This window comes from Podarcis muralis, chromosome 9 (assembly GCF_964188315.1).
Source record: "Podarcis muralis chromosome 9, rPodMur119.hap1.1, whole genome shotgun sequence".
Taxonomy (NCBI): Eukaryota; Metazoa; Chordata; class Lepidosauria; order Squamata; family Lacertidae; genus Podarcis; species Podarcis muralis.
Genome location: NC_135663.1, coordinates 35,233,500 through 35,355,395, shown reverse-complemented (window position 1 = coordinate 35,355,395; position 121,896 = coordinate 35,233,500). Strand labels below are relative to the sequence as shown.

General features: G+C 43.2%; 2 protein-coding genes across 7 annotated transcripts; one reads left to right on the top strand and one right to left on the bottom strand.

Moving 5' to 3' along the window:
• The first annotated feature begins 3,719 nt into the window (after window positions 1-3,719).
• ELF2 (E74 like ETS transcription factor 2) lies at window positions 3,720-45,704 on the top strand. Of its 4 annotated transcripts, none has more exons than XM_028743150.2 (9): window positions 3,720-3,917; window positions 18,059-18,290; window positions 19,082-19,247; window positions 37,792-37,905; window positions 39,021-39,194; window positions 39,582-39,671; window positions 42,440-42,632; window positions 43,100-43,438; window positions 43,992-45,704. In XM_028743150.2, exons 2-9 carry the CDS (start codon window positions 18,216-18,218, stop codon window positions 44,617-44,619), a joined length of 1,779 nt encoding a protein of 592 aa, XP_028598983.1. In that variant the 5' UTR covers window positions 3,720-3,917; window positions 18,059-18,215; the 3' UTR covers window positions 44,620-45,704. The 4 variants fall into 4 exon arrangements, with proteins under 4 accessions (XP_028598983.1, XP_028598984.1, XP_077790173.1 ...); XM_028743151.2 differs by having other exon boundaries at window positions 18,059-18,303; XM_077934047.1 differs by lacking the exons at window positions 3,720-3,917; window positions 18,059-18,290; window positions 19,082-19,247 and adding an exon at window positions 23,883-24,064.
• Window positions 45,705-49,257: 3,553 nt separating this feature from the next.
• NOCT (nocturnin) lies at window positions 49,258-64,106 on the bottom strand. Of its 3 annotated transcripts, none has more exons than XM_028743967.2 (3): window positions 63,461-64,106; window positions 51,533-51,802; window positions 49,258-50,629 (listed from the first exon to the last, which is right to left on the bottom strand). In XM_028743967.2, the coding sequence occupies exons 1-3, from the start codon at window positions 63,678-63,680 to the stop codon at window positions 49,794-49,796; spliced, it is 1,326 nt and encodes a 441-aa protein (XP_028599800.2). In that variant the 5' UTR covers window positions 63,681-64,106; the 3' UTR covers window positions 49,258-49,793. The 3 variants fall into 3 exon arrangements, with proteins under 3 accessions (XP_028599800.2, XP_077790172.1, XP_028599801.2); XM_077934046.1 differs by having other exon boundaries at window positions 63,821-64,096; XM_028743968.2 differs by lacking the exon at window positions 63,461-64,106 and adding an exon at window positions 54,902-55,409.
• Window positions 64,107-121,896: the final 57,790 nt, after the last annotated feature.

The window sequence follows — 121,896 nt, the reverse complement described above, 5'->3', positions numbered from 1 at the left end:
AAAGGGTTCCTGTCTCTTTTAACAGCTGTACAGACAAGGGACTGCAGCTAGTGTAGCTTTTCGACCTTGCAAGACAAGTTGCCTTTGCCAAAATTTTCTATGAACTCTGCACAACCATTAAAGGCACAAGAGCCTTCTTTTGGAAGTGATCACCCTGGCAATAATTCCCACCAGGTTAGTAACTGATACACAGAAAATCTCTAACCCTCAGCTTGTCATCTGGACTCTGGCAAGCAAAGAGGTGTGTTGATGACATGACAGAGAAAGTCAGGTGCGGAAAATGTAACAAAGGGCCTTTGATTTCACGCCTGAGGCTGGGATCTAGGAAGTCTTGCATAATCAGAGTCAACCAGACTGAGAGAAGTCTACTAGATAACTATGTGATGATCAGGATGTTGTCTGTCTAAAATCAACTATATCTCCAGTTCCAGCAAATAATGCTTTTCCTGCTATAAAGATAAGTACTATTGTCTGCAAATCAATCTGCTGTAAGAAGAGGTAGGGGGGGGGGAATGACCGTCTTGAGTTTAGGTACTATTTCAGGGGGGGGGGAACAGTAATCCCAACTGCAATGGGAACTTAATTATTTACTAAATATATATCCCATCTTTCCTCCAAGGAGTTTAAAGCAGTGTGTTATAATCATCATTATTATTTCTAGTATTTATGAACTGCTCCCCATAAAACACCTCAAAGCAATTTAACAATGAAAACATCAATAATGAAAGCGTATTAAAAACAAGTCCAACACAGATACAGACTGGGAAAGAAATCTCTACTTAAAGGTCTCACTAGAAGAGAAAGGCCTTCAACAGGGTAACAGATATTATCAAACAGATAACAGAGATGGCAGCTGTTTGATATGTAGCAGGAATGGCATGGTTTGACCCATTTGTTTTATCCTCACAACAATTTTGTGAGGTGCTGTAGGCTGAGAGATATTTTTTACATAAAGTGAGGTCTCCCTGGTTCAACACACTATACAGCCTTTCTCATCTTTGGGTGCCCAGATGTTGTTGGACTACAACTTCCATCATGCCTGACTATCAGGACCAGGTAAGGGATGATGGGTCTTGTAGTCCAACAACATCTGGGGACACAAGGTTCAGAAAGGCTGCGTCTAACAACTACATCAAACTTCCTAAGAGACTATTTAAAAAGGATTTTGCACACAGAGATGACACTCAAATCTCTGAAAGGTTCCACTTCTCTGCAGATTTCCTGGTTTAAGGTCAATGTCCTTGACACCTTATCAGTTGGCCTAATCCTTAAACAAAGAGACTGATGAAATATTGTTCTGTAGATAGGATGTAGGTAGATCAGAAAGCAGATGGCAAGGCCACAGTAAGAAACTGAACTCGTAGTCAGAGCTGCAAGGTCATCGCCCTGGAACAGTACTTGAACATATAAACGCCTTTCAAGGTGCCTAGGCACTAAGCAAGGCTGCAACTTGCAGTGCGGCATCTGGGATCTGAATCTTGTAATGCGATACACTCTGGAGAGAGGGCTCCTGCCCCTTTAAGAGCTTTAAAGACAGGGCTCCTGCCCCTTTAACAGCTGTGCAGAAGAAGGGATTTCAGCAGATTTAGCTTGAGTAACAAACTTCATCAATTGAAGCTTCCTCTTCTGTATAACTATTGAAAGTGCAAGAGTCCCATCCTCTTTCACTTGGCCACCCAATCTCTCAGTCATAATGGGCCACTCATTTTTCAAACAAGCTTCATTTTATAGATGAAGAAAAATACTTTTACTGATGTGTGATCTTCTTATGTGCCACTGAGTTTAACAAGACTTACTTTCCGATACACCCCCTTACTAAGGAGTATGCCTCTTTTTTAATTCCTGAAGAGGCAGGTGTAGAATTGTGTGAGACAGTCCTCAGTAAACAATGGAAATGGTTACCGCATAGGGCTGACTGCAATTCAAACCCCAATTGGGGAATTGCGGGACTTTAAGTGTGTCAGGACTGTTGCCACATCTGCAATATACAGCTCATGCCAGCTGGGACAGGCAAATCACCAGGCTTGATGCCATCAGGAGATGATAGTGGGGCTAGTTTGGGATCCAAGGCTGTCTCAGCCCTTCCCTGCCCACCCCTCCCATTTGGGGGCTTTCTGTAGGCTGATGCCAGCGAGGATTTGACATCATTCCACAGGTGGATGGCCAACACAGTTGGGAGTAGGTCCTCTGCTTAATGGATGTCTAGCATATTGACCTCAAACAGATGAAGCACTTAGGATCAAAACAAAGAGAAAGTAGCAACTGTTAAATGGCTCTAGTACCTTTTGTTATTTTCCCTCTTCACAACTGTCCAAAGTCAAAATTCTCTACACAGCTGTGCAGCCAAAGCCTATTAATGCTTACAGTGGTACCTTGGGTTAAGAACTTAATTCGTTCTGGAGGTCCGTTTTTAACCTGAAACTGTTCTTAACCTGAGATACCACTTTAGCTAATGGGGCCTCCCGCTGCCACCGCTGCACGATTTCTGTTCTCATCCTGAAGCAAAGTTCTTAACCCAAGCTACTATTTCTGGGTTAGCGGAGTCTGTAACCTGAAGCGTCTGTAACCCGAGGTACCACTATATACAGAAATGCATTCTGCTGGGACCAATGGTGCTACTTCCAAGTAACAGCATATAACCAGGGCCTTTTTTTTTAACCTGAGGGACACATGGTCTTGTGGGTAACTTTCTGGGGATCAGATGCCTACTATGGGTAGGGCCAGAGACAAGAGATGGTGGAGCCAACAGATGTGACTCTTACATTTGAACAGTAGGTCACACAGCCCAGCCATGTAAAAGGCAGATGTTTCTATACTGTACACGCATTGCTCTACCCAAGAGGCATTATCACATCTCAAGGACACATTCCCGCCAAGCAAAAGCACTAAGGAGGGCATGGATCAAGCTCTGAGGGCGGGGTGCTTCCTGCAGAAAGTCTCCAGAACTAGACAGATATAAAGTCCTGGAGGACTGCATCCAGACCCTAGGCCTGAGGTTCCCCATGGATTTCAGCTATGCAGTAGGATCCTAAACCTGCCCACTCAGACCTAAGTCCCATACAAGTTTAATGAGACGTATTGGATATTGTTATTGTGATGGGCATTTTGTGTTCTCATTGCTGTAAACCGCCCCGGCATCTTTGGATAAAAGGCAGTATATAAAGTCAATAAATAATAATCCCAAGCATGCGTGCGCTAAATCCCACCCCCTGCAAACAAACGGGTTCCTCAGAGCTATTTTCTCCCTTAAGGCTGCCTTGTGGGTGGGGGGCAGTTGGGCAATTTTAGACGGGGCACACAGGGGGCCACCCTAGATGGAACCTGCATTTCCTCAGGATGCAGCAAGCTAGTCAGTCAGTCAGTCAGTCAGTCAGTCAGTGTGTGCGAGACAGAGAGAAGAAGGATCATAAAAGCCTACCAAGCCGGGCCAGTTTGCTGCTGCTGCTGCTGCTGGGCGCAAAGAACAACAGTGCATACAGGAGCGGCGGTCGCCGCCAGCCAGGCCACGGGGCGGGCGCGAGCTCCCCTCGCGCCCACGCCCCTTCGACGGAGGCGCCTCAGGTGCGCGAGCATGTGCAGAAGGGGAGGCCGAGGGCCGCCCTCGCGCGCTGCGCCGGGGAGGAGGAGGGCGGGCAGCCGAGGCTGTATCGCTCGGGCGCAGATCCCTCCCTCTGTCCCTCCTCCCGCTGCTCGTGTCTCCTCCCCCGGCGTTGGGCGGCTGCTGCTGCTGCTGCTTCGAGCGAGCTGCCCTCCCTCTCCGTCTCTCCCTCTCTCCCTCCGCCTCCTCGCGAGCTGGTTTTCTCCTGGCTGTTGCTGCCGCCGCTGCTGCTGCCGGCTGTTTTCCTCCCGCCGCTGTTTCGGCCTGAGAGAGGGGAGAGCGGCGACGACGTGACGTTTCCCTTTGACACATAAACAAGGTAAGGCGGGAGGGAAGCACTGGCGGGGGGTGGGTGGGGAGGCGGCGGTAGGAAAGCGAAGGGCTGAGTCCCGGGGGTCACTCGGCTCTTCCTCGGCCCCCGACGCGCTCCTGTCCGTCGGAGGCGACGTTGCGGAGCTCTTTCGGCCCGCGGAGAAATGGCAGCGGGAGCTCCGGGGCTGAAACCCGGCCTCGGCGGAGGCTGAGGGGCACAGACCCCTCGCTTCGCCCGCCCCGCTTGAGGAGCGGATGGGCCCGTAGATGGGAAGTCGAGGGACGGAGGTCTCTCTCGCCTCCCCCCCCCCGCCCCATCATTAGGGTCGACCTCATCGCGAAGACCGGAGTTTTTAAGGGGGGGGGAGGGGAGATAATTGGTCTCTTGTCCTCGCACCCGTGTCTTTTCCCCTCTTCACGTTTGTGACCTGGAAGCACGAACAGGGCAAGGCGGGCAAAGGGACGCCGGGCGCAGGCTGGAAAATCCCCGAAGGGACCCCCTTCAGTTGCGGGGGGCGGGGGGAGGGGGAGACCCTGCTCTTGTCAGTGCCATCCCTCCATCGGCTTATATAAGTGTGTGTGTGTGTGTGTGTAAATGGAAGTCTTCACGGGTCAGGGGAGGGAGGCTGGGCATAGACTGGCCCTGGAAAGTCCCCTCGGAGTCCTCGCGGGACCCCTCCCTTTCCTCGCCGAGCGATTGTGCAATTGTGTATGCTGCGTGCAAGTGGAGGGGAATGGCAACGGGGAAAGGAAATCCTCTGAGGGATGTGCGATTAAACCAAGGGAAAGCTGGTCTGTCAGGTTTTTGTTTTTTTGGGTCTGTCTGGGGCTGGAGTGCAGAAACAGTGTCATCTTCTCTCCCCTCACCCCCCCCCCAACAAAATAATCTATTTGAATATTTGCGGGATACACGAGTCGTGGTGGTGCTGGGGGGAGACATCGGAAGGAATTGCCTACAAAGCGCAAAAGGGTATCTGAAAAACACTGTACAGGACTCGAAAGTCGTCCCCTCCCCACCTCCCCCCACCCCCCGCCATCCGTGCTGGCTCGGCTTTGTTGATGGTTCTGGGAAGGGAGGGGATGTGTGGGGTAAGCGAGGCCATCGCCGCCGCCGCCGCCTGGAAGGGAGGCAGCTCCATCCGCGCGTCCCCTGTCAGTTGGGATGGCTCTGCTGGCCTCTCCGCCCTCCCCCGCAAGCCTTTACTTTCAGTTTCTGGTGTCGAGGTTGCCTCCCTTTCCCGGATAAGACTTGCATATGCACATCCTTGGTGGAGCGTCGGTTAAGGCTGCTTCTGTTATCAGAGCGCTTTCCTTCGTGGCTGTGAAAGATAGATCCCCCCCCCCTTAAACAAAACAAAAACAACCTTGTACCCGCGTGGCTTACAAATATTTTCCACGTCTACGAAGAGCGGATGTGGAGCACTGGCCTCTTGCACGTGACGGTATTTTAAGGGAGGAGCTGTTGTAAATATGTCCTGACATGTTCTCTTAGCTGTTTGATAGAGGTTCTTTATTAGTCGAGTAGTTCGATGAAGCGATGGCTTGCCTTTGTTGTTGGTGGTGGTGGTCATGGGACCTAGAGGGAAATCTCACTTCTTCTAAATGACCTAGCACTACTGATAACTAAAAGGAACCGGTAGTCCTTCGTTTCTGGAAGGAGGTGGGAGATTCGCACCTCATACCGTTGTAACTCTTTTCAGCTGTCATTATTTTGTGGGACTTGTTTCCTGGAATTACTTACTCTTATCCACATGTTGCTGAAGTAAATTGTAAAGGATTGAGACGAAGAAATCATAATGAAAGTGGACCTCCTTATTGTACGTTTAAATTATATTTTAAAGAGGATGGAAAGAAATTTTTTGAAATAGATGTAAGATGACAAGAGACTTGAATTTCAAAGTAATTATTAGTAGTTTAGCATGCAGGCTGTGCAAGAGATGTACAGTATCAGCTATAGCATATAGACATACAAATACTTAGTGTTAAATTTCATGACAGTTGTAATTGTGGTGTTTACAATAGAGATCAATGACATTGATCTCTATTATTTTAATTTTTCAAGTGCTACTGGAATATTTGGATGGAAGAAAATGCATCTGTCACTTAAGGATATTCTGCAAAATCATGTGTCAGCATGTGTATAAAATTGTATTGCTGAGGCTGATTTATCAAGCAATTAGAGCAATTTTTAAAGAAACTTTAAGACCAATTTTCTTGTCCTTGTTCATGTGATTCACTTGTTTGCATCTTTTTCTGTTGCTCTTGTGTTTTTATCAGTATATGCTGTTTTTTTTAAAAAAATTATTATTATTAGTTAAAACAAACCATAATGCACATTATCTGTATACCTTGAGCAGAAATGAACCATAAATTGAGTGTTGGATCCAGACTTACACTTGGGTCCCAACGAAAGCATTTAGTCACGGTATAATTCTTATTGAAATCAATGGAACTTGAATACAGCCCAGCTTTGGTACAGGAGTGGGACCCTTCTGTCTGGGGGAGCCATCTCTCTCCAGTCCTTGGGACTCTCCCTAGGTCATGCCTCTGACTGGCCCTGCTATTCAACCTCCCCAATTGCTTTACTTGATTGGAATGTGTCCTTGAACTGTGAGGAAGCTTCTTGCTTGTTTAGACGGGGTTGGAGAGAAAATTTCATAGAAACCACTGACTTTTGTGCAGCTTGAATGCAGCTTAGTGTAAGGGTCGCATCTGTTATGCTATTCCCCACCCTCACCCATGCAAGTTTGCCCACAGGGAAAAGAGCCCCACTCTTGCTTCCGTAGATAGAAGCTAAAATGATTACTTTTTCATCCCAACCGCAACTGGTAGTAGGTGTGTGCATGTACATATGATGACCTTTAACAGAGAGCAGGACAAGAGTTCTATCTTTCTCCTGCTTCCTGATCTCTGTGGCTTTTGATACCATAGGCCATTGGCAGCGACACTGTATTACAGTGATTCTGGTCCAACTTCCGGGACGTACTGGGAGAGTGCTTTTCAGCCACTTGAAAGTTACACTATGAGGTGCCACAGGACACTATTCTGTCTCCAGCACTGCTTAATCTCTGCATGAACCTGCTGCAAGTGGTCATTGGAGTTTTTGGCCAAGGTACCATCAGTATGTTGATAATACTAATCTCTGTTTCTCTATAACACCTGAATCAAGAAAGGCTGTGTGGGCCCTGGACTGGTGCCTGGATGCAGTGGTGGAAAGTATGAGGGAAAATAAATAGAGCTTGAATCCGAGCAAGGCAGAGGTATTGGTTGAGTGGCTCCTGTGTCTGAGAAATCTGCCCCCTGAGGGGGCATTCCCCCTGAGGGAGCAGATACAGTTTGGGGGTATTTCTGGATCCAGTTTTGTCACTGGAGGCATAGGTAGCCTCCATGGTTAGAAACACCCTTTACCAGTTGCAGCTGGTGCAACTGGACTGGGAGAGCTTGACCACAGTAGTTCAGGCATTGGTGACTTCAAGATTGGATTACTGCAATGAAGGCTATTTGGAGCTTCCCTTGTGCTTGATCTGCAGTTAGTGGGAAGTGCTACAGCATTGTTGTGGACAGGAGTGAGACCCTGACAGCATATAACACCTCTGCTTATAAATCTGCGCTGGTTACCTGTTGCTAAGTTCAAGGTGTTACTGTTTTGATTGCCTTACTCTATATATATGCTCACTGAACCACTATGATACGCAGAACTGGCAATGTTAAAGGTGCCATGCAATACCTGTTCCACACTTGGATATTTTAGTGTGGCCACACCTACATTTCGAACTCTTTGCTTATGGACATCAGGTGCCTTTTCTATACTCTTTTTGGCACCTGCTTAAAACATATTTGTTTAGGGAAGCCTAATCAGACATGTGGAAATTATACACATTTTATCTATTTAGCCATTGTTGATTTTAATTCATCTTTTGAATGTTTTATATACTTGTTTGTAACTTTTTTTGCAAACAAATTTAATGTTCTTTTGTGAACCTCTTGGAGGGTTTTTTTAAATAAAAAAATCAAGCAGTGTGTCTATAGATACTGTACAATTTTCTGAATATTAAAGTAGTCACCAGACAGTGTCTGACACTGAAATGCAATTCTCCTTGTGTTATATCCGTACAGTTTTGCAATTATCTCGAAATACATCTTTATTACATTGGTATATCATTGTGGCAGTATTCTTCAGTCTTAGCATACCCAAGACCGACCTTTAATCCCAACCTGTAATATGAGACCCAGTTTACATTATTTATTGCATATGTCTTTCTTTTTCTCTAGGATGATCAGGTGCAAATGAGAATAGCAGGGCTCCTGCAACTTTAACAGCTGTGTAGAAGGGGGAGATTTCAGCAGATGTAACTTGCAGGGATGAGAGATGCTGCACTGCTGAAATTATCTCTGCTCTGCAGCTGTTGGAGGTACAGGAGCCTGATAACTCTTATTTTGTTAAAAATTAAACAACAACAAAAAGGCAGCAGTACAGGTGCCGCTGGTACAAGCCACCTTTGATTCCCGAACCACCAGTCTATCTGTAGGAATAAAAACAATAGTTATTAATTTGAATACCCTGCATTTAGAAATGAAAAACAGAAGACTGCAATGGGCCTTAACTTTATATATAAAACCAGAACCAAATATCTATAGTCAACAGGCAGTACACACACACTCTCTCTTTCTCTGTGTGTGTCTTTAAAGTTTCTGTGTGGTTAAGTTTGACCTTGTATGTGCAGGGTACATACTGCTTTCAAGTTTTTAACAAAAGATAAGGTATATAGCTAATAAAAATGATTTGACTTAACAAAAGAGCTAAAGTCCCACTGTCTTCAAAAAACAAGCTACTGTACTTAACTGTCTTTTGGGGAAAATGAATCTAAAGCAAGGGGAGGCAATGTTATTTCTATCGGTTTTATATAAACCTCAATGTCATTTTCTTTGCTTTTTTGCATGATAATTGTAGCCAGTTTGTCAGCTGGTCATTCTTGGGGAGAAGTCATAATGATGTGTATATGGACTATGGACTTAATTTTAATTTACTCTTTGTTATTTCATTTACATTGTCTTTGTCAGAGATGTGAAATTTCTGGAGATTTTGTGAATGAGTGAACAAACTTGTTATTTTTTTGTAGAAAAAACTTTCTATGTGGTAGTATCAAACCCTCTGTTTCTTATCTCAAGGATATGAAATTCATTGTTCATATTTTATATAGTAGTTGCCATGTAAAATACTACCTTGAAATATCTGGTTTGTTGTATTTATGGAATAAAGTATACTTTTTTGGTGGTACAGTGCAATCCAGTTTAGCTCCTTTAAATCCCAGTGGTTTCAAAGGGATATAAAATCCTTTAAATACTGCATGTATAAAACGTTTGTTTTACTGTATTTGAACACTTAGTTACAAATATACTCAGTGTTTGAAATAGACCTGCACAAGGATGCCTCCTAACAGCCCCAAGCCTATGTATATTTATTCAGCATCAAGCCCAGCTTGGCCTGTAATCTCTGCACATTTACATGAGAGTAAGTCCTGTTGAGCATAGCGGTAGTTACTTCGGAGCAAAAATGCATGTCTTTTGCCAGCTGACAAATAGGAAAAAATAAAATGTGCAAATAGACACACTCATTACTGTGGTAAACAAAAAGGAAGGTCACATTCTTTTTGGCTCAGGACTGTTGAGCAGAAATGGAAAAAAAAAACTCTTTTTTCAAAGAGTTAAACCTAAAATATTATGCATATATTGATAGCAACACATTGTCATGATTGGTTCTGGTGATTACTGTCTTCCTGTGTAAAACAGTCTTCCACATCTTCAGATTGATGGGGAACTTATGGAGATGGTCCACCACTGGAGACTGATCCACTTGGGTCAACTTGGCCATTTGGTTTAGTGAGGAGTAGTGTAAAATTAAACTTCCTGAGCAGTGCTGTTGAAAGACTGGCTGAATCTGATGGAGCATGCAGTGGAGTCTGTTTGCAGGCCCATGAGTTGAGTGATGTCAGCAATGAAACCTTCCTTTTTGGCCACAATTATATCACCTGACGGACGTGGGTGGCGCTGTGGGTAAAAGCCTCAGCGCCTTGGGCTTGCCGATCGAAAGGTCGGCAGTTCGAATCCCCGCGGCGGGGTGCGCTCCCGCTGCTCGGTCCCAGCGCCTGCCAACCTAGCAGTTCAAAAGCACCCCCGGGTGCAAGTAGATAAATAGGGACCGCTTTCTAGCGGGAAGGTAAACGGCGTTTCCATGTGCGGCTCTGGCTCGCCAGAGCAGCGATGTCACGCTGGCCACGTGACCCGGAAGTGTCTTCGGACAGCGCTGGCCCCTGGCCTCTAGAGTGAGATGGGCGCACAACCCCAGAGTCTGGCAAGACTGGCCCGTACGGGCAGGGGTACCTTTACCTTTACCTTTATATCACCTGAATCACATCCAATGGGTTTCTTCTGGTTAGTGAAGGGTCTTCTGTGCCAATAATGTTCTCTACCGAAAGGTGAGCCAGTGATGATCTCTGTCCTTTCTTAGTTCTATGCTGTGACTTGAACGCAACAATTCTGTTACGGGTACTGGTTGCCTGATACTGTGAAGGCCACCCCACATACCTTGACTCTCATGGATATTAAAGTCAGTTAGGAACAACCAATAGATTGTGTAATGTCTCCCTAGAAAGCAGGATAGTGATCTATTAGTCCTTAAGAAGGTAGTGGTTTGTCACTTTCTCAAGAAGTCATTATTATTTGTATTTGGTTTTTATGCAGGTTTGTGTCTCAGGCAGTACAGTTTAACTGTTTATGTTTATTATGAATAATGTCTAGATCAGTGGTTCCCAAATAGCTAAGTACTGTGGATGCCCTGTTTTTAAAAAGCGAAGCCATGGACCCCATATTTTTGAAAATTTTGAAATTTCTATGGTAGTTTTTGTTATATAAATGGTGCCACAGATCCCCTAGGTGGGTTACATGGACCACCAATTTGGAACCACTGGCCTACATAATTTAATTTACAAGGCATCTCATAAACACAGGAAGTAAAATAATAAATATATAAGTATGCAGTGATGATTTAACTACCTTTAGACTTGTCTGCATCTAGCTTCCCTTTTCCTGGAGAAGCACTGGGAGTATGTGATTGCAGTAGGAGAGTATCTTCATCTTGAGGCAGTGCAGTAGTGTTGATAGTAGTCAAATGCTCAGCAGCTTTTGGTGTTGCAGATGCTGCTAATTATGCTGTTTTGCCATGGCTTCAGTTCTTAAATGGGGTAATGAGTGTTTTTCTCCAGTGGTTCAAATCTTTTGTGTCTGTTAAATGCAGAATGTGGTTACTAGGGATGCTACCTTAGCCCTCTAGACATTTTGTTGCTTAGTCCCAAGTGGATTGGTGTTGGTTCTGATTTTGTTTGACATCCATATGAAACTATTGGGTGAGATAATTTGCAGTGTTGGAATGATGCACCATCAACAGGCTGACATCTAACACTATATTTTAGTCACTGAACACCTAGGTGTTTCTATGTCTGTTCAGAATCAATGTCTGGAAGCAGTGCATAGTGGGTCAGGTGGAGGAGGGTACATAGTATGAAATTTAAACCAGATAACTCAGAGGTAGCGATAGTGATAGTATGTCTTTGGAGGGAGTAGCTTTTCCTGTGATGACTTCCGGGTTGTAATTTTTCTATGGGAACAGCCTTGGAGTCTGGCAGGAGTTTTTGATCTGTGCCTAGTTTTTATATACAGGCAATTCCTTATTTGTGCGCATTCAGTATTTTTGTGACTGCTGACATGTGTGCCATTTTCTGCACAACAAGGGCGCTTATGTGCATCCCGCTGATGTGTATGGTGCCTCTAAATGCAACCCATGCATAAACAGAAAGTTGCCTGTATTTCCAAGCAAACGTTAATGTTACTTTTACTCTATTTCCCCTATAGAGTGTGTGATTTCTTAGTGGAATTTAATGGGTTATTCAAACTGAAGCCTATGCGAGTTCAAAAAGGGATTTAGTCTTCAAAAACTAGTCATGAATAATTTGATGTTGTTCCCACAAATGCTAATTACACTTACTGAGAGAACAGTTGTGTCTGACCTTGAGGGACTCACCTTGGGCTTTGCATCACTTGGGGCAACCTGAAGCCATAAAAGGCATCTGATTTGTATCTCTTCTGCTTCAACAGATCTTGTGTAGTGTAAACAGTATGGAGCTTGATAACTTCAGTTCTTTTCCCTTTGAGGGTATTGGTCAGGAAAGGGGGAGAGGGAAACATCTTGTCTTGTATGATATATTGACAAAATTTGATCGCTCAGTCACACTTCAGAAGAATCCAGGATATGGGTTAATAACCAATCTGAGTCCCAGCTGCAGGGATCATTCCTTGCTAAGACTCAGACTAACTGTAGAGGAAGAAAAAGGAACACCGCATGCTTTTCCAGCAATATGTGAAGTTGTCCCTCAGGCTAAGGAGTCCAATAGGCTCTTGTATTCAAATCTTTACCTGCCTACTGATAGTCTGATCGTATTCAAGTATACTAAAAAAAAAAGTCAGTCTGAGTTCAATGGGGCTTACTCTGTGCATATCACATGCTAAGATTCCAGCATAGAAGCCACCTTCTCCAAGTTTCTTTCTGAGTAGCGTTTGGAAGCACATGTTTTTAAAATTGCTATTTCCTCTTTGGGAGCAGATTTTGCACAAATAAAGTGTAGCCATAACTATCTCCTCAGCTAATTATCCATGCAAGCAGTCCATTAAAAATTAAGCATGCCTTCAAAGAATCATCCTTTGTTGCTTCAGTCTTCCTGGCCTTACAACTCCAGTCAGGCTAGAGCTTCATTAACATGTGACCCCCAAATTTTGGGCCCCCTCTAAACAGATGCCAAAGTTTTGTGGTAGTTTTGTGCCACCGGTTCTACTTTTTGTGCTGCCCCCAAACTGAGTAATTGACACTCAAACTGGGGCCAAAAGTATACCTCAAAATACATTACTGTATGTTCACATTAGCAGCTTAGAACACAGTGAGGTAATTTCCTCCACACTACATTTCAGGCCACATTTGCGTGGTGGTGGTGGTCACATCAGAGATGGGGCAGATATGTTTTCACCCAACATGGATGATGTTTTGGGTTCCCTAGCTGTTGCAACTCCCTCAGAACTCACATTAAGCTGTCACCTGTACATGTGTGACAGCTGCTAGCATAGCTGTCGACTTTTCCCTTTTCTTGCGAGGAATCCTATTCGGAATAAGGGCATTTCTCTTTAAAAAAGGGAAATGTTGATAGCTATGGCTGCTAGAGTATTTCACATTACTGCTTGCTTCTCATTCAGTTTTCTAGCTGGATTAAAGCTGGTTTGAGATAAAACATATCAAACAACATTATTCGTTAATAAACTACAGGATTGATATAAATTGTGGTGAATGTGTGAATGCAGCTTCAAAAACTAGCAGTTCGAATGCACTGTTATTATAATATTATAACATATACTATCAGATATCTGAAGAAGTGTGCATGCACACGAAAGCTCATACCAAGAACTAACTTAGTTGGTCTTTAAGGTGCTACTGGAAGGAATTTTTTTTGTTTTATCAGATTTATGTTATTTTAGTTGTTTCTCTTTCAAAGTAACGGAAAGTGACTTACATTAAAAGATGCATGTGGAAAAAATAGTAATGTGAACATGTGCTAGCTGTAAGCATCTCTCTCTTGACTTCAAACATACTTCCCAGAGAATAGGTCATCTTTAGGCACCTGATTAAGAAGATATGTACCCAAATGGCAAAACTGTTGAGAACAAATTCTCTGCTGGTTTTTGTGTGTGTGGCATTTTGTCAACTTCTGTTGCTGAGATGGCAAGTAATCTGGGTTTTTAATGTATCCACTGTGCTTGTTGCTGGTTTGGAAATTTGATCTATTTTAAAGTAGTATGTATTTTTTAAGAGTGAGAAAGCTATTGGAATATCAGGAAATGTGTGAATGTTATCTCTCTTTTTCCCCCTCCATCTTACTATGTTTTTAGTAGAGGGAATAATTGTGTTATTATTTATTTATAAAAATATTTATATACTGGAGTATTGTAAAAATATATCACAGCAGTTTACAACAATATAAAAACATAAAATTGAACATCAACATAATAAAAAGTTAAAAGCAAATTAAAAGCAAAAATAAATTAACAACAAGCATCAGTAGACCATTTTTGGGGGTGTACCCTCAATTGCTTGCCTAGGCTATTCCTGGCAAAATAGAAAAGTTTTCAGCAGGTGTTTAAAAGTTGGCATAGAAGGTACCTGCTGATGTGAACAAAGCTACTTAAGTTGTACTCCCCCTACCTTCCAGCGTGTGCCAGAGGAAGAGATCAAAACTATCAGCTTCCATAAACTAATCACCACTTGCTACATAGACCTGCAATTAGTTTAAATTGTGGTTTCTTCAAGCAAGACAAGACAACAAAGCCTTGTAGAAACTTAAAGACTTTTGTGGGCTTTTGTGGACTTCAGATGGACTTTATGCAGTGCTTTTTTCGGGGGGGGGGGGGGACGACGACGCAGGGGTACGCATAGCTCTAAACATTTTGTAAATCTTTGAGCTTTTGTCCATTTACTGTATTTATTTTTCCCAATTTGAACTATAAAATGGTGATTTTCTTGAGTCAAAATGAGAGTACCCCTAAACATTTTTTAAAGAACAAAAGTACTGACTTTATGAAGTTTTATCCTGAGTTACAGGTAGGGTGTGTGTGTGTGTGTGTGTGTGTGTGTGTGTGCGCGCACACACACACACACACACACACACACACACATCTCTGTGAGATTTTCTGGATGGAGATTGTAAACAGTGACGTCAGAGGAAAACAGAAATCATTCCCCACACCTTTTTGAAAACAGTGACTCAGAGGCTGTCACAAAATGCAAGATTCATTCAATCCCACTCTTGTTTAATTCTGGGCAGTTTTCTTTTCACATACACATTTTTTACATACACAATTCTGCACTGTACTTAGGATTCAAACTTATGCAGGAAATTGCCATTGAAATTTGATGCTAAATGTTTGGTCATTAGAGTTCTTTATCAGTAACCCCTTCATTGCTTCCAGAAGTACCCAATTGTCGTGAGTTTGTCGTGAGTTTGTGGAGGTATGATGGAGAGTGTGGTCTGACCCTGAAGAGTGGGAGGAGCTTGAGGAGTGAAAGCTAGAGGACGCTGGAGAGGGTCCAAGTAGGGTGGTGGTCATAGATTCTGAATCCCAAGACACATCTGATCCAGCAGAGGATCGCAATTGGTTAGGGGGTTGAGGGCTGCCCTTTGAGAGTTGCTCATGGAAACTCTCAGAAGTCCCTCCTGTTACCAATGGGACATGCACCTCCTTAGCTTTTGCTGCTGAGGAGCGCCTTCCAGTGCCTCCCCCTTCAGGGAAGGGAGCTAGGAGTAAATATGGTGCCAAGCTGGCACCTTTCTCATCTCTGTCACATAGAACACAGGGACATCAGTGTGCACAAACCTCAGCTAGCCAGCCCATGAGGAGGAATGCCCATTTGCTTGCCACGATAAATGATGTGCAGTGGGCATTCCTTTATTTAAAAGGAAGGTTGTAGGGAGCTTGTTGCTTCAATGTCTTATCTCTTGCCTAGCAATGCCTTTGACTTCTCATGTAACTTCTGATCCTTGCAACTTGTCACTTTCCTTGTGTACCATTCTAATCTCAAAGTAAAAGCAGGACAACAACCTTGCAAGGGGTTATGCTTTTTTGTTTCTGGTCTGGTGAGGGACGATACACACCAAATTCACCCTTTACAGCTCTTAGCAGGCTCTTTTTAGTTGCTCTCTCTTTAAAAATATTGAAGTTAAGATCTCAACATTCTGATGTGTAGTGAGCCCAAGGTGCTTTTTCAAAAAAGTTTTGTAGCCAAAGAATTGTGCAAGATTACTTGTGCAAGGCAATAGGCTATGTCATTGCTACTCAAAGTGGTGGTCCATGGACCAGTGATGGTTCAGGAGGCATTGGTTGCCGGTACACAACTCCATTGCCGCCCTGGCTGGATGGGACACTTCAGGGACCAAATATGATACTAGTCCCTGGCATATTGGGGTTGGGGGAAATGCCAGTCAACCACATCAGATAGTCCAGTGCTTCTCAAACCATGTGTCTTCTCATAGATACCCTCTAAAATGTATCACAGAGGAGCTACTTTATTCCACAAGATTGCTTGTGTTTGTAACTAGAAAACATTTTGGGATGTGTAAACAAACTGGTCATTATATAGCAATGTTGAGGAATTCCCAAATAATTCATTATAACCAGATTTAATACAATTCTTGTTGTTGAATTTTGTAGAAGGGCGGTCACCCCCGTTAACTATATGTTTTTATTAATTTGTCAGATATGGAATGAACAATTGCAACAGAACACTATAAGTTCAAAATCTGGATCTTAATTGTATAGGAAGAAAGTGACTATGTGAAAGTGAGATAGAAAAGAGAAATTTAGATACATGTTATTTGGGAGTTGGGGAACTGAACTGGAACAGTTCATTCTGATTAATGTATACTTGTGGAATTGTATAATACAGTATTCTTAAAATTAGTGAAATCTGCATACTTATAGTTGTAAAATAATGTTTCCACACACACATCATCATCATCACTATCATCATCATCATCATCATCATCATCATCATCATCATCATCATTATTACCGGTATTTTGTTTTGTAAAGTAGGTGTCTGCTGTGGGGACATTGAGGGTGTCCATATGGAGGAGAAGCGGGATAGGTGATAGTCTTTACTAATTGTAGTATGTTTCATAACCCTGAATTTCCTTAAGCAAGAAGTGTACATATACAGTGGTACCTCAGGTTACAGATGCTTCAGGTTACAGACTCTGCTAACCCAGAAATAGTACCTCAGGTTAAGAACTTTGCTTCCGGATGAGAACAGAAATCGTGTGCCAGCAGCGCAGCGGCAGCGGGAGGCCCTATTAACTAAAGTGGTACTTCAGGTTAAGAACAGTTTCAGGTTAAGAACAGACCTCCGGAATGAATAAAGTTCTTAACCTGAGGTACCACAGTACAACTTCATGCATGCTACCAAGGAATATGCCTGGCAGTAAAGGGTAGTGCACAGACACTAGCCCTGGGCCTGCTGTGACAGGAAATTGTCTTGCACAGCATGCTTCTCCTCTAGTCAACACAGTAAACTGTCAGATTGAACAACAGTGGGAAGGATGTGCTAACAGGCTTGGTGGGAGCCTCTTGGTCATCACCTTTAATTGCTTCAGCAGCAAGAGACAACTAGCTTCTGCTCCTGAAGCAAGTAGGTGAGGAGAATTGGGCTCAGAATAAATTCCTATTTCACCTGCTCTTTCTGAGCCCAGGTTTGCTTTCCCTGTTCCTTTTTAATAAAGAGGAGACAGCCTCTCTTTGCTGCTGACGCAGTTGCAATGGGGGTGGCAGGGATTTGTGTTGGGAGTCCTTTATCCTTCCCTTTTGTAAATGACAATCTTTGTAATTAGAATTTCATTGAAGACAGTGTGTTTGGTATTAAAGTATTTTTAAAATATGTAAGAATATAGGGGAAACCTTATAAAGTATATCAGTAGTAGATCCAGCTCAGCGATCTACACCAAACAGTAGCTAGATAAGATTGCTTGGTTTCATGTACACAGGATATGAATAATTTGGCATTTATTTATTGAAAAGTCTGCAGGTCAGGTTGCAGCTACTGTATGACTTTAATAAAAGCAACAATTTATGAATATGTAGCTCCTGAAATAATAACAAAGCATGAAAAACATAAGCTAAACAAGGGTAGCTGAAAATTGAAGTAATTCTATATAGTTAAACTTATTGCAAGGGAATGAGTTCTCCACATAAGTATAAACTTTGGAACTGTCATGTGATGGCAAACAGATGCAGGCTTCCTCAGCCTTGTGCCCTCCAGGTTCAACTCCCATCATCCCTGACCTTTGGCCATGCTGGCTGTGGCTGATGGGACTTCTTGTCCAAAACATACGGAGGCCACCAGATTAGGGAAGGCTACATTTTACAAATGACAGCTGTATTATTTGATCATATTAGTGTCAACCAATGCCCTATTTTCATGTACAATTTTAACACATTTCTATAAGCAGTAGCATTAAAAATAGTTGCATATACCAATGTTTTTTATGCTCCCTCTTTCAGGATTTGTGGCACCAGAAGGGAAGAAGTTTGATTTTGCAAAGATTCTACTTGGTTCACGAAGTTCCTGTATCTCAAGCTTTCTGTGTTACCAGTTAACATCACTGAGAAGATTTACATATTTTGCTACTAGCCTTCCAATCTTCCCAGGGAATGCACCATGACATCAGCAGCAGTTGACAGTGGAGGCTCAGGTCTTGAGTTTGACAGCAATGGAGTACAAATTCAAGGCCAGGTCAGAAAATGATGTACAACCTTTCTTCATGTGATCTTTGTAAATGCTAATTCTGGATACAAATGAAACATGTAATGGGAGAGGCTCATGCCCTAGTTCATGCTCAGAGAGAAAAGAGAACTGTTGTGTCAGATAGATTACAGGTTTTGACTTGGGGGAATGTGCCTTAGAGCATTTATTTAATGTAAGTGCTAGATTCATTAAAATAACTTGGTATTTAGAACAGTCCCTGAAGCCATATGCGGGCTATGAGAATTACTGCAGTTTTTGAAAAATAAGAACTTGCCTACCTTGTTTCCAAGATAAGTTGGTAATTACACACATCTGTTAAAAACATTCAAATACGTGGGCAAGGTAAAGGAATGAGCAGTGATGAAAGGCCCAGATCTGAGCTACATGTTTATCACATTGAAACTGATAGGACTTTAAATTGTGCAACTTTGGACTAAACCCTTAATGTCATTTCTAGTTATTTCTGTAATAATATAGCTTGGTAAGTGCCAAAGTTCATGGAAATGATAGGCCACTTGTTAATTAAATGCAACAATGTTTGTATACTGTGGTTCATGGTGTGTTTCTGATGAGCCTTGCTTTAGTGGTTGATACATTGTATCTGTCTCTATCCCTCTCTCCACCCCAATCTGCCTACAGATAAACCCAAATTTATTTGTAATCCTTTAAATACATACTTTTTATTTAATATTCTATGAAAGACATCAAGTCACTAAAGGGAAAATGGAAGGGATTATTTGGATTAGGATGGCAACACATTCTCTTACTGTGCTCTACAGGAGAACGAGCCAGTCTCTGAATATCCAGCAGTGATTGTAGAGCCAGTACCAAGTGCCAGAGTCGAACAAGGATATGCTGCACAGATCTTTGTTTATGATGATGAAACTTACCTTCTTCAAGATGTTGCAGAAGAACAGGAAATCGAGACAGAAACTGTGAAAACAGGTAAACCTCTTTTCTTACTTTTTTTTTTTTTGCTAAGGATGCAAACATTAATCAGCTGGTATGCATCACTACTGTTTTAATTGCACATTATGATTCCCCCTTCCATTTAATGGGAACAGCTAATGAAAAGGAGATGGGGAGGAGGCAGGACACTTGAAGGGGAAAATTTATATATATATGCTCAACCAAGTAACATCATTATTATATCATTTTACAATGCAAGCAAATTATATGGATACAGGGTATCATTCCCAAACATAGCAAAAATTGAATATGTAAGATTCATTAGTGTGATGAGGTTCCAGCTTTTTCAAAGCAGTCTGAGTTTGGCAGTGCTATACTCTTCCTCCTTTGCCAGTTACCATTTCTGCTGCAATTAGTAGATCGACTGCCATTTCCAGATCTGATTCAGGAACTATACCTTTCAAATAATTCAATAATAATACATTTAGTAGAAAATAATCCTGTCTTTAGGCTTGTTGCTCTGCATATTGCACAAATGTGCTAACTTATCTTTCCTGCATAAAATCTGAATAAGCTTAGGATATACTTTTCTTTACAGTTTGTATACCAGTCTAGTAGATAGCTTGCTTCTTCGGGTAAAATTTATGAGGTTTTCCTTTTAATAATGAAAACAATGGCTATCAAGCCAACAGTACTCATTTAATCAATGTCAATATGGTTCAACCTGCTTTTGGAGGAGGGCAAGGGAAGGGGAGGTGGAAAACTAGTTGGTGTTACTATGGTAGTAACTACTTCACATTCCCTTATGACATGAAATGAAAATGCCAAATACGAACTCTTAACTATGTGGAGATTTGCACTTTTATAAAGAAAGTGCTAAAAAGCGGTTTCCTTTGGTATCCTCAATACACCTTCATTTATGCTTTTCAATGCGTAAGCAGGACTTAAATTAATAACTCAATGTATTGGTTAAAAGCAAGGCAGTGAATTGATTAGGAATATAAACTAAATTGTAATGAGATATTTTTAATCTTCATTGCTCTCTGATTGATTTTTAGCACTGTAAATATACTTTATGGAGAAGAAAGTTCTGCTGGCATTTGTGGCATTATTTCTATATTATACTTCTGTTTTAAATGTGCTAAAAGACTACTGTACTCATAGAAAGTATGGCTGGCTTATAAATCTATTTTGACTTAGTACAATGAGTAAATAAATCTGCATTTATTTATTCATGAGTGAATTTATAATTGGCCAGCATTAAAAAAATTGTGTAACAATGTACAATAAAGTTCTTATAACATCATAAAATACAAAACGAATGACCAACACTGAATCAAATTAATTCTTTATAAATGCTTAACCAAAGAAATGCAGGTGTAATGAAATATCAAAAATATAGGTACCTGTCTGATTTCAATTAGAACAGTGTTTTATAGTACTGATGCCACTATGCTAAAACTTTTTGTAGAAATGAAATGTTTAGGTTCATTTGTGATAACTGGAACAGTCAGGAAGGATTCTCCAAGTGACTTCTGTAATCTGAGTGGTGTGTAAGGTACAAGGCGCTCTTTCAGGTAACTTGGATCTAGGTTGTTTAGGGATTTGCAAACTAACAGTAATGCCTTGATCTTAGCTTGGAAATGTATTGCCATTAGTAAGATTTGGATTTGTTCTAGTTCAACAAAGTACCAACAATTTAATATCTGTTTAATTCCTTTCACTTAGTCGTGTGATTAGTTATGGTCTCTTGATGGAATAAAAACACGAGAATTGCTTGCTGGGTCAGGCCAATAGCCCATCTGGTCCAGCATTCAGTTCTCACAGTGGCCAACCAGATGCCTGTGGGAAACCAGCAAGCAGGATTCGAGCAGAAGAGCATTCTTGCCTCCTGTGGTTTCCAGCATCTGGCATTCAGAAGCATTGCTGGTGGATCTTCACCAAAATGGCATACTCCAGATTCCACAGTTAGGTGAGATTTGTCATTTACTCAAGATCCAGCAACAGTGGTGGACTTTGGGTATTATGGTGTCTTGTGCAAGGCCAAAATCCCACTCCCAAAGGCAGGTAAAGAGGCACCCAGCTTTGAGAAGGAGGATCCAGTCAGAGTCTCATACCTCCTTCCCAAAGTCCAGTGCCTTGCTTACCAGGATTTGAGCTGGCATCACCTTAGCTCAGCTCCCGGTGTGTGCACCCCACTCACACAGCCCTAAATCCACCCCTGCCAGCAAGCCTGGTCCCAGCCAACACTCTCCTCGTCCCATCATGCAACATGCCATGCTAATTTCAAAAATTCTCAAGACATAAAGAGGAGCTTGTGATATGATATGGAGAGGATGCTGCTAGAAATGAGGTGGAGAGAAAAATGGCTATATGAACTATCCATTCACAACTCTAGATTGTGCCCTTGGACTGGAAGACAGGCAGCACACCTCTGAATACTAGTCATTAGGGAACAGCAGTGGGAAATGGCTGTGGCACTTGTGTCCTTTCCATAGGTATCTGGTTGGCTAGTGTGGGAAACAGGATGCTAGACTAGATAGGTCTTTGGTCTGATACAACAGGGTTGGCCTTTAAAATCTCTCTCTTCCCGTCCCTAAAGTTCCATCACTTTAGTTCCTGCTTTGAGGTAAGCTAGTAAGAATCTTGAAAAACATGCTTGAAGGAAAATACTTCCTTCTATCTATAACAGCTACTATTGTGCTTCACTTAGGTCAAATGGTGTCATAAATTTCTTAGAGTAGATTTCTTTCCTGAAGCAAGGTTATAGGTTCTGACATAACTGTGGCCAGCATTTAAAGAACTGCACACCCAAGAGAGCCTTTGAGCTTCTCAAGCAGCACTTCTGCATGCTGTATTGCAAATTTATTATGAAACTGAGAGGGAAATATCAAAAGTAGTTTGTGATTTGGCATGGAGTGGGTGGCTCTTTTTCAAAGGAATGCATTCCACTGGGTGTGTACAAATGGTATGCTTGAGGTTTCTTTTTTTCTATAGTAGGCTTTCTAAAAATAACTATGTTTGAACCGCAAGTGGGTTTATAAAAGTTATTCCAAAAGTTAAAAATGTATTTGAACGTACTGTTTTATTGTATAGAATCATAGAATAATGGAGTTGGAATGGATCCCTAGGGTCATCTATTCCAATCCCCTGTAGTGCAGGAATCCTGCTCACAGCCATCCCTACCTAGCTGGGCTTGAACTACCAACCTTCTGGTTTACAAGCCAGATGCACTGATCCACTGTGCCACTGGGGGCAATAAAGGAGTATTCTGTAGCACACGCCCAAAAGACATGTTCATATTAGAACACAGACAGTAAAAAAATTGGGAAGCATTAAAACACAATCTGCTTTTAAGGTTTGAGAAACAATTTTTTAAAATTATATTAGTGTTTTCCCTTTTGAATACTGAACATAATCAAAGTAATGGCTTGATGCAGTGAAACATACCTGCCTACTTGAAGCTGTGGGCTTACATAGAACTGAGAATCATGAATATCTCAACAAACAGGCTGGCACCTTAAGACTAAAAGATGAGTTGAAGCTTTCATGGAAGAATGAAGTGCTTTTGTGAGTTACAGGTATGGTTTGGAGGCAGGGGATTGTAAACATTGAGGACAGAGGGAAATGAAATGCAGAAAGCAGATGGTGAAAATTGGCATGTATCATTGATAATACATTGGCACAGACATTCTGACAATAATATGCCAATTAACACTTTTAGTGTGATAAAAATAGATTGTCCTGATTCAGCAATGAACTTCATGATGAATTGCAATTAATCAGATTCATGCTGCTGTTTTACTCCAGTATGGTCTCCTTAAAAATTAGTTATTAACTTTCCTGTGAAACTGAAGTGTTCCACCACTGGTTTTTTACTATTTCATTTCTGATTATGATTTGTCTTGATTTATTCTTTTGCATTCAAAGCTTTCCTGGATAATATGAAATAATTGTCAGTAGAGCTTATTTAGAGGCTCAGAAGGCAAATATTTTTCTGACATACAAAACTTAGGCCCTTTACTTTGTTGCCATTGATATAATTGTTCTTGTCCTCTCCTCTGACTCCCTCTTTTATTTATAAGTCCTAGCAAAGAAAGTCGCAAGTTCAGGACAAGTAGTCAAGCATGTTTTTAACTTCTGTTATTTGGTTAATTTAATTTGAACATTGAACTTATTATTGGAACATTTGTTGGTTTGAGTGTAAATGAGCACACTTGATGCTTGAGTTGTTGCATAATAAATATAAATTCCAATTCTATTAGTATTTTGTGCTGAGGGCAAACTGCTATTTTAAATTCCTTTGTCATCACTAATAAGAGAACGTACATATTTCTCTTAAAGAATTTAGTGGCTGTGATCCAGTGATCATGTGAGCTGAACTCAGCTCATGAAATGCTTCCACTGGAAGAAAGTGGTGGTGGGATGGTAGTTATTGCTGTTATCCGAATAGGGAAACTTTCTTCCTAAAGTGAAGTAAATGTAGTTTGCAGCTTCTTGGAAAATGTCTTAAGTAAGGATATTCAAGTGTTTGGCTTCTTATTTGGGGAGGAGTTCATATGGAATGCAACTCTCTGCTTTCTCATTAATTGTGCCAGAATTGGTGTCAATTTGATATTTTCAGAACAATGAGATGGGAGTGGTGACTTATTTTTGGGATGCCATTCTTCTCCTGTGTTTTTCACATTGCATCAGAAATCCTCCCTGTGGCATAAACAAACTTTTACCTTTTTAAATGAATATTATTGCCACAGGGAGGTAGAAGACCTGCATGAATAATGGAGATCTAAAGCAAGAGCACCTCCTTTAGTTACCTCATGATGGGGGAATGAAATTGATCCAGAACAGTGTTGGTATGTATAGCTTTTTGGTAATATTATACATAAATGAACAATGCATTTTTAAATCAGGGGTGGTATAGCTCTAGAAAAAGCCCTTAATCCCTTTTAGTAAAAAGTGTTAACTTGTATATTCTAAAAGAAACTTCTTTCTTTTTCAGATTACTACTTATACCACTATTATGGAAAGCTAATCTTATAACTACTTCAGACTTTAATTTGTTTGCTACTTACATAAACACAAATTTCAAATATCTTCCTCTGGATTTTTCAACTTCCTGTTTAAAAATAACATTGATTTTATGGCTGATGTAAATAATTGATTGCCATCTGCAACATCAAATCAAACCTTGTAGTAGTAGACAGTTTACTGTATTATGTTTATCTATCAGGATCCTACTCTAAAGAATCCTTCAAGTTAATTTTTGGACTGCTGGTGAAATATGTGATTTAAACCCTTTAATCTGAAAATTTTGTTCTTCATGCCAATTTTGTTTCTTCACAGTCAAGATTTTTAAAATAGCATTACAAAAATATTTTTGTACCCTTGATCCTTGGGGGCTCTCAGAGAGCTCACAGCTGCATCAGTTCTCCCTGCCTCTTCTTGTTTCTGTACCATGGTAAACCAAGGTTTGGCTTAAAGTGTTCTTCAAAGTCAGACTAGTGGTTAACCTGTCTCCTTAATCAGGAGCTGTAGCCAAGGTTTCTTCAGTTACAAAACCTAGGTTTGACAACACACTAACCCAAACCTAGGTTAGTTGTCATGCTGTGCTAAGTTACAAGGACCAGGAGAGGACAAAGTAACTGCCCCTTCCTCCCTGGAAGAGCACATGTTCTCACTAAGCCATAGTTTGGCTTAGCTTTATGTGTGAATAGCACACCTGGGTGTGCTAATGCAACTGAATTAGTTTATTATTTATTAAATCTATATCCTGCCCTTTCTCTCAGATGGGTTCAGGGCTGCAAACAATAAACAAATAAAGACACTGGATTCTATCTTGATGACTGAAAATTTTTCAGGAAGTTGGAGTTCATGTCTCCAATTCTGGCCTCAGCTCTACCAAGCCACATTAGCACCAAATTTGTGCTTCAGTAGTCCTTCTGCCTCTTACTGAACACTTAAAAGTGTAAAACCAAATGGGATAGGACCATAAGGGAATGTAGCATCTTCCCAGTTTTTGTTGGTATACAATCTTTTGTTGGTATGCAATCTGTGGGTATTGCATCCTGTCTGCGGACAAACGGCAGCTCCCTTGACCTATAGAGCGAGATGAGCATGCAACCCCAGAGTTTGCGACTGGACCTAAGTCAGGGGTACCTTTACCTTTTTACCCCTGATTTAATCCTAATAAATAGAAGCAGGCAGCAGTACTGATAGCAGCAGTGTGTATATAACCTTATAGCCTATGTTTTCTCTGAAATGTCATCTTGATTTCAGTATCTTTCAGATAAATGTGATTTGGATCGCAGCTATCATCTGCTCTTGAGTTCTACTCGTTGCCAAATTTTGAGAAGTGGTTTTTGTAACGTCAGCTTGTTATTCACCATGACTTTATTGAATGTCTATTAGTTATAATAGTTTGCCCTCTAATTTGGTTGTGATATGCTTATGGCACATCGTTTATAGTACAGTACATGCTTATAAGAACATAGTTTAAAGAAATGAAATTGTGGGATAAACAATCACTTCCATTTCTGCCTGCATATTGCTGGTTGAAACTGGATCACAGTGAAGTTTACCATTTGCAAGACAACTATTTGCATCCTAATGGACAAGGTGGGATTCATCAAGGGCAGTGTGGCAACTTATGCAAGGCCTCTGGAATGGAAGGGGGTGCAGAAATGACATTCCTCCTCTTTGACAGCTCTGCTTATGAATAAACTTTGACCTTAAGGAAAACTACACAGTGTGGTTGAGATCGGGGCAGCAGTTGCTCCGTTGACAGGACCGAATGCATTTCAAGCAAATCCGGTCGGGTTGTCCAAAAAGACTTTGGGTGCCTTTGCCCTCTAATTTCAGAACTCCTTTTAAGGCGGCCTTTTCGGGACTCCGCAGGAACCAAGGCAAGGCTGCTCTTCTCACCGGAGAGGAGACGGGGCGATATCTCCATTCCTCAAGCGGCACCTTGGAGAAAGAGAGAGAGGCGTCGTTCATCCCGGAGGGAGACGCGCGGGAGGCTGGCGAAGAAGTGGCAGAAGGGAAAGCGGCTCTGGAGGCGGCGTCGATTGCCTTGAGCCGCGGGCACCTCCTTTCTGTTGGCATCCCTGCCACCTAGTTGCATGGAAGATAACGGAAGAGGCGAGAGATTTTGCCTTCCTCCAGCTGGACCGACTGAAGTGGGATCCCTCCGACCCAAGAAGAACGGAATCTCGTCGTGACTGCGGCGACCGACTCCTGTCCCTGCTGTAGAATGGGAGAGCAGAAGAGGGGAGGAGGGCGAGAGGGAGAGCGAGCGAGCGCCCGCCCGGCACTTCCTGTCTGCGAGGCTGGCGGCGGAAGGATCGTGTGCGCCCCGCTTGAGGAGGAAGCGCTGCTGCTGCTTCGCCGCCGCCGTTGTTGCCGCTACACGCGCGGGGGGAGGGAAGGCAGGAAGCCGAGCGGAACCTTTTGCGTGGCTGGCCGGCCGGGCGCGGGAACGAGCGCGCGGAGATAGATCCGGCCGAGGCGCCTGTCGGGTTGGCTCGGCTCTTAACGCGTTCGGGGCGGCCGGGAGCGCGCACGCAGGCGCGCGCCGAGCAGCCGCGGGGGCCCGCGCGCGCGCGCGGCCGAGCGCCAGGGAGCCCCTGCGGGTCAATGCGAAGCCGCCGCCGCCGCCGCTCGCTCCAGCGGCATAAACATGGCGACTTCCCTGCATGAGGGGCCCACGAACCAGCTCGACCTGCTCATCCGCGCCGGTAAGCGGCGCCGCGAAATGGCGGGGCGGGAGCGGGGAGCTTGGTAGAAGAGAAGGGAGGCGCTGGGGGGGGGGGGAGAGAGAGAGAGAAGCGAAGGGCGGGTGATGCGGAGGGAGGCGCGCACGCCGCTCGCTCGCTCTTCCCGGGGGCGGCACTGGCGCCGGAGTAATGGAGGAGGAGGGCGAATCCAGGAAGTGATCACCTTGGCGTGCTGGGCGCGTTAGCAACCTGATCGCGCTGCGCCCGAGGCGAGCGGGCAGCGGTTGCGGGCGGCGTGCTTTGGCCGCTGCTGTTGCGGCGCCGCCGCCGCGCTTCTTTTTGCAGCCCGGGACCAGGAAGAGCGTGTGGCGATTGTTGCGCTTGTCCTCCCGCCAAGCAGCAAGCCACGCCGCGCTTCCCGAGCAGGGAGAGGCGGCTCCCCTTGCAGCGCCTTTCCTTCCTGGTCCCCAGCAATTGTTCCCTAGCGCCGAGGTGCCTCTGGCGGGTGCAGGAGCCACGACGGGCTCAAGGTCCTCATTTTTTGGGGAGGCGCTTCTTGCCCTCTAAACTTTGCTTTGCGCTGGGAAGGGTGTGGGAGCAGCCGGGGCCGGGGGGAGACGGGGCATCGGTACTGCTGCTGCTGCTGCTGTTCCCGGGGCGAACGGCATGTGCCGCCTCCAGCGAGGATATTTAGCTCATTTTCTCCCCCCCCCCCCCCCAACCACCATAGCGGAAGCGCCGAGCTCCCTCAGGAGCCCCTGTGCGCGGGGTGGGGGGGAGGGAGTGACGGGCCTGGCCGGCCAATCAACTGTCAAGAATGTTCGAAATCAGAATGCTACCGTCTTTAATGGGCGGGGCTAGGCTCCTTCAAGCCAGTAGCAGCGAGGGAGAGGTTGAGTGGCAGCGCTTTCTGGCTCTGACAATGCGAGCACGGAATTGGAGGGAAGAGGAAGGATTGTAAATACGGAAGCGAGGGCGGGGCTGGTGTGAGCGCGGAGGGGGGAGGAGGAGCAGAGGAGAGTCGCAGTGGGGTTTACAGCGTTCATAAATGTCCTGCGCAGGAAGTACTGCTCTTCCTGGATCTGATAACAGGTAACGGGGATTTTTTTTGCACATCTAGAACCAGAACGTTCTTGCCTCTTAATTAATTACCCGTCGTTGATGATACAGAGAGAGCTTCAGCACCACCCCGAAGTAGCTTTTGTGACTGTATTTCCACTAACCACTGCTTTTTGCATAAGTTTTAATTGAGCTTCTAGCAGTAACACCACAAAATTTCATACAGTTGTGCGAAGGACAAGTGTAAACGTTTTTACATTAATGGTAAACTTCATTTGGAGTGTCATAAAGATATCAGTCATAATTTCAATGTTGGGTGTAAAGATTTTGTTATCCCAACATAAAAAATTATTATTCGAACACCATGGTCTTCCAAATAACCTCAAAGCTGTAGTTATTAATACTTTTTTAGCTATATTGTTTTATGGATCCATTTCATTGGAATGAGATTAAAAAGAATGAAGTGTAGGTGAATTCCAAGGATGTACAGGCCATTTTTTTCCTTTGCCTTCTTCAGCTACTTTTTGTGTCTCTTATTTAGTCAGGAGACTCTTTCTGTGAGGCAGTGTGGATATGCTTGTCTCCTTTTTCATGTGCATACCAGTGTTGAGGACACCAACAACATTGGTGTTCAGTAGAAGTTGTTTTCTGTTCTGGCTGGCTGGGGGTTTATGTCTGTGCACTGCTGTTTGCTTCTATGGTTCCTTTGTAGCATGAGGGTACTGTACATGTAAACTTTTATTTTTTTAATCAAAGGTAGATGTGGTCTTTTCAATGCCCTCCCCCTGGTTTGGTTTCCAAGTGTATCCTCATGCTGCATACCCAGTTGCTACTACAGAGAGTTATATAGTTACTTGCCTGCTGTTTCACTTTGCTTTTTGCTGCAGATAAGCTACTTTTACCGTGATGTTACAGAACATTTATAAATATTTTGAACACTAAGGGGGAAAGTTCAGTGTACAGAATGATGTAGCTTCCACAATGGAAATGACTGGTTACTTGGACTGGAGAAATCTTACACTAGATCTAGATATAAAGGAGTTGGGAGGGAGGGAGGTGGAGAGAGAGAGAGGAGGAGGCAGGGAATAGAGGGAATGAGAACTCATGAAGAAAGGTAGCCTGGGGGTGGAATCTTTGCATAGAATGGTACCGGAATACTTGCCTATGGATGGGGGTTGGGAAGCAAGCTAGGGAACAAAGACCCAGGAGTGGGGTAAGGTTGTATTTTCTATATTTGAAATGATCAGCCAAATAGTGGCTTCAGGGCTCTAGAACTTATTAATATGGCTTTCTAAAGCAGTCAGTTGAAGATATTGTGTTCTATCTGCTTTATAAACATATGTGGCTCTTAGGAAGTTGAAATTTTGGCCATAAATATTAGTGAAGAGATTTTATCTCACTAAAGTTCGTTTACAGCTTAAAATGCACCTGGTGTATGATGTAATATGGACTAGATATTACTGACCTATGTGCTGCCTATCCCCAAATACCCCAGAACACACTAAATTTTTGTTGAGAACCACACTGGCAGTAGTTTAAGAGCAGACTCCAAGCCCCTGGAAAAGCCAAGAATTGGACAATCCTGCACTCAAATGCTCTTGTGCCACCTAGCAAGTTTATGACTGTTGTATGATTTGAATAGAATTTGTGATGTGACTTTTTTCCAATGTGGGCTCTAATTCCACTGCTTACTGAATCGATCAGTTTGACCTGGTGTGTCTGCTGGTTACCTATAACTTGGGAGTACATGTTCACAGGTTTGGAGCTCAAGTGAGGGACTTGGACTATAGCTTCACCCAGGAGCAGAAATCGAACTAGTGTTACCTACTTCCTAATGCAGCACCCTTGACCATGAGCCACCCCATAGAGCAGAGTTTCTTCATTCTGCACATGCCCATTTCTGTTTTCAGTTACCACCATGTCACTTCCTGCCTCCAGTCCCTCCTATTGCAAAATAGTTACTACTGTAACAAGAGCCTATGCAGATAAATTGTGAATTGTACAGAAACATTGTCTTTGGACAGATGTTAAAGATCAGAATAGGGAATGGTGCCATCTACTGGGGAGCAGGATTTGAACAAGTCTCCCAGTTCCTAATGCAATATCCATGGAGCTGAAGCATGGGGCTAATTGTCATGAAAGGAGTAGCTGCTCTTTATACTTACCAACCTTACAAGTTACGGTTGGGAGAAGGAAGAGGAGTTGGTTGAACATTTGTAGACATAACTGTTGTACTGCCTATGCTAGTAACTTGTGCCTTCTGTACAGCAGGTGTGGCTTTGCTGAAATGCCCTTGCAGGTCTAATGGGAAGCCCTGGTGGAGGCCTGGTTTCCTAGCCCTGCAGCAGAAAATTTTCCAGTGCAATGCAAATGACCCTAATTTGGATCGGAAAATTCAAACACACCCCCTTGAAAATCCACATTACTGCTATATACATTATCTATATACAGTGGTGCCTCGCAAGACGAAATTAATTCGTTCCGCAATTCTCTTCGTCTTGCGAGTTTTTCGTCTTGCGATGCACGGTTTCCCATAGGAATGCATTGAAAATCAATTAATGCGTTCCTAGGGAAACCGCCTTCAGACCAGGTCCGGGGACAGTCTGTCCCCCGACCTCTTCTGAAGGCTGGGGGGGGGGGGGGACAAGGGCTTTTTTCCCACTGCCAGCCTTCAGAAGGCTGTTCTGAAGGCTGGCGGTGGGAAGAAAAGCCCTTCTTCCCACCTCCCGCCCTGCAAGCTCCGGGGACAGGAGGTCTTTGCTGCCGACCGCCAGCATTTTAAAAGCCCCTGCTGTCCCGGGGCGATTTTAAAATGCTGGCGGGTGGGAGCGAAGTCTCCGCTGCCCCGGGGAGATTTTAAAATGCTGGGGGTCGGCAGCGAACGCTTCGCTCCCGCCCGCCAGCATTTTAAGATCGCCCGGGGCAGCGGAGAAGTCTCCGCTGTCCCGGGAAGGCAGGCGGGGGGAGCAAAGACTTTTGCCACCGCCTGCCTTCAGAAGAGGTCCAGGACCTCGTTCCGATGCCCGGCGGCAGGGTGCGAGGTTCCCGCCCCACCGCCCGGCATCGGGGCATCGTTCCGATGCCCGGCGGCGGGGGGAGAGGTTCCCGCCCCACAGCCCCGCTTCGGAGCAGCGTTCCGAAGCGGGGCGGCTGGGGCAGGTGTTCCCTGGACCTCTTTTGAAGCAAGCGGCTGCGGAGAGAAGCGATCTCCCCGCAGCCGCTTGCTTCAAAAGGGGTCCGGGACCTCTTTTGAAGGAAGCGGCTGCGGAGAAAAGCGATCTCCCCGCAGCCGCTTGCTTCAAAAGGGGTCCGGGACCTCTTTTGAAGGAAGCGGCTGCGGAGAAAAGCGATCTCCCCGCAGCCGCTTGCTTCAAAAGAGGTCCGGGACCTCTTTTGAAGCAAGCGGCTGCGTAGAGAAGAGATCTCCCCGCAGCCGCTTGCTTCAAAAGGGGTCCGGGACCTCTTTTGAAGCAAGCGGCTGCGGAGAAAAGCGATCTCCCCGCAGCCGCTTGCTTCAAAAGGGGTCCGGGACCTCTTTTGAAAGAAGCGGCTGCGGAGAAAAGCGATCTCCCCGCAGCCGCTTGCTTCAAAAGGGGTCCGGGACCTCTTTTGAAGGAAGCGGCTGCGGAGAAAAGCGATCTCCCCGCAGCCGCTTGCTTCAAAAGAGGTCCGGGACCTCTTTTGAAGGAAGCGGCTGCGTAGAGAAGCGATCTCCCCGCAGCCGCTTGCTTCAAAAGGGGTCCGGGACCTCTTTTGAAGGAAGCGGCTGCGGAGAAAAGCGATCTCCCCGCAGCCGCTTGCTTCAAAAGAGGTCCGGGACCTCTTTTGAAGCAAGCGGCTGCGTAGAGAAGAGATCTCCCCGCAGCCGCTTGCTTCAAAAGGGGTCCGGGACCTCTTTTGAAGCAAGCGGCTGCGGAGAGAAGCGATCTCCCCGCAGCCGCTTGCTTCAAAAGGGGTCCGGGACCTCTTTTGAAGCAAGCGGCTGCGGAGAAAAGCGATCTCCCCGCAGCCGCTTGCTTCAAAAGGGGTCCGGGACCTCTTTTGAAGGAAGCGGCTGCGGAGAAAAGCGATCTCCCCGCAGCCGCTTGCTTCAAAAGGGGTCCGGGACCTCTTTTGAAGCAAGCGGCTGCGGAGAAAAGCGATCTCCCCGCAGCCGCTTGCTTCAAAAGGGGTCCGGGACCTCTTTTGAAGGAAGCGGCTGCGGAGAAAAGCGATCTCCCCGCAGCCGCTTGCTTCAAAAGGGGTCCGGGACCTCTTTTGAAAGAAGCGGCTGCGGAGAAAAGCGATCTCCCCGCAGCCGCTTGCTTCAAAAGGGGTCCGGGACCTCTTTTGAAGGAAGCGGCTGCGGAGAAAAGCGATCTCCCCGCAGCCGCTTGCTTCAAAAGAGGTCCGGGACCTCTTTTGAAGGAAGCGGCTGCGTAGAGAAGCGATCTCCCCGCAGCCGCTTGCTTCAAAAGGGGTCCGGGACCTCTTTTGAAGGAAGCGGCTGCGGAGAAAAGCGATCTCCCCGCAGCCGCTTGCTTCAAAAGAGGTCCGGGGGCAGCGGGAAGCGCTTCCCGCTGCCCCCGGACCTCTTTTGAAGCAAGGGGCGGTGGGGAGAAGCGATCTCCCCGCCGACCCTTGCTTCAAAAGAGAAGACCCGCTGTCCCCGGGGCAAGCTTCGTTTTGCGAAGCAAGCCCATAGGGAAATTCGTCTTGCGAGGCAACTCGAAAACGAAAAAACCTTTCGTTTTGCGAGTTTTTCGTCTCGCGAGGCGTTCGTCTTGCGGGGTACCACTGTATATTGTCCATAGTTGATGTGATGCCATGATTATTTGGGGATTTATGTAATTGCTGTGGATTTAGAAGACGTATTTCCCCTTGCAAGTAATCCTGGGGAATGTTTCAACTAATATTTCCTTGGATGATACCCATAGAAATTAATGAGCTTCATGAGTAAAACTTAGTTGAATTCCATCCATGATACTGAGTTTCTACTAAGTAAGGTTGCTTTGGCATGACAAGAAGATATGAATGCCAGTGTAACAAAGTGATACTACTGCATACTCTCTGAGATATCAAAATCAAGAGTAAAAATGCTATGAATACTGAAAAGTTTAATAGAATAAGCTCATACTCAATTTTAAGATAAAGCTGTAGTTTTTTAAAAATCTGAGTATTTTTGCTATACATGGAAAAGCTATCATAAGACAGGAACTACAGGTCTATGCTTTTCTATGGAATACTTATATTACATCAGAAATAACACCTGCAGGTCCAGCTGGGTAAACAATATCTGTGCATCTCCCTCCTTGCTGTTCCCCTTCAAATGTTCCACTGTTATTTCATGTTTTTGTCCAGCTTTTAGTGCTTTCCATATTTCTAGATAAATGTGAAAAAATATTACCACCATATCTGGACACATGTGGCACCAGTGGAACACTTGGCATATTTATGGACATCACTTTGATTATATCACAGTGATGCTGTGCAGATGTGTGTTTTGCACATTATCATTGGAGAGCATGGTATAATACTACTGGCTGGCAGCAAGAATAATTGATGACTGTACCAGGAGTGATCGAAAGGCAGGGTGTGATGGGTGGGTGAGCAGTAGACCATGGCCTAACGAGCGATTTAATTGCACAAAAAACTTCATTTTGTAGGATTTTTATATATGTATGGTAGTTACATACCACTTTTCAGGTATGTCTTTCAAAGCAGTTTACATAAGAGCATTACACCAACAAGCATCAATTTTTAAACAAAAGTTACAAAAAAATGGAAATGACGTCTGTTTGCTTAGATTAGAATAAGCTGTAACTGCTGCTTCTTTACTCCCCTCTGGGCAAAATGGTCCTTCAGAATCTCTTCCAGTGACAGTTGGAGGAGGAGGGACACCACTGAGAAGCTGGGTGGCGGTGGTTCACCAGGTTGTTCTTAACAGTTGTGATTTATTCCATGTTTGAATGAAGTCCTAGAGCTTCATTCAACTAAATCAACTAAAATCAACTAAAATAACAAGTATAGGAGATTTGAAACATTGCACTGATTTGGAAAAATAAATTCTTAAAGACATTTGAGTTGAAGCTAAGAGCAAGTTGTCAACTTAATTTTTTTTAAAAAGTTTTTTGGACCTTGGAGATGCCTTCTGAATAACGCCCACCTTTAAAAAAAATATATATAAAAACATTATTTGAACAACAAGTTCTTTACAGGAAGGGTCAGTTTAGGGATTAGGCTTTGTTTTCAGAAAACAAGTCTATTCTCATAGCTCTTCTATGTCTGCTTCAGTTGTGATACTCCGTTACTAATTCTATAAAACATGTTCTTGCCAGGTGAGGTATTCGCTAGCTTTTCACAAGTACAGTAGTTCATAATTACCTCATTGCTGGGGAACTTTTAATAGGAAGGTGGAGCACTTTTGGTTCTCCAATTGTTGCTGGACTACAATAATCATTCTGGAAGTTGGTAACAATATACGGATGGCCACAGGTTCTCCTCCTGTTCTTTAAGGTGTATCCTATAAGAGTGAGGGTCAGATAGCAGCTGAGAGCCTGAGCTATAAACAAGGAAGTTCACTGTTCAGGTTTTGTGTTCTTGCCTAATGCTACCTAGTGAGCAAAATGGGTAGGTCATTTTGGACAATTTGGGGAGTGGGGTGAAACTTGCTGCTTCCCAGAGCTCTGATGGAGGGGGGCACTACTTTTCTGTTCTAAAACATGCCAAGAGATGCAGCACTTTTTTTCTGTTGAGGATGTGATGGGAGAGTGGGGGAAATTGCTGCTGCCGGTGGCTGTCAGGAGAAGATATGCTCATCAGTTAAGCCCCCCCCCCAACTTGCCAGTATTTTTTTGTCTTGCTCATACCCATGAAATTCTGCTTAAGTATTAGACCCCAGAAATAGGCTTTTGAATAGTTCTCCCGTGTTGAGAGAAAGAGCACAAAGGTGTTATGTTCCCTTTCCACGACTTCCAGTCTATGTTGTCACCCTTCTCACTCTGTTAGATTCTGCAGATAAATTTCTGCAAGTTTCCAGATTGTGTGCAGAATTTGGCTTTGTTGGTGCAGTTTGTCTGTTTTTATTGTGGTTGGGTGTACTACACCTGATTTTCAATTTTTACACAAATTGTTTGCCAGTGCTTCAAACTGCCTGGGTCAGTATAGTTTGAGGATGTGTATATTGGAGAATTTGTCCTATAGTTTAGTTTTGAATGTTTTATAATGTTAAGTCTTCCTGTTCTCTCTTTAGAAAGGAGCGGGAGGGAATGGAATTGTGCATGTGCTAAATTTGATGGCAATTAACTTTAAGGTTGGTTGATTTCCACATATTTTACAGTTAATTGCAGTTTATTCCTTTGTACGCTGTCTTACATTTAGTAATAGCTGCTGCTTTGAGAAAGACTAAAAGCAATCTGAAGGTGAACCTCTTTCTTAGTGCAGTATCTGAGAAGTAACCCATAGCATGTGCCTAAAGTCCTATCTCATTCCCAAACTCTACAGCAGAAATGGCAGGTTGTATGAAGCATTTCAGTGTACAGTGTACAGGCTAATGGATGTCTTTGTCTGGGACTAAGGGCACTGTACTTGAGAGATCTTTTGCTTTCCCATTTCTTGCTAATTAGCTCTGGATGCAGAGGGTAATTCATTAATAATTACTCTGGTACTTACAAAAGTACTTTATAACCTTTGCTAGCGTCCGGTTTTAAAGATGGGGACTCAAGCAGCGCCATGTCCCTTGCTACCAGCAAGCTTAATAGCTGTGCTGGAGTTACGTTTTCAGGTCCCACAGTCAGGCTGTGGCATTTATCTGATGACTTAGACATGTATTCCTGGTCCTTCCCCCCCCCAACCCCCCCTTTATTATTGTTATGTGTTTTTCCAAGCCTTTCCTGTTGGTAGTGCTACGGCCTGATTCACACAGCCAGTTTTGCTTATTAGTGGCTGCTGGGTCATGTGGTGAACTCTTTTGAAAAAAAGGTTGTTGCTATTTTTGCAATGTCAAGCAGCCACGCATATGTGTGAATTGGGTCTTGGTGACTGAAGCATTTTTAAAAAATGTTCTTCCTCTTCCCTAATTTAATTTTGAATATTGAAGTAACTGGATAGCCTTCAGGAACTTCCAATGAAGAAACCGTGGTTTGAATCCTCATTAGCTTACTGGCACTGCAGATAGGTGACTGTAGTTATTCTAAAGATAGATTAGACGCTGGCAGCGGAGCTGGAATGGTTTAGCTTTGAGTAGATTTCCATAAATGGAAAAAGCAACTGGAGAGAGAGAGTGTGTGTATACCTTAATATGTGTGGATGATACTCAACAGGTGGCTACGTATTGCTGGTTTATAAAATCTTCATGGGGAAAAGAGAAAATGCCTTTTTATAAAATCACAATGACTACTTAAAAATCTAGCATTTCCCCCTGTTGTGTTTTCTGGGCAAGATTCTACTACAAACATCTATGCCATCACTTTAAGGCTTCTTTTATTGCGGAATTTATAAGGTTGCGATATCAATTTGAATGAGAAATACCAAACTCATGTCAACAATAATTCTTTTCTTGCCCTTTATGGAAAAAAATAAGAAACATATCATGTATGAAGCACAATCCTGAAGGACCAGCTAGTGGGAAGGTGGGATACAGATTTAGCAACAACAAATAATAATAATAATAATAATAATAATAATAATAATAATAATAATAATAATAATAATACTTGACCAGACTTTGCTGGGAAGTAGAACTAGTATGCAAAATAGCAATGTAGCAGTGTCCTCATCCCCCGCTTCTTTTGCACTTAGAAGCATAGAACCATAGAGTTGAAAGGGACCCCAAGGGTCATCTAGTCCAAATCTCTGCAATGCTGGAATCTCAGCTAAAGCATCCATAACAGATGTCCATCAAACCTCTGCTTAAAAGCATCCAAGGAAGGAGAGCCCACAGTCTCCTTTGGACTAGCCCAGACCTCCAGCCTCTTCCCTTCCTTGCCCTAGAATGCCTCTGAGCCACGCAAGGGCCAAGAGGCATCCAGAAGAAGGGAAGGAGGTGAACATAAGAAGAGCTGTGCTGGATCAGGCCAAAGGCGCACCTAGCCCAGCACTCTGTTCTCACAGCCAGCCAGTTTTCCATGGGAAGCGCAGAAGCAGGACCTGAGCTCTGCTCACATGTGATTCCTAGCAACTGGTATTGCCTCAGATGTGGAGGTGGAACACAACTATCACCATGTCTTATAGGCACTGATAGCCCCATCCTTCATGACATTGTCTAATCCTCTTTTAAAGCCACCCAAATTGGTGGAAATCACACTATGAACCATTTTGTAGTTGTGTGCCATGATAATTTTTCAGATTTTCAAATGGGCCCAGGGTCCTCAAATGTTGGTGACCCCCTGTATAAGTGGCTTATAGGGGGTTAACAATTGACTGCACAGAAAAGAAAAAAAAGCTTCCTCTGGAGTTGATGTTAGATCAAGCTGTAACTAGTGATGCCAGCTGATTGAAGACTCAGGGGTGGGGAACCTTTTTGATGCAGTGGGACAGATTGTTATCTTTCCTCACCATTATGGACTAACTTTCACAAAGCACTGATTTCTTGTTAATATTTTGACTATCAATACCTTAATTGAACGAACACACAAGTGAATTGGTGAGAATGCAAAGGTATTCAGTCTTAATGCAGATGGTTTACTAGCCAGATTGAAAGGCACAACTGTAACTCGTGTCCAAGCACCTATTGATAGGACTGTAAGCTTCCAACAAATCTTAAGGCCAGAAAAGAAAAAGCAATGAACCAAATCTACTTGTGTGATGGATTGTTGTTGTTTTTTGCACAGTGGAAGCATCTGTACATGGCAGCAATGTGCACTGTTCGGATAAGACAATTGAAGCAGCAGAGGCCTTGCTTCATATGGAATCTCCAACCTGCTTAAGAGATGCTAGAACTCCAGGTATGTCAATGATAACAAATCAATCTTTTGCCCTCTTTGAAACAGTGGCTTAATTTGCTTTAACTGCACCTGAGGTTTAATTTGCGAGTATGCTTCTTTCAGGGCCAAGAGCTGTCTGCTCCCCTGAAGGATATATTCATTAGCTTTTAATACTCTTAAGGACTGGTCTACAAGTTACATATTGCATGTGTTGGCAGCAGTGTTGTGCAACCCCTACACAAAAGTGCTTCTCTATATAAATAATTACTTTAATCTGTTTGAAGCAGCCACCACTCTGAGCCTGATCCAGGTACAGTACTTTCTAATACTAAGTGACCTGGGAAGGAAAGGCATGTAGGTCACTTCCAAACTATCTTAGTGATTTGTACTGTACGGCTAACTAGTACTCACAGTTTTATTATGATGATTATTTGTAAATTTAATTAGGTTGCATAGAATGACAGGGCATTAAAATTGTCCCCCCAGACTAATAATCGGTCCATAAAACCTGTTGAGGTTGATGGTGGTGGTGGAATAGCATGTTTTCAGGTGTTTTGGTTTTCTTTCATTTACTGAAGAGATTTTGAACAGGCAGGTTTAAATTGAATTTGGACATTGGAGATATTATAATTGTCCTCTGGCCTGTCATACTGCAACATTTTCTGTGGATCTATAATTTCATATTCACATGACAAAACTCAAAAAAGATGGGAAATGACTTATTAAAGAATTGTACTTTACAATGGTTATTTGAGGCTGAGACCTGACCCATGTAATCATGAACTGGGTTTAATTCTGAAAAGAAAATCAACTACTTGCTTTTTCTCAATTTACAAACCATATGCAAAGTATAATGGAAACAATGTAGAAAAGTACAGGGTTCAGTCATTTTGAAAGTTGAATTTATATGAACATTTCATATAAGTGAACATTTCTGGGAAGCAAGTGTTTGGTAATACCTGAAAAGAAGAAGAAAAACCCCCTCCAGTTCTGTTACTTACTGTATTATATCTTATCCTGTATTGTGATACATGTGGGAAACTAGTTTGTTTTTGTTCTTCAAATGATAAGGCAGTTTCTTTGTTGGATTTAAGCCAAAGCCTAATCTTATTTATTTATTTATTTGTTTTCTTTAGTGGAAGTTTTTGTCCCACCTTGTGTGTCAACTCCAGAGTTCATTCATGCTGCTATGAGGCCAGATGTCATTACAGAAACAGTAGTGGAGGTATCAACTGAGGAGTCTGAACCAATGGATACATCTCCTATTCCAACATCTCCAGAGATCCATGAGCCAATGAAGAAAAAGAAAGGTACATATGTAGTACGAAATTGATCTCATCCAGCCTCGCAACAGATCTATAAAAGTCTTAGAAATTTTGTGGAAGGGGGTTTATACCATAGAAATAGCATTTATGTTCATGGATGGATCATTGTCATATAATTCATTTACACAAGGGGAATGATTATCATGTTAGTTTAATTGTTGGAATTCTTTTAGAACATGTAAGTGTGATGGAGATTCTGCTTAACTCAACATCAGATAAAATTGTGATTTGTGAGACATGTTGCCAGCATCTCAGTGTAGCGCCAGATAATGGCCCATTATTTAGATTTGAATGAAAACCTAAGCTGTGAGAGGACTCAAGCTGTGAAACATTTCTCCGTGCATATTTCAGTCTTTCCAACTGTTTTTGCAGCTGGCCGTAAGCCAAAAACCCAAGTGCCACCAGCCATTTCCAGTGCGTCTCCAGACCTGACTATAAAGAAGAAGCCAAGAGAAGGCAAAGGTAATTCAGTTATTTTTAAAAAACATTTTATATTGTTTATATTATTTGTGTATTAATATTTTCAGTGTTTTGATTACGTAGCAACAATACCTTAATGCTCTATTAAGAATTGTTGCAACCTTTCTTTTGAATGTAAATGTGTTGATGTGTCTCATGCAAGCTCTTGAAACTGTTTATTTGCTGCTAGATTTTTGGTGCACCAGGTACCTTCTATAAGTAAGAATTGAACATACACTCATTCAAACATGCTGGAAGGTGTGCTGCTCACTTCAGATTTGCCACTGCAGCCGGAGACATGCAGAGTATTTGTGTTCCTGTTCAGTCATAGTGGGTTGAATAGCTGTGCCTAGGGAAAATATGTGGCTTAAAACTTCTCAGCAGGCAACTGAGGTACAGTGGTGCCTCGCAGGACGAAATTAATCCGTTCCGCGAGTCTCTTGTCTTGTGGTTTTTTCCTCTTGTGAAGCACGGCTATTAGCGGCTTAGCGGCTATTAACGGCTTAGCGGCTTTAAGAAAAAGGAAACAAACGCAAGAACTTGCAAGACGTTTCGTCTTGCGAAGCAAGCCCATAGGGAAATTTGTCTTGCAGAACGACTCAAAAAACAGAAAACCCTTTCGTCTAGCGAGTTTTTCGTCTTGCGAGGCATTCGTCTTGCGGGGCACCACTGTAGTCCTGTCTTAAGTTTGGGAGAGTTTCTTCAGATATTTGCAAGGCACAGGACTGCTATTCTTATAAGATACCGTTCTGTTGTGGTGTGGCCTGCTTCTTTTTTGTGCTGCTAAAAACAGTGATATTCCAGAAGCCTGATGCTGAGCAAATGAAGGACTCGTGGTCCATCATCTTTGAGCATTGACCACGCTGGCTGGGACTGATGAGAGTTATCTCAATCAGTCATTTTATTTGTATGCTGCCTTCCCAAAGTTAAACCACACTTTAAAATTACATAATTGCAAACATAACAAAAGCAGTCATAAACAATAAGTAGGTCAAGGTAAAGGGACCTCTGACCATTAGGTCAGACAATAAGTAAAACATTGAAAAGTACACAACCAAATTGAACAATTTCCACATAAATCATAAGAGCTAAAATAAAGGGGGAAAAAATTAGTATCAATAATAGCAACCCAAGCCCAAGAGTTGGAATTCAGCGACATATACATACAGCTTTCTTGCCACTGGCCAAAGGTGGTGGTGGTGGTTTTTAAAAAGCTTTTTAGGGATGGAATAACATTTTATCATGCAATATTAATGCTGACCTGTGATGGTGTGTTAATCTCACTTGATGATTTGTCATTAGCTCACTTTAGCCAATGCCTGATTATTTTCCTCTGTAAGGTTGCTTGAGTTGGTGATTCTCAATGCCCAGATGAAGTTAATTTTGTCATGTTTTGAATATCCTCTTAGTGCTGGAGAGGTATGAGGGAGTAAGACTGAGTGTGGACCAGAATGAACATTCAGAAATTCAAAAACAACTTATCTTTGTTAGCTGAACCTAAGTGGTTCTGAAATCACATTTTGCTACCATCTCCCTAGTAGTGTGTGTAAAAGTATATAATATGTGTGTTTGCCCTCAGTTTATTTGAGGTGACCTTGCACAGTATGTTCAGCTCATGGAAGCAGAACACTTGTGTATTCAGAGACGGACTCTAGTGGTAGATTGCCCCCTACTGAACTTCCAGCAAAAAGATGATGTTCTTATTTACATGCATCTCAAAGTGATTTACAACTATACCATAAACACAACTAACTAACTAACTAGATTTAAAAACAATACAGACTTAATATGCAAGGCAGAAACTTGCTTCCAGCTAGAAAAACTTGTCTGAACAAAAATGTTCTCAATTGTTTCTGGAAAGTACAAAGCGTGAGCACTGGTATCTCAACAGGGACACTCTTCCACAAAATAATCGGTAGCTACACAGTAACTCTGAATTCTGATATTTTAGGGACTTAAAAGAGAAATTTATGTACAATTCAAGCGTATAGTAGTTTTAAATATTTTTCCTAGTAAGTATGTAGAAGTGTCTAGAAATGCAAGGTGGTTTTTGGTTATCTTAATATTCATCTTTCCTTGACAACTTCCTGCTGCTTAGAAGTCTTGGTTAAAGTTGGAAGATGTAAAACACGGTTAGAGCTGGAAGATTAAACAAAATTAGATTAGAAGAAGATTGAATTATATATTGATTTCAGAAAAAAAGATATACTGGTGATTTCTAATTCTCTCACTAAGTTTTTAAAATAAACTATATTCTTCAGGCTTTCTAATAAGAATCCTTTAAGAAACATTTCAGAGCTGAGCCAGATTAGTTTGTTCTTGACGAACACACCATTGCCAGTAATCCTGCTTCATTATCACCAAAAACTCCTGATAAGATCGTTAGGATTGGCTATTGGGGGAGGAACAGAGTTTGTTTGAGACCCATTGAAAAAATAAATGCCCGGAAGCTCAGAAGCTCCAGTACTAAAAAACACAGACAGGAGGGAAGAGGCATTAGTGTCTGCAAAGAACTTGATTTAGCATCATGTGGACATTTTTGACAACCAATCCCACTCTTTACTTTCTTTTCTACCAGAATTTAGTGTAATTGTGCTTCCACAGCTGTCTCCCTTACACATGGGCTGAACCTATTTCTACAAGTTTCAAAAACAAGTGCTCACATACCAGAGGCCAATGTAATAGCTAGTTGTGTAAGAATATAATGCTCTTCTTCAGTTTTAGAGATCTTTAAAGAGATTAATTGCCTGTTATTTATATTTTTATCATAGGAAATACAACCTACTTGTGGGAATTCCTTCTAGACCTTCTTCAGGACAAAAATACTTGTCCTCGATATATCAAGTGGACTCAGCGGGAGAAGGGCATATTTAAGCTTGTAGATTCTAAAGCAGTCTCCAAACTATGGGGAAAACACAAAAACAAGCCTGATATGAACTACGAAACAATGGGAAGGGCTCTGAGGTAAAAAGAAAGAAAATGGGGGTGGGGGGGGGATGAAGAATGTTGAAGTTTTTTGTTTTAAACAAATCACTGTGTTATAGCTGATTTGAAACTTTGCTTCAGGCTTTTTTTTTTGAGAATTTTATTTGATAAAATGGCATTTCGCTTTTTAAGCCAGTTTGTTTCTAGTTTTTTATTCTTTGTGGCAACAGCATTAATTATTAAAACAATCTTCTGTTTTTTACCTTGCATGCTTTTTATAATCCCATATGTAGGGGTGTTTATTTTTTAAATATATATACCGCTTGATAGGTTTTTTCTTTTTTAAACAATCCCCACCTCAAAGCTGATTACAAAAAGATAGGTAATTTATGATGGGGAAAACAAGACTCTGGTCATCCCAACAAGGGTTTCCTGATGGTTATAAACTTTAAAGGTGCTGCATATGAACATCATATAAACCTTTCTTGTACTTCCCTCCCCTTCAGATACTACTATCAAAGAGGAATTCTGGCAAAAGTTGAAGGACAAAGACTTGTATATCAGTTCAAGGAAATGCCCAAAAACATTGTGGTTATTGATGACAAAAGTGAATGTGGCAGTGAAGATTTATCAATCGCCACCGATGAGAAGTCATTGGAGCGAGTGTCACTTTCTGCAGAAAACCTTTTGAAAGCAGCAGCCTCTGCGCGTGCAGGAAAAAACGCTTCTCAGTTGAACTGCACAAGAGCAGAGAAGCCCATTACCAGAGTGGTGAATATCTCCTCACCTGGGCATGAAATGACATCTTGTTCCACAACCACCGTTCCAGCAACAACTGCTCCCAGGTTAGCACTGTATGATTTGCCTATTGAATAGGCCAAAGCTTGAGGAATAAGTACAGTGTCATTGAATGACGTTGTACCTGTCTTTCTGGAAACATTCTCAGTTTGAATATAGACAGACAGATGTTCTCAGTACAACATCCATAATCCAGATTACTCAAACACAGGAGTTTGAAACGGGATCTGTTAAAGGTGAACTGTTAATCTAGTCTAGTCCTACAGTTTAAAACAAACCTTTTTGGTATTTCTGTTGTGAATCTCAAGCAGTAGAATGAGTAGAGACACAAGTAGCCTTCACATTTTAAGCATGAAATTTGACCTGGGGAAGTCTTCAGTTTTCAATTCTTATTTATAGGGAATAACAACATTTCTCTCTCTCTCTCTCTCTCTCTCTCTCTCTCTCTCTCTCTCTGTGTGTGTGTGTGTGTGTGTGTGTGGGTGGGTGTGTGTATGCATGCAAACAGGCCTAGATCTGGGGGAAGTAGTTTATTTAGCAGGTTTGTCCATGTGGCTTGCTTGATCTTAATGCAGTGTTTTGTCCTCATCTATTTGACAGAACTGTTCGTGTGGCCATGCAAGTGCCTGTCGTAATGACGTCTCTGGGACAGAAAATATCGACTGTTGCAGTGCAGTCAGTAAATGCAGGGTCACCGTTGATTACCAGCACAAGCCCAACCACAGCAGCAACCCCAAAGGTCGTAATCCAGACAATCCCTACAGTGATGCCAGCATCTGCTGAAAATGGAGAGAAAATCACAATGCAGCCTACGAAAATTATTACCATCCCTGCTACGCAGCTCGCGCAGTGCCAGTTGCAAACAAAAACTGGTTTGCCTGGGACAGGAAGCATTAACATAGTTGGAACGCCACTAGCCGTGAGAGCACTTACTCCTGTGTCCATAGCCCATGGGACACCCGTGATGAGACTATCTATGCCGGCTCAGCAGGCAGGTAGCCATACCTCTCCCAGAGTTATTAGCGCAGTCATAAAAGGTCCAGAGGTCAAATCTGAAGCAATGGCTTTGAAGCAGGAGCGGGAGGTTAAGACGCTGCAGCTTGTTCAGGAAGAAAAGCCTGCAGATGGAACCAAGACGGTTACGCATGTGGTTGTGGTCAGTACGCCATCGGCTATTGCCCTCCCTGTAACTGTGAAAACGGAGGGGATGGTAACATGCGAGAAATGAAGAAAAGGCAGCTATGGACATGAATTACATAGACCATTGTGAAATTAAGTAAACTGACATATTTAGGGAGGCAGGGAAATGGACACAATCAAGAAGTTAACAAAACAAACTGATTTTAAAAATTGTTAATAGTTATGCATACGTTTGAAACTTACTGGAAATGAATTGATGTCCCATGTTTCAGTGGGAATTGAACCACATCCTCACGCTGACACAATTGCCTCTTGCAAAGTGGGAAACTGCTAAGCTGATAAGGAAAAATTCAGGGGTCGAGTGGGGCTCGAGGCTCACTGCATTATCAAGTTACACTAAGGCATGGAACACTAAGCTGGTTCTGTGAAGGGTTCCTGGTTTATGTCTCTGGGAAGGGCAGCGGGAAAGAGTCTCACTGTTACATGACAAATCTGATGCATTCTAATGTGCATACCAGCAATTATTACTGTGTCTTCACAGAATTCAACTGGTGCTATGTGAATAACTCTGCTACTAGGTATTTTAGAATGTGAATTAAAGGAGAGGATTAAAAAGCTTCTAAAAGAAGACAAAGATCTAGAGGGATTTTTGTATCATACAGCTTAAGCAGATTTAAAACGAAAGCCTTAGACTGATTTTCAGTTCTCTTTCTTGAAATAAGCTAATGGCTTGTTTGTGTAAAGCATTTTTTATTAAAACAATTTTTTAAAGATCTTATACCTAGCACAGTATTGTTATAGGATTACATGTAACATATTTTGTATGGTAGTTAAGTCTGTCAGTTTCTTAATTGTGGACAAAGTGGCCATAGGGTTGTGGTGGCCTTTTGCTGCCGCAGGCCTGGGTCACCCACTTAGCCTCGACATCTGTGCATACATTTCAATTTCAGCTTCTACTCTGTCACTTGAAAGGTCACGCTTGGCATGAACTCTTGTCAGGTAGTTAAAAGAGCCTGTACATTTTTTTTAGTTAAAGTTAGAGGGAAGTACCAGTGTTCAGAATGAACTATAATAGTTTGTATATTCAACATTTAAAGTATATTCTATTTTGTTGTACTCTTGTTTCAAAGTGTATTCAAGTAGGTTTTACTGAAATACAAACATGAAATTTAAGTTTAGTCTCTCTTTTTTAAAAAGTCTCTGGTGTTCATGCAGATAACACAGTACAGCAGTTTCATTCTTCCATTATTCTGAAACTATAAATTCATAATTTGAAGAAGTGTCAAGCAATGGAGTAGCTTAGCTTACTGTGCTATGAAAAATGTAGCAAGAGATAACAGGTTCCACAGTGTCTTGTGAATTGTGGCCTGTGTGTGAATTGTGGCCTGTGTGTTTAATGGCTTGGTTTCATATTACAGTGGTGCCTCGCAAGACGAAATTAATTCGTTCCGCGAGTTTTGTCATCTTGCGATTTTTTCGTCTTGCGAAGCACGGTGTCGGAAAAGTTTTGGAAAAGCTTCAAAAATCACCAAAGTCTTCAAAAACCTCAGAAAAGGCTACCACACCGTGTGCTATGAGTTGCTCCTCGAAGTCAAGTCGCAACTGTATTAACAGTGTTAAGAAAAAGGAAACAAACTTGCAAGATGTTTCCGTCTTGCAAAGCAAGCCCATAGGGAAAATCATCTTGCGAAGCAGCTCAAAAAACAAAAAACCCTTTCGTCTTGCGAGTTTTCCGTCTTGCGAGGCATTCGTCTTGCGAGGTACCACTGTAGTAGGGATAATGTGGTGGTGGTGGAGGGAACAGTTAGCCCAAAACATTTACTGGTAAGTGCGAAAGGAGGGAAGAAAATTGGGTGGTTTGGAGGCAGACTGGAACAAAATCAGTACAGCTGTAATAGCCAGTTCATAACGTGAGCAGGAGGCATCAGTGGAAAGCTGCTGCAGAATAATTTTAATAATTTTAAACGTAAGAGACAACTATTTCAAGATACCAAGGACCATTTGAGGAGGTTTCTGGTGTTTCCCATTCTTCTGTTTTTTTTCCAGCAACACTTGACCACACAAGCAGCATTCGTTATAACCTCTGAAGGGAAATCATTTCGGGAGCGCAATGTATTTTTGTTGAAAGTACTATAGTAGACATGTCCAACCCAGCGATCCTGATCGATCAGTCAATCACAGGCTTGATCTGGGTCGATCGCGGGCCCAAGGCAGCAGGAGAACAGCACGCTCCTCAATAGCCAGAAAGACAAGGGCTCCAAAGCGGGCATGAAAAAGCTCCACAGCCCAGCCGGTTTGAGGAGAGATGTACTGGGGGGGGGGGGGGGAAGAAGGAGCCGGGTTTCTGATGAGGGAAGGCGGGATCAGGACCAGCAACAGCATCGCCTGCGCAGGGGTGGAGGGAGGCAGGGGGAGAAGACAGGATTGGCATCAGGATTGCCTGAGTGGCTCTCTTTGACCGGGGTGGGTTGGTGGAGTAGGGAGGCAGGAGAATACAGGATTGGCGTTGCCCGCCCACCCTGCACCCATCCCTGGGTAGTAGATGGCTGCCAGTTTTTATACTGGATCGTAGATCACATCCTCCTACTTGTTGGACATGCCTGTACTAAGTCTCACCGAAAATGCTACTTGCCATCTCCCTTTCTAAATGTGCTGAATCCGGCAGGTGCCCTTCTGGCATAAGGAATATGTATGTATGCTGGGAGTGCTATATGAGAAAACAAAAAGCCAATCTAACAACATTTTGCAACTTTTTGTGGATGTATGTACAAAACCCACCTTGCACTGCATCAACTTTGGTGCAAGGTTTTCTACAAGCATTGGTGCCATTCCCAATGTAAGTGAGGGAAGGGGGCGAATAACAGGGTTAATAGTGACTATTTCAGCAAGCCGTAGCAGAGGGAAAGGCAGAGCCTTGGTTCCTTCCCTGTTTCCAGTCAAACTGGCCACTTTTAAGACCGGGAGTCTGAGTTTCCTTGTTTTCTTCCCAGCCCTCTTGTAAGTCTGCCGGCTGGGACTATTTACAATACGTTAGTGGCTTTTCAGCAGTTTAGAAGGCCTGGACAATCCTACTTTACTTTTAACAGGGAAAATAATTTAATCTAGTTTTCTTGCTTTTGCAAATTTAATTGAAGACATTCAACAATCCATGGTTTGGAACTACACAGACAAGCTTGAACTAAGTGGAGAATTCCCTTCCCTTGAAACTAAGCAATACATTAGGGCAGTATTTTTTACTAATGGAGTCTCCCTCGAAGGATTTTTCCTTTTTTGTAAGTAACTCACTGTTCACTGTGCAGTTCATGTCTTGGTTTTTTTTACTGCTGGGCAAAGAGAACACACATCATAACAATTCTTTGACACCATTGCTAGAGTCAGTTCAGCAAAATCCCAAATAGATTTTAATTTCCTGTTTTAAAATCAAATGCACACAGGCCAAGTCCCTTTCTTTTCTGGCTATCACCCTTACGCAGATGTTAGGCAGCATCAAACCTGCTTATTAGATGTATATCTTATTTTAAAATTACCTCTTAAATGTGTATGGTCTTTCCAGTGTCTTCACAAGCAGCCAATACTCCATGTTAGCACTATGAATTACTTGGAAGTCAAGATGTAAGCCCCGAAGTTGTTATGACTGGCAGTGTAATGGGCTAAAGATTTTGTGTTAGCTGTAGTGGTTTGTTAACAACACAATCCAAAGGTGATTTTACCTTGGTGGAAAGGGCACCTGCTAGTTCAAAATTGGGGTCTTAAGTGGGTAGCAGGGATCCCCAAACAAAATCTGTTTCCTGCCTTGCAACAGTAAAAGTACTTTCCACACAGGCAAAGCCACCCCTGGACGCAGTCCAAAATCTTCAGCTGTAATTGGCTCAACTGCCCATCTGTGTCACAGGGCCTCTGGTCGCCATTCCGACTCCTGCACTAATTCGAAGGGTTGCTATGCAACGTTGACAAAGTTACTCGGGTCACAGATGGAGTACGAAAAGGAAGTTGTTCAAGAGAATGAGGGGAAAGTAAGAGACAGGCACCTGAAAGGGGGAGAAAAGGGGAACCTGGCATTGAACATGGGTGGGAAAAGACCTTGGATTGGACAGACGAGCCACAGTCCCTGTTCACATTCCCTTCCATAAGAGCTTCAGGGTTTCAAAAGGGATTAAGGTTTACAGCTGCTATTGTGGCTTTGCCAGCTTTGGTGATTGTGGGTTGACAGCACATTCCTAGGCATATTAAGTCGAAGGCAGATTCTCCTGAGTTCAACAAGACATGGGGACTAAAAGCAGATGGAGGTCTCTCAATTCAGGTTGGGACTGTGGTAGCCTAGGGAACCAGGCAGAGGGCCTTCTCGGTAGTGGCGCCCGCCCTGTGGAACGCCCTTCCAGCAGATGTCAAAGTGATAAACAACTACCTGATATTCAGAAGACATCTTAAGGCAGCCCTGTTCTGGGAAGTTTTTAACGTGTGATATTTTACTGTATTTGTGGTTTTTATGGAAGCCGCCCAGAGTGGCTGGGGAGGCCCAGCCAGATGGGCGGGGTATAAATAATGCTGCCCATAATGTTCTGCAAAGAAACTTCTTCCCAAACAACTTCGCTGTGAAGCAGAGAGGAAATTGGCATGTTCTCCCCGGAATAGGGCAGCTTCGACACAACAAAGGTTGCAAGCTCAATAGCGCTTCTAAGGTTGATCAGTCTTGCCTCAATTTACTCAGGAATGAGACATAATCCAGTGCAAGTTCAGGAATATTTTAATTAGCTAACACCAGTGCTATAGTCCTTTACATGTTAAAAATGTAACGGGTCCTACACTACCAAAGTTTGGTCATTCAGCACATCTTTAATTGCAATATTGAAAAAACACCCTATCGTGTGTGATACCCTTTTGGCCCACTTTGTTCAAATACAGAATAACCATGCTACAATGAGGGCAACTGCTCTAGCAAAGGTCTTCAAATAAAGATCTGAATGTGTTACAGAATCAGTCCTCCAAACCAGGGGACGGTGAAAACAAAGCATGCCTCAAATTTAAGTAGCCATGTTTTTTGTTTGTTTGTTTTTTCTTTTAATATCACAGCAAGGTGTTTAATGACAAAAGTGTCTTTCGACAAGAGAGTGGAAAATAAAACCATTAGTTCTCCGTTCATAAATAACCACCCCCCTGAAGTCTTCAGAAGCCCATTTTAAAAGGCCACTGCATAAACACAGTACATCTTTTTAAATATAAAAAAACAACCACACACCCACGCATCCAGCTACTTGCACCTATCTATAAAAGCCTGTCGGGATCTTCATTAAATGTGAAGTCACATACTAAAGACAGATGGTCTGAGGGGTAAGTGAAAGACGGTAGCCTGTTGGGTCCAATTTGCTCCTCAGTCAGGAGACTGAGAGCAGCATTCACGTTTAAGGCATGTTGGGAGTACCAGATGTAATCGAGGGTGTGCCTGCACTCTCCAGAGGGTCGGATCTTCCACGTCGTATAGGGAGGTTCTGACAGTCCGTCTTCACTCAGCAGCTTGTAAGCGCTGTTTAGGTTCAGGCTAGAATTTGAGAATTCCTTGTACACCTCTTCGGTGGGCTCCGCGTTGAAATCGCCACAGATGATTAGAGGGACCTCTGCCTCCCGGGTGATCTTCTTCAGGTTCTCCAGAAGATCGGCCCCTTGCGCAGACCTAAATCTCTCCCAGCCGTTGCGAGCTTTCAGGTGAGTAACAGCAGTGCAGAACAGTTTGCCGGTTTCGTTACATTTCAGAATCTGAGCAATGGCGACTTGGTTGGTTTTCAGCTTCATGGCGGTCAGCCTGATGTTGGTGCTGTTGACGAGAGTGAACCTGTCCTTGAGGAAGAATAAGGCACAGCCGTCTGGCCCGTTGTTACATTCCACGTCTAAACATGGAGACCACGGTTTAGGGAAGAAAGTACATTGGTAGCCCAGCCGGCTGAGCAGAGGCTGGAAGGTGTCAAAGTAGTGGTCCACTTCCTGTAGGCACAAGATGTCTGGCTGATATGCCAGGATCTCTTCTAGAATGAGGCATTTCCTTTCTTCCCACCTCAGGGCTTCCATCGGGCACTGAATAAAGTTGTCCTTGCCTTCTCCAAGAGCTGGAAGGAAAACAATAAACCCATGGCATTATTTTCCCTTCCAAAACACACTTGTGGGAAAAGAAGTAGCCTATTCCATTTGTTAGAAAAGCATTGCAATGTAAGCCCACAAAAGTTGGAAATTATTTTTTACTAGCCAGCTAAGGGCCTAGAAGCAGTTTAAGCATGTGATGTGTGTCTAAAGAGCATCTCAAGCTTCTAAAATACCCAGTTTTCAACCTCCTGTTTTCTTTCTGCCATGAAATCATTCAAGGGACCTTACAAAAACAGAGCAAATATACATATATACCCAAGGCTGTGTCTACCACATACTTACAGTGGTACCTCTGGTTACGTACTTAATTCGTTCCGGAGATCCGTTCTTAACCTGAAGCACCACTTTAGCTAATGGGGCCTCCCGCCACCGCTGCACAATTTCTGTTCTTATCCTGGAGCAAAGTTCTTAACCTGAGGTACTATTTCTGGGTTAGCAGAGACTGTAACCTGAAGCGTATGTAACCCGAGGTACCACTGTATTTTTAAAAAATAAAATCGACCAGAGTTCTGTAGCTTGCAAATGATGCAAGGTAAGCAAGCTTACATGCTGCTCATTTCACAGAGCTACTTTTGATGCCCCCAGTTCTCCCCATGATTATGTATAGAGATAGAAACCCTGCCCTTTTGAACCCTTCCTTAGCAAACACTGCCAATATTTTTCAAGTCTCAAAAATATTATATAAGCTGATGCTGTTTGGATGCAACAGTCCAAGGTCAATACACCAGATTTTCCATGTTTTCTCTGCATGGATCACCTCGATTTTTGCCCATTATACTCTAGGAGAGCGATCAACTGTATTCTGTCTGTATTTTCCCAACCACAACCACATTTGGACTCTACAATGACTCAAGAATCAGGGTTTATACCTTGTGCAAGGATGTTCCACTGCATGACCCTAATAGGTCGGTGGCTTCTGGAAAAGCTGGTCCTCAGGTTCACAAAGTCCCTCTGGAACCGGGCAGGACGTTTCTGAAGAACCATCTGGCATTCTTCAAGCAGATCCTTGGGATCAATGGGATCCAAGAAATCAGGATCCGTTTGTTCCAAGTATTCCTGGTGTTTGGAGACAGCACCAGTACTCAGAGTCTTTGCAAGAGCACTATATAGCCTGCTGGTACTGTTGCCCATGGAATAAACTGAAAACGAAGCAAAGAAGAGGCAAATTCATCAGTAAACGCCCATCCCTGATTAGCGAACACAGAGCAAGGTTTTCTGCACATAAATCAAAGCAAATGAATTCACCACTGCACTTCCTTCCATAATGCAATATATGTGACCCAAGAACCAGTACAGGACCAGGACCAGGAGGTTCATATCTCCATGCCGCCATGAAGCTCACTGGGTGGCCTTGGGCCTGTCCCAACCTTTTAGCTTAATCTACATCTCAGTGTTTTTGAAAGGATAAAACAGGCAGAAAATTCTTGGCCCAGCTGCTCCCCTTGCCCCACAGTTCCCATCATGCAATGGTGAGAGCAAGCACAAATCCATTGGCACAGCCCCTCTCTTCTCCTGTAGATGATTGAGAACCCTGACTCCACCCCCGCTGCTGCAGACAGCCCCCAAAACGGGGTGGTTGCCCCCCCCCCCAGGAATGACAAGGGGGCATGCAAGAGGGCCAGAGCCAAGGGGCTCTTCCCAGTTCCCTATCTCCTACAATGGGCAACCGAGCCAGATGGACAGGGTATAAATAATAAAATTATTATTTGGGGTGGGGAGCAACTGAACAGGCCTTTTGTAACTACCTAGGGATGCTTCCCCTGCCAAAAAAGTTTTCTTTGTTCAAGGTTTCTGAAGCCCAATTATGTGTAGCTCTGAAACTGCTTCTACTTTTACACCACAAGTTATTTCTATGGTTACTATGTACCGTATTTTTCGCTCTATAAGACGCACCAGACCACAAGACGCACCTAGTTTCTGGAGGAGGAAAACAAGAAAAAAAATATTCTGAATCTCAGAAGCCAGAACAGCAAGAGGGATCGCTGCGCAGTGAAAGCAGCAATCCCTCTTGCTGTTCTGGCTTCTGGGATAGCTGTGCAGCCTGCATTCGCTCCATAAGACGCACACACATTTCCCCTTACTTTTTAGGAGGGAAAAGGTGAGTCTTATGGAGCAAAAAATACGGTAGTTCAAAGTTTAACACATCAAACGGAAGCTAAAGTTCAGGCAAGCCTCTATATAAGCATAACGTTAATCCCGTTGGGTTGCTTCACAAACACACCCTGATTCAAAAGGCTTCCCACTCTTTTACGTAACTAGAGATGCGAGGTACTGGGGTTTTTAAGGCACACCAGAACAAAGAAATCCAGAATAGGTGTTGCAGAGCGGCAGAGGCAGATATTAAGTTCAGTTCAGTAAGTTTATTGTGCTAGCCGAAGGCCATAGTGAAAGCACAGAAACAGAAACAATTTCAAATGCAAAATATAAAGCAAGGCATCTACTAAATCAAACAGAAGCATCAATTTCTAGTGATACTGTAACCAGAGAGCTTCCGCCACCACACCAAGTGTATTTCAGATTTAGACTTCTCAATCCCACTTACAGTTCATGGCTATTTTCTCCTATTCCTTCCTCCTAATCTTCCTTGCTGCCAACACAAAAAGGGCCACTTTTATGAGTCACTAACATGTTGGAGTCACTCAGTAATCACTGAACCCACTCCATTGGGAAACGGCTGCTTCCTCGAACAAACAAGGGTTTTAGAAAGCAACTCCTTGGGTCAGCATATAAGGGGCAAAATAGTAAATAATGAATAACATTTTCTACTTGCAACGGCCTGCATATACACCGTCTAGCAGTTATTAAGACACTAGCTACAGACATGGAAACCTTTCATGTAAGATATATTTTCTCCCAGTCCTGGCATGCCTTCGTTTGCCAGAGTAACTTGAGTAGATAATTCTTAATGCTTCCCTCAAGGGTAAATCTCATTGTTAAAAAGCCACGAAGCGCGTATTAACTTTACAACAAGGTCAAGAACAGATAAAGGAGTGCCCCACTCCCCTCACCAAGCTAAATGTGTGCAGTTCCCCCTCTTAAAAATTGTAAACCTCAGCTCACAATTTTAGGGGTTTTAAACTTTATATCTCACAATCTGCCCAAGTCACAAGAAACTGCTAGTTTCCCCCTCTCTCTCTCCCTCTGTGTTCTTTTTACTCAAATCCAAAAATGACTTTATTGCATTGCTGGGTATTTTCTGCCAGACTTCATAATTCAACTACTTATGCTAGAAATAGCAAGCGACCCCAAAGTGTGGCAAAACAAACACAGAAGAGCAGGCACTTCTCAGCAAACTGTCTGGTTCCTTACGTAATCGCCCGTGCTTGCCAGGTTTTGCAATGCCTGACTTGACTTCCCACCACCACAGGAAGGCCAAATCGGTCACGAATGTCCTGTGCTGACCATTGCTGCATCACTGATATTTCGCAAACAGAGAGACAAAAGCTGTGACTACTACTGCCTTTCATTGTTACCCACTGAAGAAAAGGGGGGGGGGGAGGGAAAGAGGAAAGGATGCCTCTGGAAGAAAAGAAATTTGCCTAACAGGACGTTTTTTTACCAATTAAGGCTGTGCAGGAAGGTTAAGAGCTCTGACTTTCAAAGACAAGTTTAGTTAAAGGGGGGGGGGGCGGAAGTGTGAACCCAGCGATCGCAGTTACTGCACAAAAAGCACTACAGCATACTAACACTGCATACTAGCATTGCATTTTAAATTTGTTATCGGAAAACAAGTTAGTTTCGTTTACTTGATTTCTCAGCAACATCATTTCAATTCTGAGAAGAAGTGTGTAAGGTTGCTCTGCTGAGTTCTATGGGACTTACTCCCTGGTAAGTGAGCACAGGGTTGCTGCTTGACTCCCCCCCATAATATAAAAAAATGCAAGCAATTTTGGAATTTTCTTCTTGCACAGCCTTGAATTAAAATCACGCTAAGTCATAGGGGCCTCGAATCGCAATCACAGCACCCTTCGAATAGGAAAGGCAAATCTCGCTGCCGATTTATAACCATATTTCCAAAGACATGACCAGGCTGGTCTCCTTTGTTACTCTATTCCTGTCCCAACAGTTGCTAGACAAAGGTTAAAACTATGTAAAGTAGAAATGCAAACGAACATCCACACAAACTCGTAAACACTTCGAGGGTTTCTAGAGTTCTGTTAGTCTCAAGCACTAGGCTTTGCGATACATCTCTAATGAAAACACAATACTGAACGAGGCCGTTAATCTTGCATACACACCTGAAAAGCCGGAAGAATGCATCAACGTGCGGAATAAACAACTCTAATGGTGAATCTCGCACAGAACAGCCAGCCTCTGACGTCATGTGAGCAGTCTCTCTTTCTGTTAACCTTGCCCTCTGGCGACACCTAGTGGCTCCTCACAAAATTGCGTCCGATGGAACTTCCATTGTCACAATTAACCCCTAGCAATTCTAGAAAAGACGAGATTTTGAAAATCTGCTCTTGCACGGCAAGTCAACGCCGCTGCATGCTGAAGCGCTGGTCACGAGACCAAAGGAGGCTACCCCGTGGTAGCTTAGCTGCATGAAGCTCTTGTGTCAATGCAAAGTGGTTTTTTTTTTTTGGGGGGGGGCGCTATTTTCGTTCCCTCGCCCACTCAATAATCCACCAGGAGATTGAAAAGTGTCGCCTGTGAAGAGAAAAAAACACAGGCTGCACTTCACACTGGCCTCCTTGACAGGAAATGCACAGCTCCTGGTTGCTCTTTGCACCGCGCAACTGAGATCCCCCTGATTTATATAACAAGGCAAGCACTCCTGCCCGTTAACGCCTTAGCAGTTCCCTTACGCAACCACTTTCTAGCATGCCTTTAGTGAGTAAGCAGATTTTCTATCATTATTGCCCTTTCAACTAAATTCCAGAAAGTTCACTGGCTCTTGCATGAGATGGTGCTTTATAGACTAATGAGAACATGTTAAAACTTTAGCAACACACCTAGGCTTGGAATGTGCACTCTGGAGAGGGAATTGCTGGTTCACAGCACAACTCCAGACACATCTACTCAGAAGCAAGCCCCACTCAGTTCAAGGGGCCCCAGGAAAGTGGGTACAGAGTCCCAGCATTTTAATGTCTTCAACTTTTCAAATATGAGATGGCACTTTTGCCCCAGCTTTGACCTACTTTGGCAGAGAGAGAGTGAGTGAGAGTGTGTGTGTCCTTCTCTCTCCTCTGCATTTCTCCATCTTCCTTCCTTCCAGTCCTACACAGGAAGCTGCCTTTCAGTCAGATCATTGCTCGACCTAGCTCAGTATTACCTGCACTGACTGACAGCAGTCCTAACTGCAAGAGATTGAACCCAGAACCTGCACGCAAAGCAGATAGTCCACTGCTGAGCTACCAGTCCTTCCCCAAAGTTACAAAGCTCCTTCACTTCTATTTTTATACACCCGCCACAAAATGACCCAAAACATAGCAGTGATCCACTCTGGGAAAGTGGAGAAGTCCCTTGTGGGTCCCAACTCAAGAGCTGAAGACAAGTGACCTAAATGGCGGGCTGCTTTTTTCTGACCAGGGAAAGTAATGAAGGAACTTTGAGGACCTATTGGGGTTCCCTAGAAGCCAAGACTGTCCATTCTTAAGGAAATCAGCCCTGAGTGCTCACTGGAAGGACAGATTGTGAAGCTGAGGCTCCAATACTTTGGCCATCTCATGAGAAGAGAAGACTCCCTGGAAAAGACCCTGATGTTGGGAAAGATGGAGGGCACAAGGAGAAGGGGACGACAGAGGATGAGATTGTTGGATAGTGTTCTCAAAGCTACCAGCATGAGTTTGACCAAACTGTGGGAGGCAGTGGAAGACAGGAGTGCCTGGTGTGCTCTGGTCCATGGGGTCACGAAGAGTCGGACATGACTAAACAACAACAACAACAGAAGCCAAGACTATACATAGCATTCCATACAGCAGGTATTAACTCCAGTTAGGGCCTCTTTATCTAACTTGGCCTTGTTGGGTCCCAATGCCAGTTGTTACAAGTTCTGATTTATTTGGTCTACTGATTGCACTTGGATTTTAATTTTATTGCATTTGTGCTGTAATGTTTTATACTGCAGTCTATACTGCTACTGCAATGCTGCCTGGAGAAGCTTTCAAGGCAGGCAGTATATAAAATATTCAATCAGTAAAGAGGCAGTATGTGCATAATACTATCCCAGCTTGTTTGCATCGCTGAAGTAATCCTGAAAGGTATAAACTGCTTACTACCCTGGGTGCCTGCAATGGGTTGTTCCCAAAGTACAGTGGTACCTCGGGTTAAGTACTTAATTCGTTCCGGAGGTCCGTTCTTAACCTGAAACTGTGCTTAACCTGAAGCACCACTTTAGCTAATGGGGCCTCCTGCTGCTGCTGCGCCACTGGAGCACAATTTCTGTTCTCATCCTGAAGCAAAGTTCTTAACCCGAGGTACTATTTCTGGGTTAGCGGAGTCTGTAACCTGAAGTGTATGCAACCCGAGGTACCACTGTACATTGCAAAGCAACAGAAAACAACAACAACCAATCCTGTAGTTCTGAAACATCCTGTGCGTGTTGCCTGGACATTTTCATCTGTGCTTCTCCCTCATCATCTTTTGCCTGCCTCCTTCCCTTTGTAGTTTTGCCTGCCTCCTTCCCTTTGTGCAGAGTCCGTAGTTAATATACACATTTTCTGGCAGCAACAGCCCAGAGAGGATCTTTGGAGCAACAACATACACAGGATTGCACACAGTAGCACAACTGTCATTCCTCTCCTCCTCAGACCAAGATTTTGCTTTTGTAACTGCAGGTAACAGAATCATGCTGAATCACCCTGAGTTGCTGCAATATCTTGGGGGTGTTTTTCTCCCATTTGGTGTAGCCGCACAACCTGCAACCAGAATCCAATCCATTTTCTGCAAATCATGGTGCTCAGCTCAATCGTACAAATGGACACAAATCTGACATAAGAAATGGCAATATTGAAAAGCCAGGTGTGTGTGTGGGGGGGGCGTTTCAACCTCCTAGGACAATCTGCATGCGACCTATGAGTTGCCTTCCTGGGGCAAACGAACTTTAAAGGAAGACTCCAATGTCTAACTGCTTAATTACTACTTCAAGAGGGTCTGTGGACTGGACTGGGGCAAAGGATTTGTAGGAAATTGTGTGTGCAAATTAGCTAACCAACGCCAGGGGTGCTTGAGTTAACCACTGTACTGCAAATCACCATTAATTAAAAAATTATCACCACCTGTACTTCTGTGCATTTCGTTTCTCTCTTGACATTGCTGTTTGTATTTCCCTCCTCCCCAAACCATATATACCTGTAACGTAGGGCAAAGTTTGTGCATCTGGTGGAGAAATTGGACTGAAGTCCACGAAAGCTTGCCAGCCTTTAAGGTGGCTAACATGGCTTCTCCCCTGGAAATAAACTGCTTGGGAAATGCTGCTGCATTGCAACACAGCACGGCTGCAGCAGCAGCAGCTTCCCTCAGTAAGCAAAGCACAGCGATCTTCCTAAGAACATGGAAGGTGCCCTGATAGGAGTAGATTCCACATAGCTTGCTATCTGCTCTTCGTTTTGACATTATTATTACCGCTTGCTTTGTTACAACTCGATATCTGGGTAGCCACAGTTAGGAGCAAGGCTCTAGAGGGGAACCTAGGAAATGAAAAGTCCACAACCGAGCTACTTCTATCTAACCTTGAGGCAAAAGAATTGGCCAGGCAAGTTGTGTAATCATGGCTATGTCAGCTACAGCAAGTCAATCAATAATGCTGATGTAACGACAGTAGATTCCGTGCAGAATGCCAATATCGAGAGATATACCTAGCAGTCCTGCGCCCACACCGGCAGCCGTTAGAGCCACTTGACACACTGTGTTTAACACTGCAATCCTAAAAGCATGCTTGCTCATAAGTAAAAACAGCTGAGCTCAATGGGGCTCTTCCCCTAGTAAGTGGGCCTAGGCTGGCAACCTAAGTCATACCTATAATATGCTATGTGTATAAACACACACACAAACCTCAAGTTGCAATCAGTTCAACAGCATTTCCGGATAAGGGTGCAACTCTAAACCTGAATATGCTGGTCCTAAGCATCATGGATTGCCAGGGGGTGACAGAATGTCCCAAGGATGGGTTTGCCCTCCTAATGAACACCGGACCATAAGGAGATTCTCTAAAACAGGCATGGGCAAACTCGGCCCTCCAGATGTTTTGGGACTACAACTCCCACCATCCCTAGCTAACAGTACCAGTGGTCAGGGATGATGGGAATTGTAGTCCCAAAAACATCTGGAGGGCCAGGTTTGCCTATGCCTGATCTAAAACCCTGGAACCAATCAGGACTTTCTCTGTTTTGTGGATCTTACTGGGCCCAATTGGCTCCCAGCCATACAACAATTTGGCTGGATGCAGTATCCTAAACCCAAGAGCATTCCTAGCCTTCAGTCTCCCTTTTTTTGGGGAAAGCTGGTGAATGAGCTACTTGACCTCCAACAGCCTTGTTTACATCCGCAGCATGGCACGGGTAGAATCTGTTGAACCACTACACAGATTGTAGCTCTGGGAAGGGAATAGGAGCCTCCTAACTCCTCTCAGCGCCCTTAACAAACTACAGTACCCAGAATTCTTTGCAGGGAGCAATGACTGCTTAACTTGCTTTAATACTGCTTTAAATGGATAGTGCAGAAGATGGAGCCTAAGTCATACTCAAGAGTAGACCCAATTAAAAAATGGACATGAGTTCATCGTGGCTAACTGATTTCAGTGAGTCTGTTCCAAGTACATTTTCGTCACATACCACTCTGTGTGTTTTTTTAAGAAACAAAAAGCAAATCCATTGCTTCCTGTCTGAAATTGAAATGCTGTATTGCACTTTTGTCTCATCCTCTCCCCCTCACATGCTTTCACAATGAGCAACTCATCTTCCACGAAACCAAATCACAAGACCTCTGCAGATTTCAAAGGGCTTCATGGGTTTTGAGAGTGAAGATAATAAAAGTAGGGAAATGTTAGGATATTGACATAGCTCTAAAACACCTCTTGGTTAGTCCGAGGACCAGACAACATCCTCTCGTACCAGGTCAGGCTATTCAATAGGACCATCGATTCCAGCATTGTCTACAGAGACCACAGCATCTCAGGCAGACCAGCTTTCTCGCCACTACCAGATACTTTTAAAACTTGGTATGCTAAAGACTGAACCTGTGATCTTCTGCTTGCAGAGCATGTACCTTATCACTGAGATATGGCCGTGGTCATAGTGCTCTAGTGATTTATAACAGAGGGAAATAAGGAAGGCAGATAAGAAGCATAGGCTGATCCACAGTTCTCAAACTAAGGTAGTTCAAATGGATATAGGCAGGACTCCTCTGCAGTTACATAAATGGCACTATGATTGCAGCTTTACTGCAGATTTTTCAACCCTTTTCTTTTACATCGTTTGTGAGAAAAAGTGGCAAATTCATCAGGGGGAAAAACCTTCTCCCTTGCCAGCAATGTGGGTGAGAAAATGACAAGAAGCCTTAGCTCCAAATAGCTAGGTTTTCTCAAGTATGACTCAACTTCGGGGGAGGGGGGACGACAACTAAGAAACTTTCCAAACCTAAGTTACAAAAGAGGCAGACTTCCATAAAAATGATGAAAAACTGCACACATGGGTTCAGGGCACTCCTGTTTTAAGCATCTTTTTCTGAGAATGTTAGTGGCCCAAAAGTAGGTCCATTTAACATTTCAGCAATGGACTGAAGTGACATCACACAAGCAGATGTTATGCTCTCTGCCAAAAGGGTCCCTAAATTCTTGAGCGTGACCCTGAGTAACTTCTTGATGGAGGTACAGCAAGCCCACAACCGACACCCATTTAACTTTTGTGCATTCACCTTCATTTGTGTGGCAAAGGAAAAATAAAAACAGAAAGGGGCAGAAAGGGAGCAGGATTCTGGGGGAAATGACTCTGGCAATCCCACCCGCCATTGAACCCAATGGGTTTTGACTATACGCGATTCTGGCTGCAGGTGCGATCCCTGGAATGTAATCCCTGCATAAGTTGCGGGCTTTCTGTACACAGAACACAACTTTCTGAGGATCACAAGTTGAAAGAATGCTGTTGCCCTTGAGTCCTACTTGAAAGCTTCCCATTGGCATCCGGCTGGCCAATGCTAGAACCAGCATACAGGATCAGATGGGCCTTTGGCTGAATTCAGCAATGATCTTCTTATATTAGATGCATTCTCAGTGAATGATTGAGGTACCCTAAGAAGCTTAGCAACACCTAGACCCAAGCAGGTTAAAGAGAACCCAAGATCTTTCTGCTTAGGTTGAATGTTACTGGCTTAGCTGGCATTAGTTAGCACTAAAAGGTGGGGGAATCTTCTGAATTGCAAATGGAGACTGATCCACACACTGATCCACAATAAACTTAATAGGGGCTTATTTCTGTGCAGACACACATGCAGAGGACTGCATCGCAAGCCTTTTAAAAAGGTTCCATTGATGGTTATGAGAATTTTCAGAGTTCAAGTAACAAGGCTAGGGGCTTCCCAACCTGGTGGCCTCCAGATATTGTTGAACTCCAAATGCCATCATCCCTGACCAAGTGGGGCTGATGGAAACCGTAGTCCAAAACACTGGTGGAGGAAGAGGAGTGTGGGGGGAGCGCACCGCCCCCAGCAGCGAGATCCCGGCGGGTGCCATTGCGGCTGCCCCCCTGCCCATGCTGGGTGCCAAACCCCTATGGGTGGGGCACCCCGCCCCCAGGACATGAGCCACGCCCCTACAGACAGTGTGCCCCGCCCCCAGGACGCACGCCAGTCCCGCCACCGCCTGCTCTCTGCCCCCCGGTGCCGGAGCATGAAGCTCCACCGCTGGTCAAAAATAGGGAATGCTGAGCTAGATGAATTGTAGGCCAACAACAGCTGGGGTGATGGAAACAGGAGCATCTCCTGTGCTTGCCTACACTTCGCCCCATCCAAGATATCCCAGTGTACATTGGACTGTCCCTGTAGGCAGATTACTACGTCAGACAAACTATTTCTTGCTCAGCTTTCATGTGGACCATCTGAAAGGCTGATGAGCTAAGAAACAGTAGTAAGGGAAGTGAAAGGCAGATACTTGTGAAGCAGATTTTCCAGCAGTTCATTGTAATTTATAGAGTGCAATTGCTCTCACTCCTCAATTTAAATACCAAGAAAGCCAGTAAGAACCTAAGAGCAGTCCTGCTGGGTCAAACCAAAGGCCCATCTTAAATCTAGTAGAAAAACCAGACACCTCTAGGGAGGAAATTCACAAGCAGGACATGATGCCAAGACACATAAGATCATGAGAAGAGCCTGCAAGATTGGCCTATCTAGTTCAGAATCCTTTTGTCAGTGGCCAACTAGACACTTATGGGAAGTCTACCAACAGGATTTAAGTGCAACAGCACTCGGAGTTTCATAGTTTAACTATGTGCTGTGAGAAGTCCTTTCTGCTGTCTGTCCTGAATCTTCCAACATTCAGCTGCACTGGATGTTCTAGTGTTATCTACGAGAGAGTAAAATTCCTCTGTCCACTTTCTCTACCCCCTCATGTGTAATTTGATATACCTTCATCATGCCTCTTCTTACTCGCCTTATCTCTAAACTGAAGAGCCACAGGCGCTGGAAACTTTCACCATAGGGGAAGTTGCTCCACCCCCTCGAACATTTTGATTGACCTTTTCTGATCCTGTTCCATCTCTGCATTTTTATCAAATACTTTTAACAACCTGTAGTGAGTAGTGGCTTTCAAGTCAAGACAAATTTCAGTTCCTTAAAACCATTCATCACTGTGCACATGGAAAGGGTGACACGCTGTGCACAAATGAGCTGGCAAACTACAGCAGAGAGGAACACGTCTCGAAAATGTTCTCCGAAGCATCACATTACATTTTACAACCCAAATGTGCACCTACACTCAGGTATGGCACCGTAGATTTCCGCAGCGTCGTTTTGAAAATTAAACAGAAATATTTTCTGTGGGGAAGGAGATAAAGAGCAGGATACGGCATACTGCTTTTCCCTGGGCACAAATAATGATTAATAGGAACTCTGGCATAGTTAGAGGGGAAAGGTGCAAAAAGCACTCCTTGAAATCCCCAAGCAGCACATGCTTTTCTCAGAGCAGAGGTAACTTGGAGAATTAATCAGGGATGCGAAAACTTATCTCAACAAGGTGGTAAAACTGAGAGTGCTGCCTACAGGGTATGTGATATATGCCTGGCATAAGATCCCATTCACTGACTTTCTGGAAGCAGCAGCTTTTAATGAATCAGCTGCCAGTTTAAGGCTGTCTTGAGTTCATTTACTTAATAAATAAGGCTGATGGCTCGCTCCTCATTAATAATATATTTTTTTAATAAATCAGAAGCCTTGTATCTAGCATGTGTCCAGCCTTCACCCGAGACAAAAGCAGAGCAAAATGTACTCTGGATAATCCTCTTTTTTTTTTTTAAGAAACCATCCCAGAGCTTAGCATAGTGGAAAGCGTGGTAGACCGTGGGCTCCACAGATCTGGCTCGGAAAACTCACTTCAAGCTATCCATGGGTAAAACGGAACGGCGACCTACCTCACAAGGCTACTGTAAGGATTGATAAGATACAGAAAAATGATGATGACACTTACCGTGAACCTAAGAGGTAAGGAGACGAACACTACGCAGGAGACGAACTCGTTAGACTACCTATACCCCTTTAGCAACCACCTCTCGACCGATCAGCCCCCACCCCGCGTCTTTATTAGAACGTCCGAAACCCAGCGTTCCGTCCATGGAACGTTCGGCGCCCCGAGGGTTCTAGGCACTCACCTGCTTGGGAATTCGCAGCCCCCGAGCTCACAGCCGCAGAGCAGCCGTAGTGAGGGGCGGCGGTGACGGCGGCGGAAGAGGCAAGGATGGCAGGCGGGGAGAGGGCTCTCTTAACTGGAGCCGGAGACCGGAGCAGCAGCGTCGAGGAGGTGGCGGAGGAAGGCGCGCAGCAGAGGTTGGAGAGGGCCGAGCACAGGGACCGAGCGGGGCTCTGATACATAATAACGCTGCCCTCGGGGAACCGGGCGAGGACAACCGGAGAACCGGGGAAACGAGCTCCCTGGAGAGAATGAAGTCACAAGCTCAAGCGGACCTGCCGCGGAGCCGGAGGAACAGGCGCGCACGAGCACTCACACACACCCTCGGGGAACGAGGAGCAGCAGGGGAATCCCAGCAGGGCGGCAGCTCACACCAGCCTCCTCAGCACAAGCACGCAGACGCCGCTCACTGCCGCAGACGGGAGCTCTAGCCGGTACAAGGCAAGGCTCACGCCTTCAGCCGGCACTGACGCAACGGGCAGCTCCAAAGCGCAAAAGAGGGGGGGGAGAGCGCGGGAAGCTCAAGCCTCCTGCCCGCAGAAGCGTAGCTCTTCCTCCCGTGTTCAGTTCAAGAGACGAGATCGACGCTGGTGGAAGCCGGTGTAAGAAACGCCGGCAGAGGGACTCTGGAGCCCAGGCCGGGCTGAGTTGAGTGTGCGAGCTCCCCCCGCGCACTGCATGGTATGTCCCAGTTGTGCATCTCTCCCTCCCTCCCCCGCCGCGCCAGGGTTCCCAGCAAGCGGTTTCTCTTTGCTGACGTCACTACGGACGTCACTTTGCGAGCGGGGGCAGGGGGCGTTGGCGGGAGCCGCCTCCGAGTCAACTGCGTCGCTGCGGCTGGAGCAGGGGCGGCCTCGGTCCCCCCCCCCCTTCTCGCAGCGATGCCCCCGCCCTTGTCTCCTGGTTCTTTTCACGCCCCGCTTTCCGGGGGGGGGGGGGCAGCGCTTGTCAGAGCAGGTTACAAGACTAGGCTGAAGAAGAGCCCTGTGGGGTCCTCCGGCTTAAAAGTCCCACCCGGCGCGACGTCCTGCTTGTCCCCACAGTGACCCGCCGGGCGCCTTTGCATAAGAAACAGGAGGTGCTAAGCAAGCAACCGCCCTCCCGATTTCTCCCCATTGTATGGCAGAGAGGCAGTGTGGTGTAGTGGTTACCCATTACAGTGCCTCGCTAGGACTTGGGAGGCCAGGGTACAATTCCACGCCTCTTTAGGCCCTAACCTATCTCTTAGGGCTGTTAGGATCAAGCCAACATCCTGTTCTTACAGTGGCCAACGAGATGCCTGTGGGAATCTAGCAAGCAGAAGATGAGCACCAGAGCATTTGGCACCCCCCCAGCTGATCTGGGATGCGGGTGTTGCTGTGGGTTAAACCACAGAGCCTAGGACTTGCCGATCAGAAGGTTGGCGGTTCGAATCCCCGTGACGTGGTGAGCTCCCGTTGCTCGGTCCCTGCTCCTGCCAACCTAGCAGTTCGAAAACACGTCAAAGTGCAAGTAGATAAATAGGTACCGCTCCAGCGGGAAGGTAAACGGTGTTTCTGTGCGCTGCTCTGGTTTGCCAGAAGCGGCTTAGTCATGCTGGCCACATGACCCGGAAGCTGTATGCTGGCTCCCTCGGCCAATAAAGCAAGATGAGCACCGCAACCCCAGAGTCGGTCACGACTGGACCTAATGGTCAGGGGTCCCTTTACCCTTTACCTTTACAGCTGCTGATAATAATAATAATAATAATAATAATAATAATAATAATAATAATAATAATAATAATAATAATTTATTATTTATACCCTACCCATCTGGCTGGGTTTCCCCAGAATGACATCTGGTGGGAGGGCATTCCACAGGGCGGGTGCCACTACCGAGAAGGCCCTCTGCCTGGTTCCCTGTAACTTGGCTTCTCACAGTGAGGGAACTGCCAGAAGGCCCTCGGCGCTGGACCTCAGTGTCTGGGCAGAATGATGGGGGTGGAGACGCTCCTTCAGGTATGCTGGACCGAGGCCGTTTAGGGCTTTAAAGGTCAGCACCAACACTTTGGAGGTAGCCATTAGTAGCCATGAATTTGTCTAATCTTCTTTTAAAGCCATCCAAGTTGTTGCATCCTGAGCCAGTCCCATAGTTAGTTAGACTATGTGCTGCATGAAGAAGTACTTTCTTTTATCTGACCTTAACATCTTCCAGCATTCAGCTCCACTGGATGCCTAGTGTTATGAAACAGAGGAAAGCCATGCATGTCTCCTTGAGATCCTTGGGAGGAAAAGGGAGGTATAAATGCAACAATAAGCGAATATGTGCCCAGGGATCTGGTATAGGAGGTGCACTGCTCCTGAAGATGGATGTTCTATTTACCTGCTCTGTCTCAAAGCCATTCTAGGGCCTATCCTCTGTGCAGTGGTGTGTAACCCCCCCTTAAAGGGGATTTGGTTTTACTGTCTTACTGCCATTTAAACTTTTTATTCTGTTTTTAACAAAGGAAGACTATTTTAGAGGAGAAAGGGTTTTTTTTTTTTTAAAAAGGCATTGCTTAGCTAAGATCCACATGCAATGGTTGCATGGGAAGAATAACATAATAAATATGACATCTGGGTTGCTTTGAAAAGGAAGGCCTCTGTGTATTTAATGTTATAATGGGGAGGAGCTACCTTTTCAACTTTTTTATAAGGTTGCTCAGGATGGTCACGGAAGGGCAGTGCCAAAGGACTTTCTGCCTTTGGTCTCTGGCTACTTTCAGTACATGTAACATTGGAGATCTAGGATCAGAGTTCATTGTGGTTCTTACTACTACTTTTTTTCGTTCTTCCTTTTTGCTTGAACACAAACATGTTTATCCCAGTTTACAGAGCCCCCTGAAATATTGCTGCAATACATCTTTCACAAAACCCCTTCCTTCTCTTGTTTCAGCTCAGCCCTTACAGATGCCCATAAAAGGGGGGGGGGGGAGGAATGGGATTTAAAATTGTCACTTCCCACCATGATAAGAATCTTTGACTGTAAACTGCCTCACAGCAGCCTAAAGTTTGACTTGTAGTATTATTTATTTATTTATTTATCTATCTAAATTTGTGTTCAGGGTGGCAAATACTGTATTAAAAAACAATTGACAACTATCTAAAAAGCAATCACAAACTTTCAGAGTTATTAACGTTACAGTTGTTATGGCCTGTATCTGTCAGTATCTAAATGCCTGGTTAAGCAAGAATGCTTTCAGATTTCTCCTGAAAGTCAATAACAAGGGAGACAGATACACCTCACCGGGGAGGGCACCCCACAGATATGGAACCACCACTGAAAAGGCCCTGAAAACTCCCACCTTCAGGTCAGGAAAAACTGCACATGTTATGCCAAGTTCCAAGTTCCACACTTCTGTCCAGAAAATGAGGTGGCAGCTCTAAAATAGACGCATATTTAGAAGCTGACAGTGTGGTGCAGTGGAGACCTTCCGGCAGATGAGTCACTGCTGCTTACCAGGAGGGTGGCATGGGGCAAATGCTAAGTGCTTCCACCCCACCCCACCCCACATCACCGCCTGCTGCTGCTCACACATTATGCGAACTCAGTACTTAAAGGGCTGCATTTACTGTGTGAAATTATGTGTGAAAAGGGAGAACCTGGCTCAGATTCAGTTGGTGTCCAACCTAGCATTTACATTCATGTGAGAATTGTAAATCCCACTGAATGGACAGGAATGGACAGCTCCATTAATCTGGTGCAATAGTTGAGGCCTCTAGCTCTCGATGACTCATCTGTTGGGCGTTGATGCCAATTTAGTTCCAGGAAGGAAAAAAAGAATGGGAATTCTCCCTCCCAAACTTTGCTATTCAGCTGCTGTATATGCAAAAACAAACAAGTATAGCCAGTCTCTGAGGGATGCTGAGAAAATGAGTCATTTATAACACAGAACATGGAAAATTAGGAAATTGAGATCACGCTTCCTATTTTTTAAATAAATCCTTCTAATCCCACCATGTGATTTTGATTAATCATCTTGTAGATGAGTGTTTTCAAGTAGAAATAATGCTGGGAAACAAGGAGCTAAATTGTAAATGGAGTTGTTGTTCAGAGAGAGAGAGGGTGGCCTTTGCAGATTAAAAGAGGTATTTTGGGACTGCTGTAAGTGAGATTGTTTTGGCACGCTGGTGTGATAAATGTGCTCCACATCCCATATGAATGTGGCGTTATATTTTACACTTGCATGTATGTGCAGTATTTGTTAGTGGATTGGTATAAAGTAGTAGTTAAGAGGCCGAATAAATGAATGGGGAAGCCTCCAGTTCAGATCTTACCTCTGCCATGAATTCACAAGGAGCCTTAGGCAAACCACTCTCTCTCTCTCAGCCTTGGGCTGAGCAATATGGGGAGACAACAAGCCTTTTTTGTAGTAGCTCCTGCCTTTGAAATGCTCTCCTCGGGGAGGCCTGCCTGGCATTTGGACAGCATCAGTGTTAGGATGCTTTGGCGTTCGGGTTAGGTTGGGTAGCGTGGTTATGATGGGGATGGACTTTTTTATTTGTCTTTCACACACTTATGAGATTTCTATATTGTGCTTTTACTCTGGTTGCAAATTGCTTTAGGGCTTCTTGAAGCAGGAAGCATTGTATCCATTTAATAAACCTAGTAACACTGACTTGTCTTATGGAATTGTTATAAGGATGCTACTAATTAATACATGTGAAGCACATTGAAAGCACCATAATATGTCATGTTGCCATTACATACTGTTATTAACTCCCTGCCAAATATGGCAACTGAGTTGGTGAGCTGCTTGGAAGGGAAAGATGGATGTTGCGTCTCATGCTAAGGTCCTACCCCATTGGCCTTGGGTTGGCTGTTTCTAATACAGTGGTACCTCGGGTTACGTACTTAATTCGTTCTGGAGGTCCGTTCTTAACCTGAAACTGTTCTTAACCTGAAGCACCAGTTTAGCTAATGGGGCCTCCTGCTGCTGCCACGCCACCGGAGCACGATTTCTGTTCTCATTCTGAAGCAAAGTTCTTAACACGAGGTATTATTTCTGGGTAAGCGGAGTCTGTAACCTGAAGCGTATGTAACCTGAAGCGTATGTAACCTGAAGCCTATGTAACCCGAGGTACCACTGTAGTGTCAAAGGTCAGCCTAAAGGTTGTTGCAAAGTTTTGGTTTGGTTTAGGTTTATTGAATTTATATTTTGCTTCCACTAAAAAAAGCCCAAAGCAATTTACAACCAAGTAAAATACTGATCATAATAATAAAAAATACATATATTTAAAATATATTCAACAACACTATCCTATCTCTGGTGCTCCCCAAATTTCCAGGAAAACAGACCTTGCTTTGCCTGGTTCCAAAGCAACTGGCAAAGTATTTACATGCATTTGCTGAAGAAGTGGCTTGAAAGAGATCAGCACACACATATTTTCTTCAGGAAACTTCTGTTTGCCTTTATTGCTTTGTTTCACACCTGTTCAGGACAGTGTATTTATATTCAATATATACAGTCAAACCTCGGCTGTTGAACGTAACCCGTTCCGGAAGCCCATTTGGCTTCCAAAACCTTTGACAACTGAGGTACAGCTTCCGATTGGTTGCAAGAGCTTCTTGCACTCAAGCGGAAGCTGCGGCGGACGTTCGTGTTCTGAAAAATGTTTGAAAACCAGAGCATTTACTTCCAGGTTTTTGGTGTTCAGTAGCCAAAATGTTTAAAGATGGAGCTGTTCAGGAACCGAGGTTTTACTATATGTGAGAACGTATGGATGGAAATAATGAGAAAAGGTCACTCGCTATATACATTGTGTGTGCGTTATTTAAACAGTCTGTTGCAGCTGTTATACATTGTAAGTTGTTTCCATTTTTCCATTTTAAGTTTTGATACCTTGGTTTTGATCATCTTTACTCAAAAGTTCATTCCAGTGATTTCACTGGGATTTACTTTCAAGCAAGCTTGTTTCGGATTGCAGCCTTAATTTGTCATGTAATTTGGATTGTTTCTGTTGTAACTGCCAACGACTTCTGACAACTTCCAGCTCTTAATGCAGTTGTCACATATCAGGCTTTTGGATCTCTTCCCTCCACACTGATGTAAGATAATGCTAATTGCCCTAGGAAATTTTCCATTAAGTGGCTTTCAGTTCAGGCAGATTTTTCTTATACTTAGTTGCAGTGCCATCAGGCTATAGGGAAATGTTTTGCGCTGCAGAACCAGATCATGATCTCTCCCCACCTCGCAAGCCAGCTTTGACAGGTGGGCAGGACGGCCTGCCTATCTATCATCTCCCATCACATGGCTGGCCCCACCTATCTATCAGTGTCTGCCTGTGGGAGTTGTAAAGATGATGACCAAGCAGGGTTGAACTTCCAGCACATCAGCTGTTGTGTTGGGAGTTTGGTCTTTCTTCCTGCAGGGATTGGCTGTGTGAGGCGGGTCTCTGCCTGTCATATAACAGGTGTGGGGCAGGTGAGGATGATTTGGGGAAAACAGCCTAGCTGGCCAATGGGCGAGGCCAAATTTGGCCTGGCCTGCAGGCTGGAAGCTCTCCACCTCCAGGCTTATAGCAAAGGGAGGGAAAGCAAGGGCTTCTCCATCATCTCTGCTGAGAAGCCAGCAGTGTTTGACTCCTCCTTCCTATGAATTCTTTCCATTAGGTTGGTGCTCTTGCCAGCCACAGCCTCAAACCTTTGCACGTTAACCAGGAAGTTCTGAAGAAGAGTCTTCACACATTCAGCTGAATCCTCTATGTGTTCCTTCCCCAATCTGGTTCCCTCCAGGTATTTTGGACTACAACTTCCATCACTGGTGGCCAGCATAACCACACGGTCAGGAATGATCAGCATTGTAGTCCAAAACATCTGGAGGGCACCAGGTTGGGGAAGCCTCCTCTTCTGTGCAGTCAGAAAACCTCGTTCACATGGAGGATGCTAAGCACATTCACCTGGCACACAAACATTCCCCCTTCAGACCTTCCTGCTCAATCTTGAACAAAGATCCCTTCCTGATTTGATAAATACAGCCTGTTTGGAACATCTTGAGATGTTCCGTTTGCTCTTACAGAAAGACAGCTGCATACGTGCCTAGCTGGTGTAAAGGAAGTAATTATTTGAATGCTTGCATAGATTGTCTCTTTTAACATTAGGAAATATTCTTGTGACCTATTTCCCCCCGGAGCCAGTTTCATTTCTTAGGATATCTTTAATAAGCTGGCACTGCTCCTCTGTTGTTGCTTCCCATCTGTGTTGGCCACTCGGTGTTTTCCATTCTTGCTTTGTAGTAAGCCTATTATTCACTCCATGCCAAGCCTCATAAACAACCAACCTTTTATTCCTCTGGCAGTATTACCTCATTTGATTGGTGGCTATAGCAGTCGTAAAGGCACACAGGTTGGAGCTTGTACTTCTGTTATCCTGTTCTGAGCTCTTATTCATGATTCCTTTGTTAAGTCAGGGATGGAGAACCACCAGCCCTCTGAGTGGCATAGCAAATGGTCAAATATTATAGGAGTTGTATTCCAACAAAATCTGTAAGGTCACAAGTTTCCTGTCTCTGTCTTAGGTTTATGATGATCAGCTGTACCTCATCACCTTAGCCTCTTGTGCAAAATCCATCTGCTTCCACTAGGACAGCCAAACGCCTAATTTAATGGGCTTGCCATGCAAGTTTATTTTTTGCAGGGTTGGAGAAGCTCATATTTGTTGCAAGGCAATTTCTCCACCTCACTTTATAAGCAGCTAAATGTTGTCTTTGTCTTTCTCTGTTAATGCTGATCGTACCCTTAAGATTTCATTCTAAAGCAGTGTTTCCCAAACTTGGGTTTCCAGCTTTTTTTTAGACCACAGCTCCCACCATCCTTAGCTAGTCAGTGGTCAGGGATGATATAGAATTGTAGAATGGGAATTGAACAATGTTACTCTGTCCTTTTCTGGACCCCACTTGTTTTCATATTGCTATTCAACCTGTAAGACCATTCCTGTCTTTTCACATCCTGCATTTCTCCACTCACTTTTGCAGATTCATTTGTAGGTATGCGTTATACTAGAGCAGTGTTTCCCAACCTTTTTTGGGCAAAGGCACACTTGTTTCATGAAAAAAATCTCGAGGCACACCACCATTAGAAAATGTTAAAAAATTTAACTCTGTGCCTATATTGACTATATAAAAAGTACAGTGGTGCCTCGCAAGATGAAATTAATTCGTTCCGCAAGTCTCTTCGTCTTGCGAGTTTTTCGTCTTGCGATGCACGGTTTCCCATAGGAATGCATTGAAAATCAATTAATGCGTTCCTAGGGAAACCGCCTTCAGACCAGGTCCGGGGACAGTCTGTCCCCCGACCTCTTCTGAAGGCTGGGGGGGGGGGGACAAGGGCTTTTCTTCCCACTGCCAGCCTTCAGAAGGCTGTTCTGAAGGCTGGCGGTGGGAAGAAAAGCCCTTCTTCCCACCTCCCGCCCCGCAAGCTCCGGGGACAGGAGGGCTTTGCTGCCGACCGCCAGCATTTTAAAAGCCCCTGCTGTCCCGGGGCGATTTTAAAATGCTGGTGGGCGGGAGCGAAGTCTCCGCTGCCCCGAGGAGATTTTAAAATGCTGGGGGTTGGCAGGGAACGCTTCGCTCCCGCCCGCCAGCATTTTAAGATCGCCCGGGGCAGCGGAGAAGTCTCCGCTGTCCCGGGAAGGCAGGCGGGGGGAGCAAAGACTTTTGCCCCCGCCTGCCTTCAGAAGAGGTCCAGGACCTCGTTCCGATGCCCGGCGGCGGGGGGAGAGGTTCCCGCCCCACCGCCCGGCATCGGGGCATCGTTCCGATGCCGGGCGGCGGGGGGAGAGGTTCCCGCCCCACCGCCCGGCATCGGGGCATCGTTCCGATGCCCGGCGGCGGGGTGCGAGGTTCCCGCCCCCCCGCCCCGCTTCGGAGCAGCGTTCCGAAGCGGGGCGGCTGGGGCAGGTGTTCCCGCCCCCCCGCCCCGCTTCGGAGCACCGGGAGAAGCGATCTCCCCGCAGCCCCTTGCTTCAAAAGAGGTCCGGGGGCAGCGGGGAAGAAGCGCTGCGCTTCCCGCTGCCCCCGGACCTCTTTTGAAGCAAGGGGCTGCGGGGAGATCGCTTCTCCCCACAAACCCTTGCTTCAAAAGAGGTCCGGGGGCAGCGCGAAGTGCTTCCCGCTGTCCCCGGACCTCTTTTGAAGCAAGGGGCGGTGGGGAGAAGCGATCTCGGGCGCCGCGGCGCGCAGGCGCACTGCTCGCTCCTCTTTCCGCGCAGGCGCCTTCTCTCGCTCTTTCGCCTCCTTTTCTTTCTCTCTCGATGGTCCGCCTACAAAGGAGCGAGGGAGGCGCCCGCCATGTTTGGATTTGCATCCAGCAGGAGATGCCGCCGCCGCCCCGCCTCTCCCGCCTCCCTCCCACGGCACACCAGGCAAGGTCTCACGGCACACTAGTGTGCCGCAGAACACCGGTTGGGAAACACTGTACTAGAGGACATAGTGTCACTGATATTGGAAAGTGGTGGTCGCTTTCTGTTCAATCTAACTCTTCAAAAGTGTTCACAAAAGTGAATAATGAAGGAGAAACTATAATGTGTTTGATAGCACTGTCACCATATCCATTCAAGTAACTTTACTGACCCTTCAGAATGTTACAAAGAGAACCATCACAAGAGGGAGGTCGGATATAATTCACAACTTTGCATGCTATCTAGAATTATATAATAAACAGACCCAAATGAAGAAGTACCGTGCTCTCCATTATAGAAAAGTGACAATTCTATGGGCTGATTCAGATGACTGACATCCTTCTGTATAAAGCATCCCCACACAGAGGAAGCAACATCCGAACCACTAAGGCTACAATTATGCATGAAGGTGGTGGCATATTGGTCAGTTACCTGGGCTTGCTGGAGCTGTCACTGTGAAGCAGCACCTGCAGCCATGGACAAATTTGGCCAGGTGCCATTTAGTCAGAACGTACAGATTTATGATTTAAATACATGTTGTAATAAGTATATCCCCCCCCCCCAATATGTACTGGAACACATTTTAAAGGTGGATATTTGCAATGTCAGTTCCAAGTGCTGGAAGAACTTTGGGTGAGATGCCCTCAGTGGAACGCGCAGAGGTGACAGGGAAGTAGGCAGAGTGATGCTGGACCCATCACCCTTTGGAATGTAACCCATGGCTACTCTTTTCAGAGGACTTAGAGAGATGAACTTAAGGTAGCCTATTTATTTCTGTTGGGGCTACTCTGAGTATGACTTCTCTGGATATCTCTACACACACACACACACACACACACACACACACAAACAAAGACAAATACAGTGGTACCTTGGGTTAAGAACTTAATTCGTTCTGGAGGTCCATTCTTAACCTGGAACTTTTCTTAACCTGAGGTACCACTTTAGCTAATGGGGCCTTCTGCTGCCGCCATGCCACCGCTACGTGATTTCTGTTCTCATCCTGAAGCAAAGTTCTTAACCTGAGGTACTATTTCTGGGTTTGCGGAGTCTGTAACCTGAAGCGTCTGTAACCCGAGGTACCACACCGGGGATGAATGAAAGAAGATAATATGTGTGCAACATAATCAGTGCTTCTCAAAGAGATTCATGAGCTTCCTTAGTAAGTCCAATCCAAGTTTGTCTTCAGCAGTACTTAGTGCATCAGAGTAACATGCTTTTATTCCTTATCCAGGCACCAATTGTGATTCTGCTTTTTGGTCACTTTGTCATTGACTCCACTTTTAATGGGAGCGCTAATTAAAACCCTTTGCTTCTCCAGATAGGAGAGATTTCTGGACTTCATCTCTTGCGTGTGTCTGTTTGAAGATGAGAAAGAAGTAAAATATTTCCATTAACAACCCCAAGGGGTCCCCCCCACCTCCTAGTCTTTCATTCTTTTCATCTCTCCAGATCCACAGCTGCGGAAATTGGGTCCCAGATTCAGCACAGCAGAGGAAAATTCTGCCTTTTCTCTCTGTATATCTTTGATATCTTGGGATTTCATTCTGCATTAAGCAGAAATCCATTTGTTTTTCTGTCCAGATGAAAGGGAAATCCTCCACGGAAGTGTAAAGGCCAGAAACCAAGCCCTTCGAGTATTATGGTGTGAAAATGTCGCATTTTGCATGTATTGACTTTTAAGGTATCAGCTCCCCAGCTGGGACTGGATCTGGACTTTTCTCTATACCTTGTTTCTGTGTTTATTCTCCAAATCCCTTGTCCCGTGGCCTTTCCCTCTAGTCTGTCAGTGGCGTGTAGAGAGAATTTTCAGACCAGCTTTTCAAAGTTGTCAATTTGTCAGGAGCCTCTTCAGGGCAAAACATGACGTGGGGTGTATGGAGGCCTGTAATGCCGCATGCTGTTACGGTGGCAGCGGCCCATGAGGAAAAGGCTAAGCGCACATCTCCTGCAACATGATCAAATTTGCAGTTCCCTATGACTGCATTTAAATAGGAAGACTTCCTATCGGAGTTCTGTGAGCAGAGCTGTCCATGTCAGATGCTCTGAGGCAAGATCTCTTAAAACTTGACAACCCCCCTCAACTGCTGACAGGTGATGTGTCTTAATGGGAGCTTTTATATTGAAAGAGACCCTCACCCCCTCTAAAATGTTGCTACCTTCCCCCTGTGCATCACAAAGACCCCATAGCTGTTATAGAATTGAGTTGCTGGCATCCTCTTCTCAGAGACTTTACACACTTGTACATACACCTCCCTCCCCCTGAAATATTTTTCATTTGTCTGTGAAGGGTGGAAGGAGAGAGGCAGGAGCTTCATAGTGCCTTGTAGAGGGCACCTTTGCCAGGACCTCCTCAAATTGGACACCACCGCTGGAGAAATAAATCATCATCATCACCACCACCACCATCATCATCACCACCACCACCATAAGAGGCAATTCTACGATCTCTTAGGGTTTGGCCTCCATGCTTATTGTGCTTCCAGGTGTGTGGAATTGAAGCACCTTTATTCCTGAAAGGCATGGGCATAGGTGGAGGATGCAGCAACCAGAGAAAAAAGTCAGCTGGCTTTATCTGATAATGACTGGTTATCTTGACCTTGCACTCAGATTTCAGCAGGTTGGGACTTGATGGGACTCAGGGTGTACAGAGTTCTTGTTTTGCTTAGAAATCACTGATAGGCAGATGAAGAGCCTGAGAAAACGATGCAAGGAGCAACATTCTGTGCAGTCAAGGTGAACATGCTTATCATGGTTTATCAGAAGCATTAGCCAATCATATTTCACCACTAGGCAGGAGGAGCCGTCTTAACCAGCAGAGACTGGAGCGGGCCTTGGATAGTAAAACCCTAGTTAGCATATGACTTCTAGGCAGGCATGAACTCTCACACATTGCCTTGGAGAAGTTAAATATTTTCTGCAGGCATGGGAAACTGGTGGCCCTCAAGATGTTGTTGGACTCCAGACCTGGGCACTAGGGCAAAGTGGAGCAGAGCACTACTATTTCCCCCCCTCTCCAGCTCCAAATCCAACACTATATCTCAGCAGCCCTGCGTCCCCCAGAGCAATGCTCATGAATTTCCTGCCGATACGTGACTCCCTGGAGACACTTCTGTCCATCTTCCTTAGTATAAGAACCTAAAAACGGCAGATACATCTATGTAATTGCTTAAAACCCAGAAAGGCAAAGATGGATGATAGGAGTTGTAGTCCAACAATATCTGAAGGCTGCAGATTCCTTCCCCTTGCATTACAAAGACCTTGTGGCTCTTGAAGAATTGAGCTGCCGTCATCCTGTGTGCAGAGACTTTAACAATTTGTACATAGGTCTTTTGTAGGGGGAAGTGACATCTGCCGGGGGGCGTACTAGCTCCCACTCATCCCCACGCCTTGCATTACTGAGGCTTGGGAAGAGCTGCAAACCCCAACTTCTCCCCCTTTGCAGACACTGGAACGTGTCAACTGCCCACTTCTTACGCTGTCTGCAAGTGAACTGCTGTGCCAACGAAAAACAAATGATTAGGCAGGAAAGATTCAGAAACGAGTTCTAGAGAATGCATTCTGGTGCTCTTTAAAAAACCTCAGACTGCTGGAACATGCGCTTCACTCATTTGTTGCAAAGGAACACCCAGAGTTATTTTCAGTAAAGGTAATGATTACAGTGGAGGGAAAAAACACCAGTGTTTTCTGGTTGGTTGACTCTGTCACTTAGCTGTACATTGTTCACAGGCAGTTTGACTCGTTTGTTGATTATTAGTATTCCTGACCAGGACTGGTGGAACCAGCAGTGGTTGCTGCCACCTCTCCAATCTAGTGCAGGGGTAGTCAATGTGGTTGTTGGACTACAGTTCCCATCAGCATCATTCAGCATGGCCAATGGTCAGGACAGATAAGAGTTGCAGTCCAACAACATCTGGAGGGAAGCACACTCTTGCTCCAGAGAGATACAGGGACATCTGTTCACCACCCAACTATATCCCACCCCTAAGAGTCCCACACAATTCTCTTTCCCATCTGCAGCTTATATCTGTCCTTCTGCCTACAATACTGTTTTAATCATTTGGGCCCTCTCTGGAAAGACTGCATTTATTTGATTCCTGTAGTCAGTACAGTGGTACCTTGGTTCTCAAATGCCTTGGTACTCAAATGCCTTGGTTCCGAAATGCCGAAAACCCGGAAGTAAGTGTTCCAATTTTTGAATGCTTTTCGGAAGCCGGACGTCCGATGTGGCTGTCAGCTATTGTTTCCGGGGCGCCTGCACCAATCAGAAGCTGCTCCTTGGTTTTCGAACATTTCGGAAGTCAAACGGACTTTAATTTTAATTTTTATCATCTACAATACTGTCTTATTTATTTTATAGTACAGTACATTGATTATCGCTTTCATTTTATGGATCAATGGTCTCATTAGATAGTAAAATTCATGTTAAATTGCTGTTTTAGGGGTTGTTTTTAAAAGTCTGGAATGGATTAATCCGATTTGCATTACTTTCTCTGGGAAAGCATGCCTTGGTTTTGGAATGCTTTGGTTTTGGAATGGACTTCCGGAGCAGATTAAGTTTGAGAACCAAGGTACCACTGTATAGACATAGGCAGAACTAGATAGACCTATACTAAGTCAGGATCTAAGCTTTCCTGGGCATCCAAAGATAGGGATCACAACAGAAAAGGCTTTATCCTGGCTCATTACCTGCCTTACCAGATGGGGGTCTTAGTGTTGTTTCATGTTGGAAGAGGTAGTCTTGGAGATATCCCAGTCTCATGCTCTTTAGAGCTTTAAAAGTTAAAATGAGCAGCTTGAATTGAGCCTGGAATCCAACTGGAAACCAGTGCAGACTAGTGACCAACCAGGATATAATTTCTGAACCATCTTCTGGGGTAGCTCCACATACAACACATTGGAATGGTCCATATGGGATGTTATTCATGTTGTTATCATTTTGGTGGATTTAGCCATGCTGCAGAACTAGTGGATGGTTCAGCACATTGTCTGCAATTTAAAGAAAATTGTTCAGCTCAAGGACACTTTGGGTTCAAGTTTCCTAAACAGCAGGACGTTGTGCTGCTCAGTGAACCACTGCTGAACTTGAAGCTGGTATGTGATAAGGCATGGGAATGTACACTTTAAAGAAAAGAAAATAACCCAATTAAAACAAAGCAAAAGCTGTCAGGCATAGCCAAGCCATTAAGTGTGCCTAAAGTAGCTATTTGGATCTTGGCCATTATCCAGATCATGACTTGTCACATCCTAGTTCCACCCAGTTTTTAAAATTTATTGAGGAAGTGGTGAGGTGAAGTTTGGTACATGGGGAAGAACTGACAAGTCTAGTTCAACATCCCCAACTGCCTGGGGTAAAAAGAGTAAAATTATATGGAATTCCTTTTTTTAAAATGGTGGCTGTGGCTCAACTCTCAGTACTGAAGAACCTCTTTTGTTGCTGGGACAACAGAGCGTGATGCTGTCCAAGAGGTGAATTGTGCTCTTTTGTGAGTCTTTTAAAATAATGTACAAATTTAATGAGACATTGAATTCAGTAGCTGGGATGCAAAGACATTAGACTACCCCTACCCATTTCTTCCTTTGAATTACAAGACCATATGACAGATCACAAATTGCATTTTAGCACTCTCCTCAGTTTAGAACTGTGGTTTGCCGGGCAGTATGGAAGGCTGTTGTTCAAGGAACATGTGTCTGCGCTAGTGGCACAGATCTTGGGATGCAGGCCAACTCGTTTCTGCTGGGATTTTGTTTTACAGAGTAAACAAAGATCTGCTGGATTGAATGAATGAATTTATGAATGAATGAATTTATTAATACGGTCACAGACCAGCGTCAACACACACAATATCACAGATCATAAAAAATTATCAGAAATACAAGGGATAATATGAATATAACAAAGATTTAAATATAAAAATTAAATTAATTGTTAGCGTGCTCCCTGTAATTAATATTTAGGGGTTTGGTCATTATGGGGTACCACTTGCTTCCTGCGATTGATTGCAGACGCACAGAATTTAGCTACATTTAATGTAGTCTTGGGATTCTTGTCCTCTAGCAGTAGTTTTAAACTATGGTATTCCGATTCTTTCCTGGACTTTTGCAAAACAGGTGTAATAAAAGTCAAACGTATATCCTCATAAAGACGACAACGTAATAGTACATGTGAAGCAGTTTCAACTTCCAACGAGCCACAAGGACAGACCCGTGCTGTGTATGGTTTACCCTCAAATCTGCCCTGAAGTAAGGCAGAAGGGAGAACGTTAAATCTGGCGAGGGTAAAAGACCGTCTTTATTTGGGTACCTGAAGACCTGACAGATAGTTAGCTGGAGAGAAACCTCTCCCATGGTCCCTTATTGCTGGATGTTTGATCATTTCGCTCATGTGGCATTGTAATTCTACGTCCCAGATATGCTGGCGAATTGTAGTCCTAGCTTTCTCGAAGCCTGTCACTATCAGGGTCTGCTGTGGGAACCCCAAGCCTTTAAGCTTTTCCAGCAGTGTAGCTTTCCATCTGGATTGGTAGGTATCTAATAAGGTTAAAGGTGCCAGCCCAACCGGGAAGAAAATATCTGCTGGATTGCACCTAGTTATTATTGAATAGAGTTTTTAAAAAATTAAAAAAAGAAAAGAAAAGTAATGCTTAGAACCCAAGCTCTCATTTCAAAACATCCATTCTCCTTCTCTGCTGCTGCTTAGTTCATTCTCTGAACTCATATATCCAACCAAACATTCAAGTTTTTCTCACTAGATGTCACTGTCTATACATAAAATGTGCATGCTGATGACAGTGGTGTTTCTAATTAGGGGGGGGGGAGAGAAAAATGCTTTACTCTTTGCAACCATTTCCACCTTCTTTCAACCCCCCCCCCAACCTATTTAAAATTACTTCCCAAGAAGGCTGTCTTTCCCCCCTCCAGCTTGTGAGAGATGTTAGTTTTTTGCTTTGGTAAATTGAAACCTTTTGAAGGCCACTGAGAAGCAAAAGAATAAAGCGAGCGAGCTTTCTTTTGTCCCCAACCCCTTGGCAATCTTGGATTAGACAGGTGTAGGCTGCTGGATTTCAAAACATCAGCGCCGGTTATCTCCTTCCCCTGTCTGCTCTGTGCAGGTGGTGGGATTGATTGTATTTTAATCTTTTTTCCTCTAGAGGCAGAGACTAAAACAAAGCCGCCTAACTACGTGTAAAATATTGACACAATTTCCATCTCTCTTTTTCTTGATTTTGATCTGCTCCTCCTCCTCCTCCTCCTCTCGCAGTGAGGCATTTCTATGGACTGTTTAATTAAAGTGAGAATGTGAGCAAAATTCAAAGCAGTATGCTGAGCCCAGGATTCTCTCTTGGAGCAAGGAACCCGCAAATAGAATGCCTTTCAAAAAGAAATTGCACATTAGCTTCTGTTTTTGTTTTTTACCTTGTAGCCAAAGCAATAAACATTTATTTCATGGCTCAGAGACATTTTTAATTGCTCTTAACGTAAATGGTAGATAGTTTTCTGTGACCCTTGAAAGCAAACAATTTTCTCATTTGTGTTATCTGTTATACACGAAGAGGTGTATCGTCATTACAGTTGCCCCCTAAATTGTAGTTTTTGCTTCCATCTTGCATTGCCTGAAGAGAGTATCACCTCTCTTCAGTTCTGTCAATCAAATAAATATAATGGAAACTAGTTTTGTCTTCTAAACTTCCCTTTTGAGACACCTGGATGTACTGCATTGGCTTCTTGCTTCACTGTGTTAAGAGGGAAAGGGCCTTGGATGCAGATCTCAGAAGTACCTGAGATCAAAGTATTCAGCAAGGTGAATCAGAGCGGCAAGCTGGCACCTGTACAGTCATTCTGATGCAATCCCTTCTAGCAATCTATTGCTGAACCTATCTAGGGTTGCCCAGTTGCAATCCTGGAGATCTTCTTCAGCAGCCAAGCCAAAGATGGAACAGTAGCTATATTGCTTCCTCCATGGCACCTTCATCAATTCCACCCCCCACCCCAAGTGCCATCAGGCACAATGAAAGATCTGCTTGCTTCTACTGTTAGGAAAGTGGTTGGGTGAAGGAACCAGAGGAAGAGCAGGGCATGAGAACTTATGGCTGAATCATTTCAGTCGCTTTGGAACTGTAAAAAGAGACGAACCACTTTCTTGGGGAACGCATGCCCCCGCCCTGCCCCAGGCACCATGAAGACATGTGCCGCTGCCTTCATGTGGCTTGAATGCAGCATATCGAAGACAAACATTAAATATTACAGACTGAGAAAAGCTACCTTTCTGTGCTATGAACAGGTGTATGTAGCTGCTGTCTCTCAGCCTAGAATCTACCTTGCGAACTTGCTGCGAGGCCCCAAATAGGATGCAGAGGAGAGGAAATATGTATGATTTCTTGCGCCCCTTGGAGGAAAGATGGGATTAAATAAAATAAAAATGAAGGGGACTAAAAGAAATAAAGCCAACAGTGGCTCTTGGTTGCATAATTTTTGAAAACTATCAAGGGGTGAAAAGTGTTTAAAATGTACAAGGATATAAGAGGGGAGAAAGACAACTGTGTGCATGTGATTTGTATGAATAAGACTCCTTGTACCTACTCTATGATAGAACTGTTCTCTTTTCTTCATGCTAGCTAGCGATCCTGGGCACGCGCTAGATCAAAAAGCCTCATTGCCCACCAGAGGGTGCATGTGCTACATCCTATTTCTAGGCAGGAAGGGCGAATAAGTGAAGGAAGGCAATTCAAAGTTAACCCTACAGTTTTGAACAGTGTCTGTTTGATTGTGTGCTATGAAAGTATTGATTCCTTTTAATGGCACACTGGGACAGCCGTAGGACAAAAATATTAGATGTTTGAAAATTAAAAGGCCCCTTTTCTCTCCTGGAAACAAAATCCTGATAGAGTGGTACCATTTATAGAGTGGTATCATTTAGGATTGAACACTCCCCCTGGGGTCTTTCTCACCTTCAGCAGGTGAATGTAAGTCCTACACAGCTGCTGTTCTCCCTTATGATACCTGTAATAAAGACTGACTGAAATTGTGAGCATGTCCTTCATGGAAATAATTTCTTAATAGCAATCAGGTTCTCCGTCTCCTTTTCTGTTCTCTTATCTTGTTTATGAAACTATATTATGTGAGACAAAACTCATTTGTTGGCTGAGAAGGGACATTATGTTTACTGTGCCCCTCGGGCTCCGAGGTATAATTTGTCCTCTACATTACAGCAGGATCTAAAATGAATGAGATTTTATTTTTAATGTACTGAAGTAAGGATGGAAGGGAGGCGGGAATGTCATCTTATTTGTAATCAATCCTGGTGTGGTTTTGGCTTCTCAGCACAACTGTGCTTTACATTAAGTGATAAATTAGTTTCATCTTCTTCTTTCAACTGTTGGTGTTTTTAAATCACAGGTGCATAGTTTTTTCTTAAAAACAAAACAAAATAACTTTTAGTAACCTCTGTATTTCAACATCTGTGGAGACTTCTAGGGAAAGCACTTAAACCTAAATATTGCTATTTAAAGCAGAAAAAAACCTTGCCTAATGGAGTGACATACTTGATAATGGTAAATAAGAGGTTCAAAATAGAAGGGTTATAATTTGGCTTAAGTCAGTAGTGAGGCAGACATTGATTTATCTTCCTGAAGTGGGTCATGATTGAATTAGCATTGCATTTCTTGGTTGATTTCCACTGGGAGCTAGATAAGAATGGACTGAATATCTTACTGTTGACCATTTCCAAGGTAATGAACAAGCAGCATATATAGAGAGAGCTCCTTAGTTGGTGCAGTGATGGAGAAATTCACCAAAATTAGCATATTTTGAGCACTACTGACATACAACCATCATTTCCCTCCATCAGAAATGCTTATTTGCACACAGGTGACACCTGTTGCTTTTTTTTTTTTAAAGTGTGATAAGCAGTGTGACAAGCTCCCTCAGTGAAGACGAGAGTGGGGCAACATGCCTGAGTCTGCAGTGATTTAACCTTCATCACTCCCTGGCTAGAACACCTTAGAATTCAGGAATTATCTATATGTGGAAGCATATAAAATAAACCGGCAGCAAAGAAACTTATTCCCTGAACTAGGTATAAATTAAAGCTGAGGCATGATGGAAACGAAAACTGTATTTTTATTAGGAAACACTCAATGCGGAATAAAGTGTGACGGTTTCACTGTTAAAGTGTAGCTCTGTGAGGGGAATTGGGGTCGCCTAACAACTCACAGCACCTGTAACAAGCTACAGTACCCAGGATTTTTTGTTTGTTTGCAGGAAGTCATGACAGTTTTTATAGTGGTTCATAGTGCTTTCATTGTATGGGGTAGATATGACCTGAATTTGAACGGACATTACCATTGCTGAGGTTTACCTTTGTGCGTGGAGTTGTGTAAGTCAAGCTTCTGCACCACAATTGAGGTGGCCGTGCAGTCACCACAATCTTCGGCCTCGGAAAACAACTCTTTGCTCCTTCATGCTAAGGCATTGTTTGCCTCAGTGTTACCTGTGAACTGGGTCATTGAGTAAGACTGGCTTAACCTGTGCTACACTGAAAATGTCAAACTGTGTCAACATCAACAGTTATGAGAATTTGTCTGTCGGTAAGCTGACAGCTGGTAGAATATCCTTGTGTCCCGTTTTCACCTTCCCACAATACGCGCATTGTTTTCTTGGGTAAAAATCTCACCACTGTAAACAGTATACAAAGCTAATCATTATTAGGAAGAGGCTGTGTGCTGGATGTCTTCATGTTCCCCTCAAGGGGTCTTCAGTTTTCACTATGCTTCACAGCCCATATTAAATCTGGACTACTCGCCATTCCTACTTCTTGTAAAAAATGGTATTTGAATCCAGGCCATGATGTGGGGAATACAATTCCATGTGCCTTACTCCGGAGATGTAATGAAACAAGAAGAAATACGTTGTTAATACAATTCTGTGAATGGATTTTCTGAGCTTGTGAGGTAATTCAATAATAAAAAAAGTGCTATGGACTGAGGTGTTTGTGTTGTCAAAGAGGGGGCGACATTAAAAAGAAAGAAAAACGCTAGGTGTAAGTGCTCATAAAAATCCATTGGACATGCCACAGGGAGAAAACATATATACACACAGGCTGTAATACATCTATGTACATACACTTAAGTCCCGCTGAAATAATGAATGAAAATGGGATTACATATTGCTTTTGTGCATCTACTAATGCTTCAGAATAATTATGATGTACAGCCTGATCCCCAGCTCAGTTAAACCGAAAGACTTATATTATAGTTTATTTACACTTAGACCTTAAGCAGACTTTCATAGAGATGAGATCCATCGATTTCACTGGAATTACTTCCAAATTGGAGAGAAAAGGCAGATTTCCTTGCCAATAGGCACAGACATTAGGCACAATGGAAGGAGGAAGAATCCCTTAAAATCAATACGTAGCAAAATTGCAAAGAGCTCTGGGCCCCAGCGCTCAGCAGAACAGCAAACTGCCCGTCATGAATGTCACTTTCCCTTTTCTACCTACAGGCACTTTCCAAACTGTCAGCGTGGAATATGTGCATGGCAGGGAATGTAATTCATTTGATCATTTTCCAAAATACACGAAACTTTTCACTCTAATGGCCTGTTTTATATAGCCACCTCTGGTGTAAGCTGTTAAAGCTTCACTTCCAACTGTGGTATATTAGGCCACATGAGATACGCCCTTGACATAAAGACATTGCTACTCTGTGCAAAACTCTGGGTTCTCAGTTGCAGCTTTGTAAAAATTGCTACTATCAATTTCAGTTGGATGCTGGATGCCGGATAACTTGATAATGAAAACTTGATGGTGATGCTGGGGTGGAGACAGGAGAGAGCGAGAATGCCAGGCCACCCTCTTGCAGTTAATGGTAGTGGCAGGGGAGCAGGATCCATTGGTGTGTGGTGTGTGTGTGTGTGTGTGTGTGTGTCTGTGTCTGTGTGGATATGGTCCATTGATGGCCTCTTGGCCACTAACACCTGGGGCTAACTCTGAATATTGTAGCTTTGACTTCTGAGAATGTTAGTAATAATGAAACAGAAAATCATTAAAAAAATAGATTGAGAAGAGACAAAAAGAATGTGCTTCTTCCCACAACACATAGTTAAACTATGCAGTTTGCTCCCACAAGATGGCCACCAACTTGGATGGCTTTAAGATAAGATTGGACAACTTCGTGGAGGATAAAGCTATCTGATTATGAGCCACAATGGCGATGTTCTGCCCCTACTGTTGGAGACAGTATGCCTTTGAATGCTGGGAACTGCAGGTGAGGAGAGTGTTGCTGCGTTCAGGTCCTATTTGTGCACTTCTCTTTGGTTGGCCGCTGTGAGAACAAAGTGTTGGACTAGATGGGTTTTTCTGTGTTCCCACAGTGAGTAAGATGGCCGGCTCCACATTGCCGAAAGCTCGAGATGCATCACCAAAAAAAGAGGACAACAGGAAATACAAATCTGCATCAATATGGCATATGCCAATTTAGATGAACTGATGCCTAGTTGGAAAATACTGTCTTAATTTAAGTAGAAATGCGGTACATCTCATATCCAGGGGAAGACTGTGACCAGGTGATCTGTGTACCCGCTGAATTCTTCAAATAAAGGATTCCTATATGTAGAGGACTGCTCTAGGTAAAATGGACACCCTACCACAGCTGCAGACATGCCGTATGCAAAGAGAACGGCTGTCAATTCACCGGTTGTAACGTTGTACAATCTAAAGCCTTATTCTTACAGAAAATAATTAAGTCTGGGAATTTCAGTTCCCAAGGAATTACGTGCCTAAATCCCATTGAAATCCAGGTGGAATTGAGTCAATGACCAGCTGCCTTAAAACCCTGGTGCTCACGAGGTGAATTAAAAATAAAATAAATTTAAAATAAAAACATAGCTTTCAAATGGTAGAAAAGAAAAACAGGGGTTGTGAACGATGCATACCATTCTAGCCAGGAACACTGTGGAAAGTCCAAACACTCACCTGGTACCTAGGTATAGTTCCCCTGAGTTCAGAATGCCCATGTTGCACATTGCACACAGACAGTGACTAGGGAAGGATCCACCCATGTCCATATATAGAGATAAGTTGCCAATAATTTTTGGTTCAAATGTGATGTGCAACACATGGTGTGTTTTTGATTAGCAGTGCTAGGGCCAACTCTTCCATTAGGCAGCTCAGGTCGGAGATTATGGGAGTCAGGCAGCAACAGTGAGGAGTTGGAGAACAGAACTGGGTGTGCTAGAGTCATGTGTAGGTCAGTGATTAAAAAAACAACAACCACAGACAAGACAATGACAAAAATCCACCAACAGTAGGCAAATCAATATGGCTAACACCCACCCACCCCACTCAGACATGAAAACAAAGATCACCACAGCCAATCACAAACAAACAACCACACCTTGGGCCAACCCCAACCTCTCTCACCACCAAAGGGACACAAGTGAATAGCAGAGAACCTGCACAAGTGACGCTGACACAAACCCCCACATATATTAAGTAAAATAGAAACATCGCCACCCGACCCCACCCCATTCACCTCTCCCCCCTCTACCTCTCCCCCCCTTTTCTTCCTAATGTTTCAACAAATGAAACTGATCTGTAAAAAATGTTACTTGGGGAAAAAGAGAGAGAGAGAGAGACATTGTACATACTTTTGTAAACCAAGAAAATCTTTAATAAAAAGACATTAAAAAAAAACAAAAAACAAAACACAGAGTCAGTGAAGCTAACTCTTTATTCAAAGAAACCAAAACAGCGCAGGCCTAGTGATCCCAGCCCAGTTGCCCAATGAGGAAGTTTTGAGGACCGAACATCCCCACCCTTCCCCTAGCTGCCAAGTCCCCTCCTTTACAGGTTTCCCTCCCCATAGCAATCGGAGACTATGTCTGCACACAACCAATCTCTCCACTGCTCTTTTAATTTCTCTGCATGTTCTGGGAGACTGGCGGGGGTGGGGGGTGAGGCTGGCCACAGCAGGAGGGGGAGACTCCCTGGACTCTTCAGCAGCCAGCTTCCTCTCTGTCTCCTGGCCCCCCCTCCTCTCCAGCCTCTTATTCAGGACTGCTCTCTCCTGCAGCTTCTTTCTGCTCCCTAAACCCTGTTGCCTCTCCAGCTTCCAACGCCTCCTCCTGCCAGTCTACTCCCTCTCCTCCTTCTGACCACTCATCACCATCCTACCACCAGTTCCCTGGCTCTGAGCCTTCTTCCCCTGAGGGTTCCCTTGGGGTTCACCAGCTGGTGCCTTCCATCACTGCTCTGCATCCAGCCAGACCATGACACCTGGACACCTGCCCTTAGATGGGGCAAAAGAAGCTGAATCACCACCAGTGATTTAATTACCTGTCCAGTTGGCCTTCCTACATAGAATGCAGAGAGGGACACCATCCTGTCCTTTGTCTCAGCAAAGTTTCCATAGGAGGATCATACCTGAGCACAAAGAAGTAATACTGAGTCAATCATTGGGTGTTTGCCGCAGGGTCACACAACACTAGGGGACAATAACCCTTCATGGAATAGCCTCTCCTCTCCACCCAGAACTTTTTTGAAAAATAAATCTGAATGTTTGTTTTTGTGATCTGAAATGAAAGAGGAAAAAAGACCTTACCTTCAGAATAACGAAGTCCTTCTCTGTGACACGTAGCTTTGCCAGCAGGGGATTTGCTAATGGCCAAGCTGTATTTTGAGCAGAGATTTATGATCACTTTCCCAGTCAATTAAAATTCCTGATATTGCTAAGGCAGAATTCAATCAAGGTTAATTGGGGCTTCTGAAAACAGCTTTTCCAGAGGGAAAAGACTCTGAGACTGTAGTTCCTGTGGGTGGGGGTTTGTCAGCTTTAAATAACTTTGAGAACTACATGTTGCTGGCACAAATAGAATCCTCCTTCAGACCTTAAGTGCCGGTTGTTCTGTGTTGCATTTCTTTCTATCATAATTTATCTTGTTGACTTTTTATATCTTCTTGTTGTTCTTTTTATGTGTTCCTCAAAGAGGGAAGAAATAAAATAAAATACTACACGCCAACTAAACATGGATTTTCTCTCTCTCCCTCCCTCCCTCAACAGGGTTCAGTGATCTGATGGGAAACAAAAGGGTTCCGGGATTTGATATTTCAGCAACAATTATCCAGATAACTACGTTTTTATATTTAAAAAAACAAACAAACAAAATTCCAATATTAAGGGGAGTGATTTGTCTTTTTAATGACTGGTCAAGATTGTAGTGCTTTAAAAACCATAATGGGGAGAAAGGAAAGAGGAAATGCAAATGGCAAAAGCTATTAAAATGCAACTCAGGTTTGCTGCTCTTGCCTAAATTTTATTTTCTTGGTGTCAAGGACCACTGTGACAGTTTAGCAGCACACTTGATTGAGTTGCGAAAGCGCATGGGACTGTATCATGAAATGCCAAACGTTCACTCAGAGGGCAATCTCAGCGAGGGATGAAGGGCCATCAGTGTGGTTTGTTTTGTCAGAATTTTCAAGCCCTTGTTTACTGTATAGGGGCTAATAACCCAGTGCTATCAAGGAATTTAAAAAATAATAATGAAGAAAAACAGTAAGAGAGGAAACTAAATGGTAACTGCTTGGCTTCAATTTACTTCTCATACAAATAGCTGTATTGCAGGCTGATTTATTTTTTTTAAGTTACTGTTTTCTGCAGCTTTCAAAGATAAATTATAATTTAGCTTTGCAGGCAAACTATGTGTGTGCTTTTATTTATTTTTTAATGAGATAAACACCAATATCGGAATCTAGACTTTGGTTGCAAGTGACAGAGTTTCCTCCCTCTTTCTAAGAGGTAGATAAAAGCGATACTGTAAAGAAGATGGGGGGGGGGGATTTTACTGTTCAGAACTGGGTGTGTAATTAAATAATGGAAGTAGAAGGAGTCTCCGGTAATTAACTACTAATTAATTCTCTGTATTCCTCATGGAAAATAGTTACATTTATGAGAGACAAAGAAGTCAATGACTTTTTAAAGGAAGAATAGCTAGCCACTGATGTATGAGGCATGGTGTGTGCTGGAAAGGGGAGGAATTCAATCTTCCCTTTAATTATGGGACATGTGCATTTATTTATTTTTTGCAGCATTTGAAATGCTTTGCCACAATATACATTGTTTGTGGCTGGAAAAGGTTTGCATATGCATGCATGCATACATGTAAAGGTTACCACATATAGCAGAGAGGCTAGAGAGAAAGATCAGAAGGTTACTCCACAGAAAACTGGAGCAGGACTTTTAGTGTGACTGCCCCTGTTCTGTGGAAAAGCATTCCTGCTGAGATAGGACAGGCACTCGGTACCGGCACTTTCTGGAAACAAATGAATACTTTTTCTTTGCTCCGACAAGCTTTCCCAGCTGGGAAAGGTCTGTGCCACGGGTGTCTCCTTTTATTGTTTTTCAATTAATCTGCTGTTATTTTTCTCTTCTGTTTTAAACTGCCTTTATTATACTGTGAGCATCGCCTGGAGACACCTACGTGGAAGGCAATTAATAAATAGCAATGAATAACAACAGCCAGCCAGCCAAAAATAAATAAATAAAACGCCGGATTCACTAATTTGGATGCACTGACGGATGAAGAAAGGGCTTTTAAAGCTGCAGTTCCATAGCCTGTTACCGGGGAGTGATTCCAACTGAATGCAGCGGGGCTTACTTTTGGTTAAAAATATGCATAGTTTGCTCAGAAAATGGCAAAGTGGGTAGCTAAATCAGAAACAGTTCTGTATGGTTAAGGAAGCTCCAGAATACACCTAGGGTATAACAAATGTTGACTTGGCTTACTAGCCAGCCATTATTTGTGATTGCTGACAGTCTCCTTGCCAGCACTCTCTGGCTTGGGAAGAGAGCTTTTGTGTGTGGGGTATGGAGAAAATAAAAAACAGCAGCAGTCTCTACTGTTGCTTGGAAGGTACCTCTGCTGGTCCTTAAAGGTAAAGGTAAAGGTACCCCTGCCCATACGGGCCAGTCTTGACAGACTCTAGGGTTGTGCGCCCATCTCACTCTAGAGGCGGGGAGCCAGCGCTGTCCGCAGACACTTCCGGGTCACGTGGCCAGTGTGACAAGCTGCATCTGGCGAGCCAGCGCAGCACACGGAAACGCCGTTTACCTTCCCGCTGGTAAGCGGTCCCTATTTATCTACTTGCACCCGGAGGTGCTTTCGAACTGCTAGGTTGGCAGGTGCTGGGACCGAGCAACGGGAGCGCACCCCACCGCGGGGATTCGAACTGCCGACCTTTCGATCAGCAAGTCCTAGGCGCTGAGGCTTTAACCCACAGCGCCACCCGCATCCCCTGCTGGTCCTTACCTCCTTAGAAAATATAGTGGAAATGAGACTTGTGGAGTAGGGATCTGTGGTGCCAAGGTGTCTTGCTCGGAGCAGTCGTCCCTAGTGAGCAGGCAAGTGGATTTGTGGTTGCCTGAATATATCTCTGAATTACTTTTTCATGCTTTTGCCCTTCCCCCAACGTTCAGGCTTTTGTGTATATTCTCATCTTCCATGGGAAGCTTAACAGCTTCTGAGCTTAAGTTGTCTTCTTTATGGGATAATAAAAAAGGTCTGTCTTGGTAAACCTGTCTGATTATGAAATATGAAGGAGGAGGACTTTGCTAGCAATGCATGGCGTCAGCCCTGCTAGAAGGGGCTATTGACTAGATAATTCTATACTGGAACTTAAAGTGCCTGTCATAAAAACCAGGAAGCTCTGCTACAGTGTCTGCCTCTCCTTACTTAAGCAGTCAAAAGCAAGAGTCAGCACTATCAAAGCCCTAATTTTGAAACCCAGCTAGGGAATACCTGGGAACAACCAGAATGGGACAATCTGGAACTGGAGAGAATTGTAAATATCCCTGCCCAGTGCTTTCTTTTCAGGGTGTGTGTGTGTGCAGGGGTACGCATACCCCTAAAGATTTTGTGAATCTAAGTTTGGCATCATTGAGCGGCAGTATTTCAATATGAGTGGGGAAATGAGAGTACCCCTAAACATTTTTTTAAAGAAAAAAGCACTGTCCCTGCCAACTTTTTATCTCTGACTAGCTTTCTAGATTTCTTTAGGTGTTTGTAGCAACAACCTTTGACTATATTTGTAGCATCCAAATTAGCTCCAACTTTATCTCCACTATGTGAACATGTGCAGTCATTCTGGGAGAGAGTCTTTGTGGGAATAAGCCTTCTGGGTAGTGGCACCCGTCCTCCAACCAGATGTCTAAGAAATAAACAACAATCTGACTTTTAGAAGACATCTGAAGGCAGCCCTGTTTAGGGAAGCTTTCAATATTTCAATATTTTGCTGGAAGATGCCCAGAGTAGCTGGGGAAACACAGCCAGATGGGCAGGATAATAATAATAATAATAATAATAATAATAATAATAATAATAATAATAATAATTACCACCACTGCCACCACCATCATCATATTACAAATCAACATATTAGATTCTTTATTGTCATTACACAAGTGCAACATTGCACAAGTGCAACGAAATTGGATGCCATCCCTTAAAAACAACAAAAGCAAAACAACCACAACAACCAAACAAACCACATTCCAGCCACACCCACACCCACACCCATCAAACTCCCAGGTCACACTATCGAGTTACAGCATTCAAAAAGGCCACAGCTCTTGGATAGAAACTGTTTTTCAGTCCTTGACTTGATGTTTCTATATCTCCTGCCAGAAGGCAGTAGTGCAAACAGACTGTATCCCGGGTGAGATGAATCCTGCAGGATGTTGTTTGCTTTCCTAAGACAACGGGAACCGTACAGTTCTTCCAAAGATGGGAGAGGATGACCAATAATCCTTTGGGCTGTGGTTATGACCTTCTGGAGCACCTTCCTCTCCCTAGCTGTACAACTGGAGAACCAAGCACAAATACAGTATGTAAGAATGCTCTCTATGGAGCCTCGGTAGAAGGACACCAGCAGTCTCTCACTCAATATACCAAGCAATCAAAATTTATTGAGTATATTGTACAATGTACAATACAAGGAACTTACTACTTCTCTTCTGGCGGTGGCATGGCTACTCATAGAGCAAAATTTGAAAGAACTTGACCATCTGCACATCACATGATGCTGACAGAATTCCTGGATAATTTATTTATCTGAAAAACTGAAAAAAGGGTACATGCTTTGAACAACACACATGATGTGGATGACTTTATTGAAATATGGTACCCTTTCATAAGATTTCCCATTGAATGCTCTGATGGCTGGCATCCACTCCCAAACAAGACTTGATAAACTGATCATCTGGGGCAGGCGCAGGGGTTGGGACTTGTGTGTTATATTTATAATATATTGGAAATCAATTAAAATAAGATTAAAAGATGTATTGGGCTGCAATACCTCTGAATCATAGATAAGTCAATCGAAAAATTGCTTTTTTAAAGCTTTTTTTTGTAAAAAAAAGCTGAACAACTTCTGGCTTTTCCTAAAAAAAGCTCAACATCATAGCAAGCAGGGCTGGTCTCTGGATAACATATACAAGAGAACATGGAGAATATTCTGTTTTAAATGCAATCTGCTCTGTGTAAGAGTGCTGCACATCTAGACATGTTAAAAAGTTGTAAAGATCACCAAGTTCATCCTCATCAGCAATGCATCCTCCCTTTTGCTCTTTGAAGGCTCCTCTCGTAAACAGCTCTTCAACAGGTTAACAAGCTAGGAAGGGTTTTCTCCATAGCAAAGCAATCTCCCACCTAGTGTCTGGAGATGAGATATTGAGCCACTGTCACTGAAGGGCTGCTTGCTTGTGAAAGCACTGTATTGCATAATAGCTAAAATACACTTGTGGTACACTTCCGGTGGCTGTTAACAAGGTCTGTATATCTACAAATTATTTCCAAGTTTCTTTTCAAGGCTTTATAAAGAAAGGCCACTAGATGGCACTAAATGCTTTTGCAAAACTCTTGCACAGATTTTTGTTTTTGTCTCTGAAGGTGCTTGTTGCTTTGAGATCTCTGAGAAAGACCTTGACTATAAATCCCACATGCACTAATGATTTCATAATACATCCTTCCGACTAGGATGTTGCATTTCTATCTTTCTTTCTAATCCTTTCAATGAGAAAAGTTCACATGCAATAATGGAGGTTGTTCATTTCTGTCTTGTCTGCTGCCTATGTTAAATTTCCATTCAAAGAAGCAAAACCCTTAAGCGTCTCACGTGCACACATTCATATATCCATATGATGTCAATAGTGAGTTCCTGAAGAGGTGGCACAAGGGATTAAAAAGCACAAGCTGAAACCGTGGCGTTCTGGCTATACGACATCCTTCTTCACACCCAAAACTGAAAGTGAGTTGTTTGAAATGCGCATTCACTATGCTATCCTGCTGCATAGTGCTGAGGTCAGTGAAAGGGTTTGTCCAAAAGCTGCTCCTGTTTGTGAGTACTTGCATGAGGAAATAAACACCGGATTCTGTCTTGATTCGTCTGTAGAATACAGAAGGGTTTTTAGAAGTAGCATCGCTGAAAGAGAAGTTTCCTCTTCTTTCTGACATGTTGTTCCCCTGATAATAACACTAGAGAGAGAGACAGAGAGAGAAAGAGAAAGAGAGAATAGATGACAGTAATAGAGATAAGAGATGATTCTTTTGTAACATGTGGCTGGAAACCTGTCAGTGTATCCGGCTTCTCTTTCTCTGACCTGTGTGTGGCTTTCACCTACGACAGCTGCAATGGAAGAAAGCTCAGTGAGTTCAGACTTGCTATATAGTAAGCATTAGAGAAACATAGAGGTATCCTGCATCGTATTCTTGACTCAGTAATAGTGGATTTGTTCTGCTTTAGCGTGTTCTGTTATGTTCCCCACAGTGCTACCACGTTATTGCAATCCAGAGGGGATACAGTGAAACAAAAGCAGGGCAAAAATAAGCCAAAACATTACAGTTACAGGCAATGCTATTTTTCTAGAAAAAGAGGTACCAGAGCTCACTGTGAACTTCTCCCTTGTCCTCTTAGAATGGCAATGGTGCCCACCTGAGAGGTGCCGGAGTTGAACTCTGGTGCGCTCCTGTTGAAAAAAAGCCCTGCTTACAGGATATGCACTGTTTGGAAATGAAGCAGCGTGGCTGCCTCAAAACCTTTGCAGTTGCAAACGGTATTGAAAGTGCAAATGCGTGTGACCACCCTGATAGCATCCTGAGTACAAATCATGGTGCATATATAATAAAAATGGCATCTGATGGGGCCTTTAGAAGGATTAGCATTCAGAATGCTCCACTCTTTCTGTGGGATGATGATAAAAGGAGCTCACTGTATGATGTTTCCTCCAGGGACAAGCTGCCCTTACTGTGATATTACACCAGTAACAACTTTGCATACAGGTTACAGTTCTTCACACGAAGGACATTTTATAAATTAAACCTACCAGAAATGAATGAAGAGCATTTTGCACTTGCTGTGTATTTCATATTCATGCTGGAAGTAACTTGCACTTCCTTGGATTATCAAATTATGTTTTGATTACATTTATATAAGACACTGTTTTTTTTAATAAAGGGAAAGATTAATTCCTGGATTGCCCTTTGCCTTCCTTTACACCTCCTGCAAAGTTCCTAGTATCCAAGGCTGTTGAATTTTAAGCCACAGTGCAGAGTCAATACACTTCTTATTTGCTGAGGGATATTAATTTGGTACTGGGATTATTTTCATGTTTTATTCCTCTCATTTTTTTTGGAGAGCAGTTGGATTTATTTGGCTTCTCCTTTTAATGTATCAAAGTGCCCATGTGTTAGAAGCCTATTTTTTAAAGGTAGAGATAATAAAAAAATGGAAATTTAAAAATATTTTTAAAATCCAAACCCCAACCAACAGGAAGGAGATCCACCCCCAAACAGCTCAACAACTCTGGGCCATTTCACCCCTTTTTCTTAAATTGGAGTCCCCAGAAATAGGGGTTGTCTTATACATGGGGGCGTGTTATACATGGAAAAAGACGGTACTTTCACACACACACACACACACACACACACACACACACACACACACACAGATGATGATAGATAGATGATAGATATACTTACTGCCCATATATCATAAGCTCTCTGAGTGTGCCACAAACCCACTGAAAGTATAAAATAGATCTGAATGCGCTTAGGATCAGAGTATTAGTCACCAAGTCTAATGGTGAACCAGTGAGATGGAAGGGTATCCCATCCATTGCCCTTTATATCCATAACTCACCAGCATTTGAAATCTGCTTGGCAGAACTGCCTGGTATCTCACCATTTCCAGTTTGCATGGCAAATATCCAGGACTAAAACTCTGCCCTGAGGTAGTTATTTAAAAGCTGTGCATTAATTTAAATTCAGAGGGCAACACCCATCTACTTCAGAGTGCACACCTTTAATAAAATAGTGTTGACTTTCTACACCCTCACCTAACCTTCTCATTTTGAAATGAAATGCCACACTTTTATGCTCTTCCCCCTGCTATGTACTTTCATTTTGCTTCATCGTATAATACTGACTTCAGGTTTCTCTTGAGCCTAGTATGTATTCTGTATATTTTTTTCAGCCCGGAGGAATCCTTAGAGCTGAATTATTGCTTCTAATTTATTCCCTTTTTTATACATTCCCAGCCCATATTTTATTGACCCTTTCCAATATAATTGGCGATACTGTGCTCTGTGGAATAACACCCGCCCCCCCACGTTGCTGCAGGCCTTACAGTTTTTGTGTGACACCATCTTTGCTGCTGCCTGATATTGCAACTGATGGATGCCTTAGCACCTTTCTGAATCTGACACACAATTTGTTCCCAAACTATACAGGATGTTCTGGTAAACAATTTCATTACTTTCCCCCGTTCTCTGCAGAGACAAACCGTTCTGTATAATGGAATTGGAGTTTGTGATGGAAGTTTGAAGAGCAGGAAGCTGAAGGCTATTTCTCCTCTAGATATGTGTAATCCCAACTTTTGGCCCCATAGTCAAATGTTGTTAATGATTACTTGTCAAAAGGGATTCAACAGGTGATGTCTTTGGCTGCTCTGGAGCAAGAGGGAAGAAAATTATGTCTGTGCAATTGTTTTATCTCATAAGTACAGTACTGAAGGATTTACGCCCCTCCTAATGATATGTTTCCAAGGCCAGCATGTTTATTAGGCAAATGGATGCAGCAGAAACACATTATTTCCAAAGCCATCATTCTTACAGGACTGGTGTCAGGTTTGAGGGCACTCTGGGCAAGTCCCACCATGGTGGATCCCTCTGCAGAATGGCAAGGAGCTGCTACCACAAGATGTAGTGACTGTTGGTAAATCAGTCCACCAAGGCTGCATTCTGTGATTGGTATAATTCACATGACTGTCTGAGAGAGTGTGAGAACAGGGAGAAACATTCTTCCTGCTGCGTATGTTCTTTGTAACTGTACTTTTGCTTTTACAGTGCCTATCTGTTCTTGGAGCTGAAGAGAACGCTAGTCATTATGCTTTCTCTGTATATAATCTGTAAATAAAATGTAGAATGAAACTACAGAGCCTCCTGCTTATTGCTATACAATGCCAGGAGATTCGTGTGCACAAATCATTATGATTTGTGTTGCTGGGGTGTCTGGAAAAGAAGGGAGTAGCTTTTTCAGAACCACACTCCTGGAGGACGCTCGGAAGAATAGGGGGAGGGGCTGCCGATACCCCAGGGCATTTTCCGACAGTGACAGCCACCAGTTTGGATGGCTTTAAAAGAGGATTAGGCAAATTCATGAAGGCTATCAATGGCTAATAGCCATGATGGCAATGTTCTGCCTGCTGTCAAGGCTGGAGTCATGTGTAGGCCAGCAACAATGATGCTTCCACATTAAATGGGGACGCCTTTTGTGTGGTCGCGCACAGCCCCTGGATCCCAGTGCGGCTCCTGATAGTTCGGGCTGGCTTCATCCTCCCCAGGCTGGATACCTGGAGGTCTCTGCCTACCTCAGTCAATCGCACAATCCTACCTGGGGAGGCGTTGCCAGGGGATCGACCAGGTAAGGGGAGGGACCGTCCTGCCCACACAACAGAAGGTCAAGGCTGGAGTCAGGTGTAGGCCAGCAACAAAACAATAAATCAACCAAGGGCAGATTTAAGGAAACAATCCACAGCTCTGGCCTCGTGGTCTCAGCAACTCTTCCTAGGAGGTCTTGCCCTGATGAAGCAGTTGTGAGGACTGAAAGTCTCCGCCTTCCCAGTGTCCAATTGGACTCCTCCTCTCTGAGGTCTTTCCCATGCAGTTTCAGGCTGCGTCTGGGCACAGCCACCTTCTTCTCTGCCCCTTTCATTTCTTGGTGTGTTCTAGGAGACCAGCTGGTTGCAGCAGGAAGGGGAGACTCCCTGTCATCTGCTTCTGCCTTGGAGTCTGTACTGTGCTCTGCTGCAGCATCTTCCTGTTTACTAAACTCTGCCACCTCTTTTCCTTCTGACTACGCATTGTCATCCCACCACCAATCCCCTGGCTTCTTCCACTGGTGGCTCTGGGCCAGTGCTTCCCACCACTCCTCTGCATCCAGCCAGTCCATGACATGTCCGTTGTCAGAGACAGCAGGCCTCTGAATCCTAGCTGATGGGAACCACAAGTAGGGAGAGCGGTGCTGCACTCACTAGAGGCTTCCCATAGGCATTTGTCTGGCCATGGTGAGAACAGAATGCCAGACTACATGGGCTTATCTTTTATTTCTTATAGTGGCGGCGGCAAAGTGAGAGGAAGCAAAGACAGGCAGTAATGTGCAGATGGTTTCTGCAGAGAGAAGCAGTGGGAGAGGCAGCTGCAGCCACTGCTTTCTTTCCCTAGAATGCCTCGAGGCCTTATGTCCTTGCACATCGCTTATTTTTGGAGCACAGAGCCATTAACAAAGAAAATGATGGGGGGGGGGTTAAATTAAAAAATGGTGCTCAGTAATGGGCCCTCTGGGGCATGGGTGGCACTGTGGTCTAAACCACTGAGCCTAGGGCTTGCCAATCAGAAGGTCGGCAGTTCGAATCCCTGCGACAGGGTGAGCTCCCGTTGCTCGGTCCCAGCTCCTGCCATCCTAGCAGTTCGAAAGCATGTCAAAGTGCAAGTAGATAAATAGGTACCTCTATTGAGGGAAGGTAAATGGCGTTTCCGTGCACTGCTCTGATTTCACCAGAAGCAGCTTAATCATGCTGGCCACATGATCTGGGAGAACTGTCTGTGGACAAATGTCGGCTCCCTCGGCCAGTAAAGTGAGATGAGCGTCGCAACCCCAGAGTCGTTCGCGACTGGACTTAACTGTCAGGGGTCCTTTACCTTTATCTTTAATGGGCCCTACAAGTGTTGGGTCTACAAGTGTTGACATTTGCCCAATCATGTCAGCTGGTGGTGACACCAAACATGGGGTGGTCTTTTGCTATGTTTTACTTAGAACAAACCCATTGAAATTAATGGATTGAATGTAGCCATGTTCATTAATTTCAGGGGCTCTACTCTGAATGAAACTTAGTTGAATAAAATCCTGCTGCCGTGTTGCATGTTGCTATTCCATTGGTTTTATGCCAGATTTAGTTGACACGATCCAGTAAAAACAACATGATTTGTTACCATATGCAAAACCTTATGGGGAGCTTCAAGCAATTGGCTACTTATATGACACAGGTGTTTCAAAACTTTGTTTTTAGGTGTACACATGTGAAGTGACATCTAGGTTGCTTTTTCATAAGCCCCAGTCTTTATCTCCTTTTCATACCCAATGTGAGCAAGGGAAATGCAAGACAGGACAGGGTTTTTGTACCTTTAATAGTTGTGTGGAAGAGGGAATCTCAGTCGGTTTAGTTAGCATGATATGCTGCAGAGGCTGCAATTCCTGTCTTTACAGAACTATAAAAGGTGTAGGAGTCCTTTTTTCTACCTGGCACCCAATATACAATACCATTAAAGTAAAATAGATACCCCTAAACCTTCAGAATACTGCATGCAAGTTCAGAAAACTAATTATTTGAATAAGTCACTAAATGGGCATTTTCTGGACAAATATTTTATATTTATAGATAGAGCAGAATTCTAAATTCTCCCTGTTTTTTCTTAAGTCAGATTCTCCACCCATTCTACTGTGGATTTATGAAAGAAAGATGATGATATACCAAATCTCATTTAAATGTCTTTCATTCCATTATGGATCTCTCTATCTGTATTGTTTCTGTCTAAGGGAATACAATTAAATATCCTGATCCTGTTTCACAGTGATGAAGGCACAATATCTAGTGGCGGGTGAGATGCTATTAACGAGATTCAGCTGCTTCCACATTTCCATTCTGCTTATTTTACTCTGCTCACGAATCCAAGGTCAAGTGCTGAAGCACAGAATTCAGTCTATTTCATGCTGTTACAGGCTATTGCCCTTTCTTGAACGGGATTGAGGGAAGTCACAAGGTAGGTCATGAGATGGAAGATCTTTTGCAGGGAATAACCCATTCAAATATGTGAATAAACTTAAGTAGCTCGGTTTCCCGCGCGGCCAGTTGCTTAACCTTTCCAGCTCTACAATAAGTTGCTTGTAGGTATCTTCAAAAGGCAAACATTATTACCGGACCTTAGAAAGAGCTACAGAAACTGTCACCTTTTTTCTAAGTGCCCTGACCTGAGGCTACTAAGATGCCAGCATAGGCTTTCTAAGTTTCTGGACATAAAATAGCAAGTTGATGATCAGGAATAAGTTCCTTTCAGTTTGTGTTTAAAGAGGAACTTTTAAAATTTTCACTTTCGAAAACAATGCACGAACCAATACACAGCCATCCTTTGAAATTCGCACTTCCCAGAATTTCGCAGTGCCATTCTCCAGCTAAGTAATGCATACAAAAAGGTAAAGCATGCGTAGAACTGGAGAATAACATACAAAAATACATTAGTTTGTTAAGGGTTCTGAGAATTGTTAGGAGGCCCCTATTCCCCTCCCATAACTGCCATTGATAGGGTGGTTTAACAGTCAATCCAACATCCCAGGGAACTCTCACAATTGTAGTCTTCTGAGGAGAATTGGGGTCTCCTAACAATTCTCAGAACCCTTAACAAAATACAGCTCTTGGTGGTGGTGGGGAACCCATGATTGTTTATAATGGTACCATAGTGCTTTAAATGTGTGATGTGAATGTGGTAATAAAGGGTTCCCTCTTTTTTTGCTGTATTCCTAGTCATGAGGAAACAGATGTGAATACAATACCCTTTGGAAAGGAAGCAGTTAAAGAGATTAAACTTATTCCTAGATAGCAGACCACAGAGAAGAAAACAACTAGAGCAACTTTTTCAGTCCATACTGAGCCAGGAAAACTATGGAGCAGCTTGTGTAGTGGAGCACATATACCTAGGGAAATCAGAAAGTTGCTCCCTTGTGTTGAAAAGGAATACATTTCCTGAACTCTGAAAAAGCAGAACAGAAGCTGAACAGAGAAAAACATGGGAGGAAGATCTTTTTTCCGATGCCCTGGAAAAAGCGATGTTGTTTCTCCATAGATGACCGGTGTGGAAGTAGCCTCAGTCTATGCAATACAGCAAGCTCAATTTGTGTTACAGAAGGCCACAGCCATGGAGCAGCCATTTGATTGATGTAGCAAGGGACCAGATTGATTTTCAGCTGCTATGGCATTGGCAATTCCCCAACCATGTCAGCTGGCTGCTTTGTTGCACAGTGAGCTGTAATGTGGTATGAACTGACAGTATGCTCTACTCTCTGTTGTAAAAAGAGTCCATAAGGGAGAACCAGAATCTCTGAATAGGGGAACCTCTTTCATAGCTGAGGTATAGTGGTGGAGGCAGGGACTGTGCATGTGGTGCCATGGATGCACATCATGTGCTCTCAAAGGCCTTCTTTGGCCTTGGTCAGGGTGTTAGACTGGAACTGATGAGATCCTGGTTCAGATCGCTACTTAGCTCTCTGGATAAATATAGGCAGTGCCTCTCAGTCTAGGTTCCCTTACACAATTATTATGACATCATAGGGGGAGAGGGAAGAGCTCACCTGTATCTTTCTTGCAGAGTTCCTTTGAGGAAAAGTGGGATAAAAATGCTCAGTGAACATGCTCAGTTACACACCTGCATCTTCTAGTGACTTGGATATCTCTGCAGTTGGGAGAGTGCCAGATTTTTTTCCTTTTCCTTTTAATTTCCATTTTTGAAAAGCAGATATATTAACAGAACTTGGTTTATGCCTCTATGTAGTCTCACAAGGATCCACTTTTCAAACAAATTGCCGCCACAGTCTTTAACCTGTGACAAAGAACTGTCTCCAATTTCCTGCCTGTATAAAAGACTGTACAGTAATTGAAATCCTTAAACCTGCCCTCTGGTGTTGTGGTTCCAGATGTAATACCCAAATGGATACTTTTAATTAACACCGAACATTTCAACTTGTAGAATTGAACCGCACAGATAGATGGGGTTGGCTTGCCCTTTAGACACAAGTTCTGTTCGGTACAGCTCCATTATCTACTCAGTCAATCGCATCTTAAAACAATGAAGTGTTTAGTCTATTGCTCTAGAATTCCTTCTGTAATTATTTTACAGTGTAACCTTGTTGACTCGATTAGTTCTTTGACTAATAAACAAAGAGAGCAGAGGGGAAGACCTGTGGAAGGGAATCAGGCTGTCTTGCAAGAAGGTGGCAAAGGCTGTGAAAAGGGCACAAGTTTGCAGTTGGTAGGGTAGATCCACACTCATACCCAAAGGCCCAACCCACCCGTGCTCTTTTTGAAGGAAATGTGTCTGCCAGGGAGAGTGGGCTGTGGCAACACCAACTTGAACAATTGCAGGTAGTATGCCATAGGTAAAAAGGTAAAGGACCCCTGGACAGTTAAGTCCAGTCAAAGGTGACTATGGGGTTGTGGCACTCCTTTCGCTTTCAGGCCGAGGGAGCCGGTGTTTGTCCACAGGCAGCCTTCTGGGTCATGTGCCCAGCATGACTAAACCACTTCTGGTGCAATGGAACAACGTGATGGAAACCAGAGTGCATGGAAACGCTACACTCATGGCTCGCAGAACATGCCAAAAAGACTCTTTTAAAGCAATAATGCAGAAAAGCCTTCAGTTTCTGTTTCTTGGTCCTAGGAATCATCGTGCTGTGTGATAATTGCATAGTAGCTCCTGTGTGCTGGTTGGCCAAGAAGTGCCACTTCAAGCACAATAAGAAGATTATCAATCATGTTGCTAGCTTTTTGTCTCTGCAAAGGTATTTAGATTTCAGCCAGCTGGTTAACGGCCTTAGGGCCATCTGCTTGAATGAAACAAAATGCCCCCCCTCCATAAACAAAAAGGGAGTATATTTGACCTGTGTGATAATTTGGGTGGTGGTGATGATTAAATTTGGCCTCTTAGGCTCCAGCCGAAATTCAATTCAGATGACTGGTTATCTTTTCGTAGGCTGTGGAATAACCTCATTTGCTGTCATCACTAATGTTCCCAGTGTTTATTGTCCTTTCACATGAACAAAGCACAGAATGCCTGGCTTTAGGCAGTTGAATCATGGTGAGAAAACGGTGCTGAGGTTCAAAGCACAGAAGCGACCCTGATGATATTATTTCAGCCAAGAAATTATGTGCAGTTCTTGCACATTTCTCTGGGGCATCCTGATATCATTACTCCCACAATGCAGCATTTCTGTTGAGGAGCAGGTATTATATTCTCACAGTGCTCAAATCACAATATTCTGTGTTGTGAATAGGGATGTAAGGAGGCAGCTATTTCTATCCTGTTCTGCATTTGTCACATTCAGTGCTGTTTCCATTGTGCTACAGTTCAGCTCCTGCTAAAGCCTATGTTATTCATCTCACTCTTTGCAGTGGCAGAAGCTAATGTAATTTGTTACATCATTAACTTTAAAGCATTTTAATGGAGGGGAAATGTCAAAAAATAATGCAATTTTGTAACATTCTAGGACTTAAAAAGCCACAGTAGCATGGTTTCTGTTCCTGACCTCAGGCAAACATGCAAAGTGTGGCAGTTTCCATACCCATTTCCATTTCCGGTGGAATTTGCCAACATCCCATAGTGTGAAATGGTGATTTTCCGGCTCTGCTCCCAGTGAGAATGTCCACTTCATGTGCTGCATAGAATGTGATTTTTTTTTTTTTAGTGTTGTGGACATGTATCAGACAATACTTGTGACATCAACAGCAAATACATTTCAAATGTTCACATACCTTACATCAACCCTATAATAGCATTATTCATCAATTCATTGATTTTAACCTTTATTTTTTTTATAAAAAAGATCATCCCTGACTTTCCACCAAATCTGGCCTTCGTGGTTTGAATACCAAGAAGAAATGCAATTCCTTTCCCTGTGCCATTTTACAAACTTTTTTTTTTTTTGGGGGGGGGGGAAATCTTACTAAACTTTTTATGGCAGCTGAATGCTTCCTTGAAGTACCACTTTAGTCTTGTATCCACAAAAGTGATGGACAGCAGCTATTACAGATGACTTGATAAGTCATTTCATTCACCCAGTGATAAATGACTGCTGCATCCCCATTTAGCACCCTAATCCCAGATGAGCCCCACAGCTCCTCAGATGGGCTTCTAGGACAATGTGCCCAGAGTCAAAGCCACAGAATAAAGTCATAATGAAACAAAGTTGGTGATCACCGCTGTTCCTGGGGGCTTCTTAATCTTGCACAGCTTTGATATTAATCTCTTTTTGTAGGTTAGCAAGTAATATTCTGAGTTTATTGACCAGCAGTCTATCCTCCCTTTTATGCTGCTTTGGAGCCCAGTTCACATTTTCTTTTTGTCTGTTTTCTGACAGGCGGTGTTGGACTAAGAATGACGGATGTCACTGTTTCCACATCTGAGGAAAACCCTAAGATTCAATCTCAAGATTGTCATGATGAGACAGGATAAATTTCCTGCCTTCACCTCATCACAATTTGCAGTACCAAAGTGAATCAATTCCATACCATGTGGTGCTCTAGTTGCAGCCTTTGTTGCTGGAACTAGATCACATCACAAAGAAAATGATACAGATTATATCAAATGTCCCGCTAAGCCGGTAAGGCTAAGACCATGATTACATGCTGTGTTTACATTAATATGTCAGAATGGGGGAAAAGACATTTTCCAGAGGGAAGCAGTTAAACCTAAATTCCTTTGCAACACCTTTTAAATATTCAGGATTAGGACCATTCTCTTAATGGGCAAAACTGTGGGGTTTTCAGCTTTTGTCTGTGCCAGATCAAACAATTCTTAATCCAGTTAATATTCAAAACTTATTGCAGAGTTTACACTTACCCGTCTTACTTCAGAGACAGCAAAGGCTGACAAAATGCCTTTGTAAGTGGCAAGGATGGTAGCATCAATATCTGGGCATCTCTAAGTAGGACTGGGAATGTTACCTGTTTATAATCCTGGAGGGCTACTAGCAGTCAATGTAGACAAGACTGAGCTAGCTGGACCAGTGGTCTGATCTGGAATAAGGCAGCTTCTTGTGTTCCTAAGTGCAATTGACCCTCTCTACTCTGTTGCCTTTCTGAATGAATTCTAGTCTGAATTTGCTGAGTTGTGAAGGTTTGATTCACGCCATCATTTTGCCTTCAGATTTTGCAAGTGATTCAGATGTTGCACTAATCACTTTTAGGCTGTTGAACTGTATGGTAAGTGTCAAATGCAACAGCGGCCCCTGTGTAGCACTTTTCAGCGATCTTTCCCTCTGTGTTTGATCTCCCTTAACAGAAAAGATGTGAGAATGGGGAAACAGAAAGTGAAAAACCACATTGGTTAACATGCTGTGTGTGTGTGTGGCTCGATTTGCTGATATTCAGAATATTTGTTTAGTTTAGGTCAGAAGGACTGATAAACATGAAAGCAGTGACTTTGAAGTATGTACAGATCTTTTGCGGGGCAAAATAAAAAGTGCCTCCTCAGTCTACTGATTGTAGTTTTTAATCTATTTTTCCCAGGCAAGGAAACAAAATAACTGATAGAAAAGCAATGCATTGTTCTCTTAATACATGTAGGTTAATACAACTGCGGCCATAAACACAGGATGTTGTTCTTGTATGATAGGCCATTTTGCCTTATTCTCAACAGCTGTTTTAGTGGTTATTTGGAATGGGCTTCTAAATGGATTGGGAAGAGCTGATCATGTACAATCAGAGAGCAGAGTGTATCTTCAGATACGTTTACTGTAGGGGCTGTGTGATCTTGCTTAATTGCAGGACATGATTACTTCTTCGGTAACAAAGAAGCAGGGATGTTTTCAAGTCAGGTTGAAACAGGAAAAACTGTGTTGTATTATTTATGGAGGGTTTGAGAACAATGTTTCCCCAGTATAGGTACAAGTCATTCCTGTGTCTGCTAGAAGATCAGTATAAGTGCCACTAATGCATACCATCTCCTTCCCTGCAAGATTAAAATAACAGAAAGCAAATGGCTAATTGAAGCTGGAACTTCACTTTCTGTGACATATGCTGGGTGATTATACAATGGTGAGGTACATGTTTACTGTTCATTTGGGATTTTACAGAATTCTGATGGGCAGGAACAACTCATTGGTAAAAAGAGAGTGCTGTGTGGGGAGTGGGGGGGGGGACGTTGCTTTTCTCTAGCTGAAATTTGAAATGTTTTAATCATGATTTCTTTTGTGCAGCTGCAAATATGCTGCAGAGAGTTCGTTGTTAATGATATTGGCTGTGATGGATCTGTAGTTAGAGCAGACACAAGCTCTGACTTTTTTTAATGCTGTGCCTCAGTTATCAGTCTATATAGAGAGAGTAAAGGGATACTGTTCTGAATTGGCAGCCCTTGGAACCACTTTGCCTGCAGCAAGTACAAGGTACAGAGAACCAAACCCAGATGCTTTTGTATTAAACCAGCTGGACTAAACTGTAAAGGGCAGCAAAGAACATGTAGCTATTAATGTGAAGAATCTGTACGTGTGTCCCACATGGCACCAGTATGCATGATCACACAGTTAGACAATTGATGCGGGTTCATGGGATTCCCTTTCCGCTTTTTCATTTATGTACATCTCTGCAGGAAGAACACCATGTGTATAGCAGCTCTGCGATGACACAGGTAGAGCAGCTAGCTGAAAGTTAACAAGGACACTTCACCAATCACAGTCTGGTGGTGGTCCAGCATGAGATGCCTGGTTAAAAGCAGCCTGCAGTCAAAACACAGGGAGCCAGTGAACAGCTAGAGCAGAGCTTTCCAAACTTTTCATGTTGGTGACACACTTTTTAGACATGCATCATTTCGTGACACAGTAATTCAGTTTTACTAGCAAACCAGAGGTTAAACTAACCCCTTTCCAGCCCTGGGAAGAGAGCAGGGAGCGTTTGCACGATACACCCACACACTGCAGCTGACACGCTAATGTGTCATGACACACAGTTTGGAAAGCTCTGAGCTAGCGATACACACGTCAGCAAGCTGTTGCAAAGACATTGTTCAAACACTCTGGGCCTGGAACTGAAGCTCTGAGCTTTCAGAGCCCCATCTGAGTTAGGGAATTAATGTGATAATTGTGGATATCACATGAACTTAATAAGCAGCTGATGAAGCCCATGGCTCGACTGCTCTGTCATGAACTTGCTAGGTGGCTTTAAGCAAGCTATTCTTTCTCAGCCTCATCCAAAAAATAAGGGCAGAACTATGGGTCAGTCTGACAGAGATTGTAACAAGATAATGTATGTGAAGCACTTTGCCCATGCAACAATGCTCCTAAGTGCTATGTACGCTATAAGTCCCAAGGGACAGATTGAGAAGGTTGAAGGGCCACATTTGACCTGAACTTACCCACCCCTGGATTATTGCCTCAGCCTGTTACCGTTCTTTTCATTGACTTTGGTTCCCTGCTTCTTTCATTTCACATTTCCTAAACCATGAGAGAGTGCACTCAGCTCAAGGCTATATGACTTAGTAGTTATCTCAACCTGAATACCATTAGTTTAATGTACAGTAGCTGCCAGTTTCAGCCTCCATGGCTGTTTAGGTCAAAGCCTCTCTGCCCAGCTCCTGACAAACACTTATGATGTTATATATTAGTCTGTGTCACATTCTACCTTAAGCATTACCTTCTAATTCTCTAATTTTGTATACACCTCCTAACTTTTCTAATTTTCTTGCTTTGATTATATTGTCTTTTATGAACTTTCTACCCTTTTCTCCATTCCCCCCCAATTTCAGCAAACCCTTTAAGACAGAGTTAACTTACAACACAATATTAGACTTGTGTAATGAACATTATTTTCCACACTGCGCATCACTGAACATATTCATATTGTTAGCTGACAGTTTGTGGCCAATTTTGTTGAGGGCTTTCTTAGTTCTCCAAGAAATATGTATAATGCTTTTATGCTTTACTTACTTTATTCCCTCAGCATTAGTGGTTGAGAAAGCTTGCTCGCCTATGGCGTAAGTTAAGTTCTGAAGATAGATGTGCAGCATTTCAATATTCTAATCTCTCCATGGGTGAATATGTATAATATCAATCACCCTGTGTGCCGGGGGTGGGCAACCTGTGGCCATCCAGATGTTGTGGGACTCCAACTCCCATCAGCACCAAGTTATAAAAATACCAATTACATATCCATATTTAGAGATTTCTCTGAATCTCCAGACTTCCCACCATCCCGTCCATGGGTCTTATTGTCAACATTTTCAACTGCATATTATTTCATATTCAATATTTTGTATCTCCCCATATTGTCCATAGTGATTGTTACATTACAAGTGTTATTAAAGCCCTGCTAATGTTTTCATCTGCTTACAGTGGTCTCCTAAATAAATCTTTTTTATTTTTTTTACATTCTTTCTCGAAGTTTTTGTCTTATTGGTTCCTGAGCTTTCTGGTCAGTTTTGCCATTTCAGCATAGTCTATCAGTTTAGTTTTCCATTCCTCTCTTGTAGGGACTTTGTCTTCTTTCATATTAGGAGACATTTGTGATGAAGAGAGGCTGTAATACTCCAGGGATAGCCAATGTAATGCTTTCCAGAAGTTCCTGGACTGCAGTTCTCATCATGCCTGGTTATTAGACATGCTAGTTGGGGATTGATGGGAATTGCAGTCCAATAACTTCTTTGATTCCCTCTGCAGCAGTCTTTTAAAAGATGCAAAGAAGATGGCAGAGAGGGAGGAGGGAAGATGAAGACCAGCGGGTCTGGATTCAGGCTTGGAGGAGAATCTGGGGAAGTTGCCTGCAGTAGCTGCTCCAGTGGCAAACTACTGCATTCCAACAGGATGGTTCTGGCTATTACACATGCACTGAGCACTTCTTGTATTTACCCTTTCCCCCAAGGCACTCAAGGTGGCTTGCATGGTTCTCATCCTCTGCAATTAATCCCCACAACAGCCCTGTGAGGTAGTGACTGGCCCACTGTGAGAGCCAGTGTGGTGTAGTGGTTAAGAGCGGTAGTCTCGTAATCTGGTGAACCGGGTTCGCGTCTCCGCTCCTCCACAAGCAGCTGCTGGGTGACCTTGGGCCAGTCACACTTCTGTGAAGTCTCTCAGCCCCACTCACCTCACAGAGTGTTTGTTGTGGGGGAGGAAGGGAAATGAGAATGTTAGCTGCTTTGAGACTTCTGAAGGGGAGTGAAAGGTGGGATATCAAATCCAAACTCTTCTTCTTCTTCCAAGATCACTCAGTGGGCTCCATGGCCACGTGGGAAGTTGAATCCTAGTCTTCCAGGTCACTCAGACCACTATACCACACTGGATCTCTTGGTGCAGCCACTAACTAGCAGTTGAGTTGCACCAGCCACAACGACAGACCTGCATTGGCCCCACCCTGCTGGGTGCTGGGCCTGGCAACTGAAAATAGAGGCAGAAAGATGTAATTCCAAACTTATTTGCATTCTGGGAAGCACTTGGTAGGCATTTTGTTCTGATGCCATCGCCCTGGGGAGGTCACTAGGACTAGAGCACCACAAATGGGAAGTAATTCTCACACTTGAGATTATAACCAGCTCAACATAAATTATCCGGTTCTATCTGGGGAGCGGTACATGTATGCAAATTTTGCTAGTAGTTCATGACCAAAAAAGCATGCATGGTTATCAATAAGCATTTGTGTAATTGTTATTTATGTAGCACCTCCAAATGTGCTGCTCCTCTTGTGGGAACTGCAAAATGTGGCAAGGCTAGCCTTCTCTGGAATTTCTTTTGCTATAATGATTACAGTCTTATTACGGGACTCATGGTAATGAATTTTCACGGAAACGCTTCAGATTATTTCCAGCAAAGCACTTAGGGATATTCACTCATTCAAATTGCCTGATTGGCTAGATACATCTAACCTTTTGCATTCTGAATAGGCAGTGGGCCTCCTGTGTAGGAATAGACCTGCATAACAATGAGCCACAGCACTGTAATCGGGCAATAGGAGCTGTTGTTTAGTAGTGACTCTGTGCATGATGCCATTACAAATTTCTTCAAGGGATGTGCTCATCGGAACTGGAGTTATGGGGAGCACACCAAACTCTAGATAGCGTTTTCCCTATTAAGGGGAAACATTTCTCCCAAAATAGATGGTTTGCATTTTGAGGACTTCTACAAATATAACCAGCACAGGTGCTGCAATTCAATGCTGGAAGGGTAGGAAGTTAAAATGTTTAGTATTAGCCGGGCTGAGGTTTGCAGAAAACTTAGGAAGAAACTTCAGGCACCCTCCAAATTGGTACAATCACCTAAAAAATTCTGCCTTCCCTCTCCATGATAAACTATGCATGGGAAAATTATTATTATTGATTATTAATTATTATTATTATTATTATTATTATTATTATTATTATTATTATTATTATTATTATTAAATTTATACCCCACCCATTTCAGCTGCCAACAGATTAAAAGCAGAATAAAACATCACACATTCAAAACTTCCCTAAATGTTACTGTGTATTGTTGCTGCATTCGTTGCTGGTCTCCTCCTATGTCCTACAAGCACAGTAATTGGGTCACATTCAGGACAGAGAGCGCAGATAGGATCCCAGGGTTGAAAGTAGTAGGAGCTACATTGAATACCGTAATTGTCTTGCAGCTTTCAAGGGTTTCCTTTGTCCTTAATTATTTATTTAACAGGATTTATCATCCATAAACCACAGCCTCTAAGTTGTTTATATATAATATAGCAGTTTACATAGAATAGTCTTCCCTAGATGTAGACTGGGCACATGGACTTGTTTTTTCATTTATTGAAGGCCATTTATTCCCTCTGGGGTAATCTGTCAGGGGTCACATGCCAATAGTGGGTGTGGCTACTGCATGAGTAGATGGAGTTTGCAGGATTGCATAGCTTCCCTTCACTCTCCTTGCCTGGTCTCTCTGCTTTCTGCCCTCCCTTAATCTCTCAGCCCATTTCCACCTTCTTCCAATCCCTGCCTCCATCAACTGTCCTTCCATTACTCTGTCTTTCTCTGTTCTGAACATTTCTGTTTTCCTTCTCCCACATTCCTTTCAGAGCAGACGAAAAGCCCTGCTAGATCAGACAACCAGTCCATCTGTCTCAGCATATTGATTCCCACATTGGCCAACTGGGTTCCCTTAGGAATCCCACAGGCATAAAGGCAATAGCCCTCTTCCCAGCAACATCAGAGATCCTGAAGGCTCCATATAATCTAATAGCCATTGGTAGATCTATCCTCCAGGGATCTGTCTCAATCTCTTTTTAAAGCTAATTGAGTGAGTGGTCAACACCATATCTTGTGGGAGTGAATGTTTAAAAAACCAATTATTCATTGTATGTGAAGAACTGCTTTGGGCTTTTAAATAGCATGTTGCAGATGCAAGCTGGTTGAGTGCTGGAAAAAGGGCAGGCAGCACTTTTTGTTTATGGTATGAGTCCATAATAAAGTCCTTATGAATATGAAGCCGCAATTTGTTGCTTCTTTCTCTATTAGGTTGTAGGCGTTTTGAATATTCATATCTAAAGAGTAGGATAATAGAGGGTGTTCACTCCTGCACAATGCAACTTATAATTAGGATTTTTGAAGTCTGAGAAAATACTCGCTTCTCTGGAAACAACCCACACAAATAGGCTGCCATCATTTTTTTCTGGATGGCTGAGATATTTAACCAGACAATAGCATCTGTTTTTTATCCTTCTAAACAAAATTAGTTAGGAAAACTAATTTGTTGTTTTTATATAATAGTGGTAATTCATCTGCCATGATTGAAATGATCACATATGCAGCATTGGGGAAAAACAACCCCTAATTTTATGTTGAGTAAATGGTTCTTTTATGTTCTGTTAGTGCCAATAGATGACACAAAGATAGGATACAAAAGGGAAGTCAGGCTTGAGGCTCTTATCAGAAAGGTGTTTTGTGATGGATTAATGGAATATCATAAATTATCAGATAATAAGTGTGATAATTGTTCTTATTTATCACTGGGCTAACTCAGACGATTCGCCTGTCATACTTTCATTCAAGCCATCCCTGAGGATCCAACACGCAACAAATGCAGTCAAAAGGTCATTTCAACAATCTTTAGGCATAATAGCTGACTGATTATCTTCTAATTGAAAAATGTAAACTAGAGGCACGTGAGGTAATGGAAGTGACCCTTCCATTTGAGATACAGTGTAGGGAGACATCATGTGTCCTTTATCTTCCAGCAGAGAACAACATGAGTTTCCATAATATCAAAGTCTCTTGAGTTATTATTTTTTTAAAAAAACTTAATACTACTTGAGTTTTGTTCTCAGCACATAGGGAACAGTATTAAAAAGAAAAGAAAAGAAGCAGTAGCAGACTTTTGTTTAGTTCTGTCATTGCCTAGGCTGAAGGACAGAGACAATTTTGGCCCAGAACACCATCTAAGGAAGGGAAGGACTCCACTGCAGATATATCTCTCTATGTGGAATGGCTTGGTGATGTCTGCCATACATCAATACTAGACAATTGTGGCTTTCCTTAGGTTGATTTCCATATTCTCCAGGAGGCATGAGTAGTATAGTATATAAGAATATGAAAAAAGCCCTGCTGGATCACACCAAAGACCCATGTAGTTCAGCTTTCAGTTCCCACACTGGCTAACTAAATCTTAACATCTTCCATTACTTCCTGAAGCTTTTGCCAATTTCTGAAGGCAACTTCTGTTCCTCTTTGCATGTGGCAATGATGTCATGGTCTGCAGGGCATGGGGATATGTGCCAGGAGTGACACAGCTACATGCAGTGACTGCAAGTGACTTGAATTCAAAGAGTTTTGCCGGGTGTTTAAAAAATGGCAGCTGTAAGCTACGTCTAAATTGACACATAAATAATAAATGGTCTGTGGCTGATCTATATACTGCATTCTGGGCCAAATTGGGTGTGCCCATCTTTATTAAACGCACATACTTGTCTGTTCAGTTGCACAGTGGGATGGGGAGATATTAACTTCTTATACTTTTTAATTTTTATATAATGATATATAGTAACCTCTCTTTTCTGCTAATTCAAAACACTTTTAGATGTCTGTTTGCGGTTCATAGAAGCCCATCAGTGTGACCTAACACACTCACTTCAAGCAAATGCTATAGAAGCTCTGAACATAGCAGAATGTGCTTCATATAAGAAAGCTTAGAATATGGTGCCTGATTCATAAATCAAAATATAGATTTAAGTGATATGTTCAGTGCTAATGTCAGATTTTAGCCTTCTTGAGGCTGGATGAGCTATTTATATTTAGTATACTTCTGCATACAGTCTGTTTTGAAGTTTTGAATATATTATTTTCTTATTATGATTATTTATTCAATTTAATAGTGCATCCAGGCTAAAATCTGACATTAACTGGCATTCTGTGACTGGACATTAGAAGGGTTATTTATTGGGACAGAGAGATTATGGTAGCTGTTGTTAAAGCTGCAAAACAACAAAGCATGGAACGGAGCAATGTACGTAGATATTTCTGGAACAGCAATGGGATATCAGCTTCACCCAAGGCATGATGAATAACAGCAGCAACTGGGGGAAAGAAAGACATAACATCTTACAAGGACAGGAAGAAGCATCACGGACAAAATAAATGCCACACACAGGAAGAACAAGGATATAGTTTGACTTCTTCACTTGTAGTTTTATAAATCATTTAATGTGTCAACATGAATATAAGTTATTAATATTGCAGTTCTTGTATAAGGGATTATGATGATGACCTGAATGTAATAGAAATTAATAAGATTTTGGAACGCAGAAATAAAGCAAATAACCAAGCCATCAATTCTAGCAAGTGGGGGCCACCTTATCTAAATTGTATAATTTGGTATTTGAATGATTATTATTAATAATTGTATTATAAATTGGTATTGCTATAACGAGGTCATTATTGGATTGTAATTGAAAACTAATACAAATTATGATCAAAAAAGCAAGATTTGTCCGTCGGCTGTGGAATTCTGTCTAGACGAGGGATGGGGTATGTGGCCCTCCAGATGTTCTTGGACTACAAATCGTATAACCCCTGCTGGCTCGGGCTTAAGGAAGTTGGCAGTCCATTAACATCTGGAGGGTCACAGGTTCCTCACCCCTGGTCTAGACCCCCAGATTGCAAGATAATGTTAATGACAATGTGGCATAGTCCATATTGCATATTTCCATATCTGAGACGGGGAGCTGTCCCCCTCAACATCGACAATAATTTTTGTCAGTCAGAATTGTTCACAAGTTGACCAAATATTGTTTCTTTTCAGACTCTGCATGGGAATGTCATTTATACAAACCCATGTAGAGACCTACAGGCAGCGACTGTTTAAGGCGTGTCTGATATGTGTGTGACTGCGCAGAACCCAAAATTGACCCGAAAACATCACAAAAAGGGGCTGAATGGGCCAGGGCAGATCAGGCTTTTTCAATGGTATTTCAAATATACGTCTGGTGCCTTGGAACATAACTCCTGTGTAAATTGGGAGTTGCCTGTACATGGTCTCCAAGCTGTGTATTAAGAGCAAACCAACCCTGAAGGACCCAGGACTTCTACAGCAGTCTTTTTGACCTTGTGGTGGTCAGAATAACAGTTAGGTCCGCCCCCTCGCTTGAATATGATGTTTCATCTTAGAGAAATATTTGAAGTCTATGGATTTGGTTAGCATGAGAAATATACTCGGAGTCGAGTGTGGATTTCATGCTCTTTATTCAGCTCAGAGTAGTGAGGAGTGGATGTTCCCTCAAAATGTCTGCTTCATATACATTATTTACACAATGGGCCCCAAGTGATTGGCTAATTCTGGGATTCTCCTGTAGGCCAATCAGGTTGTGGATTCACTTCCACCCAGAGTTGGATTGGGTGGCTCCTGCGGACCAATCAGACTGCTGTATTCTGGATCCTATTGTTTTAGGACCAATCAGACTGCTGCATTCTGGATCCTATTGTTCTAGGACCAATCAGACTGCTGCATTCTGAATCCTATTGTTCTAGGACCAATCAGTCTGCTGCATTCTGAATCCTATTGTTCTAGGACCAATCAGTCTGCTGCATTTTGGATCCTATTCAACTCAGTACATAACACATGTGCAAAAAATGTAAATAAATAAATGAGAAGGAAGGCAGAGAAAAAGAAAGAAATAAGAAACAAGTGACCTGGCCAACTTCAGCCTAAGCACATTTATAGGTTTCAGCTTCAGTATTTTTTTATTTTATTTTACTCAAAACACTCTCAATCTTTCATCAAAGAGATTTCCAGGACCCTCCCAATGGGTTAACACAGATATTGCTCTTCTCCCCCCCTCTCTCTCTCTCTCTCTCTCTCTCTCTCTCTCTCTCTCTCTCTCTCCCTCCTTTTGCCGAGCCAGCTCTTGTGTTACTCTTCCTTTAAATCTTTTATCCTCAGGTTGCTTCTATAGGCAGTATGGATTACATAGTGGTGGCTCCAGATATTCCACAAAGTCCCTGCTTGTTCTCACCCTGCAGTGCTTACAGTCTGAAAAAATGATGTGATGAAAGAAATTTGAAAGGCACTGTTAGGCATTCCTCAGGCAGGCTTGCCACATCCCTCCCTTTTTCTTTCTTTCTTTCTCTTTCTCTTGCAGCTTATTGCTTTCTGAATGTTTCTTTTGACTGGCCATCAATCATATATTTGAAACTTCCAAGGGGTCCCAGAAATATCTGTTCCGTATGATAAAAGTTACCCATAGCAAAAACTAGACAGGGAAAGAAAAGTCCTTTGGACTTCAGCTTAAACAAAATGCTTTGTTCCAGCTTGGGTTTCCCCCCCACTTTTCTCCTTTTTTCGCCTGCTTGTCTTTCATTTTCAGAAAGATTCTCCCTCAGCAGGGCCCTGATGGTTAGCCTACGACAGACCTCTCATGTGTGCTTAAACTGCAGTCAGAGCAAGTAAAGAGTTGGGTTTGAAGACACATCCTAACATACAAAGAAACTGAATGAAATGGAAGAGATTCAGAAAGTAGGATGCTGCTGTAGGATTTTATTCTATCTTTGACACACGCACACAGCCCTCTAACTTTCTTGTGATTAAAAAGGTCACTTTCTGAAGTCCAGGAAGTTTAATAAGAATGGGGGCTTATGACACAGTACCTTCAGCCTTGTAGGGTGAACTTTTCAAAGTTAGAGAAGGCTAGCGAACTTTAAGAAATACAGTCAGCAGGGTTTGGTTCTCGTGCATTTATTCAGTCATAGTTACTGGTTTAGTCTTTAGATGCTATTTAATGTATTGCTTTATCCTTTCACAGAAACAGATGCAGCATTGTATCAATGGCATGCTTTAAACACTGACACATATAGCTAATCAATACGAGAGCTTGAAATATTTCCAACAAGTAAAAGTGAGAACTGCCTCTCTCCTGCCTGCTTCAGGAAGAAAGTTCTTTGCTGTATGAGTTGATTTCTTCTTCCTTTTTCTTTTTCTTTGCTTGGATTATTTCCATTTTAAGGTCTCTTGCCCTCCAGAGTGAATCATCCTTGTAATTGAGCTGCAGGCTGTGAAACGTTCCACCTTTTTTTGATTAGTTTGGACCATTGATCAGAGTCATTTCTTGAGAAGGTCTGCCAACTCTGGAGTGAGTCCCTTGGAGTTTCAGATACTACTGCACTTTTGATTAGCTCAAAGAAGGGAGTTCTAATAGCTGGATTGATGCAAGTCTTTTGCTCCAGCAGTAACACTGATGGTTCATTCTTGTCTGCTAGTTTACCCAAAGGTTGCAGATACAGAAAATTTATAGATAGTGGTGAAAAAGGAATGGAAATAAGCCCACATTAGTCAGACCTCAAAAGCTATAAGAAGCACAGGGCAGGAAGTTGTCCTTTAAAAACGAAAAACCCATTTTTGATTGTTCAGAAGATGATGGAGGAATCAGTCATTCACAGCTGAGCTATAAACTCAAATTCTTCTCTAGTGTTCCTTGAACAGGATTAATTGATTATACTGTACAGTATATTGGCACTGTATCCAGCAAAGCTTTTATATATCCCTCTTCACAATTATTGGATAAAGAACTTGCGAAATTTATATTCCGTTAATGTTCCTTCCGATTTATGGTGTATATCTGTGAATTTATTTATGCTGTATATCCATAAATTTCCCCTTTATTTATTTATAAAAATACAAGCCTGCCCTTCATCCTAATCGATTCTAGGCTGGTCAACAACAACAACAACAACAACAACGATAATAAACATGAGAACAACATTACACAGCATTTGAGGTAATAAAAGTATAACAAGGGCAGAAACAGCAAAACCAACCTTTGTAAACTGCTTGGAGTGATATACAAATTGTTGTTAAATTAATAAAAATGAATAAAAATAACTGGGCAAGTAAAAATGTTTTGACTTCATACTAAGTAATTGTAATGTTGTTGTCATTCAAACTTTCAGAGGGGAATAATCCAGAGCAAAGTTGCCACCTCAGAAAATAGCCTCTGCTTTGTACGTGTATAACATTCTTTCCAAATTGATGCTACTCACCTGATACTTTTGGAAAACCTCTCTTTTTCTTGATGTGTGTCTATCAATGGGCAGGAGTGCATGATTATATATCATTGTATATAAGCAGAATTATATTGGGGATCTCAGAGTTAAAGTGTCCTGTAACCTGCAGCATATTGAAATAATCAGGAAAGAAATCAACTTCCTTCCATTCTTTATATTAAATCTTGCTCTTCCCTAGTAGTGAATCTTAAAGCTGAATTCAATTCTAATGAACTGCCATGGGAGATGGGGTAAGAAATTTGATTAAGTTTGTATTTAAAACTGAGTTAATCAAATTTGCACTTTCTGAAACAATATGAGAACAGAAACACAACCATCCTTCAAAATTTGTACTTCTGTGAATTCTGCAATGCAGTTCTCGAACCAATGTTTACAAGAATCCATTTAGTATGGAAAAGTGTGCAGGGAAATGCATGTATCAGTTAAAATAACATACAAAAATGCATTTTAATAAGGGAAATTGCTTACAAAATGTGTACATTAGTCAAAACCGCATACAAAAATGTATTTATTATGAAAATTCACACAAAAATGTTGATAAATATCGACAAGGATATATATATGTATGTATATATATATCTCACAGATTGCTGCAGAAAGCTGGGGAACTGATTTTCAGATTGGAAAATTGAGAAACCGAAAGAACCGAAATCGACAGATTGTTCCATCTGTAATTACCACTAATTATTCAAGAAAAATGCAGAAATATAAGAATACAGGTTCAAGAATTCTCATGGTTATTTGGTTTAGGAAACAAGACTTGAACAGAATAAATGTGAGCAGTGGAAATCAAAGTAAAGGTAAAGGGACCCCTGACCATTGGGCCCAGTCGTGACCGATTCTGGGGTTGCGGCGCTCATCTCGCTTTATCAGCTGAGGGAGCCGGCGTACAGCTTCTGGGTCATATGGCCAGCATGACTAAGCCACTTCTGGCGAACCAGAGCAGTGCACAGAATCGCCGTTTACCTTCCCACTGGAGCGGTACCTATTTATCTACTTGCACTTGATATGCTTTCGAACTGCTAGGTTGGCAGGAGCAGGGACCGAGCAACGGGAGCTCACCCCGTTGCGGGGATTCGAACCGCCGACCTTCTGATCGGCAAGTCCTAGGCTCTGTGGTTTACCAAGTACCATAAACTTAATGCCAAAGTATTTTTTTAAGCAATCAATAAGCCACAAGTTCTTATGACCCATTTCTTCCTGAAGAGCAAAAAAAGGTAACGTTTAAGAAGATGCCAAAAGAAGCAGAATGCATCAAAGCAGAGCAAGAGCAACCAAATAGTTTGGCTATATCTTTGTTGACCGTCCTTTATAAATTTTTATTTATAAAAAGGAAGGCATCAAGATTTCAGTATAATTGCTATTTCAGGATGCACACACATCGATCATTGTCTATATTGTATGCAATCCAATGCACTAACAAGCATAAGAATGGGATGGTGGGAGGGACAACTGTAACATTTGCCAACCTATGATATAATTCAAAACGTAACAGTGATTATATGGAGATAGGTAGGGTTATGCACACACTGAGTGCTTTCTATCTGTTGCAAAAATCTGGGAATGATAAGGGAGCGAGTATACTAATGAAAAGAGAGACCCTGTTGCAATTTGTTCATTTCCCCCACACATGATTTCTTTTCTTTAAGAGAGAGGAGCCTGGAAGCAGAGCTGGAAGGCAGGTGCTAAACAGGAAGGCCTATTTTTTTAGGTGCTTCTTGGGCTATGGAATTTTGCCATTCCATTTGTTAACTGGCTTAAAAAAATGGCCCATGTGTTTCTATAAAGTGTTGATAGTTCCTCTTGAAAAACAGAAAGAAGCTTTATTATAACTATAACGTTCTTGCTTGATCACCATAAATTGTTCCATTGCCTCATTCCCTACATAAAAAAATGATGTGGTTTCCCCGTACCCCCAAAAGATTTTCCCAGGTTGACTTAGCTCTGTACTAATCAATTTTCTCTAGTCAGGCCCATTACTTTGGGGTGGGGAAAATGAGTCCTTAGTAGCATGGATTGTATACTTCCAACTGAGCAAAGCAAATGAAATGTTTAGTCTTAGCAATGTTGACAGACTAACTCCACAAAAAGGAAGATTATTGCCCACGAAACTCAGGTGGCCATTACTGTATCCTCCTTTGGGATTTATTAAAAATATACCATAAAACCAAGAAGCTTTTACTGGCAACTTGAAGAGTAACAAATTTATTATGGCACAAGATTTCATAGTCTACTTCATGAGAAGTATGAAGTGTTGCAGGTATAGAGACACATAGTGCTTCTGTTTGCAGCAGACTAACACAGCTACCTTTCTTATTTATTTATTTATATATTTTTTAAAACCAACGTGGATATTTCTATTGTTGGAAAATATAGTTTCTTCCTGAACTAACTTGATAGGTCCAAGAATTTTTGAATATCTTGTATTTTGTCCCTCAATTGTATAAATAGGCTTTTACGTCTCCTCTTTAATCAAGCCCTCCAACGGGCTACTCTATAGATCTGACTGAAGCATTGAAGTCTGGCAGGCTTAATTCTTTCTCCTCTCTTTTTGGGTAATGAATAGGGGTGTCGTCAGCTGCCTGCCTTGCGTTCATCACTGTCATGGTTGGCAGTGTAACAGATAACAGGATGGATTCAAGGCCACCAAGGGACTGAAGCCTGACAGGACCTCATTCATCACTTCCCTTTTAGGGGGTCTCTGTGGAAGAACCAAAATCAAAGAAGTAATTGAGGTTCATAGGGACACATGGGCTTTCGGAGGACAGTTCTGCATTGCAAACAAACTTGAGCTGTCAAATATGTTTTGTAAATGAAGTGTTTTCCTGGAAGCAGTGAGTTAATAACGGTCATTTATTTTCCCATAACATACATTCGGGTTGCTGAAATTTAGGGTTCCTTTTCATCTCGTACTGTGTTGAAACAGTTGTGTGTGTGGGGGGGGGCTGAGTGTCTTTGAACAATTTATGCTGCTGTTCTTGTTTCTAATCAGCTCTCCTCCATCTATTTCAGCATTGTGTGGTTGGTGAAGTGAGAATGGTGCCTTGATTTTTGATTGGCTCTCTGCTACATGGCTCATGACAAAAACTGTGATCGGTATAAAGACTTCCTGTCTTTCTGGAATCAAAGAGGAGTGGAAGGATGACTGCCATCTTTGGCTAAGACAGCCAGGCTTCTCCTCAGCACGAAAAAAAGAGAAGTGATTGCTTTTGAGCTTCAGAATAAGTAACTGCCTCGGTCTGACAGATGACAGACAGCACCACTTTATATATTAGAAAATTGGGCCCTACATAGCCTCTTGGATTTGTCTGGGGAACATCTTGCTGACCATGTTTGACTCTTGCCTAACTTCATTCTTACACATTGTCTATCAGTCTCTGATTAGCCCCAACACAGCTTCATTGCAGAATAGCGGAGCAGATGGATTTTAGTCAACTCCATTCTGTGCTGAAAAGTTCACTTGTGCAAAGGTGCCAGCAGCTGGGGCTCTTCCAATATGCTGGGCTGGACCACATGCAATAAAATATCTGAGTACTGTACCTTTCCATCTATAGGACACCCCCATGTATAAGACTACCCTGATCTTTGGGGACTGAAATTTAAGAAAATGGGGGGAGATGGCACAAAGTTGTTGAACTTTTTTTGGTGGAGCATTGCCCAGGGTTGTTGAGCTTATGGGGGGATTGCCAAAAACCGCTCACCCAAACGTGTTGCGATATCCGCATCCCGTCTGTCCCATTGTTGGCAGAAGCTGCAAATCACCTGCCCAAGTGCTGGAGCGTCAGCCAATCAACACCATCCATTGATGCAACAACCAATAACATGCACAATAGTTGTTGACAGCCGCGGCAGCAACCAATCAAACGTTCACCCTATGCACTACCCATGTATAAGACGGCCCCCACTTTTTAGCATGATTTTAAAAGGAAAAAACATAGTCTTATACACAGAAAAGTATTTGTGCAGGAGCCAGGCCCTGTGACCAATAGGACTTTGCAGGACTGGGGCCTTCCTAAGTTTGTTCTGAAGAGGCAAGGCGCGGCCTCACAGGTGGGGCCGATTGGTAACTCACAGCACCGGGTGGCAAGAGCTGGGAAGGGATATAAGGTCAGCATTTCCCTTTGGCTCTTTGCCATAGCAAAACGCTTCCTGCCTTGCTGCGTTTGGCTTCTTGCTTCCTGATCCTTGAACCTCAGCTTCTTGACTCCCTGCTTCTTGATCCTTGGACCCCTGACTTCGTGATTCCTTGCTTCTTGATCCTCGGACCCTTGGCTTCTTGACTCCTGGCTCTCTGACGCTCAGACTCTTGGCTTCCTGACTCCTGGCTTCTGGACCCTTGTTCCTGCTCCCACCCCACCATCTTGCCCCCGGTCCTGACGTCCCCTGCTGGGACTTCGATCACCCGTGAACCAGACCGTGACAATTTGTTCAACAAAGAGGCTGCTGGCATAGGCTGTGGCTGTGTGCAGAACCTGCTCAAGGACAAGATGGCAACCCTTCACATCACATACAGATGGACACCTGAATTCTATGGCCATGAGACAGTTTTACTTAAGCTAACAAAGGGTGCAGATCAGGTCATGTTACACATAGAATCCTCCAACACCGTTCCATCACCCAAATCTGCTGTGCAAAGCATCTACCTCACTCTCCCAAATGGGAGGGTTGGCTCCATGTAGACCCCATAGCATGCTCAAGGCCCGAATATCTTACGTGCCCAAGAGAGACACTAAATGGATGCTATTCAGAACTATATTTCGTATCTCTGATGTAACAGGGGGTGGTAACACCATAAAATGGCTGCTCCTATAGGCTATGTGGGCAGGTTTCTGTCTGCCCCATGGAACTTGTCTGTGGCACTGGCATAGAAGAGATTGTCTCCCTTATTTATGAGCACAAGTTTAAGAGGCCTTACTTTTCTGTGTAAATTATGGCTTCCCATGAGCAGTGTATTCCTTCGCAGTATCGTTAATTTGCTATTTACCCAGACAGAAGTGTGCCATCAACATTTCTTACCTTAATTAATTTTGTTCTGACAGTAAATAGTTTTGCAATGAACTTCAACTCCTGCCAATTGATCATATAAATGAGCTGAACCGTAATATTCTGATTGCCTTTATAAATTACAGACATTCTGGGGAATGTGGAA

Bases quoted from the DNA above. Each gene is read 5' to 3' on its own strand.
- NOCT (XM_028743967.2), bottom strand. From the start codon at position 63,680: ATGTATCAGAGCCCCGCTCGGTCCCTGTGCTCGGCCCTCTCCAACCTC. The intron at 51,803-63,460 runs GTGAGTGCCTAG...CTTCGTTTTCAG, and splicing joins GGCTGCGAATTCCCAAGCAG to TTTATTCCATGGGCAACAGT. The intron at 50,630-51,532 runs GTATAAACCCTG...TTTTCCTTCCAG, and splicing joins GTGGAACATCCTTGCACAAG to CTCTTGGAGAAGGCAAGGAC.
- ELF2 (XM_028743150.2), top strand. From the start codon at position 18,216: ATGACATCAGCAGCAGTTGACAGTGGAGGCTCAGGTCTTGAGTTTGAC. The intron at 37,906-39,020 runs GTATGTCAATGA...TGTTTTCTTTAG, and splicing joins AAGAGATGCTAGAACTCCAG to TGGAAGTTTTTGTCCCACCT. The intron at 42,633-43,099 runs GTAAAAAGAAAG...CCTCCCCTTCAG, and splicing joins ACAATGGGAAGGGCTCTGAG to ATACTACTATCAAAGAGGAA.